The 104,219-nt window shown below is 43.3% G+C and overlaps 1 protein-coding gene across 1 annotated transcript; it reads left to right on the top strand.

The window, feature by feature from the left end:
• Window positions 1–57,817: 57,817 nt before the first annotated feature.
• LOC134342678 (deoxynucleoside triphosphate triphosphohydrolase SAMHD1-like) lies at window positions 57,818–103,950 on the top strand. The gene is made up of 16 exons (XM_063041087.1): window positions 57,818–58,046; window positions 58,599–58,665; window positions 59,570–59,639; window positions 62,723–62,883; window positions 68,858–68,973; window positions 70,152–70,222; window positions 74,138–74,290; window positions 79,929–80,029; window positions 83,407–83,515; window positions 85,061–85,152; window positions 85,544–85,659; window positions 88,861–89,000; window positions 93,227–93,319; window positions 96,656–96,760; window positions 97,440–97,577; window positions 98,711–103,950. The coding sequence occupies exons 1-16, from the start codon at window positions 57,860–57,862 to the stop codon at window positions 98,846–98,848; spliced, it is 1,857 nt and encodes a 618-aa protein (XP_062897157.1). The 5' UTR covers window positions 57,818–57,859; the 3' UTR covers window positions 98,849–103,950.
• Window positions 103,951–104,219: the final 269 nt, after the last annotated feature.

Here is a 104,219-nt window from a genome sequence, read left to right as displayed (position 1 = left end):
TAAACTGGTCGAGACTATTTTACGATATGCCTCGTAAACAGAAACAGAAGAAGACTGCCATTTTGACGACACCGCGAGATGGGAAGAAAAAAGGGTCTACTACAGCGATGGAACCTCGGGCTCAGGTTGAATCTCCTTCCGAGGAGACACATTTTATCTCTGGCATTGAAGAACAGGGGGCAATGGTGGCGACAGTGGTCCCTTTGAAGAAGAAGCGGGAATTGTGCATGCCTAAAGAAGTAGAGATGCGCACATCGGTACAAGTCAAACTACAGGAACCAACTGCCACTGAAAGTGAAAGTGACCTAGAGTCAGAATTGGATTCCCCAGAAAATACAGATGAAGAAGAGGAGGAAGAAGTACAAGAAGAGATTAAAAGTAAAGGATAGCATGGAGACATAAGAGAGACTTTAGTGCAAATAATGCTTGAATTAAAAGGAATAAAAATAGAGGTTAAAAACATCAAGATTAGGTATGATGAAGCTATGAAAAGACAGGAGAAAATGGACAAGAACCTTAAAAAGTTGGAAAGAACAATGGAGGATACCAACGATAAAGTGGAAAAAACAGAAAATGATATTCTTGCCTGGAAAACGGAAAGAGATTGGTTGTGGGAAAAAGTGGATGTGCTGGTAAATTTTAGTAGGCGAAATAATATTAAGATTGTTGGTCTTAAAGAAGGTATAGAGGGAGATAATCCAATAGAATTTTTTCAAAGATGGATCCCAGAAAATTTGCAAATGGAAGAGGGAGACTGGTCAATTGAAATTGAATGGGCACATAGAACTCTAAGATCAAAACCACAACGCGACCAAAATCCGCGATCAATTTTAATAAAATGTTTAAGATTTCAAGACAAAGAAAGGATTCTACAGGCGGCTGCCCAAGCTGCCAAGAATAGAAAAGGGCCATTGATGATAGAGGGGAACAAAATTTTTGTCTACCCTGACACAAGTTATGAACTTTTGAAGAGAAGGAAGAAATTCAACCCGGTGAAAAAAGTCCTGTGGGATCATGGTTATCAATTTACACTGCGCTATCCTGCAACCTTGAAGATTTTTTTGGCTGGCGGAGAAAAAAGATTTTTTAATGATTACCAGATGGTGGAGGAGTTTGTGCTAGAATCTTTGAATATTCACCAGACACAAGAAGAAATCTAGGGGAGCGAGATGAATTAAAGATGAAGGCTGGGACAGGGAATAGACTTGGTGGATTTTTAAAGGTGGAAGAATATATTATTAACTATATGATAGAGGGGAAGAAATGTAAAAGTTTGAGGAATATTAGTTGGGAATAGTGACATTAAATTTTTTATATATAATTTTTTTTGTTACGGGGGAGCTGGAAGAAATACTGACCAATCACTACGGGATTCATGTGTGCAATTGTGGCATCAGCCATGACCCACAAAATGGAGGGGGGTAATGTTGTGGTTTTTTTCACTCACAACATTAGTGGGGGGTATTTTGTTATTTTTCTTTTTATATTTTATCTATCTTTTATTTCTTTCTTTTTGCCTGGTTGATTGGGGGGGGAAACACATAGCAATATGGTGAAGTTTAAAGAGATTCCCCAAGGAACTATGAGAGTTGAGATGTTAAGTAATGTTTTAGATTGGAGTAATTTTGTTAAGAATAATGACTAACTTATTGAATTTTTTGAGTTTTAATGTTAATGGGCTTAACGGACGGTGAAAAGAAAAAGAATTTTAACACACATTAAGAAAATGAACGTAGATATAGCCTTCTTGCAGGAAACACACTTAACAGAAACAAAATATCAGAAATTAAAGAGAGACTGGGTGGGAAGTGTTGTTGCAGCTTCATTTAATTCAACAGCGAGGGGAGTAGCAATTTTGATCAATAAAACGTTACCAATTAGAATACAAAATGTAATAACTGCTGCCAACTCTTTTATGAATTATGGACTCTCATGAATATTTATGCACCAACTGAAAATGATGCAAAATTTATACAAGAAGCCTTTTTGAATTTGGCTGATGCACATGATAAAATATTAATAGGTGGAGACTTTAACTTTTGTCTAAACCCAGTCTTAGATAGATCAGTTTTAGATAGATGTTACAAAATCGAAAGTAACCTTATCATTGATGAAAGATTTAAATTTGATTTATATATGGAGAAGAATTAACCCCAAAGAAAGAGACTATTCGTTCTATCCTAATAAATGTAAAACTTACTCAAGGATAGATTTTTTTCTATTATCAATGAATATTCAAGACAGAGTGAAAAATATGGAATATAAAGCGAGAATATTGTCAGATCATTCTCCTTTATTAATGACAATAATAATGACAGATAAAGAAGAAGCGACTTATAAATGGAGATTTAATTCAATATTATTAAAACATCAAGATTTTTGTAATTTTATGAAAAAACAGATCCATTATTTTTGGATACAAACTCTCATTCAGTTGATGATAAATTTGTATCATGGGATGTGATGAAAGCATATTTGAGGGGTCAGATAATAAGTTATACTTCTAAAATTAAGAAGGAATATATGGTAGAAATAGACCAATTGGAAAAGGAGATTACAAAATTAGAAAAAGAATCTCAAAGACATATAATAGAAGAAAAACGAAGACAACTTGTCAATAAGAAGCGACAATATAATACGCTTCAGACATATCGAACAGAAAAAGCAATCATGAGAACTAAGAAAGGTATTATGGGTTAGGTGAGAGATCACACAAAACTCTTGCTTGGTTGAAAACAGAACAGGCTTCTCAAACAATAAATGCAATTAGAACAAGTGCAAATAAAATTACTTATAAACCTTTAGAAATTAATGAAACCTTTAAAAGTTTCTACTCTGAATTATATCAATCGGAATCACAAAATGATGTTAATGAGATAGAAAGATTTTTTATCACAAATAACTGTCACAAAATTTAATTGAAAGAACAGAAGAGATTAGATATGCCTTTTACATTAAAAGAGGTTGAAGAAGCTTTAGGATCTCTTCAAAGTAATAAATCTCCAGGAGAGGATGGTTTTCCGCCTGAAGTTTCTAAAAAATTTAAAGATTTATTAATTTCTTCTTTTATAGAGTTAATACGTCAAGCGGAAAAAGCACATAAACTTCCAGAATCTTTCTCGACAGCGATGGTAATAGTGTTGTCAAAAAGAAAGAGATCCTTTAAAACCAGCATCATATAGACCTATTTCTTTGTTGAACACGGATTATAAAATAATAGAAAAAATTTTCTCTAGTAGATTATCTAAATATTTACCAAAATTAATACATATGAATCAAACAGGATTTATTAAAAATAGACAATCGGCAGATAATGTAACTCGGCTACTTAGTATAATTCACTTGGCACAAAAGTGGGAGGAAATGAGTATGGTAGTAGCCTTGGATGCTGAAAAAGCATTTGATAGATTGGAATGGGATTTTTTATGTGAAGTATTAGAAAAATATGGGTCAGGAGTACCTTTTATAAACTGGATTAAAACCTTAAACACTAATCCTAATGCTAAAGTAGTGACAAATAGTCAAATTTCAACACCATTCCAGTTAAAAAGGTCAACTAGACAAGGTTGTCCATTATCATCTGCTTTATTTGTGTTGGCAATAGAACCATTGGCAGAATAAATTAGAATTGATTCAAATATTAAGGGTTTTAGAGTTAATCAGGAGGAATATAAGATTAATTTATTTGCTGATGATGTTTTGATTTATTTAACAAACCCATTGCATTCGTTACGTAAACTATCTTCTAGATTGGAAGAATATGGGAAAGTATCAGGGTATAAAATAAATTGGGATAAAAGTGAAATCTTACCTCTTACTAAAGGAGACTATAGTCAATGTCGTTTAGCAACCCAATTTAGATGGCCGATAAATGGTATAAAGTAAGCAAGCATGCAAGTACAGCAGGCAGTGAAGAAAGCTAATGGTATGCTGGCCTTCATAACAAGGGGAATTGAGTATAAGAGCAAAGAGGTCCTTCTGCAGCTGTACAGGGCCCTGGTGAGACCACACCTGGAGTACTGTGTGCTGTTTTGGTCTCCAAATTTGAGGAAGGCCATTCTTGCTATTGAGGGAGTGCAGCGTAGGTTGACAAAGTTAATTCCCGGGATGGCGGGACTGTCATATGTCGAAAGATTGGAGCGACTGGGCTTGTGTACTCTGGAATTTAGAAGGCTGAGAGGGAATCTTATTGAAACATATAAGATTATGAAGGGATTGGACACGCTGGAGGCAGGAAGCATGTTCCCACTGATGGGTGAGTCCAGAACCAGAGGCCACAGTTTTAAATGGAGTTGAGGAAAAACTTTTTCACCCTGAGAGTGGTGGATATATGGAATACTCTGCCCCAGAAGGCTGTGGAGGTCAAGTCTCTGGATGCTTTCAAGAAAGAGATGGATAGAGCTCTTAAAGATAGTGGAATCAAAGGTTATGGGGATAAAGCAGGAACTGGATACTGATTGTGGATGATCAGCCATGATTACAGTAAATGGTGGTGCTGGCTCGAAGGGCCAAATGGCCTACTCCTGCACCTATTGTCTATTGTCTATTTAGGTATAAGACTTGATAATGATATAAAGAATTTATATAAATTTAATTATTTACCACTAATGAAAAAATTCAAGAAGATCTTGACAAATGGATGATATTACCAATAACATTAGTGGGTAGAGTCAATGCTGTAAAAATGAATATATTTCCTAGATTACAGTATTTATTTCAAACACTACCAATACAACTGCCACAGAATTTTTTTTCAAGAATTAAATAAATGGGTGAGGAAATTTCTTTGGAAAGGTAAGATGTCAAGAATATCGTTGGAAAAATTGACATGGAAATTTGAGTTAGGAGGGTTACAACTTCCAAATTTTAAGAATTATTATAAAGCAAATCAATTTAGATTTATTGCATCTTTTTTTGACGAATGAAAACTGGCATAGATTAGAATAGAATTAGATAAGATAGGAGAAAATACACCCGAAGATTTTAAATACAAATGGGAATCTAAATGGCTACGGGAAAAGAAAGAATCTCCTATATTAAAACATTTGATTGATCTATGGAATAAGATAAATGTTGATGATGAAATAAAGAAATCTTTACTAACAAGGAGACCTTGGTCCAAAGCATATTTATTCCTTTTACAATAGATAATCAACTTTTATATAATTGGTACCAAAAAGGGATTAGATGCATTGGAGACTGTTATGAAGGAGGTATATTGATGTCATTTGGACAATTAAAGAATAAATATAAAATATCAAATAACACTTTCTTTTGTTACCTTCCATTAAGGGCTTATTTAAGAGATAAACTGGGTCAAACAATGTTTTTGCCGAAACCTAGAAATTGAAACTTTAATTCAAAAAGGAAAAACTAAAAGAATTATTTCTTTTATGTATAATCTGATTCAAAAACAGACACTTGAAGAAGGAATCCACAAGTCAAGACAAAAATGGGAAACTGATTTGAGTATTAATATTGATGAAACAAATTGGTCAAGACTATGTCTTGACAGTACGATAAATACAATAAATGTTCGACTCAGGTTAGTACAATATAATTTTTACACCAATTATATATTACACTGCAAAAAATAAATAGATTAAATTCAAACTTATCTGATCAATGTTTTCGGTGTAATCAAGAAATTGGTACTTTTTTACATAATACTTGGTCCTGTTCCAAAATTCAACCTTTTTGGATAAATTTAAGAGTTTTATTGGAACAGATTACTGGAACTCTACTTTCACATAACGCTATATTATTTTTATTAGGTGACATTGAAGGGATGAAACCGAAACTTAAATTGAATAAATATCAGAAAGAATTTATAAAAATTGCATTGGCAGTAGCCAAGAAGGCTATTGCAGTTACTTCGAAATCTGACTCGTATTTAAGTATAGATCGTTGGAATAATAAAATTTTTAGCTGAATTCCACTTGAAAAAATTGCATATAATTTAAGAGATAAATATGATAAATTTTTGAATATTTGGTGCCCTTATTTACAAAAGATAGGATGGTATATATAGGTGCTCCGATGATAAAGATCTTGGTCCTTTGGGGAAAGAAACAAATAAATATATTAAATTTATTTCGAATCCCATGGAGCATGTGGAGACCTTCCAATATCCAGGCAGCCTTTCTTTCTTTTCTTTTCTTTTTTTCTTTTTCTTTCTTTTCTTTTAGGTAGGGGTATGTATTGGGGGGAAGGGTTAAGGGGAGGGGGGAGGGTAGATATTATTATTCCATGTAACCAAGTTTGAAAACTCAATAAAAAAATTATATAAAAAATAAAAAAATAAAAATATACAGTACATTACAAATTTAATGCTTGACAACACATTCATTTATGCTGGAAAGGAAGCAACTAACCAAATTACACATTGCACATTTAGATGGAGGCGTAACATAAAGATTTTTATTCCTCATGTATATGAAGTATGTAAGTAATCAAGTCAATTCAATTCATTAATAACAAGCAGCAAGGATGCCTGTGGTACAGGGACGTACAGCGGTTAGCGTACCACTTCACAGCATCGGCGACCCGAGTTCAATTCCTGCCACTGCCTGTAAGGAGTTTGCATGTTCTCCCCATGACTGTGTGGGTTTCCTCCAGGTGCTGCGGTTTCCCCCCATATTCTGAAGATATACAGGTCAGTAGGTTAACTGGTAAAGTAGGTACCAGCTCTTTGGGTTGGAAGGGCCTGCAACCATGCTGCGTCTCTAAATTAAAATTATACATTGCTGATTACAGGTTTTCAATCACAAGACAGCCCCCCCCCCACCCAATTATCTGTTTTTCTCCTTTGGTGACTGTGAGCAATGTTACCAGAGAGACACTGAATCTGGTTGATATAGAAATCTTCATTCAGCAAAACAAGCAGCAGATATCATTCTCAAGACACTCTTGGAAGAAGAGACCAACCTGACGCCATATTACATGATATTTTTATTTGCTAAAGATCAAAGGTAACAGCAGTACAATTCTATAGTTACAATGTAGATATAATGCTTCCTTTGAATTACATATAGTTTTCAAACACCTTCTTCTTCACACCCCCACTCCAGACACCCTAAATGAATGTTAATTCTCACTGACTCTGGGCCACAGGCATCTCAGATAAAATGGGTGTTTCCTGGCTGATAATCAACAGCATTCTGCAGCTCCAAGAACACCATTGTTCTTGATGCATTTTAAATTCAATCTATAATTCACATTCAAGTTTGAAGATGGTTTGCTGGTGAAATTAGTATTTGCTATATACCATAACTCCAGAATACACCCCAACTCTCCTATTACAAAGCCAACTGTGGATTCAATTACCAGCTTGTCTCAGATCTCATGGATTCTAGTCATGTCAAAGGCCTTACTGGAACTAGTTTATTGAGGTCTCATTGTAAGGAAAAAGTAAAATGTGATTCCTCCTTGGTGTATGCTAAAATAAAATGGAAGACTGCAAGACAAAGTGCTGCTTCCTTGGAGTGGGATTGTTTTGGAAAGTACAAGAGAACCAGTCCAAAGCAATGTTTTGAGGAAGATAAGGAAGTACAAGTCTACAGCCATAACAATGGAAAATTGTGAAAAACATGTTTTTCCATGGGACAGCGAGGTCATTGTGCAGGTGCAGGTACCAAATACACTTGTGCCAACCAACAAGAGGGAGAATCCAAGGAGATTTTCAATTTCTCATTGCTATGATTAGAAGTTCACACCTGCTTCAAAAAGGCAACAATTATTTCAGTGCAAAAGAAGGGTAGTGTGAGCTGCCTTAATGACTATCACCCAGCAGCATCTCTTTGAGAGGTTGGTCATGGTTAGAATCAACTCCTGCCTCCAGCAAGGAGCTCAACACACTGCAATTTGCTTATTAACACAACAGGTCTATGGCAGACTTCAATGGCTCATCACACGGCCTTAGGTCACCTGGACAATACAAGCACTTGTGTCAGGATGTTGCTCGTTGACTATAACTCAGCATTTAACATCATCATTCCCGCAATCCTGATGGATACGTTACAGAACCTGGACCTCTGTACCTCCCTCAGCAATTGGATCCTCAACTTCCTAACCAGAAGACCACAACTCGTGCGGATTGGTGATAATATCTCCTCCTCACTGATAATCAACACTCAGGGATGTGTGCATTTGCTGATGATACAACCATTGTTGGTAGAATCTCCAATACAGGTAAGGGGCTGTACAGGAGTGAGATATACCAGCTAGTTGAGTGGAGTTGCAGCAACACCTTGCCCTCAATGTCAGTAAGATGAAAGAGCTGGTTGTGGACTTCAGGAAGGGTAAGACAGGGGAACATGAACCAGTCCTCATACAGGGATCAGAAGTGTAGAGATGAGCAATTTCATGTTCCTGGGGTCCCAGCATATCGAAGCAGTTATAAATTGAATTGACTTCATTTGTTACATCCTGCACACACATGAGGAGTAAAAATCTTTATGTTATGTATCCATCTGAATGTGCAATATGCAAATTATAGTAATTTGTAATAAATAGTATGTGCAGTAAGATATACAACAGAACAGTCAATATAGCTTAGAAATACAATTGTGTCAGCGTGAATTAATCAGTCTGATGGCCTGGTGGAAGAAGCTGACACAAAGCCTGTTGGTCCTGGCTTTTACGCTGTGGTACCGTTTCCTGGATGGTAGCAGCTGGAACAGTTTGTGGTTGGGGTGACTGGGGTCCGCAATGATTCCTCGGTCCCCTTTTATGTACCTATCACTGCAAATAGCCTGAGTAGTGGAAAGTTCACATCTACAAATGCCCTGGGCTGTCCGCACCACTCTCTGCAGAGTCTTGCAATTGAGGGAAGTACAGTTCCCATACAGGCAGCAGGCAGTGATGCAGCCAGTCAGGATGCTGCAATTGTGCCCCTATAGAAAGTTTATAGGATTTAGGAGCCCATACCAGACTTCTTCAAGTATCTGAGGTGAAAGAGGTGCTGTTGTGCCTTTTTCACCACACAGCCAGTATGTGCAAACCATGTGAGGTCCTGGGTGATGTGTACACTGAGGATCTTAATGCTGTTCACCTTCTCAACACCATTGATGTCAATAAGGGTGAGAATGTCTCCATTTCTCCTGTAGTCCACAATCAGCTCCTTTGTTTTTGCAAAATTGAGAGAGAGGTTGTTTTCTTGACACCACTGTGTAAGGGTGATGACTTCTCTGTAGGCTGCCACATTATTATTTGAGATAAAACCAATCAATGTCATATCATCAGCAAATTTAATTAGCAGATTGGAGCTGTGGGTGGCAACACAGTCATGTGTATACAGAGAGTAAAGGTGGGGGCTTGGGACGCAGCCCTAGAGGGCTCCTGTGTTGAGGGTCAGAGGGACAGAGGTGAGGGAGTCCCCTCTTTCCACCTGCCGGAGATCTGACAGCAAGTGCAGGATCCAGCTGCACAAGGCAGGATGAAGGCCGAGGTCTCTGAGCTTCTTGTCGAGCCTGGAGGGAATTATGGTGTTGAATGTTGAACAGTAGTCCAAGAACAGCATTCTCACATAAGCATTCTTCTTCTCCAGATGTGTAAAGCTGTGGCTATTGTATTTTCGGTTGTGTCGGTAGCCAAATTGTAGGGGGTCTAGTGTGGGTGTTAACATACTGCGGATGGAGTCCTTGAAGGCAACACAGTGGCTATATTTCATTAGGTGTTTGAAGAGATTCCATTTGTCAACTTAAACACCCAAAAACTTCTATAGATATACCTTGGGGAGCATTCTGACAGGCTGCATCACCGTGTGGTGCGGGGGGGGAAGTGCTGCTGCACAGGTCCAAAGGAAGCTACAGAAAGTCGTAAGTTTAGTCAGCTCCATCGTGGGTACTGGCCTCTGTAGTACTCAAGATGCCTTCAAGAGGTGGTGCTCAGAAAGGTGACGTCCATTAGGAAGGAACCCCATCGCCCAGGCCATGCCCTGTTCTCATTGTTACCGTCTGGAAGGAGGTACACAAGCCAGAAGGCACATACTCACTGATTCAGGAACAGCTTCTTCCCCACTGCCATGTGATTTCTAAATGGACATTGAACCCATGAATACTACTCACTTTTTAAAATATATATAATTTCTGTTCTTGCACTACACTTCCTGTAATTGACTTATTTACTTTTTTCTTTCAATATTATCATGTATTGCATTGAACTGCTGCTGCTAAGTTGAGAGATTTGACAACACACAACATGCAGGTGGTCATAAACCTGATTCTGAAACGTATGGGAATGTACCTGTGTAAGGAGTTTTGAAGGGAGACTGGGAGCAGATGGCAGGCTACTCTTTCCTCTTTCTTTAGGAAGAATAGAGACAGTCTAACCCCTATTGACATCAATGTATCTGGGACTGAGCGGGTGAACAGCTTTAAATTCCTCGGCATAAGCCTCAACGAAGATCTCACATGGTCTGTACATACCGGCTGTGTGGTGAAAAAGGCACAACAGCACCTCTTTCACCTCAGATGGCTGAAGAAGTTTGATATGGGCCCCTAAATCCTTTCTATAGGGGCACAATTGACTGTGCCCTCCTGCTTCAAAGCATCCACAATTGTTCCTGTACCTAAAAAGACCAAGGTAACATGTCTGAATGACTGGTGTCCTGTCGCATTCACCTCAATATAAGCAAATGCTTTGAGAGGCTGGTCAAGGACTACATCTGCTGCACACTACCACCCATAATTCCCTACTGACACTACCAATCGACAGATAACACAATAGCCACAGCTCTACCCACCATCCTTACACATCTGGTGAAGAAGGATGCTTATGTGAGAATGCTGTTCTTGGACTACAGTTCAGCATTCAACACCATAATTCCATCCAGGCTGGACAAGAAGCTCAGAGACCTCAACCGTCATCCCACCTTGTGTATCTGGATCCTGAACTTCCTGTCAGATTGCCAACAGGTGGTAAGAGTGGGCTCCCTCACCTCTGCCCCTCTGACCCTCAACACAGGTGCCCCTCAGGCTGTGTCCTAAGCCCCCTCCTTTACTCTCTGTATATCCATGATTGTGTCGCCACCCACAGCTCCAATATGCTAATTACATTTACTGGCGATACTGCACTGATTGGCCTAATCTCAAATTATAACGAGGCAGCCTACAGAGAAGAAGTCATCACCCTGAATAACCTCTCTCTCAATGTCGCAAAGACAAGCTAACCCCTACTGACATCAATGGATCTGGGGTTGAGAGAGTGAACAGATTTAAATTCCTCGGCATACACATCACCAAGGATCTCAAGTGGTCTATACATACTGGCTGTGCGGTGAAAAAGGCACCTCTTTAACCTCAGACGGTTGAGGAAGTTTGATATGGGCCCCCAAATTCTAAGAACTTTCTACAGGGGCACAATTGAGAACATCCTGACTGGCTGCATCACTGCCTGGTATGGGAACTGTACTTCTCTCAATTTCAGGACTCTGCAGAGAGTGGTGTGGACAACCCAGCACATCTGTAGATGTGAACCCCCCACTATCCAGGACATTTACAAAGAAAGGTTTGTAAAAAGATCCCGAAGGATCACTGGGGACCCGAATTACCTCAGCCACAAACTGTTCCAGCTGCTAATATCCAGGAAACGGTACCGCAGCATAAAAGCCAGGACCAACAGTCTCCAGGACAGCTTCTTCCACCAGGCCTTCAGACTGATTAATCCATGCTGATAGAATTGTATCTCTATTTTATATTGACTGTCCTGTTGTATCTACTATTTATTATAAATTACTTTGATTGCACATTGCACATTTAGAAGGAGACGTAAAGTAAAGATTTTTACTCCTCATGTATATGAGGGATGTCAGTAATAAAGTCAATTCAAAATTCAAAATGGCTGCGTCACAGTCTGGTATGGAAACACCAATGCCCTTGAATGAAAACGTTGACCAAAATTAGTGGAAGCGGCTCCATCCATTGTGGGTAAAGCTCTCCCAACCATTGATCACATCCACATGAAACACTGTCGCAGGAAAGCAGCATCCATCATCAGCACCCTGGACATGCTCTTTTATCTTTGCTGCCATCGGGAAGAAGGTACTGGAGGCGCTGGACTCACACCATGAGATTCAGGAACAGTTACTACCCCTCAACCAGCAGACTCTTAAACCAAGGGGAATAACATCACTCAACTTCACTTGCACCATCATTGAAATGTTCCCGCAACCAACAGACTCATTTTCAATGACTCATTATGTATTGCTGTTTACTTATATTTGCATTTGCACAGTTTGTTGTCTTCTGCACTCTGGTTGATCTTTCACGGAACCTGTTAGAGAATTACTATTCTCTAGATTTACTGAGTATCCCACAGGAAAATTAATCTCAGGGTTGTATATGGTGACATATATGTACTCTGATAATAAATTTACTTTGAACTTTTGAACTTTGAACACCGGAGTTGGGTCATCTTTCATTGATTCTGTTATGGTTATTATTCTGTAGATTTATTGAGTATGCCCACAAGAAGATGAATCTCAGGGTTGTATATGGTGACATATATGTACTCTGATAATATGTTTACTTTGAACTTTAAAATAATCATGAAAATTTGCTTTTTGCAACAATGGCACATTACAAGCATGACCAAGAAGTTAACACACTTAAGTTAACTAAAATTACATCAAACTTATAGGACAAAATAAACATAATGAAATTAGTGCAAATTGAGAGAGAGGGAAAGAAATCCAGTCAAAAACTGATGGCAACGGGGGAAGAAGCTGTTGCATTTCTCAACTGTATTCACCAAGAACAAAGACATTTTAATTGCAGGTTTTGAGGTGGGTGAGGTGCATGCGAGGATAGTCTCAAGGGGCTACTGTTAAAGACGACGAGACACTGGATGATTCAGCAGGCATCCAGGTGGGTGGATAAACCCCCTGGAGGCACCATTACAGGAACAGCTTCTTCCCCTCCACCCAAATGGACAGAATCAGAGTGATTATTATCACAGGAATGTGTTGTGAAATTTGTTAACTCAGCAGCAGCAGTTCCTTAAATTTCACAACACATGCCAGTGATAATAAACACTCTGATTCTGTCCATTTGTGTGGAGGGGAAGAAGCAGATGGAGAGCAGGCAAGGAGTTATAGTGAGAGGGACAGAGGGAGAAAAGAGAGAGAGAGAAAAGAGGGAAAAAAATTTTAAAATATTAAATAAATAAATGAGGGATGGGGTGTGAAGGGGAGTTGGGGCATTAACGGAAGTTAGAGAAGTCGATATTCATGCCATCAGGTTGGAGGCTACCCAGACGGAATATAAAGTGTTGTTCCTCCAACCTGAATGTGGCTTCATCTTGACAATAGAGGAGGCTGTGGATAGACATATCAGAATGGGAATGGGACGTGGAATTCGTCAGGACTGCAGGGGGAAGGGGCAGAGGCCCTATAAAGAAGGTGGGGGGAGGGTGGGAAGGAGAAGGCTGGTAGGTTCCAGGTGAAAAACCAGTAAGGGGAAAGATGAAGGGGTGGGGGAGGGGATAGGCAGGAAAGGTGAAGAAGGAATAGGGGAAAACACAATGGTTAGTAGAAGGAGGCGGAACCATGAGGGAGGTAGTAGGCAGCTAGGGGAGGGGGTAGAGTGAAATTGGGATAGGGGTAGGGAGGGGGAGGGAATTACCGGAAGTTGGAGAATTCAATGTTCATACCAAGGGGCTGGAGACTACCTAGACAGTATATGAGGTGTTGCTCCTCCAACCTGAGTTTAGCCTCATCATGGCAGTAGAGGAAGCCATGTATGGACATATCTGAATGGGAATGTGAAGCAGAGTTCTCCAGATCCAGCTTGGACCGAGGTCCTGACCCTCTCCGGACCGGGTCCGCTCTTACTGCTGCTGGGTCCTACCACTCGTCTTATTCCTCCACTACCCTCTTTCCTCCCTGCGACTCCCAACTTTTCCCCTACCCCTCATCGCCCCTCCATTCCTCTGATCCCTCATCCTCCCCTAACCCCGCTCTCTCTGAATATCCCAACTCCCCTCTCCCTCCTGACACTTAATACTCTTTCCCTCCTCTGACCCCAGCCCCAACCTTTGTCATGTCTGCATCATCCCCTCTGATCTTCCCCTCTCTGAGGCAGAATGTTCTGTCCTTAGCAAGGGCCTCACTTTTGTCCCCCCTCCGTCCACACCTCAGTGAGTTCCGTGCCCGCCATGACGCTGAACTCTTCTTCTGTCGCCTACGCCTCCAAGCCTACTTCTTTGGCAAGGATTCTCCTCCCCCTACTGAGGACCCCTTCTCCTGTCTTCAATCCTCCTCCTCCTCCTAGACACCCCGCCCGGGCCTTCTACCTGCACTCAATCTTTTTATCTCCAACTGTCGCCAAGGCATCAACCGTCTCAACTTCACCACTCCTCTCTCCTGTTCCAACCTCACTCTCTCTGAACGCACTGCCCTCCACTCTCTCCGCACTAATCCCAACCTCACCATCAAACCCACAGACAAAGGTGGTGCCATAGTACAGGGGTCCCCAACCTTTTTTGCACTGCGGACCGGTTTAATATTCACGATATTCTTGCGGACCAGCTGACTGGGGGGTGCGAGGGGGGGGTACGGTGGGGTAGGGTTGCCAACGGACAAGGGTAGCAGTCAAATACGTTGTGTTTACCCAGAAAAGACTACAATGACCACGAGGACTTGCGCGGGCACCAGTACGCATGAGTAACCTGCACATGCGTGTACCAGCCGATTTTTTTTCTGCAAATCGTTTTTGGCAATTCTGTTTGGGGGGAGGGGTTAATCAAGACTGGAATATAGGTGATAAGTGGCTAATACATTCAATTTCATTTCTAAAAGGGTTTATCTAACAAATTTAATATTAAACACACAGCGCATATTTTCCTCGCATGAATATAGTGATAAGTCAATTATCAGGGGAGGACAGGGGAGCTTGAAGTAAGTGTTGAACGACCTTCCAGCAGAAGTGGTAGAGGCAGGTTCGATATTATCATTTAAATAAAAATTGGACAGGTATGTCCAGTCCATTACACAATTTGGTTTATGTTGCATTCATTGCAGAAAACTCCGCTTCGCAGAAAAATGTTGGAAATGAATGCAACGTTTCAGTGCTTTCGTGTCTATCTCAGGATACTTAGCCTTGACTTTGATCCAGAATGTCAGCAGAGATGTTATGTCAAACATACTTTTCAGCCCACTGTTATTTGCAAGCTCGAGGAGTTAATCTCCTTCCCGCACTGACACGTAATGACCTCGTGTAAGTTCAAGCTCAACAGTGGCCGTGACAGGCAATGAGGAAAGGTGCAACTGACTCCTATCGCCAAATTATATCATTTCCTCGCGGCCCGGTACCGGTCTGCGGCCCGCTGGTTGGGGACCGCTGCCGCAGTAGTCTGGCAGATGGACCGCTACCTCACTGAGGCCAAATGGCAGCTCTCTGACACCTCCTCTTACTTACCCCTGGAACAGGACCCCACCAAAAAACATCAAACCATTGTCTCCCGCACCATCACCGCCCTTATCAACTCTGGAGACCTTCCATCCTCAGCCACTAAACTCATAATTCCCACTCCCCGTACTGCTCGGTTTTATCTCCTCCCCAAGATCCACAAAGCCTGACTGCCCTAGTAGACCCATAGTTTCTGCCTGCTCCTGCCCCACCAAACTTGTATCTGCCTACCTGGACTCCATTTTGTCACCCATAGTTCAGTCCCTCTCCACCTACCTCCAGGATACATCCCATGCCCTCCACCTCTTCAATAACTTCCAGTTCCTCGGTTCCGACCACTTCATTTTCACTATGGATGTCCAATCCTTATTGTGACGAAAGAGGGTGACAAAAGTACACATAGACTAAGATGTTAACTGCCCTGTGCTATCACTAGTGGGATCATCAGTTGATCTGCCACCTGTCTTCAGAAGAGAGAGATAAGTAAGACAATGGAGCAGCATTTGGAAATGTTAATGAGGAGACGAGAGAGATTAACGGAAGGAGACACCGGTCTGAGTATTGTCAAGACCGGACTGTTTGAAGTGATGGACAGGCGATACTCCAACAGGGGGAATAAAAAGGGACAGGTTCGCTAAGGCAACAGACACCACACAAGACACCACACAAGGCACCACTCACGACACCACGAGGTAACGAGACCCTGGAAGCAGTGCGCCCCCACAAGTCGGTGTGAGTTTTGGAGGTCTGTCGCGGGACCAGCCATAGACACACAGGGTGGAAAGATTCGGTCGGCAGGAACCTGGTGTGTGTGTCCGCCCTTGCCTGGGTGTCGAGTTCACCGTTGAGGAACGATCGTAGCTGGAACGGAGGCGTCACAGTCGGTGACCTCAGAAGACATTACAAAGGGCTCGCCCGAAAGCCAACTGCGAGGAATATCAAAGGTCTGTTGAATCCGATTTGAATATCAGCATTCGCTCTCTCTCTCCCCCAACAGCACGACGGCGATTACTGCGAACTGAACTAAAAAAACTAAACTAAACTCTGTCACTTGTGATTGAACATTTTACCCCTAGACTGCGATAGAGCTTGATTGATCCTATTATCCCAGTTCTGTGTACATGTGTGTTTATTCATTGCTAACCTGTTGCATTTATATCCTTACTATTAGAGTACTGTATTGTTTAATTCTTTAGTAAAACTTTCTTAGTTCCAATAATCCAGACTCCAACTGAGTGATCCATTTCTGCTGGTTTGGCAACCCAGTTACGGGGTATGTAACATAAGTGGGGTTCTCGTCCGCAATTTCGAACACTAAATTTGGGACAGGGTAAATTGATTGGGTTAAAATTCCCGAAAGAAAGAAAAAGCAAACAGCAGAAATGGAGATTGAGGAATTTCTAAAGGCGGCGACCTTGGAGGCATTAGAGGATGCCAGGAAAGCAGAATTTGCAGCTGTGCCCAAACGGTTGAATCTTGTTAAGTGGAAGTCGACAATGAGGAGAGAGGAGATGCACAGAGCTATCGTAGAGCACTATGTATCTAAAGGTATGTTTCCCCAAGGGGAGCTGGAGGTGATATCTATTGGAAAACCTGGTGGAGACGCAGTACAGGTGCAGCTTGAAAAACTGAGACTCAAGCACGAGTTCCGGGTACGGCAGCTAGAACACGAAGAGAAGCAGTTAGAAAGGCAGGAGAAAGAGAAACAGTGAGAACAGCAAGAAAGAGAGAGGCAATGGGAGCGAGAAGAGAGAGAGAAGCAGTTAGAACGGCAGGAGAGAGAGAGAGAGAGAGAGACAGTTGGAGCGAAAAGAGAGGCAGAGGGAAAGGGAATTCGAGCTGGAGAGGTTAAAGATGAGGGCAGAGCAGGGGCCCATGCCGGACCAAGGTGGAGGGTTCAGAGCGACCCAGGAGGTTAGCCTGGTTCCCCCATTTGACGACACCGATGTGGATTGGTACTTTCTCCATTTTGAAAAAGTTGCTGTAAGTCAGGACTGGCCGAGGGATAAGTGGGCTGTTTTGTTTCAGAGTGTACTTAAAGGAAAAGCCCAACAAGCTTACTCAGCTTTGTCCGCTGAAGATGCCCAGAGGTATGAGGTGGTGAAAGAGGCCATCCTCAGGATTTATGAGTTGGTCCCGGAGGCATACTGGCAGAGGTTCCGGAATGCGAGGAAGCAGTGGGACTGCACGTATTTAGAGTTTGCCTGTGAGATGCAGACATATTGTGAGCGTTGGTGCACCTCGAAGGGGGTAGAGGGGGATTATGACAGACTGCTACAGCTGATCCTGATTGAGCAGTTTAAAGGTTGTGTCCCTGAGGGTATGAGACCCTACCTAGATGAGAAAGAGGCAGCCACGTTAGCCGCAACTGCTAAGTTAGCGGATGAGTATGCGTTGACGCATAAAGTGAAGTTTGCCCCAAGTAAAGGCTACCAGAAGGGACGTCAGGACGGCGGGGAGAGTCCGCTAGAAAAGTCAGTAAGTAAGCTGGGGACTAGTGAGAAGGATAAGGTAAACCGGAAGCAGTCTGGTAGGAAGTCTCCTGGGGTCGTCTGTTATAATTGTAGGAAAGTCGGACACTTTGCGTCCAGGTGCTTTGCCCCAAAGAAGGAGATGGGAAAAGGAAAGGCGGCGATTCCGACTGGCTGTATTGAGCTGGTAAACGAACCGCCATGGGAGGGGAGGTCTGATAAAGTTCAGGAAGGGCGCGAGAGGTTTATCTCGGCCGGATTGGTGTCAGTGAAGGAGGAGTTAAAACCAGTTCCAGTGCGGATCTGGAGAGACATGGGAGCTTGTCAGTCACTGATCTTAAGGAGTGTTTTAGACTTTAGTTCAGAGACCGAGACTGGGGAGGTCAGTGTGATAAAAGGCATTGGAAAAGGGACTGAAGCAGTACCTTTGCACCAGATACACCTGCAAAGCGACTTGGTCTCCGGACCGGTCACGATAGGGGTGAGACCCGAACTACCGATGAAAGATGTGGAAGTCTTACTCGATAATGACCTCGCGGGGGGAATTGTGTTCCCAACAGTGAGATTGACAAGTCAGCCTGCCAGCATTGAGGCCCCGCCCATGGACTCACAGGTTCATCCCGTTTGTGCAGTGACTCGGCGTGTGTCCAGAAAGACTGCCGAAGTAAATTTAGCTGAGACGTTTCTACCAGCCTTGTACCAGGAGGAGGTAGAAAGTGAAAAGAAGGAGCATAGTGGAACAGGAGGAAGTGAGGGAGCTGAGGCAGGCTTAGCATTAGCCAGGAAGGAACTTGTACAGGCGCAGGAGCGAGACGAGGAGGTGATGGTTTCGGCGGAGACAGCTCTCTCTGAAGCAGGATTAAAAAGGGAGCCAGTAGGCTATTGTGTGGAGGAGGGAGTGCTACGGAAGAAAGGGAGACCAAATACCGTACCCGCAGATGAGGAATGGGGGATGGTGCCAAAAATTTATGGGTAGAGATTCTTAACCTGGCCCACAAGATACCCCTCGGTGGACATTTTGGGGGGAGGGAAACAGTCGGCGGAATCATGAAAGAGTTTTACTGGCTGCACAGGAGGAAGGATGTTATTGACTATTGCAGACGTGAGTTAACACAGTTAGAGGCTATTAGCATGTTAAAAGCCCACCACGATCAGAGAACAGATCTAACTGGTGATATCATGAAAATTAATGAGGCTAAGGTGCCACCTGATAAGGGGAGGACCCATTTTGAAAAGATAAGTGTGGTGCCGACCAGATAGGAGATGTCTATTGTGTTGACCCGTTTTGCTGATAAGGTCTCTCACCTAACCCCCGAACAAAGCGGGCCATTGATAAGGCTAATTAACCGGCACGCGCACGTAGGTCTAAATGTCCTGAGGCGATGCAAAGCACTGGGACATGGAGCTGTTGCCACATCAGGTCAGCCTAGTGAGCAACATCCCTATAGAATGATTAATTCAGTGACAAACGGGCTAAAGAACACAGAAGTGTATATAGGCGATGTAGTGGTCTGGAGTGACACGTGGGAAAAGCACATTGTGGCACTGTTTACACGGCTGTCTGAAGCCAGCCTGACCGTGAACCTCGCAAAGAGTGAATTTGGCCACGAAAAAGTCACTTATCTGGGATTTGTGGTAGGACAGGGGCAGCTGGCTCCGATGCAAGCTAAGGTGCGGGCTATTGCTGAAGTCCCCACCCTGACAGACAAGAGAGCCCTGAGAAGGTTCTTGGAGACGGTGGGGTACTATCGGAAGTCTTGCAGAAAAAATAAACAACTTTGAGGATAGTACCCACTCTCATACTAAGCCCTTGCCAAAGAATGCTAAGTTGGTATGGGACGACCCTTGTTATCTGTGTCCGGGGCGAAAACCACTGAGAAGTCACACTGATCACAATTCATTAGTGTTTTCGGCCACTATGAAGTTTGCTAAGTTGGAGCCTGGTTTGAGAGGGATATTAAAAGAACACATATAAAGGGAACAGAAAATGTGATTGCTGACTGTCTGTCAGGTGTTGACAGCTTAAAATTCTCTGTATTAGCCAAATAGCTGATGAAGATGTATATTTGTGTGTATCTATCAATGTATTCATGCTTGTAATTTTTACCCCGGTAAAAATTCTTAAAGGGGAGGGGTGTGACGAAAGAGGGTGACAAAAGTACACATAGACTAAGATGTTAACTGTCCTGTGTTATCACCAGTGGGATCATCAGTTGATCTGCCACCTGTCTTCAGGAGAGAGAGAGATAAGTAAGACAATGGAGCAGCATTTGGAAATGTTAATGAGGAGACGAGAGAGATTAACGGAAGGAGACACCGGTCTGAGTATTGTCAAGACCGGCTCTTTAGAACCCTGAACTGTTTTGAAGTGATGGACAGGCGATACCCCAACGGGGGGATAAAAAGGGACAGGTTCGCTAAGGCAACAGACACCACACCACACAAGACACCACTCACGACACCACGAGGTAACGAGACCCTGGAAGCAGTGTGCCCCCACAAGTCGGTGGGAGTTTTGGAGGTCTGATCGCGGGACCAGCCATAGACGCACAGGGTGGAAAGATGCGGTCGGCGGGAACCTGGTGTCTGTGTCCGCCCTTGCCTGGGTGCCGGGTTCACTGCAGAGGAACGATCGTATCTGAAATGGAGGGGTCACAGTCGGTGACCTCAGAAGACATTACAAAGGCCTCGCCCGAAAGCCAACTGCGAGGAACATCAGTTGAATCCGATTTGAATATCAGCATTCGCTCTCCCTCTCTCCCTAGCGGCACGACGGCAATTACTGCGAACTGAACTAAACTGAACTCTGTCACTTGTGATTGAACATTTTACCCCTAGACTGCGATAGAGCTGATTGACCCTATCATCCCAGTTCTGTGTACATGTGTGTTTATTCATTGCTAACCTGTTGCATTTATATCTTTACTATTAGAGTACTGTATTGTTTAATTCTTTAATAAAACTTTCTAAGTTCCAGTAATCCAGACTCCAACTGAGTGATCCATTTCTGCTGGTTTGGCAACCCAGTTACGGGGTACATAACGTTATACACTTCCATTCCCCATCAAGAAGGCCTCAAAGCCCTTCACTACTTTCTGGACAATAGACCTCACCAGTTCCCCACCACCACTACCCTCCTCCTGTTAGCGGAACTGGTACTCACACTTAATAACCTCTCTTTCGGCTCTTCCCACTTTCTTCAAACCAAGGGTGTAGCTATGGGCACTCACATGGGCCCCAGCTATGCCTGCCTCTTCGTTGGTTATGTGGAACAGTCTGTGCTCCAAACCTATACTGGTACCGCTCCCCAACTTTTCCTTCACTACATTGACAACCACATTGGTGCTGCTTCCTGCACCCATGCTGAGCTCGTCAATTTCATCGACTTTACTTCAAACTTCCACCCAGCCCTCAAATTCACTTGGTCTATCTCGGACACTTCTCTCCCCTTTCTCAATGTCTCGGTCTCCATCTCTGGAGACAGACTGTCCACTGACATCTTCTATAAGCCCACTGACTCTTATAACTACCTTGGCTATACCTCTTCTTACCCCACCACATGCAAAAATGCTTTTCTCTATTCCCAGTTCCTCCGTCTCCACTGCATCTGCTCCGAGGATGAGGTTTTCCGTTCCAGGACATCTCAAATGTCCTCTTTCTTTAAGGATCGTGGTTTCCCTTCTGGCGTCATCAATGATGCCCTCACCCGCATCTCCTCCATTTCCCGCACTTCGGCTCTCACCCCATCCTCCCGCCACCACAACAGGGACAGAGTTCCCCTTGTCCTCACCTACCAGCCCACCAGCCTCCGGATCCAACACATTATCCTCCACAACTTCCGCCACCTTCAACAGGACCCCACAACTAAGCACATCTTTCCCTCTCCACCCCTCTCCGCTTTCCGCAGGGATCGGTCCCTCCGCGACTCCTGGTCAACACATCCCTCTCCACGGATCTCCCACCTGGCACTTTTCCCTGTAAGCCTAAGTGCTATACCTGTCCCTACACCTCCTCTCTTGCCACCATTCAGGGCCCCAAACAGTCCTTCCAGGTGAGGCAACATTTCACTTGTGAGTCTGTTGGAGTCATCTATTGCATCCAGTGCTCCTGGTGTGACCTCCTCTACATCGGTGAAACCTGACGCAGATTGGGGGACCACTTCATCGAGCACCTCCGCTCCGTCCACCACAACAGACAGGATCGCCCGGTAGCCACCCACTTCAACTCTGCTTCCCACTCCCGTTCAGATATATCGATACCTGGCCTCCTCTACTGCCATGATAAGGCTAAACTCAGGTGGAGGAGCAATACCTCATATACCGTCTAGGTTGTCTCCAGCCCCTTGGAATGAACATTGAATTCTCCAACTTCCGGTAATTCCCTCCTCCTCCCTTCCCCTATCCCAGTTTCACTCTGCCCCTCCCCCAGCTGCCTATCACCTCCCTCATGGTTCCGCCTCCTTCTACTACCTGTGTGTTTTCCCTATTCCTTCTTCATCTTTCCTGCCTACCCCCTCCCTGCTTCCCCTCCCCCACCCCTTGATCTTTCCCCTTGCTGGTTTTTCACCTGGAACCTACCAGCCTTCTCCTTCCCACCGTCCCCCCACCTTCTTTATAGGACCCCTTTCTTTTCAATCCTGACGAACGGTTCCAGCCTGAAACGTTGACTGATCGTTTCCACGGATGCTGCCCGACCTGCTGAGTTCCTCCAGTATGTTGTGAGTGTTGTTTTGACCCCAGCATTTGCAGAGTATTTTGTGTTTACAAAATGCTGGCGGAATGCATCAGGCCAAGCAGCATCTCTAAGAAGAGGTATAGTCGACGTTTCAGGCTGGGACCCTTTGTCAGGACTAACTGAAAGAAGAGCTAGTAAGAGATTTGAAAGTGGGAGGGGAAGGGGGAGATCCAAAATGACAGGAGAAGACAGGAGGAGAGTGGTGGATCTAAGAGCTGTAAAGTTGATTGGCAAAAGGGATACCAGGCTGGAGAAGGGAGAGGATCATGGGACGAGAAGCCTGGGGAGAAAGAAAAGTGGGGAGGAGAGCCCAGAGGGTGGAGAGCAGGCAAGGAGTTATAGTGAGAGGGACAGAGGGAGAAAAAAGAGAAACAGAAAAGAGGAAAAAAAAATTTTTTTAATATTAAATAAATAAATAAGGGCTTGGGGTGTGAAGGGGAGGAGGGGCATTAATGGAAGTTAGAGAAATCAATATTCATGCATTCAGGTTGGAGGCTACCCGGACGGAATATAAGGTGTTGTTCCTGTAGCCTGAGTGTGGCTTCATCTTTACAGTAGAGGAGGCCGTGGATAGACATATCAGAATGGGAATGGGGCGTGGAATTAAAATGTGTGGCCACTGGGAGATCATGCTTTCTCTGGCGGACAGAGCGTAGGTGTTCAGCGAAACAGTCTCCTAGCCTGCGTCGGGTCTCGCCAATATATAGAAAGCTGCATCAGGAGCACAGGACGCAGTATATCACCCCAGCCGACTCACAGGTGAAGTGTCGCCTCACCTGGAAGGACTGTCTGAGGCCCTGAATGGTGGTAAGGGAGGAAGTGTAAGGGCATGTGTAGCACTTGTTCCTCTTACAAGGATAAGTGCCGGGAGGGAGATTGGTGGGAAGGGATGGTGGGGACAAATGGACAAGGGAGTTATGTAGGGAGCGATCCCTGGGGAAAGCAGAGAGAGGGGAGGAGGGCAAGATGTGCCTGGTGGTGGGATCCTGTTGGAGGTGGCGGAAGTTACGGAGAATAATATGTTGGACCCGGAGACTGGTGGGGTGGTAGGTGAGGACCAGGGGAACCCTATTCCTAGTGGGGTGGCGGGAGGATGGGGTTAGAGCAGATGTGCATGAAATGGGAGAGATGCGTTTGAGAGCAGAGTTGATGGTGGAGGAAGGGAAGTCTCTTTCTTTTAAAAAGGAAGACATCTCCTTCGTCCTGGAATGAAAAGCCACACATTTTAATTCCACGTCCAATTCCCATTCTGATATGTCTATCCACAGCCTCCTCTATTGTCAAGATGAAGCCACATTCAGGTTGGAGGAACAACACTTTATATTCCATCTGGGTAGCCTCCAACCTGATGGCATGAATATCGACTTCTCTAACTTCCGTTAATGCCCCAACTCCCCTTCACACCCCATCCCTCATTTATTTATTTAATATTTTTAAATTTTTTTCCCTCTTTTCTCTCTCTCTCTTTTCTCCCTCTGTCCCTCTCACTATAACTCCTTGCCTGCTCTCCATCTGCTTCTTCCCCTCCACACAAATGGACAGAATCAGAGTGTTTATTATCACTGGCATGTGTTGTGAAATTTAAGGAACTGCTGCTGCTGAGTTAACAAATTTCACAACACATTCCTGTGATAATAATCACTCTGATTCTGTCCATTTGGGTGGAGGGGAAGAAGCTGTTCCTGTAATGGTGCCTCCAGGGGGTTTATCCACCCACCTGGATGCCTGCTGAATCATCCAGTGTCTCGTCGTCTTTAACAGTAGCCCCTTGAGACTATCCTCGCATGCACCTCACCCACCTCAAAACCTGCAATTAAAATGTCTTTGTTCTTGGTGAATACAGTTGAGAAATGCAACAGCTTCTTCCCCCGTTGCCATCAGTTTTTGACTGGATTTCTTTCCCTCTCTCTCAATTTGCACTAATTTCATTATGTTTATTTTGTCCTATAAGTTTGATGTAATTTTAGTTAACTTAAGTGTGTTAACTTCTTGGTCATGCTTGTAATGTGCCATTGTTGCAAAAAGCAAATTTTCATGATTATTTTAAAGTTCAAAGTAAACATATTATCAGAGTACATATATGTCACCATATACAACCCTGAGATTCATCTTCTTGTGGGCATACTCAATAAATCTACAGAATAATAACCATAACAGAATCAATGAAAGATGACCCAACTCCGGTGTTCAAAGTTCAAAAGTTCAAAGTAAATTTATTATCAGAGTACATATATGTCACCATATACAACCCTGAGATTAATTTTCCTGTGGGATACTCAGTAAATCTAGAGAATAGTAATTCTCTAACAGGTTCCGTGAAAGATCAACCAGAGTGCAGAAGACAACAAACTGTGCAAATGCAAATATAAGTAAACAGCAATAGATAATGAGTCATTGAAAATGAGTCTGTTGGTTGCGGAAACATTTCAATGATGGTGCAAGTGAAGTTGAGTGATGTTATTCCCCTTGGTTTAAGAGCCTGCTGGCTGAGGGATAGTAACTGTTCCTGAATCTCATGGTGTGAGTCCAGCGCCTCCAGTACCTTCTTCCCGATGGCAGCAAAGATAAAAGAGCATGTCCAGGGTGCTGATGATGGATGCTGCTTTCCTGCGACAGTGTTTCATGTGGATGTGATCAATGGTTGGGAGAGCTTTACCCATGATGGATGGAGCCGCTTCCACTAATTTTGGTTAACGTTTTCATTCAAGGGCATTGGTGTTTCCATACCAGACTGTGACGCAGCCATTTTGAATTTTGAATTGACTTTATTACTTACATCCCTCATATACATGAGGAGTAAAAATCTTTACTTTACGTCTCCTTCTAAATGTGCAATGTGCAATCAAAGTAATTTATAATAAATAGTAGATACAACAGGACAGTCAATATAAAATAGAGATACAATTCTATCAGCATGGATTAATCAGTCTGAAGGCCTGGTGGAAGAAGCTGTCCTGGAGACTGTTGGTCCTGGCTTTTATGCTGCGGTACCATTTCCTGGATATTAGCAGCTAGAACAGTTTGTGGCTGAGGTAATTCGGGTCTCCAATGATCCTTCGGGATCTTTTTACGCACTTGTCTTTGCAAATGTCCTGGATAGTGGGGGGTTCAAATCTGTCTGCACCACTTTCTGCAGAGTCCTGCGATTGAGGGAAGTATAGTTCCCATGCCAGGCAGTGATGCAGCCAGTCAGGATGCTCTCAATTGTGCCCCTGTAGAAAGTTCTTAGAATTTGGGGGCCCATACCAAACTTCTTCAACTGTTTGAGGTGAAAGAGGTGCTGTTGTGCCTTTTTCACCACAGAGCCAGTATGTATAGACCGGGGTCCCCAACCTTTTTGGCATTGCAGACCGGTTTAATATTGACAATACTCTTGCAGACCGGCCGACCCAGGGTGGCGGGGAGGGGTAGGGTTGCCAATGGACAAGAGTAGCAAATACGTTGTTTACCCAGAGAGAGACAACAATGACCATGAAGCCTTGTGCGGGCACCAGCGTGCATGCATGACTTGCACATGTACCTGCCGATTTCTCCCTACAAATTGTTTTTAGCGATTCTGTTCGCGGGGGGGAGGGTTAATCACGACCGGAATATAGGTGATAAGTGGCTAATACACTCAATTTTGTTTCTAAAAGGGTTTATCTGACGGATTTAATATTAAACACACACCGCATATTTTCTTCGCATGAATATAGTGATAAGTCAATTATCAGTGGAGGACAGTGGAGCTTGAAGTAAGTGTTGAACGAACTTCCAGTAGAAGTGGTAGAGGCAGGTTCGATATTATCATTTAAATAAAAATTGCATAGGTATATGCACAGGAAAGGAATGGAGTGTTATGGGTTGAGTGCAGGTCGGTGGGACTAGGTGAGAGTAGCGTTCGTCACGGACTAGAAGGGGCGAGATCGCCTGTTTCCGTGTTGTAATTGTTATATGGTTATATAAGTAAGTCAATAGCATCATAGCATTTAAGTAACGTTTGGATATTAAACACACAGCACATATTTTCCCTGTATGAACATATAAAATCATTGCAACACACCAATATCGCTGAGTCAGTCGGAGCCCTGGGCTTGTTTCCCTGCAACAAGACGGTCCTATCGAGGGGTGATAGGAGACAGCGATACTCGAAGGGGGTTCCTTATGTCCAGTCTATTCCGCAATTTAATTTTCGTTGCATTCATTGCAGAGATATGTTGGAAATGGAAGAAACGTTTTCAGTGCTTTCGTGGCTATCTCAGGATATTCAGCCTTGACTTTGATCCAGAATGCCGGCAGAGATGTTATGTCAAACATACTTCTAAGCCCACCGACATTTGCAAGCTGGAGGAGTTGATCTCCTTCCCGCGCTGATATGGATGACGCGCGGGTAATGACCTTGCGTGCGTTCAAGCTCAACAGTGGGTGTGACAGGGAATGAGGAAAGGTGCAGCTGACTCATATCGCCAAATCATATCGTTTCCTCGTGGCCCGGTAGCACATGCTCTGCGGCCAGGTACCGGTCCGCGGCCCGGTGGTTGGGGACCGCTGGTATAGACCACTTGAGATCCTTGGTGATGTGTATGTCGAGGAATTTAAATCTGTTCACTCTCTCAGCCCCAGATCTATTGATGTCAGTAGGGGTTAGCTTGTCTCCATTACTCCTGTAATCCACAACCAGCTCCTTTGTTTTTGCAACATTGAGAGAGAGATTATTTTCTTAATACCACTGTGTCAGGGTGATGACTTCTTTTCTGTAGGCTGCCACATTATTATTTGAGATTAGGCCAATCAGTGTAGTATCGCCAGCAAATTGAATCAGCAGATTGGAGCTGTGGGTGGCAACACAGTGATGGGTATACAGAGAGTAAAGGAGGGGGCTTAGGATACAGCCTGAGGGGCACCTGTGTTGAGGGTCAGAGGGGCAGAGGTGAGGGAGCCCACTCTTACCACCTGTTGGCAATCTGACAGGAAGTTCATGATCCAGCTACACAAGGCAGGGTGACGGCTGAGGTCTGTGAGCTTCTTGTCGAGCCTGGAGGGAATTATGGTGTTGAATGCTGAACTGTAGTCCAATAACAGCATTCTCCCATAAGCATCCTTCTTCTCCAGATGTGTAAGGATGGTGGGTAGATTTGTTGTGTCATCTGTCGATTGGTGGTGTCAGTAGGTAAGTTGTGGGTGGTAGTGTGCTGCAGATGTAATCCTTGACCAGCCTCTCAAAGCATTTGCTTATTATTGAGGTGAATGCGACAGGACGCCAGTCATTCAGACATGTTACCTTGGACTTTTTAGGTACAGGAACAATGGTGGATGTTTTGAAGCAGGAGGGCACAGTCAATATACTCTCCACCACACATCTAAAGAAGTCTACATATGTCATGCCAAATCTCCACAAACTCCTTCGGACACAGTAATTACAGTATTGTGTGAAAGACTTAGGTACACTTATATAGCTTGGGTGGCCAAGACTTTTTGCACAGTACTGTACTTCTCAACGTGGAGTGGAAAGCAGATTTGTAAATCTGCTAAGAGCGATGGATGTTGGGAGTGGTGAGGGTGGAGTGCTGTGGGAGGGGTGTGGAAGAGGGGCAGAGAAGAAGTGCCATGGGCAGGGGCTGTGGGGTGACACAGCCCAGAGACACCAGGCAAGGTATTTTGATTTGAACCAGATGGTTTATTGATCATTACAGAATGTGCCTCCTGCTCATTCTCCTCTCCCCTTCCCCTTTCCTGCTCCCTTTCCACTCTCAGTCCACAATAGAGACCCATAATAGAAACAGAATAGAAACCATCACTCACATATGTTATGAAATTTGTTTTTTGTGTGTCAACAGTACAATGCAATACATGAAGTTACTACAGTACTGTTTTAATATGCCTGTAACACCAAGCTGTTTATTTTGTTCTGGGTCACACAACAATGTAACCTGATCACGTGTTGTTTTGCAATGACTGGCCAAATGTAATGGAAACCCAGTAGGTCATGTTGGGTCATGCAAGACAAACACTGTGCTAACAGTGCTCCAAATGAGCACCTTCAGAGTTGCATTGAAATTCTCAGCTGTAAATTCCTGATGAGATAGGAGTAACAGATGAAGGCATTGCAAATAGGTGTGAAATGCTTTGTTTTGCCAGAACTGTAAGACTATGAGACACAGGAGCAGAATTAGGCTTTTTGTGTCCAATAGTCTGCTCTGCTCTGCCAATCCATCATGGCTGATTTATTATACTTCCCAACCCATTCTCCTGCCTTTTCGCCATAACACTGACTAATCAAGAACTTATAAAATTCTGCCTTAAATATACTCAATGACATGGCCTGCACACCCATCTATGGCCATGAATTCCACACTCACACCACCTTTTGGTGAAAGAATTTACTTTACTTTATACAAATGGTACTTTATTGTCACCAAACAATTGATACTAGAATATACAATCATCACAGCGATATTTGATTCTGCGCTTCCCACTCCCTGGATTACAAATCGATAATAAATATTAAAAATTTAAATTATAAATCATAAATAAAAAATTGAAAAATGGAAAGTAAGGTAGTGCAAAAAAACCGAGAGGCAGGCCTGGATATTTGGAGGGTACGGCCCAGATCCAGATCAGGATCCGTTCAGCAGTCTTATCACAGTTGGAAAGAAGCTGTTCCCAAATCCGGCCGTACGAGTCTTCAAGCTCCTGACCTTCTCCCGGAGGGAAGAGGGATGAAAAGTGTGTTGGCTGGGTGGGTCGTGTCCTTGATTATCCTGGCAGCACTGCTCCGACAGCGTGCGGTGTAAAGTGAGTCCAAGGATGGAAGATTGGTTTGTGTGATGTGCTGGGTGCAGCTTCTTCCGGTCTTGGGCAGGACAACTTCCATACCAGGTTGTGATGCACCCTAGAAGAATGCTTTCTATGGTGCATCTATAAAAATTAGTGAGGGTTTTAGGGGAAAGGCCAAACTTCTTTAGTTTTCTCAGGAAGTAAAGGCGCTGGTGGGCCTTCTTGCCAGTGAACTCTGCTTGGTTGGACCAAGTCAGGTCATTTGTGATATTGACCCCGAGGAACTTAAAGCTTTTGACCTGTTCCACTTGCGCACCATCAACGTAAATTAGGTTGTGCAGTCCGCTACTCCTTCTGAAGTCAACAACCAATTCCTTCGTCTTGCTGACGTTGAGTGATAGGTTATTGTCTTCGCACCATGCCATCAGGTTCTTAATTTCCTCTCTGTACTCAAACTCATCATTACCCGAGATACGGCCTACAATTGTTGTGTCATCAGCAAACTTATATATTTTGTTCGATGGAAACTTGGCTTCACAATCATGGGTTTCAGTGAGTACAGCAGGGGGCTGAGTACACAGCCTTGTGGGGCACCGGTGCTCAGAGTGATTGTAGAGGAAAGCTTGTCCCCTATTTTTACAGCCTGGGTCCTGTCTGTGAGGAAGTTGAAGATCCAGCTACAGATCTGAGTGCTAAAGCCCAGGTTCCAGAGCTTAGGAATCAGTTTATTTGGAATGATGGTATCAAAGGCAGAGCTGTCGACAATGAAAAGGAGCCTTATGTATGCATCTTTATTCTCCAGGTGTTCTAAGGAGGAATGTAGGGCCAGAGAGATGGCATCTGCCATTGACCTGTTGCTCCGGTAGGTAAATTGCAAAGCGGTGAGGTTGACCAGTAGGCTGTGGTTGATGTGTGCCATAACCAATCGCTCGAAGCACTTCATAGCAATTGATGTCAGAGCCACAGGTTGATAGTCACTCAGGCATGCCACCTTGCTCTACTTCAGCACTGGGATTATCGTTGCCTCTTAAAACATGAGGGGATCTTAGACTGAAGCAAGGAGCAGTTGAAGATGTCAGCAAACACTCCAGCTAGCTCGCTTGCACAGGCCCGGAGAACCCGTCCCGGGACGCCATCTGGGTCCATCGCCTTCCTTGAATTTAACATCAGTAAGGCCCTTCTAATGTCCTCCTCGGTGACGATGAATCTCGATGCCACCAGGTCCGGTTCATCCGGAGGGAACGGGATGCTCCTCTTCTGTTTGAATCTTGCGTGGAATACATTAAGTTCGTCATGAAGAGAAGTACCACAGTTATTGATATTCCCAGCCTTTTCTTTGCGCCCAGTGATCTCATTTAGACCCTGCCATAGTCTACTGGCATCCCTCTGGTTAGCCTGGGCTTCCAATTTGGCTTGACATTGCCTCTTAATGGCTTTCCGGAGTTCACGCCTGGATTCCGTGTAGCGACTGGTATCCCCAGACCTAAAAGTCACAGCTCTAGCCTTCAAAAGGAAGTTGACCTCATAATTCATCCAAGGTTTCCAGTTAGGGAATACCCGGATCATCTTGCGAGACACACAGTCCTCCATGCATTTCCAAATAAAGTCTGTGACAGCTGAGGCATACTCATCGAGGTTAGCTGCCGAGTCCTTGAATACTAACCAGTCCACCGATTCAAAGCAGTCACGGAGGACCTCATCCATTTCCTCTGTCCAACGCGACACTACTTTTTTTTTCTTTTCAAATCATTTTATTGTTATATTATACAGGAAAAATAACATGAGTACATTGAAGTAACAACACTTACAATGTCTCAAAAAAGACATTATCTGAAAGATTGAAAAAAATTTTGTGATAACAAAAAAAACCTACTAGTAGAAAAATGAGAAAAAAAAGAACCCATTAGGTGTACAACCCCAGAGTCATGCATCTTACAAAAAGCTTCTAAAAATAAACATCAAACCGCCAGCAAGAAAAGAAAATATACTAAAAAATTTACAATTAGTTCGTGGAAAAATTATATCAATTAGCTCAAATAATAGCGAGCAAATGAGCCGCATCTTTTCTCAAAATCAAATAAACGTTCAAAGGTTCGACTTCTAATTTTCTCCAAACTCAGACATAGCATCACTTGAGAGAAGCATTGTGACAAAGTGAGAGCTGATGTATCCTTCCACTTCAACAAAATGGCCCTGCTAGCTATCAATGTAACAAATGCAATAACATGTTGGTCAGACACAGAAATACCATGAACATTTTGAGGAATTATTCCAAAAAGCACAGTTAATTTATTAGGTTGTATATTAATTTTAAGTGCTTTAGAAATTGTTGAAAAAACCGACTTCCAGAACTGTTCCAATATAAAAAAAGACCAAAACATATGTGTCAGAGTAGCTATCTCAGTTTTATATCTATCACAATGACTATCAACATTAGAAAAGATTTTAGAAAGTTTCTCCTTTGCCAAATGATAACGATGTACAATTTTAAATTGAATCAATGAATGGCTAGCACAAATTGAAGAAGAGTTAACCAACTTCAAAATCCCCATCCAATCCTCCGTCATAAAAGTCAAATTAAGTTCCTTTTCCCAATCCTGTTTAATCTTAGATAAAGGACGCATATCCCATTGTAATAATAAATTATAAATTCTTCCAATAGAACCCTTAATCAAAGGATTCGTACTCATAATAGTATCTAACAGGTCAGCCTCCAATATGTGAGGAAAATTACTTAAATATTTTTGTAAAAAATGTCTAACTTGAAGGTATTGCAGAAAATGTGAGTATGAAAGAGAATATTTATCAATTAATTGTTCAAAAGACATCAATCTATTTTCTTTAAATAAATCCAAAAATGAATTAGTACCTTTATTTTTCCAAAGTAAAAAAATTGGATCACTCAAAGAAGGCTTAAAAAAGTAATTTCGATAAATTAAACTACAAAGTTTAAATATTTTAAGATTAAAAAAATTGCGGAACCGGAGCCAAATTTGTAAAGAATACTTAATCACAGGATATAGGTTTAAATTAACAACTTTAACTAATTGCATAGGTAAAGCAGCTCCCAATAACGAGGTTAAATAAAACTGTTTTACAACTTTCAGTTCCAGGTCTACCCAAACTGGCCGATCACTCTTATCTACCCAGTGTAACCAAAAAGACATGTATCGCACTTTAACAGCCCAATAGTACATTCTTAGATTAGGCAAAGCAAGACCTCCATCCTTTTTCAATTTTTGTAAGTGACATTTACTAATTCTTGGTCTTTTATTACTCCAAATAAAAGATAAAATAATAGAATCAATCCGATCAAAAAACTTACTAGTCAAAAAAACAGGAATATTCTGAAATAAGTATAAACATTTTGGTAAAATCATCATTTTATCTATATGAATACGACCAACAAGTGAAAATGTAAGTGGACTCCAACTACTAAATAAATACTTCATAGAGTCTACTAAGGGAATAAAATTGGCTTTATAAAGATCTTTGCATTTTTTAGTAATTATAATAAATAGGTATCTAAAAGAGTCTGTAACTTTAAAAGGAGTATTATCATATATAGAGACAGAATCATTTAAAGGAAACAATTCACTTTTACTAAAATTTATTTTATATCCTGAAAAACCTCCAAATTCATTAAATAATTTTAGCAAGGCAGGAATGGATTCGTCGGGGTTAGATATATAAACCAATAAATCATCAGCGTAAAGAGAGATCTTATGCATGGTCTCATTCACAAAAATCCCATGGATATTTTTAGCCTCACGAAGAGCAATAGCAAGGGGTTCTAATATTAAATTAAACAACAAAGGACTTAATGGACAGCCTTGCCTTGTCCCCCGTGAAAGCTGAAAAAAAGGAGACCTACAATTGTTAGTGACAACAGTAGCAATAGGGACTTTATATATCATTTTAATCCAATTATTAAAATTAGCACCAAAGCCAAATTTCTCTAAAACATTGAATAAATATTTCCATTTGACTTGATCGAACGCTTTTTCAGCATCCAAAGATACAACACATTGTGGAGTTTTAAAAGAGGACGAATATGTAATGTTAAATAGTCTCCAAACATTTGAAAAAGAATGGCGAACCTTTATAAAGCCTGTTTGATCTTTAAAAATAATTTTACCCAAAATATTCTCTAACCGATTGGCCATTATCTTTGACAAAATCTTCGCATCGACATTCAATAATGAAATAGGTCTATATGAAGCACAGTCAGTAGGATCTTTATCTTTTTTAAGAATTAAAGAAATAGAAGCATCATAAAAAGTAGAGGGTAAGTCACCTTTCACAAAAGAATCCTTAATCATTTCCAACATATACGGAGAAAGCAGCTTTCCAAATTTTTTATAAAATTCTACAGGATAGCCATCAAGTCCTGGGGACTTACCAGATTGCACTGAAAAAATAGCTTTATGAATTTTGGCTTCAGTGATTTGAGCATTGAGAGTTTTTTGATCCTCAGCCAAGATTTTAGGAAAAACAATCTTTCGTATAAAAGCATTCATTTCAGACGAATCTAACGGATATTGAGATTTACAAAGTTCAGCATAAAAATCTTGAAAAATCTTATTTATTTCTTCATATTCCTGAGTTATGGTACCATCTTTTCTGCGAATTTTCATGATTTGCCTTTTGGCTGTAGCCATTTTTAATTGAGATGCGAGCGGTTTATTATTTTTATCTCCAAACATAAAATTGCCTCTTTAACTTAAGCAAATATCCTTCAATGGGAGTTAATAACAGGTTATATTGTGATTGAAGTTCCACCCTTTGTTTAAATAAATCAATATTGGGGGAAATTGCATAGATATTACTAAATCTTTAATTTGTTTTGAAACTCTATCTAATTCTGCTTTAGTTTGTTTTTTAAATTTAGCTGAATAAGAAATAATCTGATCACGTAAAAATGCTTTAAATGTATCCCATATAACTAATTTAGATATACGCCCTATATCATTAAAAAGAAAAAAATCTTTTATCTGGGTTTCAATGAAACTGACAAAGTCAGAGTTTTGCAATAATGTGCAAGACATGCACCAAGGTGTGCGGACAAGACTGATATCATCAAATTCAAAAGACAAACTCAGAGGCGCATGATCAGATATAGCAATAGCGTCATATTCGCAAGTTTTAACACTATGCAAGAAGCGGGGATCAATTATATTATAATCGATCCTCAAATATTTTTTATGAACATGTGAGAAGAAAGAATATTCTCTGTTGTCGGGATGGAGATACCTCCACAAATCAATCAACCCAAAATCAATTAAAAAGGAATTAATAAATGACGCGAATCGATTTGGAAGTCGCTGATTGGTTGAGCTCTTATCAATCATAGGATTTAAGCAGCAATTAAGGGTCTCGGCCTGAAACGTCGACTGCACCTCTTCCTACAGATGCTGCTTGGCCTGCTGCGTTCACCAGCAACTTTGATGTGTGTTGCGTTAATTAAAATCCCCACCCATTATTGGCATATATCCATTTAAATCAGGCAGTAAAGCAAATACCTTTTTTAAAAAAAGAAGGATCATCTAAGTTAGGACCATACAAATTAACCAAAACAACTTTTCTGTTACAGATTGTTCCTTTAACAATTAAAAATCTACCATTAGAATCTGATTCAATATCCTCTTGAATAAATATATTAGGTTTAATAAAAATAGACACGCCTTTTGTTTTACTCTGAGAAGTAGAGTGGAATTGCAAACCATTCCACCATCCAAGAAATCTATTTTGATCTCCCGCCCTGATATGTGTCTCTTGAGCAAAAATTATGTCAGGTTGGAATCGGTTCATAATTTTAAAAGTTTTTTCTTCGTTTAATGGAATGATTCCAACCACGTACATTCCAACTTATTATATTAATCCGTTTAAATACCATACTATAATTTTATTCTACTTTATACATGCACAGAGCACATACCAATACAGGATGATCAAAAATGGCAGTGATGAAGAATACAACCAGATAAAAAACAGGCATGATCCAGAACCACCCAATGGGAAAAAACTCCGAACTCTAAAACCACCCACCCACACCCGGAAGCCTGAAAAAGGCAAGCGATCTACGATAGAATTCAAAGCTACTGACTGCTCTGTCTGTGTTTTCTTTCCCTCCCCCCAGTTAGTAAAAAAGTAGAGTGACCTTGTGAAAAAAACAATAAAATTTCAGCAAAAAAAAAGGTATTTACACTCTATCAACTAATAAACAAGAAAGAAACAAAATAATGTTATCTCTTAGAGAGAAAAACCAGCGCCATCTTTAAGTTTAATATTAATTCCCTAAAAAAGCTTTAGATTCAATAATAAAATGTTATAATAAAACAGAAAAATATATAAAAAGCCCTATTAGTGGGGAAAAACTACCAATTAGCTGATTAAAATAAAGAAACAAACCAAGTATTCAATTACAGGAACAAATCCCCTTATCTTCTTCCCTCAGTCGTAGAATATTCAGAGATCATTTAGACAGAGATACTTAAGCCATAAATCTTTCCAAAGGAAAACCAACAATATGCAATAATGAACAACTCTCCTTGTCTTCTTTAATTGGTCTCTCTATGAAATATACAAATGACCTTCATAAATCTTCTTTCCAAAATGCGAATAATATACAGATAGCCAAACAGCCTTTGAGATAGATCATTCAACAGCGGTGTCAGTAACAGCGGCGGGTATAGCCTGAACAAAGTCCAGTGCAGCATTTGGATCAAAAAAAGTATGAGGAGGAGGATTAGCAGGCAAAACTTTAATTCTTGTCAGGTACCTCAAAGAAGGAAAAAGTTTTTTATCATATGGTTGTTTCATTACCAGGGCAAATTTTGATCTTTGTTCCATTATCTCTCTTGGATAATTTTCGTAAAAGTGGAGGTCAGATTCCATAAATCTAAAAACTCTCTGTTTTCTTGCCTGTAACGCGACACTACTTTTGACACCGTGACCTCCCACTTCAGTTTCTGTTTGTAAGCTGGGAGGAGGAGTACGGCCTGATGGTCCGATTTTCCGAAGTGAGGTCGTGGGATGGAACGGTAGGCATCCCTGACTGCTGTGTAGCAGTGGTCAAGTATATTCGGGCCTTTAGTGGGGCAGAAGACATGTTGGTATAACTTTGGCAGTGCCTTTCTGAGGTTGGCCTGGTTAAAGTCCCCGGATGTAATGAGCAAAGCCTCCGGATACCTGGTGTCAAGTTCACTGATGTTGGCATACAGTATGTTCAGAGCACACTCCACGTCCGCCTGGGGGGGGAATGGAGACCGCTGTCAGTATGACCGAGATGAATTCCCGTGGCAGATAGTAGGGACGACACTTCACCGACAGGTGTTCCAGGTCTGGGCTGCAGGAGCTTGTCAGCACCACTGCGTCCGAGCACCATGCAGTATTGATCAGTAGGCAGACACCACCTCCCCTCGTCTTGCCTGAAGATGCCGCAAGGTCCATCCGATGGATCGAAAATCCCTCCGGTTGGATGGCACAGTCGGGGGTGGCAGCGGAGAGCCAGGTCTCGGTGAAACAGAATACACAGCAGTTCTGCATCTCCCTGCAGAAGGTGAGTCTCCCTTTAAGATCATCCACCTTGTTCTCTATGGCTTGCACATTAGCTGGTAGGATGGTGGGGATAGGGACCCTGAAGCCCCTCAGTTCTGTTTTTTCCTCATCTGTGTTCTGAATGGGTGCCCTTCTATTCTGAGGCTGTGCCGTCTGGTCGTAAACTCTCCCACATCAGGAAACATTCTCTCCACATCCACTGTGTCTAGGCCTTTCAATAATCGATAGGTTTCAATGAGATCCACCCTCATTCTTTTAATCTCCAGCAAGTACAAGCATAGAGCTGTCAAATCCTTCTCATATGTTAACCCTTTCATTCCTGCGATCCTTTTCGTGAACCTCCTCTGGACTCTTTCCAATGCCAGCACATGTTTTTCGCACATTTTTTGCTATTTGTGTGATTTGCTCTTTTGTGCGTTGGGTGTTTGATGTTTTCTTTGAAAAGGTTCTATGGTGTTTCATTATTTCAGGGCTGTCTTCAGGAAGATGAATCTCAGGGTTGTATACTGCATACATATTTTAATAATCAATGTACTTGAATTTTCTCACAGATTAGGGTTGCAAAGCTGCTCACAATACTCCAAGTACAGTCTGATCAATGCCATATAAACACTCAGCCTCACAGCCTTGCCTTTGTATTCTAGTCCTGTCGAGACATTGCCTTTGTCTTCCTTATCACCCACTTCACTTCAAGATAACCTTTGGGAACCCTGCACAGGACTCCCAAATCTCTCTGCACCTCTGGTTATTTAAATTTCTCACAATTTAGAAAATAGTCTAACCTTTTATTCCTTCTGACGAAGTCCACGACCATACATTTCCCGACACTATGTTCCACCTGCTACTTCTTTGCCATTCCACCAATCTGTCTAAGTCCTTCCGCAGACACCCTGCTTCCTCAGCACTACCTACCCTTCCACCTATCTTTGTATTGTCTGCAAACCTGGCCACAAAGCCATTAATTCCTTCATCCAAATTGTTGACATATAATGTGAAAAGAAGAGGTCCCAAAACCAAACCGCGTGGAACACCACTAGTCACTGGCAGCAACCAGAAAAGGCTCCCTTTATTCCCACTCTTTGCCTGCTACTGAACAGTCACTGCTCTGTCCATGCTAGTACCTTTCCTGTAATACCATGGGCTCGCAACTTGTTAGGCAGCCTCACAAGTGCCACCTTGTGAAAGTCCTTCTGAAAGTCCAAAAAAAACAGCATCTACTGACTCTCCTTTGTTGATCCTGACTGTTATTTCCTGAAAGAATTCCAAAAGATTTGTCAGGGAAGATTTTTTCTGAAGGGAACCATGCTGACTTTGGCTTACTTTATCATGTGCCTCCAAGTACCTTGAAACCTCATCCTTAATAATGGAGTCCAACAGCTTTCAAACCACTGATGTCAGGCTAACTGGCCTATAATTTCCTTACTTCCGCCTCCCTCCCTTCTTAAAGAGTGGAGTAACATTTGCAATTTTCCATTCCTCGGGAACCATTCCAGAATTTAGTGATTCTTGGAAGATCATTACTAAATCATCCACAATCTTTTCTGCTACATCTTTGAGAACCCTGTGATATAATCCAGTTGGTCCAGTTGACTTATCTACTTTCAAGTTTCTCTGCTTCTTAGACACCTTCTACTTAGCAATGACACTCACTTCTGCCCTATCATCCTATCACCCTATTCCTGCCCTGACTAGCATGTGGGACTGGGAGTAATCCAGAGATTACCTAACTCCCTATACTCACTGCACAGGACCTCTTCCCCTTCCTACCTATGTCATTGGTGCCAATGTGCACCACAGCGTCTGGCTGCTCACCCTCCCTCTTGAGAATCTTCTGCAGCCACTCTGAGGCTACGTCCACACTAGACCGGATAATTTTGAAAACGCCGGTTTCGAGTAAAAACGACAGGCATCCACACTAGGCGTTTTTCAAAATACCTCTGTCCACATTAAAATGAATATTTGGGCAAATCTACTCCTACTGGGCATGTGCAGACACATCTACAGAAAACAAGCGAAGAGGAAATGGTATAATATTTACGTTTCCGCGGCGGCGTTGTGCTATTTCCATTGGTCAAAAACTAGAATACCAACATCAACAGCGAAAGAAATTTTTCAGCAATGTCTTCGAGGAATACAAAGAAAACCTCCGGTGGAAAAAGCAGACTGGACTTCTTCGTTTAGACAGACAATGAAGTCGAGCTGTTTTTGCGAGTTACAAACGACTACAAAGTCAGCAAAGCAGTGGAGATGTTTAATTCCAAACAAGCTACTAATGTACACAATAAAGTAAACAACACACGCATGAAGCCGTCCTCTACCCAAGATCAACAAGATCAACAATTACAATAAATGTTAAACGGTCAACTCGACATAAAGTACCAATCCTACATCAAACCCAAACCTATTAGGAGCAGAAGCGGGCACTCAACTCAATTTGAAATACTAACTAACAAGTCAGATGTGTACAGCAATTCATTTTTCCCCGTACAATTAAAGCATGGAATAATCTTAATCCTAACACAGTCACACAACCAAACCCAATTAAATTTAAGGCAGCTTTTCTTCTTCAAAAATCTCCGTCTTAAACCCACCCTCCACCACCTCCAGTTTAAATTCCTTGCGGAATAATTTGGAGGATCAAGAACCAAGAACCAAGAACCAAGAGAGTGGAATATTCTGCCGCCAGACCTGTGCAGTATTTCTGACATGAATATTTTTAAGATAGACTCAATTAAATCAATTTAGAGGATCTAGTTTAAAAAATTCACTTTACAATTTAACTCTCACGCCGTTCACACCGACTGCGCGTTGTAACAGCGGTGGTCAGTCAGCGACAGTGCCGGCTTGGAGACCCGGGGGTACTGGAGATCGAGGGTACGACCACCGCAGACTGGGAGACCGGAGGGTGCAGGCAGAAGAACAGAGGATGCAAACAGAGAAACCGAGGGAGCCAGCTTGAAAGCCACCTCCAGTTTAAATTCCATGCGGAATCCTTTGGAGGATCGACAACCAAGAACCAAGAACAGCCGTCCGGCAGTGCTTGCGCAGTCCCAAGCAGAAGCTGAAAAAGCATTGTTGTTGTGGTGTTGTCATGACAACGTTTTAAAATCTCTCCGTTTATCCCGTCTGCCCCACAATGTGCAACAATCGTTTTCAAATTTACACATTCTGGAGAGTGTTTTCGAAAATCTCCGTTTTTGGGGGATGAAGACGCCGTTTCAGTATGGACGGAGGGTCAAAATGAAGAGTAAAAGCTTTGTTTTCAAAATTATCCGGCGTAGTGTGGACATAGCCTGAGACATCCTGGATCCTAGCACCTTGATAGCTGGGGGGGGGGGGGTGTGGACAGGGGAGTCTGTGGCTGTGAAAGAGAACACATCATCCTGGCTTTTCTTTCCCAGCCGCAGGATTTCCTGTCCATCCCCCTAACTATCGAGTTTCCTATCAGTATTGCTCTGCCTGGCTTTACCCTTCCCTGCTGAACCTCAGAGCTGGCTACCATGCCACTGGCCTGGCAGCTGCTTCTGCTCTACATTTATAGTAACGTTTTTATTATTGTGTTCTTTATCTTATTGTGCTTTTTTTTTGTGTTGCATCAGATCCAGAGTAACAATTATTTTGTTCTCCTTTACACTTATGTATTGGAAATCAGCCATGATGGAATGTCATAGAAACATAGAAAACCTACAGCACAATACAGGCCCTTCAGCCCACAATGCTGTGCTGAACATGTACTTACTTTAGAAATTACCTAGGTTTACCCATAGCCCTCTATTTTTCTAAGCTCCATGTACCTACCCAAGAGTCTCTTAAAGGACCATATTGTATCTGTCTGCACCACTGTCGCTGGCAGCCCATTCCACGCACTCACCATTCTCTGTGTAAAAAAACTTACCCCTGACATCGCCACCGTACCTACTTCCAGGCACCTTAAAACTGTGCCCTCTCGTGCTAGCCATTAACTGCAGAGTCTGCAGAGCAGACTTGATGGGCCAAATGGCTGAATTCTGCTCCTATGTCTTATGGTATAAGTTAAGTATTTTGATAAGTAGGTTGTTAGCTAGAATAGGAAAACAAGAGAGGTAGGGATATGGGCACCATGGTGGCAGAATGGGTAGCATGACAATATTATAGCTTGAGACTTTCTGGAGGTCAATCACAGCGTCCTCTGTAAGGTGTCTCTGTACATCTTCCCTGTGGAATGCTTGGGTTTCTTCCAGATGCTCTGGATTCCTCACACAACCCAAAGACGTGCCAGGTAGGCAATTGGTCATTGTAAATCGTCCTGTGATTAGGTTAGGGTTAATCGGGGTTGTGGGTTTGATGGGATGGCATAACTCAAAGGGCCAGGAGGGCCAACTCCGCTCTGTATCACTAAAGAAATAAACAATAAAATAAATTAAGAGTATAAATAAAGGAATCCTCAGCAGCAATAGGGACGCAGCTGCAAGGATACTGGTTGGGGTTAAGAGGGTCAGTGGGATATAAATATGCCAAACCTCATCCAGATCCTGTATGAGAGTTTTGCCAGCGTGAGATTGAGAAGGTCTGTGACCTTGATGTTGATGTTTCACTAGCCTGGAGATTTCTGGGGGTACCACTCTGACTGTATGCAGTGATTAATAACTTAGCAATACAAACATTTAAGAACAGGGGAGGACCCTCATTGAGATTCCATTACTGAATGAAGTCATGGCTGATTTGCATCCCTGGCTCCCTCCACCCACTTTCTCCACATACCAACGTTCAAAGTAAATCTATAATCAAAGTACATACAGTACGTGTTAGCATCTTCTTCCTTGAGATTCTTTTTCTTGCAGGCATATACAGCAGAAATAAAGAGATACAACAGAATTTTATGAAAAACATCTAGTTCACCAGTGACTTCCGGGAAAGACTGGATGGCAGTTGAGGAAGGTTGGTGATGCTGGAAAGACAGCTGACCTCCAGGAAAGACTGACACGGGCACACAAGGCTGCCAACTTTGTGTGCAGCACTCACAAGAGGGAACCATACAAGTTATGGTTGAACTAAATATGCTCTACACCCAGAGTCTCCCAAGAGATGGGCAGGATGAGAGACTCAATAGGGTGGACATAACGGCAATGGCCAGGACTGGAAATACGATAACAAGAAGGCTCAACCAAACAGTACTGACTGGGGAGGCATGCATTGCAAAGTGCATTGGGGCAAAATCTGCAAAAACATCAAAGGCCTGATGATACACCAAAGTAGGTCCAGCTGTGGAACGAAGGCGATTCAAGTGCAATGCAAGGACTCAACACCCAGTGAGATGATGGAGAACTCCAGCCAGGAAGCACCGCACAGAGCTTAAGACCTCTCCACACCTGAACAACCCAGTGCCAAAGGAGAGAACAAGTGAGTCCCCCATCGGACACCTTAGTCCATTCATCAAGGAAAGAGAAGATCAGATGGCCTGGATCATCAGACAATGTATCTTGGAAGCAGTTTGATGATGACCTGGATTGCATCTTGGAAGCTACACTTGTAGCACCTGTCTACAGGAAAATTGACTCCCTCACAGCATTGTGTTCAACTTTGCTAAAGAGCAATTCAGCACAATGGAGATCATAAAAATAATAATATTAATAATAAATACATAAACAAATATTGAGATCATGAGATGAAGAGTCCTTGAAAGTGAGTCCATAGGTTGTGGGAACAGTTCAGTTTTGGAGTGAGTGAAATCTTTGAAATGTTACATGGTTGATGGGAGTAGGCAATTTAAATGGTTCGGTAGAGACTGGATGGGCTCTGGATGGACTCTAAGTTCACTAGTTGTTCTTGAACTGGTGGTGTGAGACTTCTGAGTCCTCTTCTGCAGTGTAAGGTGAGGAGAAATCTCACACAAAATGCTGGAAGAACTCAGGAGGTCAGGCAGCATCTATGGAAAGGAACAAACATTCGACGTTTAAGAGAGAAACCCTTTATCAGGACTGGAAAGGAAGGGGGAAGAAGCCAGAATAAGAAGGTGGGGGAGGGGAAGGAGCACAAGCTAGACAGTGATAATTGAAGTGAAGATTCTATCTACCTCCATCTCTGCCTCCCTTTATTCCTGTCCATAGATGCTGCTTGACCTGCAGAGCTCCCCCAGCATTTTGTGTATTTCCAGCATCTGCAGAATCTCTTATGTTTATGAGGGGGTTAGTGAACTTGTGGAATTTAGGACCATGAAAGGCTTTTAAGGCCAAATTGCAGAAAATATTTAAGTACGTAGGCAGTAAAAGATTTAGCACATGGAATATTACAGCACAGAAAAAGGCCACAATGCTGATTTAAGCTGAATACCTGCCTGTGCATGTTCTCCATCCCTTTATTCCCTGCCTGTTCATGTGCCTATCAAAATGCCTCTTAAACGTTGCTATGGTATTTGTTTCCATCACCTCCCTTGGCAGCCTGTTCCCGACACTCCACACTTGCTGGATTTGAAAAAAATCTTGCCCAATGAACAAATTTGCCATATGAGGACTTATCTTGAAATGAATTGATTTTATTACTTACAGTGGCATGCAAAAGTTTGGGCACCCCGCTCAAAATTTCTGTTACTGTGAATAGCTAAGCAAGTAAAAGATGACCTGATTTCCAAAAGGCATAAACTTAAAGATGACACATTTCTTTAATATTTTAAGCAAGAAGATTTTTATTTCCATCTCTTACAGTTTCAAAATAACAAAAAAGAAAAAGGGCCTGAAGCAAAAGTTTGGGCACCCTGCATGGCAGTACTTAGTAACACCCACTTTGGCAAGTATCACAGCTTGCAGACGCTTTTTGTAGCCAGCTAAGGGTCTTCCAATTCTTGTTTGGGGGATTTTCACCCATTCTTCCTTGCAAAAGGCTTCTAGTTCTGTGAGATTCTTGGGCCGTCTTGCATGCACTGCTCTTTTGAGATCTAGCCACAGATTTCCGATGACGTTTAGATCAGGGGACTGTGAGGGCCATGGCAAAACCTTCAGCTTGCACCTCTTGAGGTAGTCCATTGTGGATTTTGTGGTGTGTTTAGGATCATTATCCTGTTGTAGAAGCCATCCTCTTTTCATCTTCAGCTTTTTTACAGATGGTGTGATATTTGCTTCCAGAATTTGTTGGTATTTAATTGAATTAATTCTTCCCTCTACCAGTGAAATGTTCCCCATGCCACTGGCTGCAACACAAGCCCAAAGCATGATCGATCCACCCCCGTGCTTAGCAGTTGGAGGGGGGTTCTTTTCATGAAATATTGCACCCTTTTTTCTCCAAACATACCTTTGGTCATTGCGGCCAAAAAGTTCTATTTTAACTTTATCAGTCCACAGGACTTGTTTCCAAAATGCATCAAGCTTGTTTAGATGTTCCTTTGCAATCTTCTGACACTGAATTTTGTGGTGAGGATGCAGGAGAAGTTTTCTTCTGATGACTCTTCCATGACGGTCATATTTGTGCAGGTGTCGCTGCACAGTTGAACAGTGCACCACCACTCCAGAGTCTGCTAAATCTGCCTGAAGATCTTTTACAGTCAAATGGGGGTTTTGATTTGCCTTTCTAGCAATCTTACGAGCAGTTCTCTCGGAAAGTTTTTTTGGTCTTCCAGACCTCAACTTGATCTCCACCGTTCTTGTTAACTGCCATTTCCTAATTACAATATCAACTGAGGAAACGGCTATCTGAAGACGCTTTGCTATCTTCTTATAGCCTTCTCCTGCTTTGTGGGCATCATTTATTTTAATTTTCATTGTGCTAAACAGCTGCTTAGAGGAGCCCATGGCTGCTGATTGTTGGGACAAGGTTTGAGGAGTCAGAGTATTTATAAAGCTTTGAAATTTGCATCACCTGGCCTTTCCTAACGATGACTGTGAACAAGCCATACCCCTAACAAGCTAATTAAGGTCTGAGACCTTGGTAAACGTTATCTGAGAGCTCAAATCTCTTGGGGCGTCCAAACTTTTGCATGGTCCTCCTTTCTTTTTTTTCACTCTAAAATTATACAAAATAAAAATAATACACGAAACTTACTTAAAATGTTGAAAAGAATGTTTCTTCTTTAACTTTATGACTTTTGGAGGTCAGTTCATCTTCTACTCACTTAAATGTTCACAGTAACAGAAATTTTGACCAGGGATGCCCAAACTTTTGCATGCCATTGTATGACTGGACAAAATTTATATGGATATGAATCATTATATGGATAATGAACCTCAAGTCCTTCAACAACCTCTATTCATCTTACCCTAGTGGGAGTCAGCATCTAATAATTATGAGGTGGGTGAACAGCTCATGTGTTACGGATTTCTCAGTGAGACCGTTGGAGTGCTAAACAGGAGTTGGGGTATATGACTCTTCAGCTCTCCTCTTACCCCTTCTCCTCACCTGCCCTTCACCTCCCTTTGGTTCAGCCCCTGCTTCCCTTTCTCCCATGATCGACTCTCCTCTCCTATCAGATTCCTTCTTTGCCAGCCACAGAAAATCACAGCACAGGAATTGGCCCATCGGCCCATCTACTCTGTGCTGAACCATTCAAACTGCCTACTTCCACCTGCCTGCACCAGGACCACAGCTTTCCACACACCTACCATCCACGTATCCATCCAAACTTCTCTTAAATGCTGAAATTGAGCTCGCATGCACCGATTGTGCTGTCTGCTCATTCCACACTCTCATGACCCTCGGAGTGAAGAAGTTTCCCCTCATATTCCCCTTAAACTTTTCACCCTTATCTCATGACCTTTGGTTGTAGTCCCACCCAAACTCAGTGGAAAAAGCCTACTTGTATTTGCCTTATCTACACCCCTCATAGTTTTACATACCTTTGCCTTTTCCATCTACCAACTCCCAGCTTCTTACTTCATTCCACCTCCACCATCCACCCACCCACCTCACCCTCACCAGGCATTACCCATCACCTTCTAGTGTGTACACCTTCCCCTCCCCTCCCCCTCACCTCCTTCGTATCCTGGCTTATTCCCCCTTCCTTTTCCTGTCCTGATGAAGGGTCTCGGCCTGAAACATTGACTCTTACTCATTTCCACAGACGCTGCCTCTCCTGTTGAGTTCCTCCAGCATTTTGTGTGTGCTGCTCTGGATTTCGAGTTTCTGCAGAATCTCTTTTGTCTATGATTGGAGTATATACATGGGATTAAGTTGAAAACTGCCATTCCATAAATAAATTTCCTAAACACAAGACATTCTACAGAAGCTGGAAATCCAGACGAACAAACACAAAGTGCTGGAGGAACTCGCATGTCACACAACACCTATGGAGAGGAATAAAGGGTTGACATTTTGGGCCGAAATCCTTCATCAGGACTCGACTTCCAAACTTTCAATAAAGAAGTAATAATACTTTTGTCTTGAAATATACACTGAATGGCCACTTTATTCGGTACACCTGCTCGTTAATACAAAGCACAAATATCTAATCAGCCAATCATGTGACAGCAACTCAATGCATAAAAGCATGCTGACATAGTCAAGAGGTTCAGTTGTTCAGTCCAAACATCAGAAAGGGGAAGAAATGTGATCTAAGTGGCTTTGACCATGGAATGATTGGTAGTGCCCAATGGGGAAATTTGAATATCTCAGAAACTGCTGACTTCCTGGGGTTTTCACGCACAAGTCTCTAGAATTTACACCTGTATACCAGCATGTTAATGCAAATATCTAATCAGCCAATCGTGTGGCAGCAACTCAATGCAAAAGCATGCAGACATGGTCAAGAGGTTCAGTTGTTGTTCAGTCCAAACATCAGAATGGGGAAGAAATGTGATCTAAGTGGCTTTGACCATGGAATGATTGTTGGTGCCAGACGAGGTGGTTAGATTATCGCAGAAATTGCTGATCTCCTGGGAGTTTTACACACAACATTCTCTAGAGTTTACAGAGAGTGGTGCGAGAAACAAAAAAACCCCCAGTGAGCAGCAGTCCTGTGGGCAAAAACGCCTTGTTAATGAGAGAGGTCAGAGGAGAATGGCCAGACTGGTTCAAGCTAACAGGAAAGCAACAGTAACTGAAATAATCTTGCAGTGCTCTGTAGAAGCACATCTCTGAACGCACAACACGTCAAACTTTGAAGTGGTTACAGCAGAAGGCCACAAACATACACTCAGTGGCCACTTTATTAGGTATAGGTGTATATCTTGCAGAAATTACATTAAATCAGACTAACAGGTAGCAGTGGCAATGGTTCCATGTATCGTATGACCTTGCTTATCAATTTTCAGTCTTTTATTTCAGGGCTGCTTTGAAAATAGTTTAAGTTCTTGTCTGCTCAAAATAGAAAAGCTGTAAACAGCTCAGCCTATTGGGGTGTAATGTATTGTGTGAGTATTTGTAGCGTCAGAGTGCATATGATGTCAAGACATAGAGAAGTAAAAAATGGAAGTCTGGTGAATAAACGAGGTTGTTCAATCTACACCGGTGTCTGAGTCACATCAATATTACATGGTGTCAGAAGAAATCGTGAATAAAAAGGAAGAGAAGACACGTAAAAGATGTCACAGTTACAGCCAGCGTCAAGTTTAAGCCGACAAGGTCATCTTGCTGAGAACTGGAAAATATGGCTCCAGAAGTTTGAGCTGTTTTGCATCGCGAGTGGTGTAGCTGAAAAGACGGAGAAAGTGCAGTGTTCTACGTTTCTGCATGTGCCGGGGGAAGAGGCAATAAAGGTTTGCAACACGTTTGTCTTCCAAGATGATGAGCAAGATAAAATTGAAATGTTGAAGAAAAAGTTTCAAGATTACTGCAAACCGAGAAAAAACCTACCATACATCTGACACATGTTTTTCACGAGGGCTCAAGGTCCAATAGAGACCATAGACGCCTATGTAACAGATTTGAAGGCAAAAGACTGTGAGTTCAGACAACTGCATGACTCTTTAATACATAACAGGATTGTATGCGGCACACGAGATGATCAAGCGAGAGGCAGGCTATTGAGAGAGGCGGATCTTACATTAGAAAAGGCGATTGATGTTTGCCGTGCCAGCGAGATCACGTCGTCAGGTTAAAGTGCTCAATGAAGTGACTGAAGTGCACAAAATAAAAACTGTGAAAACTGACAAGAACAGGACAAAGCCAGCTCCACAGGATGATCAAAAGGAAGTTAGCTGCAACAGATGTGGTTATAAACATGGATACAGAAAATGTCCAGCCTTTGGTCAGACATGCAAGTGATGCCAGAGAAAGCAGGATCTCCCAGTGACCACACATTTTAATTCCACATCCCATTCCCATTCTGACATGTCTATCCACGGCCTCCTCTACTGTAAAGATGAAGCCACACTCAGGCTGGAGGAACAACACCTTATATTCCGTCTGGGTAGCCTCCAACCTGATGGCATGAACATTGACTTCTCTAACTTCCGCTAATGCCCCACCTCCCTCTCATACCCCATCCGTTATTTATTTTTATACACACATTCTTTCTCTCACTCTCCTTTCTCTCCCTCTGTCCCTCTGAATATACCCCTTGCCCATCCTCTGGGTTCCCCCCCTTTTCCTTCTCCCTGGGCCCCCTATCCCATGATCCTCTCATATCCCTTTTGCCAATCACCTGTCCAGCTCTTGGCTCCATCCCTCCCCCTCCTGTCTTCTCCTATCATTTTGGATCTCCCCCTCCCCCTCCCACTTTCAAATCTCTTACTAACTCTTCCTTCAGTTAGTCCTGACGAAGGGTCTCGGCCTGAAACGTCGACTGTACCTCCTCCTAGAGATGCTGCCTGGCCTGCAGCGTTCACCAGCAACTTTGATGTGCGTTGCTTGAATTTCCAGCACCTGCAGAATTCCTGCTGTAGGCCAGAAAATAAATCACTTTGCAAAGATGTGCAAATCGAAGGAGCACACAAGGAAAATGCATGCTGTGGAACAGAGTGAGGGCAACAGTGACATGTTCATTGGCACAGTTGAAGTGGAACAGGAGGAATGCATCAAGAATATTGACAATGCAGAGATGGAGGATGAAGATGATTGGACTCAAGATCTGATAATAAACAGGAGGAATGTGACATTTAAGCTTGACACTGCGGCAAAGTGCAATGTAATGTCAGCAGAAATATTCAACTCACTGGACTTCAGAGGAAGACTGAGAAAATCCACCTGCAAGCTTGTTGCATATTTTGGCCACAAGATGGCGCCATTGGGCAAAAAAGCACTCACCTGTGTGTACAAAGGTCAAAAACACAAGATGGAGTTTGAAATAGTACAGCAACATGTTCCAGCAATACTGGGCAAAGCAACATGCACAAAGCTAGGCCTGGTGAAGCGAATCTATGGTGTTGAAAAAGAAAATGACATTCTCAAAGATTTTGATGACTTGTTTTCTGGATTAGGATGTTTATCAGGGAAACACCATATCCAGATTGATCCAACTATTGCACCAGTCGTGCATGCCCCGAGAAAGATTCCAGTAGCTCTCAGGGATCAAGTAGTGGAGGAGCTACACAGAACAGAACAGATGGGAGTCATAACAAGACAAACAGAACCGACTGTCTGGGTGAATAGTATGGTGACAGTGGTCACAGAAAAAAAGACAAGGATTTGCATGGATCCACAAGATCTCAACCAAGCCATCAAAAGAGAGCACTATCTGCTGCTCACGGTTGAAGAGGTTGTCTCTCGCATGCCTAATGAGAAATACTTTTCAGTATTAGACGCAAATCAAGGCTTCTGGCAGATCAAGCTGGATGAAGAAAGTTACAAATTATACACTTTCAACACACCCATAGGGAGATATCGTTTCCTGTGTCTACCCTTTGGGATTTCTTCTGCATCAGAGGTATTCCAGAGATCCGTGGTGGCACAAATGATTGAAGACCTGGACGGGGTGGTCAACATCATTGATGATTTGCTGATATGGGGTGACACAATTGAGGAACATGATCAGAGACTGAGGAAGCTCCTGGAGAGAGCACGTGAGTACACCTAAAACTGAACAAAAGTAAATGCAAGATCAGAACTACAGAGATCAAATACATAGGTCATGTGCTCAGTGCTGATGGGCTAAAACCAGACGATGAAAAGGTCAGAGCTGTGGTACAGCTACCACCACCTGAAGACAAGTAAGAACTATTGAGGTTCATGGGCAGGATACAGTATCTTGCCAAATTCATTCACAACTTATCAGAGGTCAGCGCTCCACTTCGAAAGCTACTAGAGAGCAACACTGAATGGCATTGGGAAGATAAACAAAAGAAAAGTTTTGACACATTGAAGCATTTGCTTACCAATGCACCAGCACTCAAGTTCTATGATGTCAATAAACCAGTGCCGATGTCTGTGGATGCCAGTTCGGAAGGAATAGGAGCTGTTATAGTGCAGGATGGTAGGCCTGTGGCGTATGGATCATGAGCACTTACGGACTATCAACGCTGATATGCTCAAATCGAGAAGGAATTACTCACCATAGTTTATGAGTGTGAGAAGTTCCACCAATATGTATATGGCAAAGAAATCCAGATTGAGAGTGATCACAAACCACTTGAGAGCATCTTCAAAAAGCCACTCCACTAAGCTCCTATGAGGCTGCAAAGGATGCTTCTCAGGCTACAGAGGTACACTCTCACGGTCACCTATAAGCCAGGAAAAGAACTGTACATCGCTGATGCTTTGAGCCGTGCTTACTTCAACAAGCAAAAGGAAGAGTTGCTAGGAAGAGAGCTGGAGGTCAACTGAGTTACACCTCAGCTACCCATCTCTGAGGAGAAGTTGAACATGTTCAGAAAAGCAACTGCAGATTATCCTGAAATGCAAATGCTAAGAGACATTACAACGAATGGATGACCAACAGAAAGAAAAGATGTTCCAAAGGAAATGCAGAAATACTGGACATTTAAAGAAGAAATCAGCTATGCATCAGGACTAATGTTCAAAACAGCAAAACTCATCATACCAAACCAAATAAGACAGGAAATGCTTAACAGAATTCATGAGTCACACCTGGGGATAGTGAAATGTAAAGAAAGAGCAAGGGACATTCTCAATTGGCCAGACATGTCTCAGTGTGCTGTCTGTAATGAAAACAAAAACAGCAATCCAAGAGAGCCTCTACTTCCCCACCCACTACCAGGAAGACCATGGGAGAAGATTGGCACAGATCTCTTTCACTACAATGGTGCAGAATATCCGCTTTGTGTGGACTACTATTCAAAATATCTGGAGATCACCAAGTTAAGTGGCACGTCCAGTCGAGGTGTCATTACGCAATGAAGTCGACATTCGCAAGACATGATATTCCAGATATTGCCGCCACTGACGATGGTCCACACTATGCCAGTGGTGAGTTCAAAGGGTTCTCAGAAAGCTGGGAATTTCAACATGTTACTTCCAGTCCAGGGCACGCTCAGTCTAATGGACAAGCAGAGAGAACTGTACAAACTGTCAAGACCATGCTCAAGAAGGCACAAAGCAGCAACGGTGACCCTTACATTGCTCTGCTTGAATACCGCAACACACCGATTGAGGGTGTGGGGTTCTCTCCTGAGCAGCTGTTGATGGGACGTTGTCTGAAGTCCAAACTGCCAACATCCACAACTCTACTGACTCCTGAAGGTAATGCTCAAGTACAGGACAAGCAAAAGTACAAGCAAATAAAGCAAAAGAGTTACTATGACAGATATACAAGACAGTTGCCATATCTGCATACAGGTGAAAATGTCAGGATACAGAGAGGAGACACTTGGCAACCAGCTGTGGTTGTGAACAGACATCAGCAACCAAGATCCTTCATAGTTCGCACGCCGGATGGAAGAGTCTACAGGAGGAACAGGAAGCATCTGCTGAAGACAGGCGAGAGTGAGTTTCCACGTACAGATGCACAGGACATTTCCACAGATACAGACATGGAAACAAACAACACCAAGAGTGATGCAGACCCCACAGACACAGAGGCCACTCAAGAGACTGACACGGATGAAGGTCAAGCACAGTCACAGCTGTATCACACACAGTCTGGGAGACAAGTCAAACTTCCAGCGAGATACAGAGACTAGACATACATACAGTCTCACACAGTTTGAGGCAACGTCACACATGTCATAAGTTCCAAGGTGTGAAATAAAAGGTTTATTCGTCTATGTTAGTAAAAGAAAATACACTACTGTTAGTATTGTAAGATACAATGCAGAATACAGTACAAGACGTTAAGATGATTTTTTTAGTTTATGTCATGGTTGTTGCATTGTTTTGGTAATTCGCAGTGTTGTAAAAAAAATCTTGAGAAGGGGGATGTAATGTATTGTGTGAGTATTTGTAGCGTCAGAGTGCATATGACGTCAGGACGTAGAGATGTAAAAAATGGAAGTCTATTGAATAAACGTGGTTGTTCAATCTACAGTGGTGTCTGAGTCACATCAATATTACATGGGGAATCCTAAGGTAAAATGCCGAAGTTAGTGTCAGTTACACATATTATAATGACAATTGATAATAGCTGCTCAAAATTGTTGCTGTCAGCTTCCCTCTTTGTTGAAGCAGTAAGCAGAAGAACCTGATACAAACACAGTAAAGGTGTTTACTCTATTATTACATTCTTTCCATACAATAACATCAAAACTCTTCTACTGAACACAATCCTGATTCAGTGGGCACATGTGACTATGAGCAATTTTGCTCACTGTGCTTACATCAGTCAGGAGGTACAGAAGCCTTAGGTCCCATCTCACCAAGTTCAGGATCAGTTATTACCCTACAACCACCAGGCTCCTGAACTGGTGTGGACAACTTCGCACTGCATAACAATAAATTTCATGACATATGTCAGTGATATAAAACTGCACACACAGAATTCTGGAGGAATTCAGCAGGTTAGGCCGCATCTATGGAAAAGAGTAAACAGTCGACATTTCAGGCCAGATCTCTTCATCAGGACTGGTGAAAGGTCTCGGCCTGAAACGCCGACTGTTTACTCTTTTCCATAGAGGCTACCTGACCTGCTAAGTTCCTCCACCAATTTGTATGGGTTGCTTTGTACTTCCAGCATCTGCAGATTTTCTAGTGGTGTGATATGAAAGCTGATTCTGATTCCGATTCACTGCAACTTTGAACTGATTCCACAACCAACAGACGTACTTTAAAGGATTCTTTACAACACATGTTCTCAGCTTTTTTTTTTCTTTTTTGGAGTCATAGAACACTCCAGCACAGAAACAGGCCCTTCAGCCCATCTGGTCCATGCCACACTATTAATCTGCCTTGTCTCATCAACCTGCACCAGCCCATCGCCCTCCACACCCCTCACATCCATGTACCTATCCAAATCTTGCTGACCTATTTTATTTGCACGTCTTTTTTTTTGCACATTGGTTGTCTGTCAGTCTATATTTATGCAGAGTGTTTAATAAATTATATTAATTTCCTTATTTTCCTGTAAATGCCAGTAAGAAAATGATTCTCAAGGTAGTATATGGTAACAGAATCACAATTCAGAACATCAGAATCAGGTTTAATATCACCAGCATGTTATGAAATTTGTTGTCTTTGTGGCAGCAATACATAATACAATGCAATACATAACAATAGAAAGATAACATGAGTTACAGTGAGAATTATATAGATATATATATCGTGCCTATAGAAAGTATTCACCACCCCCCCTCGGAAGTTTTCATTTTTTACTGTTTTACAACATTGAATAACATTGACTTTTTTGACACTGATCAACAGAAAAAGACTCTTTTGTGTCAAAGTGAAAACAGATCTCTACAAAGTGAGCTAAATTAATTACAAATATAAAACACAAAATAACTGATCACATAAATGCTCAGCCTGTTCAAGTCAGTATTTAGTAGATGTACCTTTGGCAGCAATTACAGCCTTGAGTCTGTGTGGATAGGTCTCTATCAGCTTTGCACATCTGGACACTGCAATTTTTCTCCATTCTTCTTTACAAAACTGCTCAAGCTCTGTTGGATTGCATGAGGATTGTGAGTGAACAGCTCTTTTCAAGTACAGCCACAAATTCTCAATTGGATTGAGGTTTGGACTCTGACTTGGCCACTCCAGGACGTTAACTTTGTTGTTTTTAAGCCATTCCTGTGTAACTTTGGTTTTATGCTTTGGGTCATTGTCTTTATGGAAAACAGAATCTTCTCACAAGTCACAGTTCTCTTGTAGACTGCATCAGGTTTTCCTCTGGGATTTCCCTGTATTTTGCTCCATCCATTTTACCCTTTACCTTCACAAACCTTCCAGGGCCTGCTGCAGTGAAGCATCCCACAGCATGATGCAGCCACCACTGTGCTTCACAGTTGGGATAGTGTGTTTCTGATAGTGTACAGTGTCTGGTTTATACCAAACACAGCGTTTATTCTGATGGTCAAAAAGCCCAATTTTGGTTTCATCAGACCATAGAACCTTCAGAGTCTCCCACATGCCCTCTAGAAATCTAGCCAAGATTTCATGTGAATTTTTTCAACAGTGGCTTGGTCTTTGCCACTCTCCCATAAAGCTGTGACTGGTGAAGCACCCAGGCAACAGTTTTACGTGCAGTCTCTCCCATCTCAGCCACTGAAGCTTATAACTCATCCAGAGTTACATAGAAAACCTACAGCACAATACAGGCCCCTCGGCCCACAAAGTTGTGCCAAACATGTCCCTACCTTAGAAATTACTAGGGTTACCCATAGCCCTCTATTTTTCTAAGCTCCATACACCTATCTAAAAGTCTCTTAAAAGACCCTATCGTATCCGCCTCCACCACCGTTGCCAGCAGCCCATTCCACTCTCTGAGTAAAAAACTTAACCCTGACATCTCCTCTGTTCCTTCTCCCAAGCACCTTAAACCTGTGCCCTCTTGTGGCAGCCATTTCAGCCCTGCGAAAAAGCCTCTGACTATCCACATGATCAATGGCTCTCATCATCTTATACACCTCTATCAGGTCACCTCTCATCCTCAGTGACTTGGAAATGTTCTTGTATCCATCTCCTGACTTGTGCTTTTCAATAACATTTTTAGAGAGTTGCTTGGAGTGTTCTTTTGTCTTCACGCTGTAGTTTTTGCCAGGATACTGACTCACCAACAATTGGACCTTCCAGATACAGGTGTATTTTTATTACAACCCATTGTAACACCTTAACTGCACACACGTCTCCAAAAACAGATCTCCATTTAACTAACTCTAAAACCAATTGGCTGTAACAGTGATGATTTGGTGTATTATATTAAAGGGGTGGGGTGGGGTGAATAACTATGCAATCAATTATTTTGTGTTTTATATTTGTAATTAATTTATATCTGTTTTCACTTTGACATGAGTCTTTTTTTGTTGATCAGTCTTAAAAAAGCCAAATTAAATCCAGCGTGATTCAGTGTTGTAAAAAACAACATGGAAACTTCCCCGGGGTAGGGCGGGTGAATACTCCTTAACTTTTTATAGGCACTGAGTGTGTGTATATATAAAAATAGTTAAATTAACTAAGTAGTGCAAAAATAGAAATAAAAAGTAGTGAGATAGTGTTCATGGGTTCAATATCCATTTAGAAATAGGTTGGCAGAGGGGAAGAAGCTGTTCCTGAATCACTGAGTGTGTGCCTTCAGGCTCCTGTACCTCCTTCCTGATGGTAGCAGTGGGAAGTGGGCATGTCCTGGGTGATGAGCGTCCTCAATGATGGATGGGGCAGTTTTGAGGCATCGCTCCTTGAAAACATCCTGGATTCTATGGAGTCTAGTCCCCATACAGAAAATGTACTTTGATAATATACTTAATTTGAATTTGACTTAATGATCCCTATTACTTCACCTCAATTGACCATGTATTCAACTACTGAAGTCCTAATCTCCTGGAATTCCCTTGCAAAATCTTTACCTATCTCTAGCAAATTTCTACAGATGTAACACGGAGATCATCCTGACTGGTTGTGTCCCCATCCGGTAATGAGCCCCCAGTGCACAGGATCGTAAGACTGTTGTAGACTCAGCCAGCTACCACAGGCACAAGGCTCCCCGCCATCAGGGACATCTTCCAAAGGCAGAGTCTTCAGAAGACGACAACCATCATTAAGGACCTTCACCACCTGGGGCATGCCCTCCCTAACATTGAGGCCATCTTCAAAAGACGATGTCTCAAAAAGGCAGCATTCACCAGTAAAGACTCCTATCACCTTACAACGTGCTCTCTTCTTATTATTACCATCAAAGACCAGGTACAGACACCTGAACAAACACATACAATGTTCATGGAACACTTCTTCCCCTCCACCATCCTATTTATGAACGGACAATGAACCAGCTCATAAACCCTCATTATCGTTGCTCTCTCTTTGCCCTGCTTATTGAATTTAATCCGTATATTCTCTATATCCTTTATACACATGAGGAGTAAACCTTTACGTTATGTCATCATCTAAATGTGCAATTTATAGTAATTTATCATAAATAGTATGTAGAACAGGACAGTCAATATAACATAGAAATACAGTTGTGTCAGCATGAATTAATCAGTCTGATGGCCTGGTGGAAGAAGCTGTCCCAGAACCTGTTGGTCCTGGCTTTTATGCTGCGGTACCATTCCCTGGATGGTTGCAGCTGGAACAGTTTGTGGTTGGGGTGACTCGAGTCCCCAATGATCCTTTGGGCCCTTTTCACACACCTGTCTCTGTCCTGAATCATGGGAAGTTCACATCTACAGATGTGCTGGGCTGTCCGCACCACTCTCTGCAGAGTCCTGCGACTGAGGGAAGTACAGTTCCCATACCAGGCAGGTTTGCCGTGTTCTTCACAGGAAAAGCCCTCTTCCTCACCAATGAGCACATCTACATGGAGAGTTGCCACAGCAGCATCCATAATCAAGGACCCCCACCACCCAGGCCATGCTCTCTTCTCATTGCTACCATCAGGCAGGAGGTACAGGAGTCTTTGGTCCCACATCACCAAGTTCAGGAACAATTATTAACCCTTAACCATCAGGCTCCTGAACCAGTGTGGATAACTTCACTCACCTCAACTCTGAACTGTTCATTAAAAAAAGAACCGAGGGACTCACCTTCAAAGATTCTACAATTTATGTTCTCGACCTTACCTATTTATTTATTTATTTATTTATTTGCTTGTTTGTTTCTTCTTGTACTTCAAACACAAGAGAATCTACAGATGCTGGTCCTGATGAAGGGTCTTGGCAAGAACCATTGACTCTTTTCCATTGATGCTGCCTGGCCTCCTGAGTTCCTTCTGCATTTTGTGTGCATTTCTTTCAGTATTTGCACAGTTTGTCAGTGTTTGTGAGTAGTTTTAAATTGATTCTATTGTATTTCTTTGTTCTATTGTGAATGCCCGCAAGAAAATGAATTTCGGGGTATTAATTGGTGATATATTGACAATAAATTTACTTAGTCATAGTCATAGTCATACTTTATTAATCCCGGGGGAAATTGGTTAAATGTGCAATTTTAACTTTTAACTTGAATCTCCTTACTCTTTCCCCTCTCACACTTAACCCATATCCTCGAGTGTTTGACGTTTTCATTTGGGAGAAAAAAAACTTCCCCGTGCTTTGATTGCTGCAAAATACAGGCATAAAAGGACTGGCGACAATGAGGGAATTATGCTTTGATACAGAGGACGGGGCACGATTGTTTGGATTGCAGGGAATCCACAATGTGCTCAATGACCCACTCTTAAACACATGTTCCTTTTGTGTTTTACCTGACCCCGGCCCGCCATGATTACTTTTGTTGGTTAATGGGATTAGCATAAACAGGTACTTGTGGCAGCAGGGTTATGGTATGCTGTCGACCTCTATTGACTGCTATTCCAGAGGAGCATTGCGTCTCCAAGAAGGTCTGGACAGACAGTTTGATTGACAGTGAAGCAGGAAATGGGCGTCGATTCGCTGGCAGTGCGCAGGCGCAGCTGGCAGCTGGCAGCTGGCAGCTAGCAGCCGGTCTGTGCGGAGGCTGGTCGGGTCGGGTCGGGTTGGGGACATCGCAGCCGTGTCTCGAAGAGGTGAGATGAATCGGGGCGAAAGCCGCAAAAGACGGAGGTCCGGCACCCCTGACGGAGAGGACGGGGACAGAAGGACCCCAGAGAGGGGAGTTTTGCCATCTAGAAAATCGAATTGTCTGGAATGGGAGGTGGACGATGTCTGCGGCTTCCTGCGGATGCAAGGCTTGGAAAAGTTCGAGGAGTTGTTCAGAGGCAAGTATGGAATGAGCGAAAACGTGCGAACCCTTCCCGCCTGTGCCGGCTCTTTGGGAAATAAAAGCTGTACAGTCGTTCCCTACTGTACTGCCTCCCTCAGAACAGTATTGCCGCACACCAAAGACGGAAAGATCCCTGATCAGCTCCGTTTATCGGTATTAAAGATGTGGGGCTGATGCTCCCCAGCGAGACGGGCTGAAGCTTGCTTGTCCTGCAGTCGTTCCGGATGCACATGTCATTGCTTCCTAAGTCGTCCTAAAAAAAACTTAACATAAAACGTGGCGTGTGTAATCTTAGTAACATAAGAGTTTGTTGTGAGCTGCGTACAGTATTCGGCATCACTGGGAGAGAAATGGTGCGTGCTTTGCTGTTGGGTTTGGGTATGCAGATGTTAGGATTGAGAGGTTTACTATAAGAAAGCTTAAATTTTTACAAATGGACAGGGCGTTGGTGTCCTTTCGAAAACACCGACCAGGCTTTGTGGTCTGAGAAGGAATGATTCTTATTGAATTCTGCTTTCACTTTTGGTTTTCTGTAACTCTTTAACAGGTGAAAAGCTGTCCGGCGCTACCCTGCCCTATCTGACCAAGGACGAGTTGAAAAATTTGGGTGTGAGGTAAACGTAATCTTAGTCGGTGGGTGGGAGCGGGACTTATCTGACAGGAGGCATTAGGTTTCTAAAGCAGAGGCAGCCAAAGATTGAAGGGTGGGGCAAGGGGAAGAAAGGAATCCTCGTCTCTGTGTTTAACTGCACTTGAAGGCTCATGGATCCCGTACTGCAAGACGTAGATAGGAACAGAATTATGCCATTCAGTCCATCGAACTTCACTCCAGCATGCTGGATTTACTATCCCTCCTGAGCCTATCCTTCTCCCTGTAACCTTTTGACATCCTTCCTAATCTAGAACATACCAACCTCCAATTTAAATACACCCAGTGACTTGGCCTCCACAGCCCTCTGTGGCAAAGAATTCCACAGATTCACCACCCTCTGGCTAAAGAAGTTCTTCCTCATCTCTGTTCCAAAGGGGCATCCTTCTATTCTGAGGCTGCTGCTGAACTTTTAGCACCAGTTTGACTACCCTGCAGATAGATATTGTACGGGATGTACTCTACTCTGAATTGCTGAAGCAGTATAGATAGAAATAAAGTATATAGACACTCCCATTGGGGCACAGGCTCCTGATAGCAGTTCGTCAGAGTTGTCTGTACGGGGCCAACCTTTAATCTGTCCCCAGGCGGAGCCCATTTTTTTTTGCATATCCTTCCTCTCTCAGGAACGATGTCTTTGAAGCTTCTGTTGGTATTTCTGTAGCTCTGGATGGGATGAGGTGACTAGCCCCATGCCCAATCCTCCCCCTCCTGCAGCCGGGACTTGGGACCATCCATGGAGGAGTTACTACATAGATTGCTGGGCATTAATGTTGGCTGTTGCATGGACATTTCTTTTTACTGTGTATCGAGGTTCCCTCATTACCATGGAGATGACTGCTGTGATTGCTGTTCTATTTTTCATTTAGCCTGCTGGGAGATCAAATAGATCTTATCAACTGCATCAATGCCCTCCTTCAGAGCCCAGTTGACGCAAAGGTAAGATAATACCCCTGGCACTTAACTGGGCTTCTGTTAATTTTCACTCTCGTTCAGTCACACAAGTGTTGGGATTTGAAGCAGGCTAGGAGCTGGTAGAAGTTGATGGGTGTCTGGGGATGAATAAGGAAATGATAAGCCACATTATTCAGTGAAAGTCGGAACTATCGGCCAAAGCAGGGGCCCATTACTCCAGAGGGCGAGCAGGTGACATGAATGGAGACTTTATGACATGAAGGGATTCCAAAGAGAAGTTTCCATTGGTATAAGAATTGGAAATGATGCTGAGATGAATCCTTTCAATATATTTATTGATTTCTTACATAAAAGAATACAGAGTACAAGAGGATGTATATTATATCAATTACAATATATTTAAATCACACTTACAGTGTCATTACCCCATATTCATGTAAATTAAATTGAATTGTAATACTGAAAAGTAATAATTTTATTATACAAAAAAATCTGAACCCACTACCAAGAAAAGCTCTTCCTAGAGATGCTGCCTGGCCTGCTGTGTTCACCAGCAACTTTTATGTGTGTTACCAAGAAAAGCTGTTTGGTAAAGAAAGAAAAAAGGAAAAAAAACCCTTATCATATAATAAAACATATTGGCCAACATCTGTACATAATAATTTGGAAAGTAATTCAAAAATGGTCCCCACAATGTTGGAAAGTCGTCTAGATTCAGAAATTGAACGATGAATCTTCTCTAAGTTTAAGCATGGCGTACCATCGCTTAACCATTGAGCATGAGTAGGCGGAGCAACATCCTTCCACCTAAGCAACAATGCCCTCCTAGAGAAATAAAAGCCAAAATATGCAAATCAGGTGTCTCGAAGTTAATATCTTTTCCTCCAACAATACCGAATAAGGCAGTCAAAGGGTTAGGTTTAAAATTTACTTTGAAAAGTACAGAAAAAGTTTGGAATATTTCCTTCCAATATTTTTCAAGACTCAGGAATGTCCAGAACATATGAATTAATGAAGCTTCTCCATTGTTACATCTGTCACAACAGGGAGATATATCCGAATAAAAATGAGACAGCTTATCTTTAGTCATGTGGGCCCTATGGACCGTTTTAAATTGTAGGAGGGAATAACGGGCACATAATGATGAGGTATTAACCAATTTAAAAATTTCATTCCAAGTTTCCTCAGAAATTGAAGTCTGTAAATCTTGTTCCCAGAGATTTTTAATTTTGTCTAAAGGAGCGTTTCTCATTCCCGACAACATACCATAAATATTAGATACAATTCCTAGGATTCATCTGGGACCTGTTATCGGTGATGCAGCCTGGGGTCATAGGATGTTTCTGGTCTTTCAACATCAGATGCTCTCACCCAGGCGACCCAGCCAGGGTTAATCAGGCCCCAGTTTATGTCCCAGCAGCATTGGTCCATGGATTAAACCTCTTGATCCATAGCTATCTGGAGGCTCGCTCAGCAGCCTCTGTGACAGTCCTGATGACTCTTTTCTTTGCAGCCCCCATAATGCCAAGGAGAGAGCAGGTTCTACACAGCGAGCAGCCAGCAAAACCTCCACACCCCACCTCTACAGCCTCACATCGTGCCCTCCACCTCTGTCTCTGGCACGGCTGTCCCAGTTCCTGATATTTGGCTTTCTTGCATTTCAACACCACCTCAATCCTGTCTTCCCAAGGAACTATCAGTTCTACCCTGAACACCTGCTTCGAGGTTTTTGACAGAATGACCTTGTTAGGCCTCGGATAATGATGTGATGAAGTCAGGGAACTTTTAATTGCTTGCCAAAATTGACTTTCTGTTGCCAGTCTGACACTGTGGTGAGCAAGCTTTCTGGTGATCTGGGTTGAGGCTGTGATTGGTCTCCAGCTTTGACAAAGGTTATGGGTGTCTGGGTTGACAGAGGGCCTACTGTTAAAGGCCAAGGAGATATTTTCAGCCACTATCTTCAGCACCCAGTCATGGTGCCACCGGTAGTGGACTTCTCCCAGGTCGTTTGGGCAGCTTCTGAGGGATGTGTTCCAGTCCCTTTGCCGGGGCAGAGAGAACCTGAATATGCCTCAATTTTGCCCCAAGCAAAAAGATTTGCAGGATGTCGTACACAGCCTGGAACATGAACATACTGTGCTGATGTTCTGCCTGCCAGCCGTTGGACCAGGCAATCTGACAGAGTAAAATATGGAAGCTTTTTCTCCTTGTGGAGGGGGTGGAGGGCTGTGAAACACAGAACCAAAGCAGAAAATGGTGGGGAAACTCAGAGGATCAGGTAATATCTGTGGAAGAGATGGTCAATGTTTCAGGTCTGCAACATAGTCTTATTTACTGAGAAGCTCATTAAGACAGAAGTGGTGGGGAGGTTTGGAATGATTTTCAGATCGGCTTAGGTGAGTGATCAAACTTTTAGAACTCCTCCCTGGGAGGGTCAGGCACCCTGAGCCAATAGGCTGGTCCTGGACTTATTTCCATCTGGCATAATTTACATATTATTATTTAATTATTTATGGTTTTATATTGCTATATTTATACTCTATTCTTGGTTGGTGCAACTGTAACGAAACCCAATTTCCCTCGGGATCAGTAAAGTATAAGTATGACTATGACTATGACTATGTGGACAGCAGGCATATTGAACAGGGTGTATACCCATGGTATAGACTGACCTGTTATATTCTGTTGAGAAAAAGAGAGTTCCAAAATTTCATCTTGTATCTACAAGTTTAAAGAGAAAACACTGACAATACCCAATGAGTCAGGCATTGTCTTTGACAGAGGGACAGAGATTTATTATTACATTGTAATTTGTCCCGTACTATGCCTATTGTCTTGTTTATTATTTATTGTACTGCCCTGCACTGTTTTGTGCACTTTATGTAGTCCTGTGTAGGTCTGTAGTTTAGTGTAGTTTTGTGCTGTCTCACATAGTCTAGTGTAGTTTTGTGTTGTTTTATGTAGCACCATGGTCCTGGAGGAACGTTGTTTTGTTTTTACTGTGTACTGTACCAGCAGCTTATGGTCGAAATGACAATAAGAAGCAACTTGACTTGACTTAAATGCTGCCTTGCAATGTGAGCAGAGACCTTTCAATTCCCCCACAGGTGTTCAACGACCCAATCCACGGCCACATTGAGATGCACCCACTGCTTGTCCACATCATAGACACGCCGCAGTTCCAGCGTCTCCGCTTCATTAAGCAGCTCGGGGCGACGTACTTTGTGTATCCTGGGGCCTCCCACAACAGATTCGAGCACTCCATTGGGTAAGGACTGGGAGAGCAGTTTGAGAAGTTGTTTATCTGGTGGTACAGTACAGAGTGGGTCGTTCAATCCCCAACAATTTGGTTGATGGCACCCCAGCAATCCCCAACAAATTGGATTAACCCTAAGCTAAACACAGAGCAATATGCAATGACCAGTTAACCTACCCAGTACATCTTTGGATTGTGGAATGAAACTGGTGGACCTGGAGCAACTGCACACGTTCTACGAGGAGGACGTACAGAGCCTCATGACCGAACGGCACCAGAATTGAGACCCAAACTGCGGAATGCCCTGAGCTGTAATGGCATTGCGCGAACCGTTCCACTGCCAAGTCAGCCTGGTCAGTGGATCAGTTGCCACGTGTGGGTCTTCCTCCAAAGGCAAGGTTCATCTGCCCGTGATAGTTGGGTGACTCCAGCCGCCACACTTGTGTGGAATGTGATGGATTTTCTGGGCTGTGCAAGCATTGCAACCAAGTCACAGCTGAGTGTCCTGTTGTGTTGGATGGAAATCTTGGTTGGCATCTACTGACTGGGCTGAAGGGCCTGTTTCTGTCCTTCATTTTTTAAAAAAATCAAAGGCCGATTTAAATTCCTATTAAACCTCACCATAAATCTGTCAGCTAGTTCCTGATTCTCCTCCCCAACCCTAGAACAAAGTTCGCTGAGAGCAATTTCACAGCTCCCTCCTCCCACTAACCACTAGTTTCTGTGAAACACTTTAACTGAACTCTGGAGACATGAATTCTTGTCTCTGTGCCGTGGTGTTCTCAATCTGTGTTTACTCTGGTTTGTAAAGAGCTCCCTAATGAGAGTGCATTGTCCGACAGGCAGACAGTGACAAGGTCACTGAGGCTACGTCTACACTACGCCAGATAATTTTGAAAATGAAGCTTTTTCTCTTCGTTTTGACCTTCCGTCCACACTGAAATGGCGTTTTCAGCCCCCGAAAACAGAGATTTTCAGAAATGGTTTCCAGAGTGAATAAATCTGAAAACGCCTAATATCCGTTGCAGTGTGTACGGGGTAACCGGAGCTTTTTAAAACCGCTGTCATGACGTGCTGGAACAGATGGTGGCAGCGCGACATTTCATTGTTTTCTTCTTATTATTATTATTACTACTTTATTGTCGCCAAAGAATTGACACTAGAGCGTACAATCATCACAGCGAACACGAATTCTACAAATGCTGGAAATTCAAGCAACACACATCAAAGTTGCTGGTGAACGCAGCAGGCCAGGCAGCATCTCTAGGAAGAGGTACAGTCGACAATTCGGGCTGAGACCCTTCATCAGGACTAACTGAAGGAAGAGCTAGTAAGAGATTTGAAAGTGGGAGGGGGAGGGGGAGATCCAAAATGATAGGAGAAGACAGGAGGGGGAGGGATGGAGCCAAGAGCTGGACAGATGATTGGCAAAAGGGATATGAGAGGATCATGGGACAGGAGGCCTAGGGAGAAAGGGGCGGGGGGAACCCAGAGGATGGGCAAGAGGTATAGTCAGAGGGAGAAAAAGGAGAGAGAGAGAGAGGGAAAGAATGTGTGTATATAAATAAATAATGGATGGGGTACAAGGCGGAGGTGGGGCATTAGCAGAAGTTAGAGAAGTCAATGTTCATGCCATCAGGTTGGAGGCTACCCAGACGGAATATAAGGTGTTGTTCCTCCAACCTGAGTGTGGCTTTATCTTTACAGTAGAGGAGGCCGTGGATAGACATATCAGAATGGGAATGGGATGTGGAATTAAAATATGTGGCCACTGGGAGATCCTGCTTTCTCTGGCGGACAGAGCATAGGTGTTCAGCAAAATGATCTCCCAGTCTGTGTCGGGTCTCGCCAACATATAGGAGGCCACATCGGGAGCACTGGACGCAATATATCACCCCAGCCGACTCACAGGTGAAGTGTCGCCTCACCTGGAAGGACTGTCTGGGGCCCTGAATGGTGGTAAGGGAGGAAGTGTAAGGGCATGTGTAGCACTTGTTCCGCTTACAAGGATAAGTGCCGGGAGGGAAATCAGTGGGGAGGGATGGGGGGAACGAATGGACAAGGGAGTCGTGTAGGGAGCGATCCCTGCGGAAAGCGGGGTGGGGGAGGGAAAGATGTGCTTAGTGGTGGGATCCCGTTGGAGGTGGCGGAAGTTACGGAGAATAATATGTTGGACCCGGAGGCTGGTGAGGTGGTAGGTGAGGACAAGGGGAACCCTATTCCTAGTGGGGTGGCGGGAGGATGGGGTGAGAGCAGATGTGCGTGAAATGGGGGAGATGTGTTTGAGAGCAGAGTTGATGGTGGAGGAAGGGAAGCCCCTTTCTTTAAAAAAAGGAGGACATCTCCCTTGTCCTGGAATGAGAAGCCTCATCCTGAGAGCAGATGCGATGGAGACGGAGGAATTGCGAGAAGGGGATGGCATTTTTGCAAGAGACAGGGTGAGAAGAGGAATTGTCCAGATAGCTGTGAGAGTCAGTAGGCTTATAGTAGACATCAGTAGATAAGCTGTCTCCAGAGGAAGAGACAGAAAGATCTAGAAAAGGGAGGGAAGTGTGTCGGAAATGGACCAGGTAAACTTGAGGGCAGGGTGAAAGTTGGAGGCAAAGGTAATGAAGTCAAAGAGCTCAGCATGCATGCAGGAAGCAGCGCCAATGCAGTTTCGGGCAGCATCCATGGAAATGAACCAAGAGTTGACTTTTCAGTTTGAGACCCTTCCTCATTCCTCAATCATCCTTGTGCACAGTCTGGCCCCTGGCACCAGTCTCATCTGAAGTCTGAAGAGAGGAATGCCAACTTTATACAGAATTGACTAGCAGTTATGGATGTTGACCATTTGGTAAACTGTTTGAGTTCCTTACTTACAAGATCAATCGCCATTCACAGTACAGGTGAGTCAATAGAAACAGCAATCTAACAACCAATCATACTTTGAAGTCATTTAAGCAATTCGACAGCATTCTTCTACATTTTTATCTCATCTCCAGTAGACCTGCAAACCCCTCCCATCATTATGCAAAGGGAAGCTAAGCTCCAAAGACTTTTCTTGCCTGGACATTGCTAACTCTTGCCTTGCTGTAACTACCACATTGCAATATGATTTGTCTTTCCCTTTCGGCCTTTGATTTTTTAAAAAATAAAATGATAAAGGAAGGAAATAGGCCCATCAGCCCATCAAATTCATGCTGCCCAAGATTCCATAAGCATATTCACTTGCTCATTATTGGCTTGTATCCTCTAAAACATTCCTATCCATGTAACTGACCAAGTCCCTTATAAATGTTGTTAATGTACCTACCTCCACCACATCCTCTGGCAGCTCATTCCATATACTGACCACACTCTTTGTGGAAAAAGCTGCCTCTTAGATTCCTATTAAATCTTCTCTCTCTTAAACCCATGTCCTCAACCCCAGGAAAAAAACTATGCATTCACCTTGTCTGTGCCATACTAGATCTAGTACTAGGTAATGAACCAGGTCAGGTCACAGATCTCTCAGTGGCTGAGCATCTGGGGGACAGTGACCACCGCTCCCTGGCCTTTAGCATTATCATGGAAAAATCAGAGAGGACAGGAAAATTTTTAATTGGGGAAGGGCAAATTATGAGGCTATAAGGCTAGAACTTACAGGTGTGAATTGGGATGATGTTTTTGCAGGGAAATGTACTATGGACATGTGGTCGATGTTTAGAGATCTCTTGCAGGATATTAGGGATAAATTTGTCCCAGTGAGGGAGATAAAGAATGGTAGGGTGAAGGAACTGTGGGTGACAAGTGAGGTGGAAGATCAAGTCAGGTGGAAGAAGGCAGCATACATGAGGTTTAGGAAGCAAGGATCAGATGGGTCTATTGAGGAATATAGGGAAGCAAGAAAGGAGCTTAAGAAGGGGCCGAGAAGAGCAAGAAGGGGGCATGAGAAGGCCTTGGCGAGTGGGGTAAAGGAAAACCCCAAGGCATTCTTCAATTATGTGAAGAAAAAAAGGATGACAGGAGTGAAGGTAGGACCGATTAGAGATAAAGGTGGGTAAATGTGCCTGGAGGCTGTGGAAGTGAGTGAGGTCCTCAATGAATACTTCTTTTCAGTATTCACCAATGAGAGGGAACTTGATGATGGTGAGGACAATATGAGTGAGGTTGATGTTCTGGAGCATGTTGATATTAAGGGAGAGGAGGTGTTGGAGTTGTTAAAATACATTAGGAGGGATAAGTCCCCGGGGCCTGACGGAATATTCCCCAGGCTGCTCCACGAGGTGAGGGAAGAGATTGCTGAGCCTCTGGCTAGGATCTTTATGTCCTCGTTGTCCACGGGAATGGTACCGTAGGATTGGAGGGAGGCGAATGTTGTCCCCTTGTTCAAAAAAGGTAGTAGGGATAGTCCGGGTAATTATAGACCAGTGAGCCTTGCGTCTGTGGTAGGAAAGCTGTTGGAAAAGATTCTTAGAGATAGGATCTATGGGCATTTAGAGAATCATGGTCTGATCAGGGACAGTCAGCATGGCTTTGTGAAGGGCAGATCGTGTCTAACAAGCCTGATAGAGTTCTTTGAGGAGGTGACCAGGCATGTAAATGAGGGTAGTGCAGTGGATGTGATGTATATGGATTTTAGTAAGGCATTTGACAAGGTTCCACATGGTAGGCTTGTTCAGAAAGTCAGAAGGCATGGGATCCAGGGAAGTTTGGCCAGGTGGATTCAGAATTGGCTTGCCTGCAGAAGGCAGAGGGTGGTGGTGGAGTGAGTACATTCAGATTGGAGGATTGTGACTAATGGTGTCCCACAAGGATCTGTTCTGGGACCTCTACTTTTCATGATTTTTATTAATGACCTGGATGTAGGGTTAGAAGGGTGGGTTGGTAAGTTTGCAGACGACACAAAGGTTGGTGGTGTTGTAGATAGTGTAGAGGATTGTCAAAGATTGCAGAGAGACATTGATAGGATGCAGAAGTGGGCTGAGAAGTGGCAGATGGAGTTCAACCCGGAGAAGTGTGAGGTGGTACACTTTGGAAGGACAAACTCCAAGGCAGAGTACAAAGTAAATGGCAGGATACTTGGTAGTGTGGAGGAGCAGAGGGATCTGGGGGTACATCTCCACAGATCACTGAAAGTTGCCTCACAGGTGGATAGGGTAGTTAAGAAAGCTTATGGGGTGTTAGCTTTCATAAGTCGAGGGCTGGAGTTTAAGAGTTACGATGTAATGATACAGCTCTATAAAACTCTGGTTAGGCCACACTTGGAGTACTGTGTTCAGTTCTGGTCACCTCACTATAGGAAGGATGTGGAAGCATTGGAAAGGGTATAGAGGAGATTTACCAGGATGCTGCCTGGTTTAGAGGGTATGGATTATGATCAGAGATTAAGGGAGCTAGGGCTTTACTTTTTGGAGAGAAGGAGGATGAGAGGAGACATGATAGAGGTGTACAAGATAATAAGAGGAATAGATAGAGTGGATAGCCAGCGCCTCTTCCCCAGGGCACCACTGCTCAATACAAGAGGACATGGCTTTAAGGTAAGGTGTGGGAAGTTCAAGGGGGGTATTAGAGGAAGGTTTTTTACTCAGAGAGTGGTTGGTGTGTGGAATGCAGTACCTGAGTCAGTGGTGGAGGCAGATACACTAGTGAAGTTTAAGAGACTACTGGACAGGTATATGGAGGAATTTAAATTGGGGGCTTATATGGGAGGCAGGGGTTTGAGGGTTGGCACAACATTGTGGGCCGAAGGGCCTGTACTGTGCTGTAATATTCTATGTCTATTTCTGTGATTTTCTACACCTTTATAAGATCACCCTTATTCTCCTTTGCTCCTGTGAATAAAATCCCAGCCTGTTCAACCCCTCTCCATCACTATTGGTATTAATAACCTGCAGAGTCTATGACAAGAAAACAATTCATAACAATACTTGGATCAACTATGGGCATCAGTAATAATCAATATTTGAAATGAGATAGTCAAGTAAAAATTGTGTTTATATATTGTTGTCTCTTTGCCCTGCAGTGTGGCACATCTGGCAGGAGAACTGGTGAAAGCCCTGGCTGGGCGCCAACGGGAACTTCAGATTAACCATCGGGATATCCTGTGTGTTCAGATCGCTGGGCTCTGCCACGATCTAGGTGAGGGAATAGCTCTCCCGTCCCTCTCTTCTCTCTTCATCCATTCCCCATTCTGGCTCCCCTCTCATCTCTTCTCTTCTTACCTGCCTATCACCTCCCTCTGGTATTCCTCCTTATTCCCTTTCTCCATGGTCCACTTTCCTATCAGATTCCTCCTTCAGCCCCCTCCCCCTTTTCACTCTGCATGTCTTCGACTATCACCTTCTAGCTTGTACTCAATCCCCTCCGCCCTCCTTATTCTGGCTTTGTTCCCTTTCCTTCCAGTCCTGATGAAGGGTTTTGACCTGAAACATCAGCCATTTGTTCCTCTCCATAGATGCTGCCTGGCTTGCTGAGTTCCTCCAGCATTTTGTGTGTGTGTGTGTTCTGTAGGGACTGAACTGCCTCACGTGTGAAGGCACCACACAGGCAGTGGAGGGGTTGGTGGGGCAGCATCCAAGCTCTTAATATTTTTATGTGTTATTTACTGACTTCACAGCTTAGGCTTAGAGCAAAGAGGGATGCCAGCTCTCTACCTAAAGAAGTTGGTGTTTGATGGCATCACCCATAAATTTGTAATTTTTACATTTTAGGACGTTCCAGGTTTATTGCCCAGTCTTGGGCATATCGGGTACCAGGTTAGGCCAATCAGACCATTGTGTCTGGGCAAGCCAGCAAAGAATAGTTCAGACTAATCTTGTGTTCAGGCTCCAGTCTATAGTTCTGTGGATTCTGACATTCTGGTGCTTTTCCAAGTAAAAATAATTGAGTTGAGCAGGGTAGTCATTGGAGGTCTAGGTATCTTGGGCAACATCCACCTAAGGTTCCTGACTGATAGTCAGTCTCTACTGAAGAAAATGTGCCAGGCAAGGGTAGGATTGGGAGGTGGTATAATGCTGTCCACTGCCAAATATTCTGGCATGTGCTGGAAGACTTTGTACATCAAGATGAAGCTCTTGGGCAAGATGGCACAGTTCTGTTGGGTGCTCTGGTAACATAGCAACAATTGGTGCCTTAGATCTCCTAAGGAAAAGATTCTACAATTTGGTTGTGATGCAGGTTGTACTAATTGAGACAGTGATCTGGACTGGCATTCCTGTGCATTGCTGAAGGTCTATTGCTCTTTGGAGGTGACCTTGTTGATGACATTTGAAACTAACCACCTTCTCACTTGAGTGTCTTTTTTCCTTGTTTCCCAGGTCATGGACCATATTCGCACATGTTTGATGGAAAATTTATCCCCCGGATGCGGAATGGCTTGAACTGGAAGGTAACATTCTCTGCAGATTTTGTGTAAAGATGGATGTTAGCAGAAATGAATGGGCTGCGTGCCATCAGTAGGGCTGTGTTTTTGAGGAAGTTCAGTTGGTGTGAAGCTGCAGATTTCTTGTAAAGGGAATGTCACAATAACTCTTTGAACACTTCTGGGTTTGATATCTGTTTCATTTCCCACCTAATAAAGTGGCCACTTTATTAGGTAAAGCGGTACACCCAGTTAGTGCACATATCTGATCAATGATATGGCAGCAACTCAATACAAGAACTATGCAGACATGGTCAAGAGGTTCAGTTATTCAGACCAAACATCAGAATGGTGTAGAAATATGATCTAAGTAACTCTTGACCATGGAATGATTGTTGGTGCCAGACGAGATGGTTTGAGTATCTCAAACTGCTGATCTCCTGGGATTTTCACAACAGTCTCTGAGAGTTTAATGAGAATGGTGTGGAAAAACAAACAAAAAAAATCCAGTGAGTGGCAGTTCTGTGGGTGAAAATGTCTTGTTATTGAGAAAGGTGAGTGGAGAATAGCCAGACTGGTTCAAGCTGACAGGGAGGTGCCAGTAACTCAAATGACCAGGCGTTACAACAGTGGTGTGCAGAAGAGCATCTCAACGCACAACACATCGATCCTTGAAGTGGATGGGCTACAGCAGCAGAAACATAGAAACATAGAAAATAGGTGCAGAAGTAGGCCATTCGGCCCTTCGAGCCTGCACCGCCATTTATTATGATCATGGCTGATCATCCAACTCAGAACCCCGCCCCAGCCTTCCCTCCATACCCCCTGACCCCCGTAGCCACAAGGGCCATATCTAACTCCCTCTTAAATATAGCCAATGAACTGGCCTCAACTGTTTCCTGTGGCAGAGAATTCCACAGATTCACCACTCTCTGTGTGAAGAAGTTTTTCCTCATCTCGGTCCTAAAAGGCTTCCCCTCTATCCTCAAACTGTGACCCCTCGTTCTGGACTTCCCCAACATCGGGAACAATCTTCCCGCATCTAGCCTGTCCAATCCCTTTAGGATTTTATACGTTTCAATCAGATCCCCCCTCAATCTTCTAAATTCCAACGAGTACAAGCCCAGTTCATCCAGTCTTTCTTCATATGAAAGTCCTGCCATCCCAGGAATCAATCTGGTGAACCTTCTTTGTACTCCCTCTATGGCAAGGATGTCTTTCCTCAGATTAGGGGACCAAAACTGCACACAATACTCCAGGTGTGGTCTCACCAAGGCTTTGTACAACTGCAGTAGTACCTCCCTGCTCCTGTACTCGAATCCTCTCGCTATAAATGCCAGCATACCATTCGCCTTTTTCACCGCCTGCTGTACCTGCATGCCCACTTTCAATGACTGGTGTATAATGACACCCAGGTCTCGTTGCACCTCCCCTTTTCCTAATCGGCCACCATTCAGATAATAATCTGTTTTCCTATTTTTGCCACCAAAGTGGATAACTTCACATTTATCCACATTAAATTGCATCTGCCATGAATTTGCCCACTCACCCAACCTATCCAAGTCACTCTGCATCCTTTTAGCATCCTCCTCACAGCTAACACTGCCACCCAGCTTCGTGTCATCCGCAAACTTGGAGATGCTGCATTTAATTCCCTCATCCAAGTCATTAATATATATTGTAAACAACTGGGGTCCCAGCACTGAGCCTTGCGGTACCCCACTAGTCACCGCCTGCCATTCTGAAAAGGTCCCGTTTATTCCTACTCTTTGCTTCCTGTCTGCTAACCAATTCTCCATCCACATCAATACCTTACCCCCAATACCGTGTGCTTTAAGTTTGCACACTAATCTCCTGTGTGGGACCTTGTCAAAAACCTTTTGAAAATCCAAATATACCACATCCACTGGTTCTCCCCTATCTACTCTACTAGTTACATCCTCAAAAAATTCTATGAGATTCGTCAGACATGATTTTCCTTTCACAAATCCATGCTGACTTTGTCCGATGATTTCACCGCTTTCCAAATGTGCTGTTATCACTTCTTTGATAACTGACTCCAGCAGTTTCCCCACCACCGACGTTAGGCTAACCGGTCTATAATTCCCCGGTTTCTCTCTCCCTCCTTTTTTAAAAATTGGGGTACATTAACCACCCTCCAATCCTCAGGAACTAGTCCAGAATCTAACGAGTTTTGAAAAATTATCACTAATGCATCCACTATTTCTTGGGCTACTTCCCTAAGCACTCTGGGATGCAGACCATCTGGCCCTGGGGATTTATCTGCCTTCAATCCCTTCAATTTACCTAACACCACTTCCCTACTAACATGTATTTCGCTCAGTTCCTCCATCTCACTGGACCCTCTGTCCCCTACTATTTCTGGAAGATTATTTATGTCCTCCTTAGTGAAGACAGAACCAAAGTAATTATTCAATTGGTCTGCCATGTCCTTGCTCCCCATAATCAATTCACCTGTTTCTGTCTGTAGGGGACCTACATTTGTCTTTACCAGTCTTTTCCTTTTTACATATCTATAAAAGCTTTTACAGTCAGTTTTTATGTTCCCTGCCAATTTTCTCTCAATCTTTTTTTCCCTTCCTAATTAAGCCCTTTGTCCTCCTCTGCTGAACTCTGAATTTCTCCCAGTCCTCAGGTGAGCCACTTTCTCTGGCTAATTTGTATGCTTCTTCTTTGGAATTGATACTATCCCTAATTTCTCTTGTCAGCCACGGGTGCACTACCTTCCTTGATTTATTCTTTTGCCAAACTGGGATGAACAATTGTTGTAGTTCATCCGTGCAACCTTTAAATGCTTGCCATTGCATATCCACCGTCAATCCTTTAAGGGTCATTTGCCAGTCTATCTTAGCTAATTCACGTCTCATACCTTCAAAGTTACCCCTGTTTAAGTTCAGAACCTTTGTTTCTGAATTAACTATGTCACTCTCCATCTTAATGAAGAATTCCACCATATTATGGTCACTCTTACCCAAGACCATGAACATACACCCAGTATAGGAGGCACCTAATAAAGTGGTTACTGAATGCGTATCCGCGTCCCATGTGCCTGGTGTATGGATTCTGAGTGAGATATCTCAACCTCGTTTCCCGCGAGCGTGGTGCAGTGCCGTTGAACTTCCAAATGTCACGTTGGAGAGATGGTAACATGAAGGCTGGGTTACACGGCAAGTAGTCCAGAGGTTCACAATGATGAGGTAATTTAAAAGGGATTAAATCTGCAACAAAAAGCCAACATTGCTGTAGCCGGCCCCATTTGTGACCAAATAATAGGCAACAACATGGCTGCAGCTTGGCTTCAGAAATTGTGGTGTGCAGCTGGATATCAGTAAGATTGAAAGCATATAGAGAAAATTCACAAAGATGTTGCTGAGACTTGACCTGATTTATCGGGAAAGGTTGAATAGGTTAAGACTTCATCCTATTCTGGAGCATAGAAGAATAAGGGGAGATTTGTCAGAGGAATACAAAATTGAGGGGTATAGATAGGGGAAATGCAAGCAGACTTTTTCCACTGAAGTTGGGTGACACTAGAACGAGAGTTCATAGGTTAAGGGTGAAAGTTGAAATGGTTAAGGGGAACATGATGCGGAACTTCTTCACTCGGAGGGTGGTGTGGGTGAAGAAGGAGCTGCTGGTGGAAGTCGTGGATGCAGATTCGATTTCAAAATTCGAGAACTTTAGATGGGTTATGGTCCAGGTGCAGATTGAGGGGGCTCGGCATGGACTGCAAGCAGACTTCTGTGCTGGAGTGTTGCATGTTCTAAAATGGAGTTGAACATGTATGTGGAGAGGGCAGATTTAGAATGAGCCAAATGCTGGCAAATGGGAATTGCTTGGCCAGCATGTTGTGTGACTCTGACAATTGATTTGGGGTTAGAATGACGACTTGTTCTCTCCTCCGATTTGTTATTGGTACAGCACGAGGATGCTTCCGTAAAGATGTTGGATCACTTGATCTCCTCCAATAAATTGGAAAGGGTGCTACAGAGCTATGGCCTGGTGTTGCCAGAAGACTTGGTGTTTATAAAGGAAATGATCCAAGGTGTGGGTGATAATTGTAAGGCCCCAGAGGTAAGTAACCCTGTTTGAACCAAGGAACTTAGGTTTAAAAGCTACACTTAATCTCAGAGAAATGTTCACGATATACATCCTGAATTCTTCTTCTTCGCAAACATCCACAGGAAAAGAGGAGTGCCCCATAGAACGAATGACAGTTAAACGTTAGAACCCCAAAGCCTCCCGAGCTCCCCCCTCCACGCATAAGCAGCAGCAAGGCAACAACCCCCTCCATCATCATCATCAGGCGCCGTGCCCAGTTTGAGCTTTGACTGCCATGGCCCTCACACTCCTGTTTCGGGTCAAGAGGATCAATTCATTCGTATTCATTTCCAGTTCTCTGGCTGCTGTCTCCATCATCATTTGTCTTTGTCTTCCTCTTGCTTTCTTCCCTTCAATCTTTTCCATAATTACTGTGCATTCTAACTCACCTTTCCTAATCACATGTCCAATGAAGTCACGTTGCCTTTTCATCACCCAGCAAAAAAGCATTGGCACCCTCCACCGAGCACTCAAGCGTGCAGTAAAATATCAATAAAGACACAGACTTGCAGTACCTCAAAGACTACTCATTCACCTGATAATTCAGCATACCACAGGCGCTCTCTCCCTAATAAGGGAAAAAGAGATGTCCCCATTTCACAGTGAGAGGGGAGACATAACAAACAGCTCGCTGATTTATGATGTTAAAAGTCTGTTGCGTCGCTCTTTCCAAGCTCTGCTCTCTGGAGACACAGCCCATGGCAGCTAACTGTGGTTGTTTCAGATGTTCGATGTTCTCCCGTAACACTTCAGTCAGGGGCACCAGCCTTGAGTCAGCCTGTCTCCAGCGCCATGAAAATCCGGCACCCTGAAGACACGCTCGTCTTCTAGGTCTTGTCTGGTCGTGAGGCCCTGAGAGCAGGTCCCATTCCCGCAAAGAACTGAAGTCAAAGTGTAACTCCAGGTCAGGGTCTTCAAAAGAACCTTGAAAAGGATAAAAAAGAGATATCAAAGAGAGAAATTGAGCTGCTTCTGAAGATGCAAACAGAGGAGTCGCCATTTAGCGCCATCTTGACTTTGCTCCGCCCTCCGAGTCTTGAATAAAGGAACTCGAACAGAAGCTGGAAGTTTTAACTGGTATAAGTGGTTTTTGTGCACAAACAAAATATAGCTAAATGATTGAATTAATCCTGATCACTTTTTCTGTGATGTGGCTGTCACTGCCATCATTGACAGTGTAGAGGAGCAACACCTTACATTCTGTCTGGGTACTCTCCAACCTGATGTTATGAATATCGATCTCTCTTTCTACTGAACGACATTTGTCCCACCCCATTCCTCTATTCCCCACCCTGACCCATTGCTACTTCTCACCTGCCTATTACTTCCCCCGGGTCTCCTTCCCTTTCTCCTATTGTCCACTCTCCTCTCATCAGATTTTTTTCTTCTGCAGCCCTTGACCTGTTCTACCCACTTGGCTTCAACTGTCACCTTCTCCTACATCCACCTTTTTAATTCAGGCATCTGCCCACCTTCCCTCAGTCCTGCTGAAGGGTTTCAGCTCAAAACGTTGACCGTAGATGCTGCCTGACCTGCTGAGTTCCTTGGGCATTTTGTGTGTGTTGTTCATTATGAGTTGCCTTTCTATTTTTGTTTGCCACATAATACCACCCGTCCTTTCTGTCTGGAGCTCCTGGTTGCTGTTCTGTAATTCTTACAGAATATGTCTGTGTAATGTTGTGGATAAAGGTAGACTCTGCTGAGGCTTGTCAGCAGGTCGTTAGAACAAATGACATTCAATCGGAAATAAACTTCTATATCCCTGGTAACATTTTTATAAACCTCTTGTTTACCCTTCAGTGTATTCGCGTTCCTTCTGTAAATGCCAGAGCTATGTGCACAGTTTTGATTCAGCTGGTCAGACAGCATCTATTGAGGAGAATAAGCAGTCGACAGTATGGGCTGAGACTTTTGCCCGGTATGGTAGTGTGGTTAGCACAACGCTTTACAGTACCAATGACCTGGGTTCAATTCCTGCTATTCCTTGTAAGGAGTTTGTACATTTTCCCCGTGACCATGTGGGTTTCCTCCGGGTGTTTCGATTTCCTCCCACAGACCAAAGACATACTGGTTGGTCAGTTAATTGAGCATTGTAAATGGTCCTGTGATTAGGCTAGGATTAATTCAGGGGCTGCCGAGCGACACAGCTTGATGGGCTGGTAGGGCTAATTCCATGCTTTATCTCAAATAAACTCTTCATTGGGTCTGGAAAAGATGAATGAAGGGTGTCGGCTTGAAATGTCAACTGGAAATGTCAACTGTTTATTCTGCCCCATAGATGGGGCCTGACCTGCTGAGTTCCTGGGGGGAGGGGGTTGTTTCTGTGTGTGTGTGTGTGTGCGTTTGTTAGCATTTCCAGCATTATAGAATCTCTTGTGTTTATGATTTGTAACTGTAGTCTTGGCATCTGAAATATGGCCTAGCGAGTGTTTTGTAACACTGTAACTTGGAAGTTCACACTTCTCATTTCAATGCCTGAAGGCAAGCATTTTCTAGGGTCTATAGGTAGAATCCTGCATTGGTCAGGATCGACCATGGATGTTGCATCCGAGCTGTCTAGATGTGCAAGCCAAGGCAGTACAATAAGATGAGCAAGCTCTTGTCCATGTAGCAAGCTCCCTCCCCCTCTCCACACATCTGATGAACCCAAAGGAACAGCAGAGATTGGTACAGTTTGGCACCAGTCGAGTTGCCAGTCAGCGTCGAATTCAGCATAAGACTACCTTACAGAATCCAGTTGTAGAGTTTTTTCCCTTGGGATTTACACCCAAATCCTTCCCTTTCAGTGGGTATAGCTGCAAGGCAGTGGAGCTTTGAGATCAATTTTCCTTCTAGATGAACTGCCAACCACAGCTGAAGAGCCCTATTTGCCCGAAGCGACTGGTTTAAAGGCGCCAGTAACTTGCCTTTGTCTCTTCTCCTGTCAGTAGAAGATGCTCTGCTGGGCTTACTAGCTTGGCCACATGTGAAGGCCAGTAGCTGGACCTGGTTGAGAGAGGCTATTTAAGAGGCACCCCATTGGGAGCATTTAATAGGTAGTGGGAGCTTATCCCAACTACCTTCAGCTATAACAACTTTAAGGTACCAGGATCAATATTTGTGTTTATTAATGATCCATATCATTTACTCCATGTCCATACCTTGTTTGCTGTTCCAAAATGCATCACCTTGCATCTGTCACAATTAAATTCAATTTCTTATGCTCCGTCCAAGATTCCAACTGATCTATGTCATTCTGTACCCTGGGACAAGCTTCCTCATGGTCTTCAAGATCAATTTTCCTGTTATGTGCAGACTTGTATCTTCTCCACTCGCAGCCAAATAGTTAGTGTACAAACATCAAAGCTTCTGGCACCAATCCCTGTGACCACTGGTCCCAATGTGAAAAGCACCTTCCACTATTACTCTCTGCCTCCTAACTTTAACAGGGCAATTTCAGATCCATGCACTTCAACCTTTTCAAACAGCCAACCACGTTGGACCTAGTCAAAGTCCGTACAGACAGCATCCACCGCGTTTCCCTCATTGATATGCTTATCTATATCCTCAAAACAAATCAGATGCATTAGTGAACACGAGATTCTGCAGATGCTGGAAATCCAGAGCAACACAGGAAATTCTGGAGGAACTCAGCAAGTCAGGCAGCATCTGTGGAGAGGAATAAACAGATGGTATTAGGACATCTGTCGCATTTATGAGACAGGATTTCTATGAATAATGCTATGCTGATGATCCCAAAACAACCCCTGCATTTCCACATAAAGATAATTGGTGTGCATTAGAATTTTTTCAATAGTTTTCCTTTCACTGAAGTAAGGTCTACTGGCTTTTAGTTCCCTGGCTAATCCCTGATGTACTTCTTGAATAAGCAACATTATTTTCTTTACTCTACTCACCAGGTTCTTCAGCCTGGTTAAGGGTGTGCAAAAATGGACATTAAACTGGAACCCATTGACACTACCTCACTACCTTTTTTTCTCCTTTTTTGTACTTATTTAATGTAACTATATATTTTAAAATATATATATATTTAAAATTTATATACAACTCATTTATTTTTATATGTAACGTTCCGTTATATTGGCTCGTGTATGTCTAGGGGAAATCCCGCCCAGCACCTGCTTCAACACTCCCCTCAGGGTCAGTCGCCGCCCGAATCAATCACAAACATCAATCATCAGCCAGCACACCCAGTAAATTTTAACAAATACACTTTATAGATATTACTAATTCTATGACATTAATATACATTTGATACAGAGAGGAAAGTAATGGAAAAAAAAAGGCGCCAACACTTATCAAAGTCCGAGTTCTTCGCGCGCTACCGTTGGAGCTCAATTCGACGTCAGACGACCACCCGAATTCCGTCGACTCACGGCTCGGGACCACCCGCAGTGATCGACCGGAGCCTCTCCGCACGTCCGCCGTCCTCCTCGTCTCTCCTCCCGACTCCCCGTCAAAACCCAGTCCACAGTCATATCATACAGCATGGCATCCGAAAACAAAACGATACATAACCACCCATTGGCTAATAGAACCTGGTTATCTCATTTAAAGTAAAACAAACTTAGCACAAACTCTCTGCAGCGTTAAACACAACAAAGCCGCATTCCCCAGATTAACATAACAAAATCGCCATTTTAAATGTAACAAAAGAAAGTCCCCGTACATATATATAAATATATGTATTTAATATATATTTAATATATACATTAAAATTAATTCATATATTTAATGTAAGCTACAGTTTTATCATGTATTGCGTGTACTGCTGCTGCATAACAATAAACCATGACATATGCCAGTGATATTAAACCTGATTCTTCCTGGTGATTTTTTTCCAGAGGTTTGGAACTCAACAATGAGGCATAAAATGTGAAGGTTATGGCCATTTTGTGAAGTATTACACGAGCAAAAGACAAAGAAAGAAAAGGATGTGGTCGTGTGATACTCAGAATACAGATGACAACATTGCAGTGATAGCCGTTAACCTGTGTAATAGCCAGTTTCAAGTATATGACCTGCTGCAGAATAACTGAGATGCTTCTGGAGAATATCAAATTAGCTGTACTGCAATTAGTAAATTCACAGGAGAATTACATGTATATAAGTGATTATACAGTATTAAAAGCTATAAGCATAGGAAAGTTGAGCTCCAAGAAAAATAATAGAGAAGTAACAATTCTACACCCCAAACCACAATCTCCTCCCTTGCTTTTCATAGTAGCCTGGGATACATCTTATCAGACCCTGGGGATTTGTTGAGCTTTGTGTCCCAAGACATCTAGTACCTCTTCTTAAATGTCAGCATGCTCTATAACATCACAGTACCTTGTCCTGAAGTCTCCCTCTACCATGTCCTTGGTAAGTACAGATGAGTAGGTTTCATTAAGGACTTCATCTGCACCCCCACCTCCACTCACAGTTCGCCCCTTTGGTTCCTGTTGGGTGAGGTGCTAATCTCATCCTGGGCGAGTATGGTTTGGTTTTTCCAATGGTGTTGCACTCGGTTTATGTCATGTGGAGGGAATGAGGGAGAGCCTGAGTGGTGGATCCATCTTCACTCTCCTGTGTGCTGCTCATCACTAACTCTGCTATCTCGTCTCCCCAGTGGCCGTACAAAGGTCGTCCTCAGGAGAAAGGCTTTTTGTATGAAATCGTTGCCAATAAGAAAACTGGGATTGATGTGGATAAGTGGGATTACTTTGCCAGGTATGTAAGCCTCTCTGTAGTCTTCATCAACTGCTGATAAGTGTTTCATCATCTCTAACTTTTTTCAGTGGGAACTTGCCAGGAACATGGCTTAGTTAATTTGGACAAAACTTTATTTTTTTTCCTGGGAGCACTCTCTGATTAACCAGAAATGGTCAAGTCGTGTGTGTCTGTTTTCCTCATACTCATGTGCCTCCTTGAACATTTCACTTGCCTGCTTTAAGTGAAAACTTTCTATTCAGTCTTCCCCCCCCCCCAGTCAAACTAAAATGATCATTTCTGTATTGATAAATCAAAAGCCATGAAGTTAACTCTTAGTTGCTATCTAAGAAAGGAAGTGCTGACATTGGAGAGGCTTCAAAGGAAATGCCTTCACAAATGCCTTTCAATCCCAGAATCTTGATGTCTCTGGGCCTGTATTCACTGGAATTCAGAAGAATGAGGAGTGACCTCATTGAAACCTGGTGAATGTTGAAAGGCCTCAATAGAGTGGGTATGGAGAGGATGTTTCCTGTGCTGGGAGAGTCTAAGACCACAGGACACAGCCTCAGAATAGAGGCGTATCCTTTGCCACAGGCAGCTGTGGAGGCAAAGTCTTTACATATATTTAAGGCAGAGGTTGATAGATTCTTGATTGGTCAGGGCATGAAGGGATATGGGGAGAAGGCGGGAGGATGAGGCTGAGAGAGAAAATGGATCAGTCATGATGAAATGGCAGAGCAGACTCGATGGCCTAATTCTGTTCCTATGTCTTATGGTCTTATTTACTAGTTAATTTCATGATTCCTGACTGAGGGATTTGAGACATTAAAATCAATATAAAATGTCAACTTCTAGATTAATTCCTCCAGAAAAGGAGGCAAAAAATGAAATTAACCCATTGCGATTTGGAATTGAAATTGAGAAGCAGATTCTTTTTTCTTCACTGGGGATATTAGAATATTGAGATGCAAGCCCTTTGACTAATGTCAGCAGTGATCTGTGCGAATGCTCACCAGATGGCATGTCTGCTTTAGTACATAGTTTGCCCTGGCCCGAACCATGTAGATGAAGCTTAGCCTGGAACAAGTAACTGCTCTCTGCCCAAGGCTGTGTGCAGTTGCAGAGATGTGGACATGGCTCTGTCCATCATGAAAACTAGCTTTTCCTCCATGAACTCTGTCTATGTTTCCTGCTGCCTGATGTGTGATCTCACACATCATGAAGACCCTAGAGAGGCTGGTCCTGGCTCACCTCCGACCCCTGATCAGAGCAGCCCCCCGCCCCATTCCATGCAGTTTTTCCTACCAGAAGCGCATTGGAGTTGATGATGGCTATCATCTACCTGCTGAACAGAGCCTAGAGCCTACTCCCATTTGGATAAGCAGGGCAGCACTGTGACGATCATGTTTTTTGATTTCTCAAGTGCCTTCGATACCAAGCAGTGCTCATTGCTGGGGGTAAAGCTCCATTCAATGCAGATTGGCACTTCCACTGTATTCTGGATAATGGACTACCTGACTGGCAGACCACGGTATGTGCGGCTTCAGAGCTGTGAGTCAGACATGGCTATAAGCAGCACTGGGACTGTACTGACTCTTTCCTGCTTACCCTGTATACCTCGGACTTGAGATACATCACTGAGTCATGCCACCTGCAGAAAATCTGTGATGACTGAGCATCAGTTGGGTGTATAAAGGGAGGATGGGAGGATGAATACAGGGCCGTGGTGGAAGACTTTGTTAAATGGTCCCAGCTGTATCATCTGCAGCTCCACTTTAGTAAAGCAAAGGAGATGGCACTGCTCCCTGTTACTATTGATGGTGAAGAGATGGGTATGGTATGGACCTACAAGTACCTGGGAGTGCACCTGGATGACAGACTCGACCGAAGCTGTGTACAAGAAGGGCCAGAGTCGGTTCTACTTCCTGAGGAGACTGAGGTCCTTTGGTGTGTGCAGGCCTCTTCTTCACACGTCCTAGCAGTCTGTTGTCACCAATACAATCTTCTGTGCAGTGGTGTGCTGGGGCAATGGCATCAACACGGGTGATGCCAACGGGCTCAATAACCTGAGTAGAAAGTCCAGCCCTGTTATAGGAGTCAAACTGGACTCACTGGAGGCTGTGGTAGAACAAAGAACCCTATGTAAAATACTGGCCATTCTGGACAATGTTTCTCACCCTCTGCATGCCACCTTGGCTGAACAGAGGAGCACTTTTAGTAATAGACCAAGACAACTGTGCTGCTTCAAAGAGCGCTCTATGAGGTCAATGTTACCATCGGCCATTAGGCTCTACAATGAATCAACCTATAGCCAGGGAAGAGATGACCCCTTCCTGTTAGACTGTTTGAGGTATCTTAATTTTTATTCTTTTTACTGTGACACTGTAATTTCCTTTGGAATCAATAAAGTGTCTATTTATTTATCTATCTATCTAGAGCAGCCAGCATAATTAAAGACCCCATCCCCCCACCACCCCAGACAGTCGTCTTCTATCAGGTAGAAAATGGGAAAGCTTAACAATGCACCACCAGGTCAAAGACAGATTCTGTCCCACTGTTCAAAGTTCAAATTAAAGTCATTATCATATACATATACAGTATGTCACCATACACTATCCTGAGATTCATTTTCTTACAGGCATTTACAGGAAAATGAAGAAATAGACTTGAAAGACTACACAGTAAAGATTGACAAATGTACAATGTGCAAAAGAGAACAAGTTATTCCAATAATCAGTTAAAAATAAACTAAATAAATAATAGAGAATATGAGTTGTGGAGTCCTTGAAAGTGAATGCATAGCTTGAACAAATCTGGCTAATCTCCCCTGACCTCTCTCAATAACAGGGTGTTTTTGCCCACATACCTGCCACTCAGTGGATGCTCCTTGATTTGTTTTAATCATTCTTTGAAAACCTCAGACTATTGTGTACGAAAATCCCAGATCAGTAATTTCAGAGATACTCAAACCACCCCATCTGGCACCAGCAGTCATTCTACAGTCCTGCTGAAGGGTCTCGGCCCAAAACATCAACTGTACTCTTTTCCATAGATGCTGCCCGGCCTTCTGAGTTCCTCCAGCATTTTGTGTGTGTTGCTTGGATTTCCAGCATCTGCAGATTTTCTCTTGTTTGTGACTCTATGCTCCAAGTCATTTAGATCACGTTTTTTCCGCATTCTGATGTTTGGCCTGAGCAACAACTGAACCTCTTGACCTTGTCTGCATGCTTTTATGCATTGAATGCTGCCAAATTAGTGGCTAATTAGATAATTGCATTAATGAGCAGATATACAGGTGTACCTAATAAATTTGCCACTGAGCTGTACGTGACAATAAACCAAATACCAATGACATGGCAGAGGCAGCCATTAACATGTCTCTTCTTGCCCCAAAGGGACTGTCACCATCTTGGAATCCGAAACAACTTTGACTTTCAACGCTTCCTCAAGTTTGCTCGAGTTTACGATGTCAAAAAAAAGAAGGTCATTTGCACTCGAGATAAGGTGATGAATGTTCTGAGATGTAGTGAAGTGTCTTGAGTTTGTTTGCCAAAGCTCATGCAGTCTGAAACTAATTGCAATGGTTCTACTGATGCCTAGTGGCTCAGAAATGCTATCTCAATGGTACTTGAACTGAAGAGGTGCACGGCCTTGAAAGAGATGTAATCAATGTGCACACAAACCATTGATGCCTTTATTCATAGTTGCCCCAGTCATATTCACTGTTACCTCTGTTCTTACTGAACTAAACTAGCTCCTTTTGGTGAGAACCTGCTCAAAGTTCCATGTAAATTTATTATCAAAGTACATATCTGTCACCGTATATAACCCTGAGATTCATTTTCTTGCAGGCAATCACAGTGTGTAAAAGAAACACGTTTAAGGCTCCTCCAGAGCCATATTCCTCCAAACAACTCTGGACTCAAGATTTCCTCCAAGTAACTGAATTCCAGTTGGCCCCACTTTTGGCGTTGGGAGTTTAAATTTTGAATTCCCTTTGCACTATTGGGTGGCACAGTAGCATAGTGGTGAGCACAACACTTTGCAGTACAGGTGACCTAGGTTCAATTCCTGCCATTGCCTGTAGAGTTTATATGCTCTCCCTGTGACTGCGTGGGGTTCCTCCGGGTGCTCTGGTTTCCTCCCACATTTCAAAGGCGTACCTGCTGGTAGGTTAATTGGTCATTGTAAATTGTCCTGTGATTAGGCTAGGGTTAAATCGGGGGATTGCTGGGCAGTGCGGCTCAAAGAGCCGGAAAGGCATGTTCCACGCTGTATCTCAATAAATAAATAATAAAAATAACTTAGCACTTTAAGATCCACTTCTGACCAGTGTCAGCTGGTTTGCCACCTCTTTGTTCAGGAGCAGAGCATTTCTTTAAATTTTGAAGCCTTACATAGATTTTTTTTTGTATTTATTTTAAACCTGTGGAATCTGTTGTTGTGACTAAAACTGAGCAACACAGAATCTGTATCTGGGAAATAAAGTCTTTATTTGCACAGCAGTCATTCAGGAGAGGGAGGGAGTGTGTGTGTGTGTGTGTGTGTGCGCGCGCACGTGCGCGCCCAGGAGAATCCTACTCTCCCGACGCAGTGTTTTGCCCTTCCCCAACACAAAAGATAACAGAAAAAGTTAAACTACAGTTTGGCAATTGCTATAATCACCCACTTTATCAGTTTACATGTAGTCAGGTAAATGTACAGAATTACATATTTACAATGTTGGCATATTGAGATTAAAATCCATGAATGCTTTGGATTATATAACGGGGCAAAGGTACTGGCATCAAGCAACACACATAAAAGTTGCTGGTGAACGCAGCAGGCCAGGCAGCATCTCTAGGAAGATGTACAGTCGACGTTTCGGGCCGAGACCCTTCGTCAGGACTGACATCAGTCTGGCATCCAGTAAATCATAGTCTTGTGATTGGTGAATAGTCTTCAATGCCAATGTGACAGAATTGCTCACTGCTGGGATCAGTTCCTGACATACACACAATGATAAGGGTGAAATGACCTCTCCCTCTCCTTTTCCATCTTTCCATGAAGGAAGTTGCCGACCTGTACAACATGTTTCATACCCGCAACACCTTGCATCGCAGGGCCTATCAGCATAGAGTGGTCAACATCATTGAGAGCATGTGAGTATTCCTGCAGTGTGGCTGGTACGGTGCTTTCACTCATTTTACATCCTTGCGTCCACCCACTCATCTTCTCCCAGCCCTTGTGTTGGTGAAAGGCACTGGCCTGTGTGAAAGGCACTGTGACCGCATGGGTCAGCCTTTGGCTACTAACTGACAGATAATTTGGTCACGTCCTTTACTAACCAGAACGTGGTGTGTTTGTTGCAGTGTTTACTCGGGTGTTGCTGATGAGTGGTGAATCTGAAGACGTGTTTCCTTCACCTTCCTTTCCCATAGCCCAAGTATGCTGAGGCCATTCCCACATCCATTTCTTGTGTTTGCTGTCAACATCATGAGGAGGCTGTGGGACAACAGTACTGACACGATTCTAAACATGTTCATCCATTAGGATCACGGAAGCAATGGTGTTGGCAGATCCACACATCCTGATCAGCGGCTCAGGTGGGAAGCAGTTTAAAATGTCAACAGCCATTGATGACATGGAGGCTTACACCAAACTCACAGGTGAGTACTCCTGTCCTTATGTCTGACCAGAATTTACTCCTTAGTCCTGGATGTTCACTTAACAGGACAAGGCCATCCAGCCATTGCTATCTATTTGTGAGGGTCCACCAATAAATCCCACTGCCCTGGTCTTTCCCCTGTTGGCCTTCATTCTTTTGCTGTTTATTTGAAAACCAAATTCCATTTTCAAACAGGAGAAAATCTGCAGATGCTGGAAGTCCGAGCAACACACACAAAATACTGGAGGAACTCAGCAGGCCAGGCAGTATCTATGGAAAAGAGTACAGTCCTGCTGAAGGGTCTCGGCCCGAAGCGTCGACTGTACTCTCTTCTATAGCTGCTGCCTGGCCTGCTGAGTTGTCCAGTATTTTGTGTGTGTTGCTCAAATTCTGCTTTGCAGGTTTTTCTGTGCAAACCTTGTCATCAATATAGCCTGTTGAATTTTGTCATAAAATAGTGCCTCGTTATCTATTTGGGTAATCTTCAACCTGGCTCATGAACATGGAATTCTCAAACTCCCAGTAACTGCTCCCCCTCTGTCCTTCCTCCCATTTATTCTTTTCTCTCTCATCCTGATCCAACGGGACCACATCCCTACCTTACCTGAAGATGTTGCAGTGCTTCTCTCTGGATCCTCAGTCATAGCTATGTCCTCTTGACTGTTCAATTCTGGTATTCTTGATGTAAGATTTCTTTCGCCATCTCAGCATCCACTTAAGCTGTGTTTCATCATCTCCAAGGCAAAGACACTTGGGCTGCAGGTGCTTTTTAGAGGTGCCGCTACCATGGGTCCAAGCAGTTTTTAGCCAAGTCCCACATTGATTTTATTGAGATGCAGCATGTAACAGGCCCCTCCAGCCCAAAGAACCATAACGTCCAGCAACCCACCTATTTAACCCTAGCCTAATCACAGAACAATTTACAATGACCAATTAACCTACCATCCGGTACGTCTTTGGACTGTGGGAGGAAACTGGAGCACCCAGAGGAAATCCACGTACTCGGGGGCAGAACGTACAAACTTGCAGAGGACAGCAGAATTAAATTGAATTGCGACACCCCGAGCTGTAAGAACGTCACACGTACTGCGATGCTACTGTGGCACACTGAACACCTCAGCCACACACACATGCTGACCTGCTGTTGCAGAAAAAAATCTCAGGAGCAGCAGACAGAATAGATCAGGCCGACCTCGGAGTTGTTTCAGACTAGAGGACTTTATTACATGATATCATGGACAGCCTCCTTCCACCTAAGAGCAGCGCTTAGGAACTCTGCTCATCTCGCAGACCCGCTTCATTATATAGGCACAGCGTATGGGACTAAAAGCACTTAACAATAACATTGCTTGACTGTGAACTTAACACTTGATTGTGACAGTGTGACTTTGAACTTGGCACTAATTTTCAACAAACAAGAGCATGAAGTAAATGTGGTGCCAAAACATTCTTGTTTAGACATTAGCAAGGACTTTTAGCTAAATTATAAGATATGAAGGACTTCAGCAAAATTTTAGGAGCATTCACAAGTGATTAGGTTAACCCCTACATATCCAAAGAGTCTTAAATTCTTCCACAATTCCCTCCTTGTTGATCCTTTCAGATCAACACTCCTCATGAGGTATTTCCTCCTCTTCCTCATGGTTTTGGGGGGGGGGGAGGATGGTTCATATCCCCCTGGAAAGGGCCTTTCTTTGCCAGAATGTACCTTCTCTCCCCACCAGTTTTGCCTACTGCGCATTTTTCTCACCATCTGAGGTATCATAGGGACATTTTCAGGTCCGAGTAAGGCTCTTTTCATTAACTGATAACAACACAATCGTAATGCTCCACATACACAGCACCCTAAAACACATATCATTACCACTATAATTATCCCATGGATAATCCAGCTTCCCCAGCCAGAAGACCGTCCCTCTATTATTTCCCACCATTTCGTTCCTGAATCAAAATTCTTAAACTATTTTCCTATCTTCTTAACCTCCTCAGTCTTTCCCCTTATGTGTTAACTAAGGTCAGTTATTTATTTCTAAGGCATCGGGAATATAGATACAACATTCCAGCCCTACCACGGCGCATGTCCCTCCTTTTTCAGCTAAGGGCAGATCCAGGGCCATTCTATTCTGCAAGGTTACCATCCTAAGGGCAACCACCTCTGTTGTTAGGTCTTTCACTTGTGTCTGCACGTCAGTTAGGGTATCGGCAGTGTCATTGGCCAATTTCTCTAGAGCGACTGCCATATTAATATTTTTTTCGCGAATTTCAGGCCACACCATATGAGGGAAATGCTATCATCCAAAACTTTTTACCTTCTGTTATCCCTCACTTACTTCGCCTTAAATAAGGGTGTTGTGATCTGTCTTTTATAGGATGCATGGAGGGCACTATACAGGCCAGGTAACAGCAGCCCTTCCTGGGGGGACATTCCCATTTTCACCTGGCGGCCCTGGAAGCCAAGGATAAGCTCTTCCCCAACATACCCAGTAAGTCGCATTAGGAGTATGCAGAGGAGGACCCACCCTCTGTTCAGCATGAGTTATTACCCAAAAATGTCCCGTTTCCCCCCGCCGTATTACAATAACAAATTCCATTTACAGCTTTCTGTGTATTTACTAACTCAAAGGAGGGCATCCTTTTTCCCTCCGTTGGGGTGCAGAGGTACCATCCATTGAAACAGGTACATCCACAATCCCCTTCGCTGCCATCGCAGTCCTTTATCATCTTCTGCCAATCTCTTGGTCTAACGCTGGAATAGGATGTGTTAAGTAGGTTCATAAATAGCACAGAAAGCATTTCTCTTCCATTCAGGGGGACCCCTTCCCGGGGCATTCCCTGGGCGGCATGCTGAGGTATCTTTACACACACCCAATAAGAGTCCATCTCTTCACTTTGTTGGCTGACTTAAGTGTGACACTTTTGTTCAAGTTTAAAATATCTACTTAATCTAAATCCAGTCACTGCTGGTATCATCTTGTGAAGTTGAAAGTCAAAGTTCAGTTTGACAGAAGCACAAGCGCAATCTGAAACTTACAACAGCATTAGCGGCACATTGTATCAATAAATGGCATTCTAATTAAACATGAATTGTACACAATTTTACAAGAAAGAACACCGTTACAACAAAATGAAGTATATTTTGGTGCAAAGTGATCAAACTGGTCATATTTTTTTGTTTGACCCTGGACATTATTTCTTTTTCTAGACAGTATCTTTGAACAGATCCTGAATTCCTCTGATGCTGAACTGCAAGAGGCGCGGGAAATCCTGAGCAATGTCGTATGCCGCAAACTGTACAAGTGGATTGGGCAGACTCAGCCTGCAGCAGATACAACAATTGAAAAGGTAATTATTACTCAGGTTGGTAGTGCAACTGTGGAGGAATGGGTCATTTACCCAACTGGACTGGGCCAGTGTTTGTGCTCCACACTAGTCTCTGTGTAGTCTATTGCCATCCCCCCAAGCCAGAAAGTAGCAAACCTTCCCCTGAAATGAGTTGAGAATGTAAAAGTCAATGGGTCCTTGGGCCTTTTGAGGCTCTCTGCTATTCAAGTTCAAGTTTGTCATTTCAACCATATAACACTACTGAGTGTAGTGCTGAGGCTTTATAAAGCACTAGTGAGGTCTCACTTGGAATATTGTGAGCAGTTTTGGGCCCCTTGTCTTAGAAAGGATGTGCTGAAACTGGAGAGGGTTCAAAGAAGGTTCACGAAAATGATTCCAGGATTGAATGGCTTGTGATATGAAGAATGTTTGATGGCTCTGGGCCTGTATTCACTTGAATTCAGAAGAATGAGAGGTGACCTCATTGAAACCTATCGAGTGGTGGAAGAAGATGTTTCTTATGGTTGGAGAATCTAAGACCAGAGGACACAGCCTCAGAATAGCAGGGGTGTCATTTTTAGAATGGAAATGAGGAGGAATTTCTTTAGCCAGAGAGTGGTGAATCTGTGGAATTCTTTGCTACAGGCAGCAGTGGAGGCCAAGTCTTTATGTATATTTAAGGCAGAGGTTGATAGAATCTTGATTGGTAAAGCATCTACAAATTTGCTGACGATACAACTATTGTTGCTAGAATCTCAGGTGGGTGTACAGGAGTGAGATATGCCAACTAGTGGAATGGTGCCACAGCAACAACCTGGCACTCAATGTCAGTAAGACGAAAGAGCTGATTGTGGACTTCAGGAAGGGTAAGACGAAGGAGCACATACCAATCCTCATAGAGGGACCAGAAGTGGAGAGAGTGAGCAGCTTCAAGTTCCTGGATGTCAAGATCTCTGAGGGATCTAACCTGGTCCCAACATATCGATGTAGTTATAAAGAAGGCAAGACAGCGGCTATACTTTAGGAGTTTGAAGAGATTTGGCATGTCAACAAATACACTCAAAAACTTCTGTAGTTGTACTTCTATTCTGACAGGCTGCATCACTATCTGGTATGGAGGGGCTACTGCACAGGACTGAAAGAAGCTGCAGAAGGTTGTAAATCTAGTCAGCTCCATCTTGGGTACTAAGTCTACAAAGTACCCAGGACATCTTTAGGGAGCGGTGTCTCAGAAAGGCAGCGTCCATTATTAAGCACCTCCAGCACCCAGGGCATGCCCTTTTCTCACTGTTACCATCAGGTAGGAGATACAGAAGCCTGAAGGCACACACTCAGCGATTCAGGAACAGTTTCTTCCCCTCTGCCATCCCATTCCTAAATGGACTTTGAAGCTTTGGACACTACCTCACTTTTTTTTATATATACAGTATTTCTGTTTTTGCACTTTTTTTAATAATCTGTTCAATATATGTAATTGATTTACTTGTTTATTTTTTTTCTCTCTGCTAGATTTTGTTTTGCATTGAACTGCTGCTGCTAAGTTAACAAATTTCACGTCACATGCTGGTGATAATAAACCTGATTCTGAAGGGATATAGGGAGAAGGCAGGAGATTGGGACAGACAGAAAATTTGGATCTGCCATGACGGAATGACGGAGCAGACTCATTAGGCCAAATGGCCTAATTCTGCTCCTATATCTTATGATCTACTGAGGCTTCATTTGTGGTGAGATCTAGGTGGTGGCAGGGAGTTCAGTAGTCTCATGTCCTGGGGGAAGAAGCTGTTTCCCATCCTAACAGTCCTTGTTTTAATGCAATGGGACCTCCTGCCTGAAGGTAGAGGGTCAAGGAGGTTGGTGGACAGAAGTGGGGGGAGATCCTTAACAATGGTAAGGGCCCTGTGTACACAGTGCTCCGGGTGAGTATCCCGGATGGGTGGAAGAGAGATACCGATGAGAACTATTGAGAAGATCACAATCTTCTGTTGGGCCTAATGGTCAGATGTGAGATCATTGCTGAAGTTCTACCTCGCCCGGTGTTCCCATAACATCCCTGCACCGTTGGATTTACTCAGGGTCCAGAGACCGCTGATCTCGGTTTGGAGTTTATTTATTGAGGTTCAGCATCGAGTAGGCCCCTCGAGCCACGCCCCGGATTTAATCCTAGGACAGTTTACAATGACTAATTAACCTGTGTCTTTGGACAGTGGAAGGAAACCCACATGGTCACGGGGAGAACAGGCAGTGATGGGTAATGTCCCTGGGTCACCTGTACTGTTAATGTGTGATTCTCGTGTGTGCACAGGTGCAATAAGAAGAAACTTACTTGCAGCAGTAACACAGGCATGCTTCACGTAAGCAGCATTTATGAGAAAAATGTCAACGACCTTTTCATTATGGGTGGTGTTTAAAGAATAGAGTGGCGACACTGCATGCCACGTGCCAATAGGTTTTTGTGTGTGCCGTGACGTAAACGCACTCCTTACACCACGCATTCACTGACACGTAAACATTGCTTTGCCATTCTGCTGTCATTGCAGAGAGTGTGTGCGCTTTAGTGTCTTCACCAGTATGTCCTCATCATTAACCCCCTGTTTTCCCCCGGCACTGCAGATACCAAAATTTAGTTTAATTTCATGTTGCCTAATTAATTTCACAGCAGAACAAGTGCTACGCCTGCCCCTATATCACCTCGCTCACTACCATCCAGAGCCCCAATCAGTGCTTCCAGGTGAGGCAACACTTCACCTGTGAGTCTGTTGGGCCTATCTGCTCTATCTGTTACTCCTGGTGTGGCCTCCTGTATATCAGTGAGACCTGACGTAGATTGGGAGACTGATTTGCCGAGCACCTATGCTCCGTCTGCCATTTTAATTCCACTGCCCACTCCCATTCCGACACGTCCATACATGGCTGCTCTACTGTCGTGATGAGGCCACACTCAGACTGGGGGAGCAACACCTTATATTCTGTCAGGGTGGCATGAACATCAATTTCTTTAACTGTTCATACCAGATGGCATGAACATCAATTTCTTTAACTGTTCATACCAGATTGCATGAACATCAATTTCTTTAACTGTTCATACCAGATGGCATGAACATCAATTTCTTTAACTTCTGGTAATGACCCCCCTCTTCCCCCCCCCCGCCCAATACCTCTTCCCCTTTTTCATCTCTCACCTTATCTGCATGCCTGCCCATCCCTCTCTCTAGTGCTCCTTCCCCTTTTTCTTTCTTTCATGGCCTTCTGTCCTGCCCTATTAGATTCCCCCTTCTCCAGCCCTGTATCTCTTTCACCAATCAACTTACAAACTCTTTAAGAACCCTCCGCTCCCCGCCGCTGCTGGTTTCCACCATTACCTTGCGTTTCTCTCTCCCCACCCCCCACCTTCTGCCTCTACTCCTCAGCCTTTTTTCTCTAGTCCTGCTGAAGGGTCTCAGCCCGAAACATCGACTGTACTCTTTTCCATTGCTACCTGGCCTGCTGAGTTCCTCCAGCATTTTGTGCGTGTTAGTTTAATTTTGTTTTTTATTTCTATTTAACTGTAAATGTGTGATTGCATTGAGCATCCTGCTGTTTCTTGCTGTCATCTCCCAGCAGTTCCATGGCATCATGTGTCCTAAACCAAGCTGATGTGCTCAGGTTTGGCTATGTGGTGCCTTTCCCATCGTACACAGTGGAATATTCCATTTCTGTAGTAATGGAGATGTGTAAATATGTATGTTGTTTGTATGCTGTATTTAAGGTAGATACAACTTATTTTGTAACATGACTGTTATGACATTGTGCGGTGCATCATATTCTAATTCACATGTAGTCTTAAGTTAACTTCATTGGTAATTGAAGGTGGTATGTCCTGGTACCGATAAAAGGAGCCGATTGCCCTCAATGTGTGAGAGAGAGATAGGAGCTGCCAGGAATTCACACAATAAGTACGGAGCTATTTTGTAGATATATTTTTATAAATATTTCCATTTTCACTAATCTTTGCAGGTTTGATTTTTGGCACGCCTAATAAACACGCTTGCACTGAAGTGCAAAGCAAACTCCCGCCATTTTTTTTCTTTGGTAAAATTAAAGATCGTAACCCACGTTTGCCACCTGCTCTAGGTGGACTTTGATAACATTACAATCACTGCAGGGGTTTATTGTCAGACACTCTGGTGGGTGCCTTATTGCACATTGGATTTTATTTGTACATAATCAAATTTAATCCAACCCAGTTGCAATGTTCTCTCTTTCAGGACAAGTTTGACCAGCTGGCTGATCAACTGGTTGCAGCTACTCCATCAACACTCGTGGAAGTTACACTCCGGGCAGAAGATATCATTGTAAATGTGAGTACTGGCTGGTTAATGATGGAGAGGAGAGCTCTTCATACAACTGGCAGGTTGTGTCTCTTGGTAACAAGCCCTTTGGCCGGTCATCGGGTAACCCTTTACCTAACCCTACCCTAACACATTTTATTCTCCACGTTCCCATTAACTCTGTACAGATTCCACCACTCATCTACACACCAAGGGTACATTACGTTTGAGATTTGGGAAGAAATCTGAGACCCCAAGTCATCTTATTTTGCATCTATTTACAACAGTGTAATTTGTGTTTCATAGAAACATAGAAAACGTACAGCTCAATACAGGCCCTTCGGCCCACAAAGCTGTGCCGAACATGTCCCTGCCTTCGAACTACCTAGGCTTTACCCATAGCCCTCTATTTTTCTAAGCGCCATCTAGCCATCCAGGAGTCTCTTAAAAGGCTCCCACATTTCTGCCTCCACCACTGCTGCCGGCAGCCCATTCCACACACTCACCACTCTCTGCGTAAAATACTTACCCCTAAAATCTCCTCTGTATCTACTTCCAAGCACCTTAAAACTGTGCCCTCTCATGCTAGCCACTTCAGCCCTGGGGGAAAGCCTCTGACTATCCACACAATCAATGCCTCTCTTTATCTTGTACACCTCTATCAAGTCACCACTCATCCTCCGTCGCTCCAAGGAGAAAAGGCCGAGTTCACTCAACCTATTCTCATAAGGCATGCTCCCCAATCCAGGCAACATCCTTGTAAATCTCCTCTGCACCCTTTCTATGGTTTCCACGTCCTTCCTGTAGTGAGGCGACGAGAATTGAGCACAGTACTCCAAGCAGGGTCTGACCAGGGTCCGATATAGCTGCAACATTACCTCTCAGCTCTTAAACTCAATCCCACAATTGATGAAGGCCAGTGCACCGTATGCCTTCTTAACCACAGAGTCAACCTGCATTGCAGCTTTGAGTGTCCTATGGAGTCGGACCCCAAGATCCCTCTGATCCTCCATACTGCCAAGAGTCTTACCGTTAATACTATATTCTGCCATCATATTTGACCTACCAAAATAAACCACCTCACACTTATCTGGGTTGAACTCCATCTGCCACTTCTTAGCCCAGTTTTGCATCGTATCAATGCCCCGATGTAACCTCTGACAGCCCTCCACACTATCTACAACACCCCCAACCTTTGTGTCATCAGTAAATTTACTAACTCATCCCTCCACTTCCTCATTCAGGTCATTTATAAAAATCACAAAGAGTAGGGGTCCCAGAACAGATTCATGAGGCACACCACTGGTCACCGGCCTCCGTGCAGAATATGACCCGTCTACAACCACTCTTTGCCTTCTGTGGGCAAGCCAGTTCTGGATCCACAAAACACTATCCCCTTGGATCCCATGCCTCCTTACTTTCTCAATAAGCCTTGCATGGGGGACCTTATCAAATACCTTGCTAAAATCCATATACACTACATCTACTGCTCTACCTTCATCAATGTGTTTAGTCACATCCTCAAACAATTCAATCAGGCTCGTAAGGCACGACCTGCCTTTGACAAAGCCATGCTGACTATTCCTAATCATATTATGCCTCTCCAAATGTTGATAAATCCTGCCTGTCAGGATTTTCTGCATCAACTTGCCAACCACTGAAGTAAGACTCACTGGCCTGTAATTTCCTGGGCTACTCCCTTTCTTGAATAATGGAACAACATCCGCAACCCTCCAATCCTTCGGAACCTCTCCCGTCCCCATTGATATGCAAAGATAATTTCCAGAGGCTCAGCAATCTCCTCCCTCGCTTCCCACAGTAGCCTGGGGTACATCCCGTCTGGCCCCGGTGACATATCCAACTTGATGCTTTTCAAAAGCTCCAGCACATCCTCTTTCTTAATATCTACATTCTCAAGCTTTTCAGTCCACTGCAAGTTATCTCTACAATTGTCAAGATCCTTTTCCGTAGTAAATACTGAAGCAAAGTACCATTAACTACCTCCGCTATTTCCTCCAGTTCCACACACACTTTTCCATTGTCACACTTGATTGGTCCTGTTCTCTCATGTCTTATCCTCTTGCTCTTCACATACTTGTAGAATGCCTTGGGATTTTCCTTAATCCTGTCCGCCAAATCCTTCTCATGGCCCCTTCTGGCTCTCCTAATTTCATTCTTAAGCTCCTTCCTGCTCACCTTATAATCTTCTAGATTCATATCAATACCTAGTTTTTGAACCTTTCATAAGCTCTTCTTCTTGACTAGATTTACAACAGCCTTTGTGCACCACGGATCTTGTACCCTACCATCCTTTTCATGTCTCATTGGAACGTACCTACTCAGAACCCCACGCAAATATCCCCTGAACATTTGCCACATTTCTTCTGTACATTTCCCTGAGAACATCTTGTTTCCAATTGTTTCCAATTTGTGCTTCCAAGTTCCTGCCTGATAGCCTCATATTTCCCCTTACTCCTATTAAACGTTTTCCTAACCTGTCTGTTCCTATCCCTCTCCAATGCTATGGTAAAGGAGATAGAATTGTGATCACTATCTCTAAAATGCTCTCCCACTGAGAGACCTGACACCTGACCAGGTTCATTTCCCAATACCAGATCAAGTACAGCCTCTCCTCTTGTAGGCTTATCTACATATTGTGTCAAGAAACCTTCCTGAACACACCTAACAAGGACCCCATCTAAACCCCTCACTCTAGTGAGATGCCAATCAATATTTGGAAAATTAAAATCTCCCACCACAACAACCCTGTTATTATTACTCCTTTCCAGAATCTGTCTCCCTATCTGCTGCTCGATGTCCCTGTTACTATTGGGTGGTCTATAAAAAAAAACACCCAGTAGAGTTATTGACCCTTCCTATTCCTAACTTCCACCCGCAGAGACTCTGTAGACTCCCTCCTTTTCTGCAGCCGTGACACTATCTCTGATCAACAGTGCCACGCCCCCACCTCTTTTGCTTCCCTCCCTGTCCTTTCTGAAAGATCTAAAGCCTGGCACTTGAAGTAGCCATTCCTGCCCTTGCACCATCCAAGTCTCTGTAATGGCCACAACATCATAGCTCCAAGTGCTGATCTAAGCTCTAAGCTCTAAGCTCATCAGCTTTATTCATGATGCTCCTCGCATTAAAATAGACACATCTCAAACCATCGGACTGAGAACACCCCTTCTCTATCATCTGCCTATCCTCCCTTCCACACTGTCTCCAAATTTTCTCTATTTGTGAGCCAACCTCCCTTTCCTCTGTCACTTCAGTTCGGTTCCCACCCCCCCCCCCAGCAATTCTAGTTTAAACTCTCCCCAATAGCCAATATTTCATAATAAATATATTTAAAATTCCTCACTTCAGGTTGTTCAAATGGACTATGGAATGAAAGGGAAAAACCCTGTTGATAAGGTCCGATTTTACTGCAAGAATAACCCGAATGAGACAGTTAAAATCAACAAAAAGCAGGTAACTTCCCCAGTGTGTAGCTTACTTCCTTCTAACCTTGCAACGACCAGTGCTGGGGCTGTGATTAACTGTTGCTATGGGGTAGTTATGGTCACTCATCGTGGGCTTTTCAGTTTGCTTCTCAGCCATCTTAGTCTGGAGGTGTTGGCCATCTCGCCTGGATCCAGCTCTGAACTTGATGTAACTTGGATCTCAACCTTACTCCATTGTCCTAGGAATCTCATTGTGGTCTGGTTGTCATAACAGGATAGTTTAGACAGGCTTGACTGGAGTTTAGAAGTGTGAGAGAATCGTTTGAAACATCTAAGAGGGTCTTGCCAGGATTGAAGTGGAAAGGATGTTTCTTTTTTGGAGAATGTAGAACTAGGCATTCAGATTATAAAACTAAATGGTTGCCCATTTAAGAGGTCATGACCTTTTCTCAGTGATCATGCATCCTTGGAACTCTATTCTTTGAAGCAGAGTGCTGGAACATTTTTAAGGCAGAAGCATGATAAACTGGTGGGTGGTCACTCTGGGTAGACAATATTGTGGATTGGAAATTACAACAGGTTAGTTATGATCATACTGGAAGGTGTAACAGACTTGAGGGGCTGTGTGGCCGTCAAACCTCATACTTTTGTATTTCTCCTCGTGGTTGTGGGTATTGATCTTCTCGCTCTCTCATATGCCCACCCAGGTATCTCATTTGCTGCCGGAGAGGTTTACAGAGCAGCTGATCCAAGTGTACTGTAAGAGGCCCGACAAGGCGATTGTGGAGGCTGCGCGGAAACACTTTATCCAATGGTGTATAAACAGGAACTTCGCCAAGCCCAGGGTAGGAAAAGAGGGAGATACCGCTGTGTTACTGTAGTAGTATTTGAAAGTTCATTATCATGGGTGTACTTATCCAGGGTACAAATACCTTGAAAATTATCTTCTTGCTGCAGCAGTACATTACATTACAAGCAAATTACATGTGCTCTGAGGCCACTTTATTATGTACAGCAGATATGTAATAAAATGGGCACAGAGTATATTTCTGTATGTTAGTTGTCTTCTGCTGCTGTACCCATCCACTTCAAGGTTTGATGTGTTGAGCACTGAGATGCTGTTGCGCATCTCTGTTTTAACACGTGGCTTCCTGCCTGCTTGAACCAGTCTGGCCATTCTCCCCCAACCTTATTAACAATGCATCTTTGCCCACAGATCTGCTGCTCATTGGATGTTATTTTCTTTATTGTACCGTTCTCTGTAAACTCTAGAGTCTGTTGTGTGTGAAGATCTCACGAGATTGGCAGTTTCTGAGATACTCAAACCACCCCATCTGGCACCAACAATTATTCCATGGTCAAAGTCACATAGATCACGTTTCTTCCCATACTAATGTTTGGTCTGAGCAAAACTGAACCTTTTGACCATGTCTGCATGCTTTTTAGCATTGAGTTGCTGCCACGTGATTTGCATTAATGATCAGTTGTACCAAATAAAGTGACCACTGAGTGTAAATTAACATCAATTATACATAGACAACGGTATAAATTTTGAAAACTCTTTGGGATGAGGGAAGTTTCACTCTGCCCCCTCCCCCAGCTGCCTACCACCTCCCTCATGGTTCCGCCTCCTTCTACTACCCATTGTGTTTTCCCCTATTCTTTCTTCACCTTTCCTGCCTATCACCTCCCTGCTTCCCCTCCCCCACCCTTTATCTTTCCCCTTACTGGTTTTTCCCCTGGAACCTACCAGCCTTCTCCTTCCCACCCTCCCCCCACCTTCTTTATAGGGCCTCTGCCCCTTCCCTCTTCAGTCCTGATGAAGGGTTCCGGCCCGAAACGTTGACTGATCGTTTCCACAGATGCTGCCCGATCTGCTGAGTTCCCCCGGCGTGTTGTGAGTGTTGCTTAAATAAGCTAATGATTTTCTTTTCTCTTGAAATGGTGGATAATTACTTGTGTTTGTATCTACCTGCAGGATGGTGATATTATTGCCCCCGAGCTGACACCATTGAAGGCTGATTGGAACAAGAGTGACAGTGACAGCGATGACTCTCAGTCAAGTAACGATGTTCATTCGGACATCAATAAAGCCAAGATGCAGCTCTTTAAGTAGGAAGATAGGGAACTTCCAGTGAACCCTGAAATCATTTCAGCTCCAGTCCTCATCGTCTCATTGGTTCTTTACCAACTGACAATTTTCAGAGCCCAGGCTTGAATGGGAAAAAGAAATCCAAGTCTAAATGGCTTCAGAGCAAGTCAGTTGAAAAGAATTGATCCTTTTATCAATGCAATATGTTACTGCGTCACTACTTCCTAACCTCAAACCGTAAACCGTGTAGTTTGTGCGTAAGAGAGCTTCGATGTGAATGTTGCAGAATGTGGAGTGTGTTCGTATCAGTGGATGAAGCTTTTATCCAATTTGGATTGTAATGCCTTAGGATAACTCCAGCTGAATGAGAGCGGGACTTGCTGCGGCACAGATGGGGTGTTAGCCATTGACTGCTTTTACAATCAGAATCAGCTTTATCGTCACTGACTTAGGCCATGAAAGTGTTGTTTTGTGGCAGCAGTGCAGTGCAATACAGAAAAAATACTATAAATTACAATAAGCATTACAGTATATATAAAGATATGTAGTGCAGAAAGAGAGCGAAAATAGTGAGGTAGTGTTCACCATTTCAGAGGGGGAGAAGCTGTTCCTAAAACATTGAGAGTGTGTCACAACGGATCATGTGATTCCTGCTTTCAGGAATAATGCCTTTTCAAGCTTGGAAGGAAGAAAAGCCACTCTTTTCGTTACTCAAGGTGTTTGCACCTTGTGTATTGTATCTCCCACTTCCAGCCCACACAGGTTTTAAGACTATCAATGTAAACTTAAAATACTATTTGATTCAAATGTTGAAGATCAGATGTGCAGCGGCACGGCAGCGTCGCAGTTAGCGCAAAGCTTTGCAGCGCTGATGGCCCGGGTTCAATTCCCACTGCTGCCTGTAAGGAGTTTGTACGTTCTCCCCGTGACCGCATGGGTTTCCTCTGGGTGCTCCCCTCTCACAGCCCAAAGATGTACCAGTTGGCAGGTTAACTGGTCATTGTAAATTGCCGCATGATTAGGGTAGGATTAAATCAGGATTACTGCGTGGTGTGGCGTGGCTTGAAGGGCCTATTCTGCACTTGATAAATTTTAAAAAATAATATTTACATTGCACTGTAGACACACAGAGAGGCTGACTGCGATTGGATTTTCCCCAGTACTATTGACTTGCTGCTGCAGAATATTTGAAGGTTGCTGTGGGAATTCAGTGGTGACAGTGTGGCCTGTAATGTGTGTCCCCGTCCTAGCAATCGATGCCTCTGCTCTGTGATGGCTCTTGCTTCGGTCCTATTTTGTGAGCTGTTTACCCTTTTAAATATGGCACTATGTCAGGGCTGTTGCTAATTAAACTTTGTCCAAATAATCATTTTTAGGGAATTGAGGGGGCATTTTGCTTTTCCACTTTTTAATAATGATTGGTGGAATCTCCTGCTTTTTAACGTACTCAGGGTGTTTTTAACTTGAGAAAAGGCAGCTGGATTTGCACTATAGAAATCAGTGCACTAAACACATATTTTATGCAAATTCCTTGTCCATATGTGTGGGGTTAAAAGTTACGATTTTAAAATCGTAGCTTTTATAAACTTTAAACCTGTTAAAATTCAAGCCAAGCTTAGTTTCTCTTCCCACTTTGTTGGCCGTGTACTGTTCAGTCATTGCAGCGTGAGAATGGACCAGTGTTTCCAGGTTTCATTGTAGAACAGTATGGATTTCTGACCAATAATGGAGAGTTTTTATGCAATGTTTTATATGAGGGATATAAGCATCATGATGTGGTATCATTTGTAGACTCAAATAGGAACACTGTAGATGAGTATTCAGATCGTCCCAAGTACTGTCAAACCCCACCCAACCTGCTTCATTCCCAGCTTTGAAATAGCTCATCCTTGCAGAAATGGAAACTAGTCAACATTGGAAGCCAGATTTTCAAAGATTGCACAGTTATTACTCAATCTGGGTGGTTAGTGTCCAAGGGGGTAAGTGAGAAGATTACAGGTAAGGTCCATTCTTGGTACTGAATAGTGTTTTTGTGCAGAGTAAACTGGTGGATGCAGACACTGGTTACTTATTGCAAGTAACTTTAGCCATCTGTACCCACTGTCTTCCCACCAGCTTACTTTAGTGTAAATATAGCATTGTATGAATGTAATGATGAGAAGTATACAAGTAGTACATTTGACAAAAGGGTTTAGTAAATCCACAGTCAAGAGAAGACAGACATTTTGAGCTTTTGTGTAAATTCATGGAGTTGGGGAAATGGAAGGACAGAACTAATTCTGTGATTGACTTGTCCCCACTGATAATTCCTGATGGGTGTTAGCGATGGACAACTGTTCCCCAGATTAGCATGGAAGTTCATTTAGATGCTTTGACAAAGCATGTGGGAGAAAGGAGAATGTGCAGATTGGCCAACACAAGAATGGTGTGGGTGGTCTGAATGATAACAGGTCAGGTTTGTAGACAATGCAAGTACACTGTGGTGTACAATCGATCACTGAGGAGCTGGTAATGTCTCTGTTTATGCTATCCATAGCCCTGTTGACATTGAGTGGGGAGCTGAGGTTCTTTTCTCTGTCTCTCCCACTCCAAATGGTCTCAGGCAAATTTAACTCTACTTTATAAATGTGAGTTGTTTACTGGAGCTCAGGTGTTATCCAGGTGAAGCCGGCCTGTGCCCGAGGGTGGGGGGGAGAGAGAGTTGCATAATGGATTCTGCCATTCTGTTTGCACAATTTATTGCGGGAAGTGGGAGGGTATTATCTCTGGGGGGGCACAGGCTGCAACACTGTGCAATAAATTGCCTTATTGGGGTATTTCAGGGTAGTCTGAATGTACAAGTTTTCTGTGATTGGACAACTGAATGTCATTAAACTCCTTTTCCTTATATTTTTTCTTCAATTCAAGATTCACTTTCTTGCAGGCATTCACAGTAAAGATAAAGAAACACATAGAAATCAATGAAAATCTGCATACAACAAAGCCTGACAAGCAACCAGTGCGAAAAAGGCAACAAGTACTGCAACTCCAAAAAAACGAAACAAAACAGTAATAGTAAATATCGAGAGCACGAGTAAGAGTCTTTGAAAAGGGAGTCCATAGGTTTTGGAATCAGTTCAGTGTTAGGGTGAGTGAAGTTATCCAACACTGAACTGAATCCACAATCTATGGACTCACCTTCAGGGAGTCTTTGCTGGATAATGAACCTCATGAGAATGGCATATAAGTACTTTGATAATAAACTTACTTTGACTTTGAATTTACTTTGGATAGTGGGAAATGTTTTTGTGACTTTTGACTTTGGATCACACAGCTTCAGTGGGTTTGTTTAAGATGTCTCTCCTGAAGTAAAGTTATATAATCATTTACCATTTATTTGTGTGTTCTTTGTCAACAGTGCAATATTTAATGTTTTTTCTATTTCTTGAATTTTATGGAATACAGTTAATCAATATCAATAAAGTTGGGTTTAATCTGATCAATATCTTATTGTGTGTAACTTTGTTGGTATAGTTCTTGTGTTGTAGCAATGACGACAGAGTCATTTAACACAGTCAAGTCAGATGAAGTAAATTGCTACTAAAGACGGTGAAGAGGACTGTTTCACCCTCTGAGGTTCCTGGATCTCTGGAACATTTTACCTGGAGACCTGTGGAATTGGCCATTCAATAGATTCAAGGCTCAGATAGATTTTGGCCTTAGTGTGGAAAGTGAAGGAGCTGAGACCAAAATCGGATCAATCATGAGGTTTGAGGGTCCAAATGCCCTTCTCCTGTTCTAATTACTACTGATCACAGGAGTACAATCCAACAAGGAACTGTCATCATTCAAGGAAACACTCATGTTTTGAACGGCTTGTCAAGCCTCATATCACAGCCAGCCTCCCCCATCGTTGGATCCTCTACAGTTTGCTTATGGTCCAATTTGCTCTACGGAGGATGCAATATCCACCACACTGCACATAGTTCTCTCTCACTTGGACAACAAATACACTTATGCCAGAATCCTGTACATTGATTTCAGTTCAGCGTTCAATACCATCATCCCGCAGAGACTAGTGGAGAAACTGTCGCTGCTTGACCTTAACACTGCCATGTGTTGCTGGATTCTGGATTTCTTGACAGAGAGACCACAGTCAGTCCGTGTTGGCAGGAACATCTCTGACTCCATCACACTGAGCACTGGATCCCCACAAGGCTGTGTGCTTAGTCCATTGCTGTTTACACTGCTAACACATGACTGTGCAGCCAGATTCAAGGAGAATCTGATCATTAAATTTGCGGATAATACCACAGTGGTGGGGCTCATCAGCAAAAGTGATGAAACAATGTAGAGGGAGGAGGTCAAACACCTAGAGAGCTGGTGCAGTGATAACAACTTGATGCTTAATGTCACCAAAACCAAGGAGATGATCGTCGATTTCAGACGGTCTCAGCCTGAGCACACACCCCTCAGCATCAGCGGCTCCACAGTGGAGAGAGTGAAAAACATCAAGTTCCTTGGGGTGCAGATCTCGGACAATCTCACCTGGTCCAGGAACACCACTGGGATTGTGAAACGGGCCCAGCAGAGATTGCACTTTCTGAGGAAACTTAAACAAGCATCACTCCTCACTAACATCTTAACTACATTCTACAGAGGCATGGTTGAGAGTGTGCTGACCTTTTGCATCACAACCTGGTACTCCAGCTGCAGTGCTGTTGACAAAAACGTCTTGCAGAGGGTGGTTAGGGGAGCAGAGAAGGTTATTGGGGTCTCCCTACCTTCTGTCCAAGACCTCTTTCAGAGTCGATGCCTCCAGAAGACACGGTACATCATTATAGACCCCTCACACCCTCTCCATGAACTGTTTGTTCTTCTGCCATCAGGCAAACGTTACAGGAGCATCAAAACTAAAACCACAAGGCTACTAAACAGCTTCCTCCCACAGGCAGTCAGACTGCTAAATAGCTGCTCTACCTGACTCTGCTTTTGGACACTTTTAACTTGCACTGGACGCTTATAACTTGATTTTAACTGACATGTGGCTGTTGTGTTTTACTATTTATTGTTATGTTTATTATTTAGTGTTGCATTTGTTATGTTATGATTGCACGGCTCCTGGGAAATGCTGTCTCATTCTGCCCTGCAGAGCTGATGTATGGTTACAATGACAATAAAGTTTTTGGAATCTTGAATTTTGAATCTTGAAGTTTATTCTCTGGCATACCATGAATTTGTGACAGCAGTACAGTGTAATATGGTTCTCATGACTACGTGCTGTGCTCCCAGTCATGTGACAGGCCTATCTGTGAGTGAGATAGTATTGGGATGCCTCATGCTCTTACCAGTTGCTCCTCCCCTCTGGGTTAAACAGATGACATCCATACCATGAGTGAAAACATGTTGCTGTATT

The sequence above is a fragment of the Mobula hypostoma genome, chromosome 2 (assembly GCF_963921235.1).
Source record: "Mobula hypostoma chromosome 2, sMobHyp1.1, whole genome shotgun sequence".
In the NCBI taxonomy this organism is placed as follows: Eukaryota; Metazoa; Chordata; class Chondrichthyes; order Myliobatiformes; family Myliobatidae; genus Mobula; species Mobula hypostoma.
This window is presented reverse-complemented; position numbering and strand designations above follow the sequence as displayed.

Excerpts from the sequence above, each read along its gene's own strand:
- LOC134342678 (XM_063041087.1), top strand. The coding sequence starts at position 57,860 with ATGAATCGGGGCGAAAGCCGCAAAAGACGGAGGTCCGGCACCCCTGAC. Across the intron at positions 58,047-58,598 it reads GTTCGAGGAGTTGTTCAGAG|GTGAAAAGCTGTCCGGCGCT; the intron begins GCAAGTATGGAA and ends ACTCTTTAACAG. Across the intron at positions 97,578-98,710 it reads GGAACTTCGCCAAGCCCAGG|GATGGTGATATTATTGCCCC; the intron begins GTAGGAAAAGAG and ends ATCTACCTGCAG.